The sequence below is a fragment of the Pimephales promelas genome, chromosome 21, assembly GCF_988280905.1.
Source record: "Pimephales promelas chromosome 21, fPimPro1.hap1.1, whole genome shotgun sequence".
NCBI classification, from domain to species: domain Eukaryota; kingdom Metazoa; phylum Chordata; class Actinopteri; order Cypriniformes; family Leuciscidae; genus Pimephales; species Pimephales promelas.
Genome location: NC_142789.1, coordinates 9,327,038 through 9,452,079, shown reverse-complemented (window position 1 = coordinate 9,452,079; position 125,042 = coordinate 9,327,038). Strand labels below are relative to the sequence as shown.

The 125,042-nt window shown below is 39.7% G+C and overlaps 1 protein-coding gene across 3 annotated transcripts; it reads left to right on the top strand.

The window, feature by feature from the left end:
• Window positions 1-9,330: 9,330 nt before the first annotated feature.
• Window positions 9,331-74,143, top strand: pank4 (pantothenate kinase 4 (inactive)). Of its 3 annotated transcripts, none has more exons than XM_039655445.2 (19): window positions 9,331-9,476; window positions 9,912-10,006; window positions 11,833-12,041; window positions 12,162-12,345; window positions 13,697-13,789; window positions 13,889-14,042; window positions 34,134-34,315; window positions 34,641-34,722; window positions 34,819-34,919; window positions 41,029-41,184; window positions 46,845-46,957; window positions 47,194-47,281; window positions 47,523-47,674; window positions 47,766-47,821; window positions 66,716-66,765; window positions 69,393-69,497; window positions 69,600-69,700; window positions 73,620-73,688; window positions 73,786-74,143. In XM_039655445.2, exons 1-19 carry the CDS (start codon window positions 9,353-9,355, stop codon window positions 74,000-74,002), a joined length of 2,331 nt encoding a protein of 776 aa, XP_039511379.1. In that variant the 5' UTR covers window positions 9,331-9,352; the 3' UTR covers window positions 74,003-74,143. The 3 variants fall into 3 exon arrangements, with proteins under 3 accessions (XP_039511379.1, XP_039511383.1, XP_039511380.1); XM_039655446.2 differs by having other exon boundaries at window positions 9,335-9,493; XM_039655449.2 differs by lacking the exon at window positions 66,716-66,765 and having other exon boundaries at window positions 69,427-69,497.
• The last annotated feature ends 50,899 nt before the right edge of the window (window positions 74,144-125,042 follow it).

Below are 125,042 nucleotides of genomic sequence, written 5' to 3'. Positions count from 1 at the left end.
TCAATTAAAACGGGAATTGTAGCTGACTTCTTTCCTTTTCCATTCATACTCCGTAACATATTCCATATTTTATCCATAGGCGTATCTTTTCCTATGGTCGAACAAAATTTTCTCCATCCATTTCTCTTTGCATTCTTAATTATTCTTCTTGTTTTAGCTCTTGCTTTCTTATATTCCACCAGATTGCTCATACTCATATTTTCCCTGAGTTGTTTAAATGCCTTATTCCTTTCTTTAATTGCATGACTGCACTCTTCCTTCCACCATGGAATATTTTTGTTTTTCTGACCTGCCATTCTTTGTGGTATATACAATGTTGCAGCTTCCATTATTATACTTGTAATTGAATCGCAAAATGTTTCTACTGAATCTTCTACCATTAAATCTTTATTTTCTTCACAATGCTTACTGAAAGAATTCCAATCTGCCTTCTCATACAACCATTTCTTTTGTAGTACATATTCTGGATTATTATCTACATTCATTTTACAAATAATTGGGAAATGGTCACTTTCAACCGTGTTCTCCCCATTAATTTTCCATTAAATCATTAAATTCCATTAAATTTCCTGTTAAATCTATACTTGATACCGAATTCTCTGTTATATTATAGTCCCTTCTCCTGTGTTTAAACAAACTAATGATCTTTCGACCATGAGCTGTTGTAACGGTCACCAGCTGGAGTGCCCTTGATACCCACCAGAAGGCACTCCAGATTAGTCTTGTATCACTCTCAGACTACATTTCCCATAACTCATTGCTCGGACTCATCTTCACTGATCACACTCACCTGTACCTCGTTCTCTGATAGCATTCACCTGTGTATCATCCTGTTTGTCTGTCTATATATACCTGGTTCATTTGTTCAATCCCGGCGAAGTCTTGTTGTACTGTGTGTCTGCATTTGTCCTTGTGACCATTTCTGTTGTAGTGTCTGTTCCTGAGCCGGTGTCTGGTCCTGAGAGGTCTTCGCCGCCGTGGCCGCCCGAGGGGTCTTCGCCGCCGTGGCCGCCCGAGGGGTCTTCGCCGCCGTGGCCGCCCGAGGGGTCTTCGCCGCCGTGGCCGCCCGAGGGGTCTTCGCCGCCGTGGCCGCCCGAGGGGTCTCCGCCGCCTTGGCCTCCCGCACAGCCAGCTCCGCCCTGGCCACCTCCACAGCCTGCTCCGACCTGGTCGCCTCCACAGCCAGCTCCGCTGCAGTCTCCAGGTCCTCTTCCGCTCCACGGGCCTGGCCCTCCATCCCGCCCCCAGGTCCGCCTCTGCTCCACCTCCCTCCTGGACATTTTGAGGAGCGTCTGGAATCCGCTCCTTAAAGGGGGGGCTATGTAACGGTCACCAGCTGGAGTGCCCTTGATACCCACCAGAAGGCACTCCAGATTAGTCTTGTATCACTCTCAGACTACATTTCCCATAACTCATTGCTCGGACTCATCTTCACTGATCACACTCACCTGCACCTCGTTCTCTGATAGCATTCACCTGTGTATCATCCTGTTTGTCTGTCTATATATACCTGGTTCATTTGTTCAATCCCGGCGAAGTCTTGTTGTACTGTGTGTCTGCATTTGTCCTTGTGACCATTTCTGTTGTAGTGTCTGTTCCTGAGCCGGTGTCTGGTCCTGAGAGGTCTTCGCCGCCGTGGCCGCCCGAGGGGTCTTCGCCGCCGTGGCCGCCCGAGGGGTCTTCGCCGCCGTGGCCGCCCGAGGGGTCTTCGCCGCCGTGGCCACCCAAGGGGTCTCCGCCGCCTTGGCCTCCCGCACAGCCAGCTCCGCCCTGGCCACCTCCACAGCCTGCTCCGACCTGGTCGCCTCCACAGCCAGCTCCGCTGCAGTCTCCAGGTCCTCTTCCGCTCCACGGGCCTGGCCCTCCATCCCGCCCCCAGGTCCGCCTCTGCTCCACCTCCCTCCTGGACATTTTGAGGAGCGTCTGGAATCCGCTCCTTAAAGGGGGGGCTATGTAACGGTCACCAGCTGGAGTGCCCTTGATACCCACCAGAAGGCACTCCAGATTAGTCTTGTATCACTCTCAGACTACATTTCCCATAACTCATTGCTCGGACTCATCTTCACTGATCACACTCACCTGCACCTCGTTCTCTGATAGCATTCACCTGTGTATCATCCTGTTTGTCTGTCTATATATACCTGGTTCATTTGGTCAATCCCGGCGAAGTCTTGTTGTACTGTGTGTCTGCATTTCTGAGCGTTTTCCGTGTTTGTTTTCTGGTTTTTGATTTTTGGATTGTTTTTGGATTCTGATTATTGCTGCCTGCCCTGACCTCTGCCTGGTTCTTGGATTCCCACTGTGTATTCTCCATTGTCCTGTCTGCTGATTCTCGACCCTGCCTGTACGACTATTCTTAAATTAAAGCTGCATTTGGATCTTCATCTCCAAGTCTCGGAGCAGTTCATAACAGCTGTTCTATTACTTCCCCATTATAATCTGTATTTTTACTCCCCCATAACCAATTATGAGCATTAAAATCACCACACCATAATTCTTTTTTCTCTTTCTTAATCTTTTCAAACAATTTTATTGATATCTTCTTACATGGATTATAAAAATGTTATACTACAATTGAATCTTCTCTAAAATATATTTCAACCACAACACATTCCATATCTTTTACCTCACATAATTCCCTATATACAGTTCCTTCTTTTATAAAAGTTACCACCCCTCCCCCTTGTTTCCCAACTCTATCCTTTCGAATAGACTTATATCCTGGTAATGTAAATTGCAGGTTTGGCTTGAGCCAAGACTCTTGAACACAAATTATACTTGGCTTATGATCCAAATCCAATACAAATTTTTTAAATTCTTGACCATTTGCTACAAGGCTCCTTGCGTTCCATTGCATTACATGTATCACCATTAATCTACTCAGAAACTTGTGCAACTTCTACTGATGTTGCTCTGGTTAGAATTTCATGTATTGCACTTACTGAAATCCCAGAGATCCCTAGGAATTCTGAAGCAGCTTCTAGAATTGTTTTAATCTTTGCCGATCTGCTTGGCAACATAGCAGTGACATTAATTACCTTAACAATAAAGGCTAGAAAGTTCTATTTAGTCATTATTAATGTATTTTCTTTTATCACACACTGTTGCTCTGGTTCCTTAGTTTTCTCGATTTTGTTCCTTGAATCTTGGTTGAGATTATCCCTCCTCTCTTCCCTCCTGTCCTCCTTACTTTTGCAGATCTTCACTGCTTCCGCATAGGTGACTTTATGCTCCGTCTTGTATTTTTGTACTTCTCTTGCTTTAATTTGTACCTCACATCCTCCATATGCTGCACTGTGAGCACCTCCACAGTTGCAACATTTTAATCCATTTACCTCTGTGCATTTATCATAGTCATGCTCACCTCCGCATTTTGCACATCTTACCTTCCCCCGACACACTGCCGCCACATGTCCCATTCGTTGACATTTAAAACATCTCAATGGCATTGGAACATACTCTCTTACTGGATAACTTATATATCCCATTTGTACCTTTACAGGCATTTTCCCTTCAAATGTCAACAAGACACTTAAACTTTCCTGTCGTTGTCCTTCCATCGTCTTATACAGTCTTCTCACATTAGAAACCTTACCTCCTCTTATATTTTCAAGCATTTCTTGATTGGTTGTATAGGTTGGAATCCCATATATCACCCCCTTTTCCCCCTTTTCTACTCCAATCTCTTTGGTTGTGACCTTTTCTCCATTCATTTCTTTTGTCTTAAGTAGTTTGTTTTTTTCCCCAACATCTTTCACTATGACCAACACTCTCCCTTGTCCCAAACATTTAGCCAAAACCACTGCCCCAACGATTTTATCGATCGCCTTAGATAGTCCTATTGGATGCAAATGTGTTCCTGTAATCTTTTCAAAAGTCAACATAACTTTGAATCCAGACTCCTTAACATTTTGAACAGTTTGTTCTCTTACAATTTCTTGATTTTCTTTTGTCTTTTTTTTTGTATTGTCCTGCATTGGTTCCGTCATATCTTCGCTATCCTCTTGTTCCTTAGATTTTTTACGTTTTGCATTTTTTTTGCATTTTTCCTTTGACTTTTTCCCAAGTATACCTCCGTAAAATCTTCCCTATCCTCCACTATCGATTCTTCTGAATCTTCCTCCATGACTGCACAACAGCTCTATGGCTCCTCGTTTTGTTTCTCCGTTTGGCGTCGCTAGTGTTGTCCGATCAAAAAAACGCCCAGGACACGTCTTCCTCCGGGGGCGTTTTCACCGGCTGTCGTCATTGAAACAATAGAGGATGATGTGTACAGATCACCGAGGGCGGGGTCTAGGCCACAGCCACACTGTCAATCAACCCCCTGTCTCCCGTTCTACGTCACAAAGAGCTGAATCTCAGAACAGCTCGTTCTGAGGCAGTGCATATGATTTATTGAGATTGTAAAAAAACCACTGGGTGGATTTTTATCATTCTAGGGTGGTTTTGCTCACACACTGCCAACACACATTTATGTTCAAACACCATGTAAAAGTGAATTTTCCATAATAGGTGCCCTTTAACACAAGAAATATATAGAAATATTAACAATTTCTAATTTAAAATGAAACAATTAAAAACGAAAAGAAACAGACCAATCTCTGATCGGTGATAAGTCATATAATGCGCATTTCTCTCATTAGGCGCGTTAACTACTGCGATCACGATTGCAGTCGACACAGACACTAATAAACAATTAAAATGTCTCCTTGCTATATTTGAAACATTCAAAATCATTACTTTTACCGGTTCCTTGTGACAGCTTTTAGTAGCCTACATGAACACGGCGTCACCACCGAATCAGCACCATTTCGGGATTTTCAAAGCAAGCACATTTTTTTTTGCACATGTGAACAGGGTGACTTTCTCCCATCGATATTGGAACATAGTACTGCCGTGCGTATAACTGCACTCTAACTGTGAGTGTTTTTTTTTCCACTGCAACTTTGCTGGCTGCGCGTTGTCTCATTTTATTACGACTCTCAACTGTGTGGTTACAAAGTAGGCTATGTTAAAATGGCATCGAACACTGCTCAGTCAATAATTTTATAGCATGTGTTTTGATGCTGTCTGGCTATCATGAAAAAATATGCATTATGAAGCAAAAAATACACCAGAGACCACAGACTGTTGAGTTCTTATCAATAAAAAAAATCTTTAACTTCAACAATTAGCCTAGTGTCAGTTTCAAAACACATTCTAAAAACGGACACTTCCAGATATTGGTTATTATTGGCTGAGCTGTGTTCGATGCCATTTAATATATTTTGTAACCACACAGACAGTTGAAAGTCATAATAAAATGAGATGATGCGCAGCCAGCAAAGTTGCAGGGCTCATACACCGGACGAGAAGCGACGCTCCGCGTCTATGACAACTCGAGGTATCAAATGAATAAATGTAACATAAGAGTACACAACAATGTGTTTGAAATTTAAAGACATGGCGCTGCGCTTCTCGTCCGGTGTGCGCCCCCTTATATCTGCAAGGAGTGAATGAAATGAATGAAGTGTTTGAGTCAAGTGGAATGGATTTGAGTAGCAGCGTCGAAATCAATGCTGGAGCTAAAACGTGGAATGGAGTTTAATTTATTAGGGCATTACTCCAGTGGAATGGATTTGACTGACGGCGCTCTGAAAAGTGAACAGACATAGGCCTATGCGCTGCATTAGAGAGAGACGGTAGAAGTGAGTGGGTCCAATATCATTGGTCTTAAAAAGTGGGTGGGTCTTGTCATATACAATGGTTCCGACGCCCATGCGAAAAATAATAAGGATATTAAGAGGAATTGGGGAATCGGTCATAATATTGAGATAAAAGCTTTCTATTCTTCTTGTTCTTTACAAGTTTGTGTGATTTAAAGGGTACATATCATGCTTTTAAATCATTCATTTTTACATATAAATCATACCGTTGTGGTCTATATAAAACATAACTGCAATGCTTGGGTCTGAATTCCTCATTATTATAGCTCCACAGGCCCCTTTTCTACCCTTTTCTGATGTGCATCTTTGAGCAACCCGTTTCAATGCGTCCCCTTTAAAATAAAAGTAGATGCGTCATACCCCGCTGTATTGTCCTGCTTGACTACTATCCATCTTCCGTCACTAGAGGGCACAACTTCCAAAATATCCCCCTTGAAACCATGCACAAGGATTGAGACACCAGCAGCAGTGTTGTGCAAGTTACTTCCAAACAGTGTTGGGAGTAACGCATTACAAAAGTAATACATTACAGTAACATATTACTTTTTGCTGTAACGCAGTAGTGTAAGGCATTACTAATCAATTTTCAGTAATATTTTACTCGTTACATGTTCAGTGAGGCTTGTATTACAGTTGTATTACAGTGTATTGTCTGCTTTTCTTCTTAAAGGCAACAGACTATGTGAAAGTTTTAAAGCAGTCTTTTAGTGCCAGTTCAGAGCGGTCGCGTCTGTAACATTGATTTTTCCTCATAAATGCGAACACGAATACTAAAATAAAATGAATATTTTAAGTTCTATGGAGACTGGAGAGCCAACCCTTCCTCATCCGATTTGCGCAGTGTAATTAACAGAATTACAAAAAATATATTTTGCCTCCTATTTTTTTTTGTCACGCATAAATGTGTGTTTTTTCCCTAATATTAAAAATAAAACATAGACTGATATTTGTCTAATGTCTGGAGTCCTTTGAGGAAGTAGCCTATACGTTTCAATACATGTATTTTCTGAGAATTTTTGTTTCAAGTTTTGACTGCAAATGTCATGTCCATAATGTTCCTTAACTAGTTTTGTGGTGTAGGTCTACGTATTTTATAATGTTAACTTCAAATGATACTAATAGCCTAATTTAAAGATAAGGCAGCATTGGATCTGGACGGTAAGGAGAAAAACGCTGGGAGTTGGAAGAGGTGTGTTACAGTTTGGACTGTACATTAGGTATTACTTGTTACTGTTATTTAAAAGTAATTCATTACCTTACAATATTACTGTCTCAGAATTGTAATGCGTTACATTACTCATGTATTACTTTTGAGTTACTTTCACCAAAATAACTAAGTAGAACAAATTTGGGGCTGTAACAATATGCAATATGAAACCGAAATCGCGATTCGCCACACGACTCAGATCCACGAACAGAATCGCGACACAGCTCTTCCAACTCCCAGCGTTATTCTCCTTACCGTCCAGATCCAATGCTGCCTTATCTTTAAATTAGGCTATTAGTATTATTTTGTTAGCAAGGCTAACAAAACTATAGTTGATCTCGCAGCGCCGTCCTCTCTCAGTTTCCCCGCATGATGGACGATGTCAATGACTTGATTGAAGTCATCACGAAGCTTTGGTGCCATTTTCCCAAGGTTATCGATTATCTTGCCTCTGATGTCTTCATCTCTTGATTCATTTACACTGTGCATCTTAAGCAACCACCTTCTGCTGTATCATTGACACTCAGCAACAGCTTCTCTCAGGTGCTTATTTTCGTCTTGGAGCTTTGTATCGGCAACTTTCATATTCTCCAGTGTTTGCTTGTGTTGTTGAACATCCAATGACAGCTGTTTGACAGTTGTTGTCAGCTCCTCAACCCGTTTGAGGAGCTGTAGTTTCGGTAGTTATGCCTATAGCAGAGACTCTCCGGAGTGTTTCATCCTGCTTGCTCGCATGGCCCGTATCGCCTCCATGAGTTCAGCATTAGCCGATTCCCAGTTTCGCCCACTTGATTGAGATTCACGATTCCTTTTCTTGGCAGGCTTTTCTGGCGTCTCCACCGCCAAAATGGGAAATAAATCGGTGTCTGACAATGGCTCTGGGGTGGCTTCATACCAGCACGTTTCGTCTCCACTCAAAGGATTCTGGGCTGCCGACCCTTCAGACTGGCTATCTTCCATGTTTAGCGACACGAGTTGAGAAATCGTTAACCTTTCAGAGATCCTCTTTTTCGACTTGGGCATTCGTGGTAGCCTACAACTACGTCTTGCTTATGTTAGTTTTTTTTCTTTTCCCTTTATATTATCTTCTTCTTCCTTAAGGTTCTGTCATCAAATTAATAAAAAAAAAAATGTCAGTAATATATAAACCCAATTCGAAATTGCTCGCAGAGCGACAAGCACACGTCCTCCTACAACGCTGCCATCTTGGGAGCCCGTGGCTTCTAGCTTTCTGCTGCTTCTCTTTCAAGGTAGTGACGAAACGCGCTCTGTAGTGCAACACTGTTGTCTACGGTAGAAACATGACGTCACAATTAGGGGTGTGCACGAATATTCGAATTTTCGATCTGTAATTATTATTCGAAAAATGAAATACTATTCGAATTTTACTACATTGCTTTGCTGGCCTGAGTCTATGATAAATCCTAAGCATTAACTCGCAGTAATAATTAAATGCACTGGATGGCGCTGTGGAGTGTGTTAACAAGTTGTCTGTATTTGATAAATGTTGTCGTTTGCCTCGCGAAGTTTGGAATTACTTGAAAATGATCTTACTAAATGGAATTACTTTTGATCAAATTAATTAATCAGAGTTAGATCAATGAGAAATCATATGAATCAATATTAAATCAATGAGAAAACAATGAGAAATCATATGAAATCCAAACAGTCGAATGTCCACCCCATTCTTCGTGTGGTCGTGTTTCTGTCCGGAGGTTACCATTTGAAGTCTGCTACACATACACTCTCCAAATTCACACATTTTTTTTTTATTGTTGCAGCCATTAATTTAAAATAAAAATGTTGTTGTGGCATATGACCACGGAGTACCCTAGTTATTGTGCATTTTGTCTACCTGTTACAACTGACCCCAGTATGTGTTACTTACAACCTACCCCAGTGGTGGGGTAGGTTGTAACAAAAGACCACCTTGTATTCATGATCATCTCACAAAGTCTGTGCTATTTTTGAAGAAATTTAAATTGTTGCAATTTGTAGTTGACAAAAATGGGTACTTATTTGCCTAAAAGTTTTAGATGTGTAGCTAAAAAAAGAGGTAATTTTAGGTAATGAGAAAATAAGTGTTACAACCGTCCCCGGTCTCCCCTATCAGCAGATTGTGCATCCTCAAATTAAACTATACTAGCTGTATAAAATTGTTAATAAATGAAAATGTATAGGAATCTGAATTATCATTTTAATGTTACCTGTGAATTAGTTCTAAATAGTTACCCATCTTATTCTCAGATTAATGGTGGTAATGATGTTGGCAATTTAATTGTTTCTGATTGAAAAGGAAATAGTTCTATTCTATTCTATTCTATTCTATTCTATTCTATTCTATTCTATTCTATTCTATAATATTCTATTCTGCGTATGGGACTTTTACTGTAGAATTTCGCCATAACTCTGCGTCGCTCACGTTGCGTCGCAGTTCGCTATGGCAAACATATTCGCAGTAAAATGGCGCTGTCTGGAGGGGCGGATAGAGGATCACACAGCATGGATAAAAGCATTACACTCCCTCCCGATGAAATCTTCCGCAATTTGGAGAACGCCAAGAGGTTCGCTATAGATATAGGTATCATCACATACAAACTTCCACCCTTTTTCTGTTCTTGTTCGCAGTACAATCACTTGTGGAGTTTGGACGTGGCAGAGTTTGTTGGGCAGGGCTGTGCTAAAACCTGTTAGCGCGTGCTGCTAATCTGACAGTTCATTCAATGTATGTGAGAAACATCATCAAACGTTTATAGTGGAGACGTCGAGGCTGTAGATATCAACTTCATAATGTTGATTATATAAAATAAACCCGAACGATGAGATGTCCTTCTGGACTGTAAAGTGCAATCATCATTATTGTAATTATCAGATTTTTTTTGGATGGACTCTAGCAACCCCTGTAAAGTGTTAATAGCAGAATAATTATCGTATTATATAAGATTTAGTGTATATAAATATAGAATAAAGAAACGATTTGACCTCATCTTATCTGACAGGTGGCTCTTTGACAAAACTGGCCTATTATTCCACTGTTCAGCACAAAGTTGCCAAAGTCAGGTCATTTGATCATTCAGCAAAGGTAAGCTTGCAGGTAAGATTTTCTCATTTAACCCCATGGCATTAGGGTACTTTTGTTTGGAGACAAGGATCTGGTAGGATCTTTTGTCATCAAGGATCTTTTGTATCTAGAATTTAGATGAGAAATCAAAAGACTTGAAAAAAGCATCATTGATTGTAGTGCATTTAATTTGCCGCACAAGTAGTGCATATAATTAAACTGCACAGGGTCATGACCTTAATAGTCATACCTTAGTTTTTTTTGTTTTGTTTTGTTTTTCTTTTTTTTATGTGTATGAGCAAACCAACAGTAGAAACCAAGTTAACCAACAGTATTAGAAACCAACAGTACAGCGAATTTGTGACCACCGGCAACTTAATCCCCGTCAGCAGTGGTGGAGGAAGTACTGAATCTCAGTACTTAAGTAAAAGTACAAATAACCAGATAAATATTTACTTTAGTGAAAGTAGAAGTAACACAATGACAACCATACTTTAAGTAAAAAGTAAAAAGTACCTGATTTTAAATGTACTTTAAGTATTAAAAGTAAAAGTACTTGCATAACAATTGATTCTCTTAATAACTATTTTCTAATGATTAATAAAACATTTAATTCTAACTCATTCAACCTAATACTCCTATAATGATGTTCAATAATGATGGAAAAAAAAATTGTTGTCACCATTTCTGAAACAAGCTTGCAATTAGGCAATATAAACCATGCTTATCCTTACTATTTGTTAATAACTATGTTTGGCAGTAGATGCGATTAATTTATGGTGTAATTCAGAACCTCTTGGCTTGCCATAATCCTAACCAAACGTATATTACACACGGTGTGTTTCCTATGCATGTAAAAACAAATTTTCGCATATAAATTGCACGATAAACACATTGCGTGCGAGACGCATTTAGCTGATGTATCTATGGCAACCAAACGTCACTAGTGAGACAAACGTGCAACGAACGGACGGTCAGATTACGTTTTGACAGGGGAAAAACTGATCAGAAAATGTAATAAAAATGTAACAGAAGTTGTAGAAATGTAGTTGAGTAGAAAGTATAATAATTGCTGCTAAATGTAACGTAGTAAAAGTAAAAAGTATGCACTATTTATTTTACTTAAGTAAAGTAAAGATACGTGAAAAATGTACTTAAGTAAAGTAACAAAGTATTTGTACTTCGTTACATTCCACCACTGCCCGTCAGTGTGAACAGAACTTTTAGCATGGCATGTATATGAAAGGGAAATTCAGGTAAAAAAGTGAGATGAGAAGAGCCAGTGTCTACACACTGCTTTGGTTGACTAACCAACCAGTGATTGTTTTTAACAAGTGCACTGAGTCCACCAATCAAGGATGATGGGTATTTACAAAGTAAACATTTCAGATATCATCATTTTTGGTAATGTCCGAAATGCTCAAAACACTGGTTTTTAGGCTCTACACTTTTTTTCCCCTGAGTGTTTACTCAGGATTTGACAAAAAGTGACTGTTAATAATTAATAGTTTTTAATCATAATAATGAATTTTGTAATGAAGTTTGCGGTAGAAAATAATGAAATAAAAAAATATATATTTTGAAAAAATAAATCTGGTTATTCTCTAGATTAATCATGTTGGTTAAAACATATTTTAATCTAGTTGCAATATTATATTATACATATTATATTTTTTATTATGGTAGCACTTTACAGTAATATTTTGTATGTAAACATGAGTTACAACAATAATTATAATTTATAATAAATATTATTATTGTATTATTATTAATTGAAGTCTTGGTCTTGTCATTTTACCTGTGGATGTCATGTCTATTTAATCATGTATTATATTTTTTTTATTTTTACTGGTTTCCAGGAAACAGATGGTGACCCTCTTTATGAGATATCTGTACAGGAAGAGATTACTGCCCGTCTTCACTTTATCAAGTTTGAGAATGCTTACATTGAAACTTGCCTGGATTTCATTAAGGTCCACTTGGTTAACACGGAAACCAAAGTTATCAAAGCTACTGGTGGAGGAGCGCACAAGTTCAAAGATTTGATAGAGAAAAAGTTAAAGCTAAAGTGAGTAGAATTTTAGAGCTTACTGAGAACAACAATACAGACACGAGTTAAAGGATTTGAATAATAAAGTATTCATCGTGAATTTTTGTAATGGTATTTGTATATATATTTTTCTCTTAGAGTGGACAAAGAGGATGAAATGACTTGTCTGATTAAGGGATGCAACTTTGTTCTGAAGAATATCCCCCACGAGGCTTTTGTGTATGCCAAACACGCTGATTCTGAATTCCGGTTCCAGAATACACACCCAGACATCTTCCCATACCTGCTTATAAACATTGGATCTGGAGTCTCAATAGTAAAGGTATACCCATACTGCACTGGGTCTAGGGATGGGTACCGAAACCCGGTATTAAACGGGCCCCGGTACTGAATTTTGAAAGACCGCTGTATCGATAAGCTCGGACGTTATCGGTTCTGCTTGTCGGTACTGGAGAAATTAAGTAAATACACGTAAGTTGGGCTACTATTTATTATTCCTATAAAGACGTTATCTTGAACATGTTTATATCGCCAGCCATTTCTATATATAAACTATATTTTAATTAAACCATTTGTCTGTGATGCAAATTTGCAAGTCGCAGTTCAGAAGAGAGAGAGAGAAGAGAGAGAGCGATCTCACGCAAATCTACAGCACGCGCAACACGACAGCCCTTGCTTAATGAGTGACAATGAGGACAGAACTAAACATTCAACGTGGTTACACTTTAGATCTGGGATATTATTCTAATATTTCGGCTTCCAAAGATTATAAAAAGAAGATATTTGAGATAAAACCGTTAAAAAACGAGACGATCTGTCCAGCTTAACTTCCTTCACTTCACAGCACTGCGGAGTGCTGTCAGTTCTTCCTAAAACCCAAACGTAACAGTCAGAATCAGCACGATCGGCGATTGTTGCAAAATGCTGTCATCTACTGTTGCAAGATCAAAAAATGGCTATTAAAAACACAAAAACCTGCGCAAGAGACGCTGTTCACAAGTCTAATAGCCTAAACCTGCTGACAACTCAGCCATTAAGGCAAATCAAACAACAAAAGGCAGAGAAAATCACTCACAGCTTTTGAATGAGTAACTTTAGATTTAATAAGCATTATTCTATCTATGATAAACTATACAGTGCTATTTTATATTTGATTACTAGGTTTCTTTCAGACAGAAACAATTACCTGAAAAGATGTTAGTAGACCTTCCTGAAATTAAAGCACTTTGTATATAATTTGTATCTTTGATTAATTGTATTCTTGTGTTTGTACTTGTTTTTTTTCTCATGTGTCCTTTTTGTATAAACAAAAAAGCCTGCACACTGCTGCATAACAAAAATATATTTTTCTTCATTTTGCTTTTTCTATTTTACATTTCAAAATATAAAGTTTAATTATGTTCTTAATTCTTAAAAAAAAAAAAAAAAAAAAAAAAAACACCAAAAAGAACCGATACGAATACCGTTAAAGTACCGGATCGATGAGCGGTAACGGTAAGAGTAATAATACCAATAAAACCTTAACGATACCCATCCCTAACTGGGTCTACATGTTTTTGTGACATTGTACACACACACACACACACACACACACACACACACACACAGAAATGCTGAGTTTGTAGACTGTGACTTTCTAAAGTGAGCATTCATATGTTTTTTTTTTTTTGAAGGTTGAATCAGAGGAAAAATTTGAACGTATTGGTGGCAGCTCTATAGGTGGTGGCACTTTTTGGGGTCTTGGAGCTTTACTCACAAAAACTAAGGTGGTTCATTTTGTGATTTTTTTTTACTAGGAATTTATTTACTTTTTATATTTCATGCACTTACTTATTTTGAATTTCCATCCCCATTCTCCGTCTTAGAGGTTTGATGAACTTTTGCAGTTAGCTTCCAAAGGACAACACACAAATGTGGATATGCTTGTTAAAGACATCTATGGAGGTGCTTATGGGTCCCTGGGTTTAACTGGTGACCTCATTGCAAGTAGCTTTGGGAAATCAGCCACCACAGACAAAGGTAAAGTAATGATCATGTGCTTTGTAAAGAGAGGCTGTTTGTTTATTGTATGATCTGTTTTCCTCACCCAAATAGAGTCATTTGACCCTTCACCCAGTGGGCAGTGTTATCATTGTCAAAAGAAGCCAAAGGTCTTTGGTTTCACAAAGGCGTGTATGAGGGAAATATAACAGAGGCCTGCAGTGGTCTTTAGTTAAATAAAAACAGACAAGAGACCAGCAGAGTGTTTGGCTGGTGAAAATGCCACAACATACTTAACATCTTTATTATTACATATGCACTGTTTAGCACCATATTTTTAAATTAAGGAATAGTTTACTTGCAGGGTTTTTCCTGCTTTTAAATTATTTTGGAGACAACCAAAATTAATCTTTGTCCCACCAAAGATGTATTTTCTCATTTAATTTGATGATACCTGCTGTTCTGCAGCGCTGAATTGCAGGCTTCTTTAAAACTCTCATGTGAAGAGTGTCAAAGGTTAATATTTACAACAGACCATTTCACAAGATGTAAACAACACTGGTCCAGAAGCACTTCCTGTTTCAGTTTTTTAACACTATATTAAAGCTGGGATAAAATACAACCAACAGAACATTTGAAACTGAATCAAAAAGTTAAACAAACATCTTTAAGATGTTTTCTTTACATGTGAAATAAAGAAAACAGTTACAAACTGAAACAGGAAGTGCTTCTGGACCAGTATTGTTTACATCTTGTGAAATGGTGTTTTTGCAGCGTTGAACTTTGTAGCCAATCACAGACATCTCTGTTGAGCACGTGAATGCAATGGCCAGTCATATGTTTAAGATAGTCAGAATCTGCTCAACACCGCTCAATTTGTTTTTGTTCAAAGCGAGTTCAGGGCTGAACGATTTTGGAAAATAATCTAATTGCGATTTTTTTAACCAATATTGCGATTGCGATTTAATATGCGATTTAAAAAAAAAAGTTATTTACCTTCTGTATTAGTCGACAAAGACAAGCAATAAATCATTGTACAGTAGGGATGGGAATCTTTAGATAGCTCATGATCCGATCTACTTTTTTTCTTATTAATTAATCTTAATAACACTTAAAATATGTATTTAATTACATGTGTAAAAACACATACTTTAAAATATAAATATAAAAAAACATTTAATTAAACCAATTACAAGTTAAGAATTTTAAATAGGCTATATAAAATAATATAGCTTCAAAATATAAAAGCTAGTAAATAAAGAGAAAAAAAAAAACATTACAAGCAATAAACAAAGAGTGGTCTCAGTATATAAAAGTAGGCTGTCTGAATGTTTTTCATTCAAGAGCTGGAGTGATTTCCCCTCAGTTTAAATACGATATGCTGCATTCACACTAATGCATATATCTCTTTTGAAATTGTAAATGTGGTTTGTCCTGTTGGTTTAAGATATAACTGACCGTGTTTACATTAATTTCGCGTCATAAAAGCATTTTGACATGCAAGTACATTTACCAATGAGTCGCTCACGGCCGCATGCACGAGCGCTCTTCACAAAGCACGCGTTAGTATTTTAAAACGAAAGCGGCCTTCTCATGGTTTTAATATAAGCCAACTGCATTCCAAAATACATAAATAATGCCTCTGTGAAGCATTTGTAAAGAAAATACCCGCGGGAGAGAACGCGCACTGCAAGTGTAACGTTATAACATCAAGCAAAGCGGCAAAACCTGTTCAATGAAGCCCGCGAATGTCCTTGTAATTTGGTTCAACCCCGACCTTTATAAAATAACGTTACTATGTTTTGGAAGGTTCGAGCGGTGTCGTGTGTGAGTGAGGAAGAGAGAGAGCCGAGCGCGAGAGCGAGAAAATAGAAGCAAGCAGATTCAGTTCACGGTTCGTTTCTAAAGGACACGCAGCGTCATCACGCATTTGTGTTTAAAAAATAAGCTCATACTCGATTCTGAAATTCTCTGAATCGATCCAGGATTGTTGAGGAGAGGAGAGAATAAATAACACAACTGTTCTTTTCTGGACGCCAGACCGCGTAGCGTGGCAAGTTGATGCTTTATCTTGCAGACTGCTTTTCTCTCGCGTGTCAAGTGACCAGTGTAATCGCAGCTCTTGCGATTACAAAATCGCGTTTCATCATATCGCGATTTTATCGCAAATGCAATTAATCGTTCAGCCCTATTCTGCACGTTCACAAATCCTTTCGTTATAATGAAGTATAAACACAATGTCAATAAGAGATTCATTGCACAGCGTAGACAGCTTCATTGGTTATAACTGGGGTTTTTGCAAGAGTGCAGCTTTGTGTAGCTATCTCCTGTTGTATTTGAAAGCTTCAGCAATTATAATCGCAGCAAGTCTTTCTTTGCTTTCTCTATTTTTTATGCTGCTAACTACTAGGGGTGTAACGGTACACAAAAATCACGGTTCGGTACGTACCTCGGTTTTAAAGTCACGGTTCGGTACGTTTTCGATACAGCAAAAAGAAAGAAATGCCAGAGAAATTTCCTATTTGTTTAAAGAAAAAATATTTTTAAATAAGTGTGTGTTTTCCTCGATCTTGAAACTTTCAGGTTTATAAATGGGGGTCATCTTTGAAGGATGAACAAATAATGTTTTGGTCATCACATTAAAAATAACTTTTAAATATATATTTATTATTTATATAATATTTGAATTTTGAAGTGCTGGAAAAAGATGTGTGAAGTACTTGAAAGCATTTCACCATTCCAGCCAAACTGGTTCCAATTAGTGTTACTATATTAAATCCATGGTGAATGTTGCTGGTCTGTGGACGAAAGTATTACTAGTTCATTCACTGCACAATGTTTCTCACGGTTTCCATGACAGCGCTGTTTGATCTAATAGAGATCTACGGTTAATAACGGAGAAATGTGAATGCATCTCACTAGATCTCGCAGCAATGTTATTACCTCAGTGGCGAATTCAAATGTTTTCTTTACCGGATCTCTTAGCGCTGTGTGTTAACAGTGTTGCTTGATCGAGATCGGCTCGCGCTGCACAGATGTTGCTGGTCCGAACTGATAAACGATCCCTGAAGCACATAACGAGTAGCGCAGTTTCGTTCTGCTTTCATTACGTTTGCCATTTGATGTTGTGCAACGTTGTGTTGGCCGCGTCAGCACGAATTTTGCCGGCAGGAAAAATGGTCCAAGCAATCTTCGGTTTGTATGCGTACCGAACCGGAAGCCTCGAACCGAAACGGTTCAATACGAATACATGTACCGTTACACCCCTACTAACTACACATTGCAAAGTTTCTGGATTGAAAGCATATTCAGCGCTTTTCCGGGACAAGTGGATTTTTTGAAGGGACATATTAAAGGGTAACTAAACCCCTGGTCAGAGCCTGACTCCACCCACTGGCAATATTTGAAAAATGCTGGAAAAGTGGGCAGAGCCCAGCGGAGGGGGGCATGCACCTGAGACGCATCTCTTTGTATGGAACTTGCCTACGTCACCAACAACCGCTGTGTCACGTACCACCGCAAACATCCAATAGGAAAATTCAACTGCAGTAGCCACCGTTCAACCTGAAGAGGGCAGCACAAAGACGTTTTTACACCATATATTGTAGAAATAGAACACTTTATAAACAAATGCCAAAAAAGTTACTCGAGTCAATGACTGGTATTAATAAAGATCCATTCTTACAGATCATTAACTAAAAAAAGTTGGTTAAGTGTTTAGTTACTCTTTAAAGAGAATTTTTCTTGCCTGACTGGACAAGGAGCTGATCACAATGTCAATAACAAAAAAATAAGTAGGGAATCACTAAAACGAGAGATCATTATAGTTTTATTACATCTATTGTAAGTTGCGATCAATAATGGAAATGTCTTTTACTGACGGTAACAAGGTTGCGCTGTTGAAGCTCGCACAGCACACAAAGAAACTCAACATAGGCTACTGCCTATAAAAAATCAAAATGTGGAGTATATTTTTAACACATGATAGTTAAAGCTCCAGTCCGTAACTTTTTGGGGTTAAAAATTAAAAAAATGAATTTGATATAAATTTGAAATAAATTCCAAAATAAATTTGAGCAAGTACATACCAGCCAGTGTTCAAAACTATCTGCTTGCCTTAGCTAGGACCATGTGTAGGACCAAACCTATAAAATTTTAAAATAAATACGCAAAGATATGTTAAAAAAATACAAATAAATTACTATTTATACTTTTATTTCCCTATTTATGTATAATTATATGTTTTACAACATTTATTTATTTTCACTTTTATTTATGTATATATGCATTTACGTCAACATTTATTAGAATCAATATGCTGATTTTATTTGCCTGGTAACTGCCCAATAGTAGTGCCTTATTTAACTAAATTGACCAGTTAAACTTAAGGGCCCGTATTCAAAAAGATTCTAAGAATCCTCTCAGAAAACTCTTTAATTTATCTTAAAAACTTTTACGTAGGAGTCTTAGCTTAAGAGCGATTCAGGACTGATCTGAGAGTAACTCTGAGTAAGGAAAAGATAATAACTTTCATCTTAGTCAGTAGGCGGGGCTGACCCCGTTGCTATGTATGAGGCACTCTTTTGAAGACTGTGATTGGTTGGTTGTCCAAGAAGGGAAAAAAAAAACTAATTTTAAATATAGAGTTTACTCACACATAAACAACCACACATTATATACTAGTTCCCTCATAGGCTGTAGCAGTTCTCCCTGAGCGAACCAATGAGCTGCTAGCTAGCTAGATGTTTTCACATCACAAGGTACATGCAGTCAAAGTACACCAGGTTTCAAAATACTGACTATTGTTGAAATAACCAGTCCTTCCAGAAAAACAGTTTTTTTGTGATTGTTGCGGGCAAAAATCCTTGATTACGCAGCCCGTTTTCTTTAAAAATGCGATGGAATATGCGGGATATTTATGCAATTTTATGCGATGAAATTGCGTGAACTTGCAAAAATTGCGTGAACTTGCAAAAACTGCGGTTTGATGAAAAACAGAAAAAAAGTGATTTCCCCCAACACCATGTTCTCACTAGGCTACTACCTTAATGTAAAGAGTCATTTCTTATTACAAACCCAATTCCATAAAAGTTGGGACACTGTACAAATTGTGAATAAAAACAGAATGCAATGATGTGGAAGTTTCAAATTTCAATATTATATTTAGAATACAACATACACTCACCGGCCACTTTATTAGGTACCCCATGCTAGTAACGGGTTGGACCCCCTTTTGCCTTCAGAACTGCCTCAATTCTTCGTGGCATAGATTCAACAAGGTGCTGGAAGCATTCCTCAGGGAGTTTGGTCCATATTGACATGATGGCATCACACAGTTGCCGCAGATTTGTCGGCTGCACATCCATGATGCGAATCTCCCGTTCCACCACATCCCAAAGATGCTCTATTGGATTGAGATCTGGTGACTGTGGAGGCCATTTGAGTACAGCGAACTCATTGTCATGTTCAAGAAACCAGTCTGAGATGATTCCAGCTTTATGACATGGCGCATTATCCTGCTGAAAGTAGCCATCAGAAGTTGGGTACATTGTGGTCATAAAGGGATGGACATGGTCAGCAACAATACTCAGGTAGGCTGTGGCGTTGCAACGATGCTCAATTGGTACCAAGGGGCCCAAAGAGTGCCAAGAAAATATTCCCCACACCATGACACCACCACCACCAGCCTGAACCGTTGATACAAGGCAGGATGGATCCATGCTTTCATGTTGTAGACGCCAAATTCTGACCCTACCATCCGAATGTCGCAGCAGAAATCGAGACTCATCAGACCAGGCAACGTTTTTCCAATCTTCTATTGTCCAATTTCGATGAGCTTGTGCAAATTGTAGCCTCAGTTTCCTGTTCTTAGCTGAAAGGAGTGGCACCCGGTGTGGTCTTCTGCTGCTGTAGCCCATCTGCCTCAAAGTTCGACGTACTGTGCGTTCAGAGATGCTCTTCTGCCCACCTTGGTTGTAACGGGTGGTTATTTGAGTCACTGTTGCCCTTCTATCAGCTCGAACCAGTCTGGCCATTCTCCTCTGACCTCTGGCATCAACAAGGCATTTCCGCCCACAGAACTATAGAATACACACACACACATTTAACAATCTGAGTGTACAAGGAATAAATTAATATTTGTATAATTTTTCTTCTTTGATCGTTCTATAGCAACAGCAGTGCAAAAAATTCAGGATAACTGTTGAATAAAACTGACAGACTTCTTTCTGGTATTCACATCAAAATGTAGTTTATTGCAAATAGGCCTAATACTCCCTAAATATGAATAACTTTCCACACACTCCACCTTCTTACCTTTAATTAACGTATATTGGGAAGAATGAGCTTCAGTTCTAATATCATATCTTTGGTCTTAGATAAATCAGCTGCAGCTTTTTTCGAAGTTTTGAAGACTCTCTGATCAATTTTCTCCTCCCAGAGTAGGTTTTTCTGATGTGTTAACAGTTGACGGGAACTCCGTTTCCACAACGATTACGTATTTCCGGTTTTTGTGAAAAAGGTCTATATGGCATTGACTACAAATGCAGTGAAAGTTAAGGTGATGAGCAGGTTGTTGAGCTGTGGGGTGCAACCTGACCTAGGGAGCAAACGCAATTTTTAAAAATAAAAATGTCAAGGTTTCCTAACAAAGAGGGAGACGGGGGTATTAAAATAGCCTATGTTTATCTGAGTGATAACCGGTACAGTGTTTCCCATACATTTATTAGTGACAGCCCACCACATTATCAGCGCTGACCGCCACATATTGATTTCCGTGTTTTTAACAATTTAAGATGGGAAAAGTTGTAATTGACTGCAGAGTTGCGTGCAGCGCATATTCGCACGCTCTCTCTCTCTCTCTCTCTCTCTCTCTCTCTCTCTCGCAAACAGATTGACAGCGGACCAGTCTGTGTATTGAATGGTTAGTATCATAAACAGCGCTGCACAGATCCATCCAACATGCTGTCAATGTGGAGACCCACCTTAAAAAAAGGTTAGCAAGCATGTAAGAAGCCTAGCTAATGTTAACCTTATCAAATCCCGCTGTCGCGCTCGCCACAGTTTTTTTTTAACGCTGCGGTAAATCAGACACGTCGGTAGAAAAACATCTTGTCTCCAATTTTTGTTCAACGGGTCTGGTAGTGTCACATTTCAGTTTGGCCAGGTAACATTTATTTTCTTTGACTGGCAAGAAATACCAGCTACTAGGTTATTTACTTGTTATGGATTGTCTCCGCAAGTCTGCCGGAAGTTAGCTGGAAGGGCCAGATTAATGCACATGCACAGTACCGTTTGTTTTTGTCACTGGTGAAAGCGTCTATATGTGCGCCTCGAACACCCCATGTGTGCGGCTAATTTCTGTTTGATGCTTCTTCTTTTATCCTATTTTGTTTATTAAGTAACGATGTGACGGTAGAACGTCTGACAGACAGTTATACGAGTTAGATTTGTGAGATGTCAATCGCCTCTGTGAGTCTGTCTGGCCTCTGCAATAACTTCGGCTGTGAGCTATCCCGTCACGTAATTGCGTCACTTCATAACGTTCCCATGGAAACGGGGAAATGGCTGCACTTTGGGTGCTTTTGTTGCAAACGCAACATTTTTCAACTTTCTGCTAAGATAAATGCGACTTTTTTGCAACGAAAATTCGAGGATTATAAAATCATGCAAACCCCTCATTTTTTGCACGGAAATCGGCAATTTATGTGGCGAAAGTGCGGCTTATTTGAAAAAATGCGCGGACAACATGCGGACTTTGGCTGATTTTGCATTGAATTCAGCGATCGCATAATCGGGTTTTTCTGGAGGGACTGAATAACAAAAACTGCATAGACTTTGATGTTTCAGTTGTACAGGTATTTGCATGAAAAATATGCAATACACCTTTTTTAAACTACATTTGTTGATTGGGAACTGTCCACATGAACAGTAATGTTCACATTCAAAAGCATTCCAGTAAAAAACAAATCAGTTTTTTTTCACCTCTTACTGCACCTGCATCTCTCACTGCATCTCTCACTGCATCTCTCACTGCTCCTGCACTTCTCACTGCATCTCGCACTGCTCCTGCACCTCTCACTACATCTCTCACTGCTCCTGCACCTCTCACTGCATCTCTGACTGCATCTCTTACTGCACCTCTCACTGCATCTCTCACTGCTCCTGCACCTCTCACTACATCTCTCACTGCTCCTGCACCTCTCACTGCATCTCTCACTGCTCCTGCATCTCTCACTGCATCTCTCACTGCGCCTGCACCTCTCACTACATCTCTCACTGCTCCTGCACCTCTCACTGCATCTCTCACTGCTCCTGCACCTCTCACTACATCTCTCACTGCATCTCTCACTGCTCCTGCCCCTCTCACTGCATCTCTCACTGCTCCTGCATCTCTCACTGCATCTGCACCTCTCACTGCATCTCTCACTGCTCCTGCATCTCTCACTGCATCTCTCACTGCTCCTGCATCTATCACTGCTCCTGCATCTATCACTGCATCTCTCACTGCACGTCTCACTGCTTCTGCACCTCACACTGCATCTTTCACTGCATCTCTCACTAGGCCTGCTCTTCTCCCTGGGCCCCTTGCTTGCTTACTTTCCTCGTCCAGACATTACAGTGTTTGTCTTTTTCTGTTTCCAAAAACATTACTCTACTGTAAAGTCCTCCTTTTACTGTATAAGTGTCAATGTAATAGGAAAAAAAATAACCCCAGCCACCGAATCTAAGCCAGACTGAAAACAGCTGTGGTTGGCCCAATTTACTAGGGATGTCCCGATCCGATACTCAGGAGGATCGGTATCGGCTCCGATCCTGCCATTTTTGCGGGATCGGGTATCGATCAGACGAGGCCGAGCCAAATCCGATATTCGGCGTATACTATTATGTTATTGTTAAGCCCCACAGAAGGCACAAAAACATTCTAAAGTACCATAACGTTTATGTGCACTCTATTATAAGTGTTCTGAAGCCATTATGTGTGAGAGAAATTAATATTTAATATTAATATAAGTCATTAAATTCAAGATCACGTCAACTTCTCCCTCTCACGGCTGTCAGTCATTCTCCATTCAGCACTCCAGCGCGTCGCGTTCGGTTACAGTAAATGATGAAACTATCAAGATGATTCAATGTTAATACTATTATACTTTATCTGTAGATAAAGGTCTATGTTTTCGCATAAAACAACATTATCTTGCTGGACTTTATTGCTGTAACTTAATCGTGTTTCTTTCTACCAGGTGTCGGACGCTGTCGGTTAGATCACAACACTAGAGTTAGAGCACTATTGTTCTTCACGCGCACAGTAACTGAAATTTAAAACTTAAAAGAAAAGTCTCAATAAACTATTGTATAGGTAGATACTGTTTAATACACTGTCCATCAATATGTATTTCCTTTGTGCTTTGAACTTTTTTTCCTTTGTGCTTTGACTCGACGCGCAGCATGCATACCATAGGGTGCATACTCGGCTACGTGCTGTAACTCCACGTGGTTTCAAGCGCATCATTCTGCGCTCGGAATGCGCATAAGCCCTTTGTGCCGCACTGTGTTGGAGTCATTCATTTCATAATTAGGGATGGGGACGCTCCGATCCGGTATCGGTATCGGGACCGATACCAGCGTAATTCACGCATCGGATTTTTCCGATCCAACCGGCGGAGAAATCCGATGTTTATGAGCCATGTCTACGCTTTAAAGGGACTCTGTGTAGGAATTACCCCCATCTAGTGGTTAAATAGTATTTTGCATTCAAACAAATTTTGCTCTCCAGCGCCTCGCTTTTTCAAGTGCGTATTGCATCTACGGTTGCCGTTATGTACCAAAAATGCTATGACAGGATGTCTTGTAGTAACACTTCATCGAGTTTTTCTCCGGGTGAACAGGTTTGTAACTTTAAAAAAAACAGCAACTTATGTGTTAACTTATGTGTACAATTTATGTGTCTAGCTGTATAAATTAATTTTAATTCTCTGTACAATCTTATCCACATAACAAAATCACAATTTTAGCTAATTGATCATTTATATAAAAAAGAAAGCTATAGAAAATCTTACAGAGAGTAATATTTTCTTCAATATTTTCTTACAATCATTATCTCTATATTCTTACTGAATTTATAGGTTATAAAGAATTAACTTACAAACCTTGTTTTTAGCACCTTCCTTCACAATAGCTGCGAGTAAAGTAGTCAATAGCTGTTATTCATCAAAGACCTTGTTTAACTTTTTTACCTATAAATGTTATACTGTCTATATAATAAAGTACACAACCAAGCAATGACAAAAAAATTAAGTAAGACTGTAACATTGACTAACCTGTCGAGGAGAAAGCAGGCAACTTCAGCGTCTCTTCTGAAATCTTTCTGCTGCATTAGCTCTTTCCACCTTGAAAACGCTATCCCGATATTTAAGGCCATTGCACACTGAGTACGAAATTTTCGTATGCGTGTTTTCGTGTACGTCAGCCTAAAAATTCGTCACGCATAGAAACCTTGCACACCGAGTCCGTTGCGTATTTATTAAACCTTTGCGGGAAAAAACGCAAAAATACCAAATGGATTCGTCAAGCAGTGAGGATGATTTTGTCTCATATTGAAAAGAGAAGAAAAAGAAAATATTACTTCCATGCAATCCTGAAATTGCGCCGAGAGGAAGGAGAGTTCCTTATCAAGGAGTTGCGAATTTATCCTGAGCGATTCAAAATTTACCTCAGAATGTCAGTGGGACAGTTTGATGCTTTGCTAGCGATTCTGGAGCCACATATTAAAAACAAGACCACCAATTTCCGTGAACCAATCGATTCTGAACGGAGACTGGCAGTGTGTCTGGTATGGACCAGGTATGGACACACACAAACCCGCGCGCGGCCCGGTGGAAGCGCTGGGCAGACAGAACAGCTAGGCTGTTATTGTGTATTGTGCATATATTGTGCCCAAATAATACATTAGTTATCGAATAGGCTGCTCAATCACACCTTATTCGATCCTAAATTTCAATCTGATTGAAAGGGGAGGTTTATTCATTTCATAATCCAATATAGAGAAGAGAACATAAACACTTGATCGAATTGAAAACCGAAACTGAAAGCACGGCGCATATGTGCAATGATTTGAGGACGAGCTCCCCCGGCCCTGAATTGTCAAAAGACCTCTCAAAATGCTGGCTCTGGATGCGAAAAACGCAGAAAATCGAACCCGATCCGATTAATTTTATGACGGAAAAATTAATGGCCTTGTTTTTTGCAATCTCCGGTCACGTTTCCTTTTTCGTTCAAGTCTGGCCTTTTTTTGCGAGGATGATGCATTCTTCCGTGACTCGGCATATGGTCCGCCATTACTAATAATAGAGCAAAAGAGCAATCAGCAATCATAGGAGTGCAATGCAGCCGTTTAAACTTGCAGGGAATGCGCCTCTCAATGTGACGTGACGATGGCTCTGAGTCTGAACGAAAACGTGTTGTGGAAATGCGTTTGGCTGGTGGTACTTTTTGACCCTCTCTGCTATTATAGTTTTTCAAGATGGCGGAACGGACATGGAAGCCTCCGTGAACCTACCCGTCCCATGTACATAAAGATAATAAATTCTTCATTTACGAGGATAAGTCAGATAATTTGCAGAGGTATTTGTACACCATTGAGGACATATTTATGAATAAAAATATTGATTTCAGATAATAAAATACCTAAAAATCTACACAGAGTCCCTTTAATGTCGTCTGCTAAAATGACTCCAAAAGTGATTCCCGCCGGGCCTGCTAGTCTGCTAGCTGGCTGCAAACTGTGGAATGGATATCCTGAATGGAGGTGCAGCTCAATCATAGACTGCAAAAAATAGGGCTCAATGAGACACACAGACCCCCGCTAAGGAAATCCATTCCGCAGTTTGCAGCCAGCTAGCAGGATAGCATTGGGCTACCAACATGTTCGCTTTGTGGAAATCCTATGGTGGAAATACTTCACACTGGAAACACCGCAGCAGAGCAAGACAGCAAAATGCAATGTTTACAAAGCCGTATTAATTAAACTATTTGTCAGTAGCCAATAGCCATGTTTCCATCCACTTGTCAATATCTGAAGTTCGGTAAAAAAACACATGCGAATAAAGCTGGTGAAAGTGTGTTTCCATCAAACGGCTTTAAAGCGAATAAAAACCTGTACGTAATGACGTCACATGCTGTTTTGCGATCAAATTGGTATATCGACTTGATTTGAGACATTTTAAGATGTTTCCATTCATTTTCGCACTGAATCGAACAACATTCAAGCAAACTTTTGTTACAGACAAAACGGATTGCGCCATCTACCAACAAATTGACAAGTTGAAGCCTAATGCTTATTATGTGCCAGTTGATGGCGTCATATGTGGGATAATGTATGCGAGGCGGTTGTTGAAGCGGTTGATCACCGCCTCGCTATATATTATCCTGCTCATTACATATAAATCATCCAAATAAATAAATAAATTATTTGACACAAAATATTGACTTAAAAACGAGTTTATTGATTTAAAAACGAGTATTGCTTCTGCTAAAGAAAATAGTCTGTTCCGTCTCTGAACTGCGTCCATGGCAACGGTGTGTTATAGCAACGCCGCAGTCTGTTAACAAGAAATAACAGACCACATTCTACATTAGAATTCAACCAAGCCACGTAAAAACAAGCAAAACTAACCTAAGAAAACAACGACGCTATAAACATGATGATGCCGATGCACGTAAATGCCCGACGACAGTGGAGGTGACTATGGTGTGGGAACGAGCGCTCCATCAGTTCTGGGAGATCGTGGTTCACGGAAACCCTTTGGTTGAAGCATTTTTTTTGCTTTGTTGATGTCTTTGTTGACATCCGCCATGTGTGCGCAAACAGACTGGCCGGAAATGAACTCGTCTTCTGCCGTGTTGCAACCATAAAAGGGCATAAAACTTAATCGCAATTCATTATTTATTCGGCAAATAACGTTTCCATCAGCTTTTATCGCATTAGCCGTATATCGATCAAGAGAAAATCCGATGAGACCGAATGTATTTCATTTTAGTCGATTTTTATGAAATTTCATCAAATTTTATTGTTTCCATAAGGCATTTTTCATTTGATATCACTTAATTCGGATAAAAAAGTGTCGATGGAAACATGGCTTGTGATGCATGTTTGCAATTCGCAGTCCAGAAGAGAAAGAGAGAGATCTCTCACGCGGTGCCACAGCACGCACAACACGACAGCCCTGCATAATGAGTGAGTATTTGTCTGATTTCCAAAGATAAAAGAATATATTGAGGTAAAAAACCATTAAAAACAATAGCCGCATTATGTCTAGCCAACTTCCTTCCCATCGCGGCAGTGCGCTGTCATTTCTCCTTAACTCAAACTTTAAGACAGAATCAGCACGATCGGTGATTGTTGTAAAATGCAGTCTCTGCTGTTGCTAAATTGTGGGACGCTTTTAATAATAAAAAGAGCTATTAAAAGCACAAAATTTGCGCAAGATATGCTGTTCCCAATGCGGTGCGCGCTCTGAAACAGACCGCAACAAGACAAGCAAATTATACTCTGGGCTTCATATGCGCGTCTAAACGATCAAATGTAGCCTGCACAAAAATGTCAAAACGACCGGCTTAGAGATTAACACTTAAACCGTTTTTGTCTAAAATTAACGTAGTTATGGAAATAGTTGGGAGAAAATATGGTGCATCAGTAGACTATGAAATCTGCACTCGTTCTTAAAGGGGCAGCAGTATAAACATGTGAGGATTGCGACATTACTGAGAATCAAACAACAAAAGGCAAAGAGAAAATCACTCACAGCTCTTGAATGAATTACTTCAGCTTTAATAAGCATAAATCCAGGGTTTCCAACTCTCACGCATCTGGCGTGACACTCACGCATTCAGCCTCAATCTCACGGTCTCACGCTCAACAAAGAAATCTCACGCTAAATTAGAAATTCTTCTGTGCTCTGTGTATATATATATATATATATATATATATATATATATATATATTTTTGTATTACTTTAAGCAAGTCCAGGCTCTTAACTACTGATTGGACCATTGCATTTTTTTATCACGCAGCGAAAAATCGCGGAAAAGCATGACACTGACACCGACAGACAGAGAAGTTTACTCTTGATATGGAACATTTTGGCGCTTTTAAATGTGACAGATCGCAGTAGCGTGTCAGTTCAAACGGCACGTGATACAGTTGCCTAGGCTACAACACCCACAGAGCACGAGCAAAATACTGTATCTGGTAATCTCCCGCTTTATATTAAACAAACTTTCAACACGGGCTTTTGCGATGCACAGAGAGACGCAGCGCTGCCTATGACTTTGAACGTGAGTTGAGAGCGTACATTTGCACTACGTGCCTGTCTTTTTAGCAAAAATGATACCCTTCACTGAATAACTACAGTGGCGTAGGGCGAGGGCGTGAGGTGCTTGAAATCAGCTTTTGACGCGTTTTAAAATCACTATTGTAATTTTCCTATACAATAGTGTAAGTAGCTAAAATATACTTTTAAAATATTCATTTTCATTATACAGTATGATGAATAATATAATGAATAATTATATAAATCATTATTACATTATTATAAAAATCGTTTGGCATCATAAAACAGAGGATTATATCATAACTAAACAGATGTTTGATCCATCTTTAAATATCCAGGTACAAGTCGAGGCTTCCTTTGTTCAATGTCACAGTTCATGGGTTGAAGCCGGTTAAAGCTCATAATTTTGAGCTCTCAAAGTGCACCAGATTGATGCATTTAACCTTAAAATGTACAAAATTTTCTACCGGGGGAGCATGAACCCCCCTAGAGGGACAGATGTCTCAACATAGTTTTACAAAATCATATGGGAGAGAACAATAATTTATGAACGTTACTTCCAAAACGAATTTTGTTCAAATCAGTAAAACTGTTAGCCTACGCCAAATTAAAATTGGACAAACTATACATTTGGCCTACAAGACATTGTAATGCCCAGGGGACGTTGTGCCCTACAAGATATTGTGACGACCCCCCCATAAAAAAAAAAAAAACATCTCACTCCAAGCAAAACTCACAAGTTGGCAACCCTGTAAATCTATCTGATAAACTTTGCAGTGCTATTTTACTTTTGATTACTTTATTATAATTCTTTTTAGACCATAACTGAATAATGTTAGTAGACCTTCCTGAAATTAAAGCACTTTGTAGGCCTGTATAATGTGTATCTTTGTTTAATTGTCTATCTATTGTTTAAAATATATATATATATATATATATATATATATATATATAGGGTATATATTTATTTATTTATATTGACATACTGATATACTGTATATATATATATATATATATATATATATATATTGACATACTGACATACGTACATATCATCCTTGCCTGTAGAGAGGAGTTTTTTTCAGCATTCTATAAAATCAACAATAATGATAAATAATATTAAAGCAAACACAGCTATGGTATCGGAAAAGTATCGGTATCGGCTGATATCGGATCGGAAGTGAAAAAATGTGGATCGGTGCATCCTTAATCATAATGCAGTGACGCAATTAAAGCTTCTTAACATTAATAATTATTAATGTTGCTGCCTCATTAAATAGCTGTGCACTTAAAAGATGTCTCAATTTTTTAGTAGCCTTGGCTATATCTAAAATAATTATCTTTTTCATTTTTGTTATATTGTTTTTCATGAATGTATTTTACAACAATACAAAGAGCAATATGTTTTATTCACTAATCTAGTTTATAATAGCATTTTTGTCATAGATTATGATCATATATTTTGGGGATTTGTTGTTTATCTTTATAATGAAGCTGTCTGTATTTAAGTATATTGTGTTTAACACACACAAGAGTGATAATCAGTTTAACACACAGTTATAGAAATTCTACTTTCTTTAAAAAACACTGTACTGGTATTTACAATGTAGAATACTGCTGTTTAAATTGTTTTAACTTTAAACCTGTTGGTAGCTAGCTAGGTTTAAGTACTGAAGTACATGTATTTTCTTATATATATATATATATATATATATATATATATATCGTCGCTGCCCGATGAAACTCACGTATGTCCAAAACGGTTACTTTTCAGGAAGTGAAAAAAACATGTAATTTCAAAAGCAGCTGAACGTAGCGTTGTCATGCTTGGCACAACATCTTTAAATGTAACCATATTCTTGCCAGTGTCATGATATAATCCACATTTGACCCAAAATCGAGTTTAAATGGACATACGCGCATATTGTACAGTAACGGTGGTCGATACGGATTCTTCCGATCATTAATTAGAATGACCAAATCGCGTTTCATATTGACAGATGAATAGGCTACGCTCAGTTTATCAAATAGGTACGCTCAGTTTATTAAATGTCTCTTGCAAACTATGAAGAGACAATGAATCAATACACTGACATGGCGATGCTAGACTGATACTTTACACAATCCTACCGTAATTTTGTCGGATATGAGCTGCATTTTATTGATCATCAGCTAATTTCAAAATCAAAGACATACATCAATAAGAGAGAGTGGCAGTAAGATCATTTCATTTCTTTACTTGAAGATGATTGTGTGATTGTGAAGATGATTAAGCATCTGTGACTTACTTTCACTTTTATTTGCGATGTTTGCACGTTGGCTTGATGAATAGACGCTCAGCTGCTCATCTGCGGTGATGCGTGTTGCAGTAGCGCCGTCATATCTAACTATAACATGTCATATAGCCTATATAACACACTCTGACTCATTTATTTTTTGGCATTTTTGGGAGGAGTAAAATATACATATGTGGTTTCAACAACCAGATTGCGTTTACACCTAGTAAAGATCTGAACACAATGCGAATCAGACTACATCCAGATGGTCAGGCAGATCCGATCACAACGTATTTACACCTTGCATTAACATGCCTTTTTTATTATCCGGATAACTTATCTAGATACAGATCGCATTTTAATACCAGGTGTAAATGGGGTCTCAGATACGAGACCGGCGAGAAACTTCACGAGACCGGCGAGATGCCTCCACTGGGCGGGGAGATACGCTGCGTAATTGACAGATTTGAAAGCAAATGGAAATACGTGGAAATCAGATGACGTGATTTCACAACTTTTCATTGGTCATTTAGATAATGTGAAGCATGCTGTATACGGAAATGAACCTGGACATTCTATCCGTCAAAAAATCTCAAAATCGGCAAAATGGACATACACAGTTTTCATCGGACAGCGACTCTATATATATATATATATATATATATATATATATATATATAGTAGTGTTTGAATAAAGGGGGGCAATCTTTCACAATCAACTGTTGTTGTGGGCTATATACTGGAGGTATATTTTTATGGAATGCCAAAGCTGACTAAATTAAAAATAAATAAATACATAAATAAATATACGAAGAAATGTAAAAAAGCAAAAATACATAAATAAATACATAAATAAATATACAAAGAAATGTAAAAAAGTGCATATAAATGAGTATTTATACTTTTATTTCCATATTTATGTATAATTGTATTTTTCCACACATTTATTTATTTATACATTTATTCATTTATTTATTTCAACTTTTATTTATTTCCACATTTATTTCAGTATTTATGTTTTTATGTCTACATTTCTTTATTTTCACATTTCTTTATTTCTATATTTATTTATTTTCACATTTCATCATTTCCACATTTATTTATTCCAACATTTCTTTCTCCGTATGTTAATGAGGGGGGCGTGTTTTAGCAATCGAGCTCAGAGTGGCAGTTCTGAAGCTTTGAAGCGGTTTCCATCCGCGTTTCCTAATTTCGTATGCATAACAGATGACAATTCAAATGTTTAAAACAAAACCCATCGATGCTGCTCAGATACTGATAATCACAAGGCAAGACATTAGCCTACATTTTGAATTATTCTAAAATCAAACGCAGCCAGCCACGCTTCTCACGCCATGCATTCTGTATTAAGATTATGACTTTTAATGACTTTTGTTAATTTGATTTTACTGATAACAACCATAGTGCCTTATTATTATTAACTGAGTAGTTTATCGATTAATATTAAGAACTTGACATGATGATGTACAGCCTAGCCTACCTATTAATAAGGTTTGGGTTGATATAAAATCAATTTACAGGGGGAAATATCACCACGACCACGGGCACGACCGGTGCTGTTTGAATGAGCAGGATGCTTCTGTGCTCCAATGCATGGCGTGAGATGCGTGGCTCACTGCGTTTAAAGGGTTAGTTCACCCAAAAATGAAAATTAAGTCATTAATTACTCACCCCCATGCTGTACCAACCCCGTAAGACCTTCGTTCATCTTCGGAACACAAATAAAGATATTTTTGATTGAATCTGAGAGCTAGATCAGTCCTACATAGACTGCCTAAGGGACTGGATCTTGACGGGCCATAAAGTCATTAAAGAAAAGGTTTAAATATTCCATGTGCCTACAGCGGCTCAATTATAAGTTTATCAAGCAACGAGACTACTTTTTGTGCGAAAAAAACATAAATAACGACTTTATTCCACTATTCCATTACTTCCTTATGGGCGCATGCGCGAGAACTGAGACGAGGACGTTCTCATTCGTCTACTTCTTGTTACCGGCTGCTCACCGCTTAGGAGTTTTACCGCCCCCTACCGTATAAGATGATGTGCTGATATAGCTGGAAGTGCAAAACTTTCTGTTTACAAGCAGAGGAAGATGCGCGCTGTACATACGCTTTTCAATTTGCGTATTTTCAGCACTATAAGGTGCACTTAAAAGCCTTTAATCTTCTCAAAAAACGACAGTGTTCCTTATAATCAGGAGCGCCATATATGTGGATCATCATTTTATACGGTAGGTGGCGGTAAAACTCCTAACTCCTGTGTGTGTGTGTGTGTGTGTGTGTGTGTGTGTGTGTGTGTGTGTGTGTGTGTGTGTGTGTGTGTGTGTGTGTGTGTGTGTGTGTGTGTGTGTTTGTCCGTCCGCCCGCCACCACTGAAGACCATTTTTGACCCAGGAAAAACCCTGACGTGGCAGTTATAAGATCTCCCTTAAAGGTGCTGTATGCGATTTTTACCGGCCTCTAGCGGTGATGTTTCAGAATGCAACAAGAGCGCTCGTGCTCGTGTGCATGCTAGATCTCAAGAGCGAGCAGTCACTACTGGCCACACAGAGACTTTCAACGCAACGGCGAAATAATCACACAACATGAAACTAATGTAAACTCCCACTGAAAGTACAATAATAGCCTACTTTTATCAGCTTGACGTTGAACTGATGCTCTGTGCTCATACCATGATAATGTTACAATAAACTGCATTTAGCCGACATGTGGTGTTATAAGCCATTTCACTAACTATTTTCGTGTATCTTTCACAATCAGCAATGTCAACACAGGTGAATGTATAATATGATAACGAAAACGGTTAGTGAACTAAACTGAACAGTTTCAGTGTATCGGTAAGATCGTAGGAAGTAACATTACTGTACTGAACGTGTCTGGAAATGTGTATTATAAACAATATGATAGTAGTGGGATGAGTGATGTTAGTCAGTAGATCTAGTAAATAAAATAAGTTACATCCTAAAGCACCTACTTTTTGTTATTCTGGAACATTCTTTTGTATTCATGTCATGTTTCATGTAGTTTACCTTGCTATTTCACTAGAGTTTACTATGTTGATCCGCGTTTTCGCCCGGAGTCGATCAGATTCACGTTTTGCCTGACGAGCTTGGGCACATAAAACTTTTTTGTTTTTTATATTTATGTGGAGGTTGTGTTGTGCTGGAGGCATGACGTTTTGGGCTGTTATCAGACTCCATGTCGTCAGCTGAAGTGCCGTTGGTCGCATGGTTGATTGTATAGAGACTGGATAGAAACATGGTTGACTGGATAGAGAGGCTCGGGAGCGCGCATGCACGTCACATCTGATGGATTTTTTAAGGAAATCCGACCCGGAGACCTCACTTATAAATATGAATATTGGCCTTCAGACATAATAGCAAAACCCGAAAAGTGGATCATTGCAGTGATTACAATGTGAAAGGATTCATTTTATTAAAAAAGTTACATATAGAACCTTTAATTAGATGGGTATTTTGTGTTTGTTTGTATTACTCAAGAGTTCTCCAAAGAAGACATGGCAAAGAGCCTACTGCACATGATAAGCAATGATATTGGACAGCTGGCCTGCCTCTACGCCAAACTGCATAACCTTACCAGAGTCTATTTCGGAGGATTCTTCATTCGAGGACACCCCGTCACCATGCACACCATCACCTATAGCATCAACTTCTTCACTAAGGTCTCCAACCATCACTTTTAAATGCTCATAAGCTGTTTAATAACATATCGATAATGATTAAATGGCTTGCTGGAAAACGTAATGAGGTCAAATGTGCCATTCTGTCAAATATTTTGTTTATTTGATCATTGTCCCAGGCAACTGTGATTTCTATTCTATAATATATAGTTTAATGTGTCTCTTATTACTCTCTTTTATTTCTTATTGTATAATACAACAATAACTACATTTTATTTTTCATTTTCATATTCAAGATATAAATCTCATTACATCCTGCTATGTTTTTCTGTGGATATTTTGGATAAAGAATTGGATTTATTTGTAGGGGGAGGTCCAGGCTTTGTTTCTAAGACATGAAGGATATCTTGGTGCTATTGGGGCCTTTTTGAAGGGGGCTGAAGAAGACAGTAAGTTATTGTCATAAGTACACAACCAAACTGTTTAGTACTTTCTGGAGAGAGTGTAGTTTGTTTTACAGACTGTTTTTTTTTTCTTTTTTGTAGACCCTAACCAGTACAGCTGGGGAGAGAATTATGCTGGCAGCTCTGGTCTCATGAGTGTATCTCCAGAGTTAAATCCTGTGCAGCGGGCTCGTAGCGGAACGGTAAGTTGGCACAGAGAAGAAGCCCACTGTAAATTTGCCGCTGCAGTTTTTTTTTGTTTTTTTTTCATAGACAAAGTAGATTGTAGTTGGATTTATATATTAATTGCAGTATATTTATGGATTTGGTCAACTGAGATCCATACTACTTATCCTTCATGACCTATTTTGTGTTCTCCATAATGTTCTCATTCCATCTCTTTTCTTTTTTTCTTCTCCATCCATCTTCCCCATCTATTCCATAACCTTTTTCCTCAGTTTTCAGTAAGTACTTTCCCATCCAGCCTTTTTTTTGTGTTTTCTCTGGATGCTTTCAAGAAATGCTCAACCTTTAGTTGTTCTGCCAATCAGTGGTAGGATTATTATATAAAAATACAAGAGTATCTTAAAGGGTTAGTTCACCCAAAAATGAAAATTAAGTCATTAATTACTCACCCTCATGCTGTACCAACCCCGTAAGACCTTCGTTCATCTTCGGAACACAAATAAAGATATTTTTGATTGAATCTGAGAGCTAGATCACTCTTCCATAGAATGCCTAAGGGACTGGCTCTTGACGGCCCATAAAGTCATTAAATAAAAGGTTTAAATATTCCATGTGCCTACAGCGGCTCAATTATACGTTTATCATGCGCCCATAAGGAAGTAATGAAATAGTGGAATAAAGTCGTTATTTATGTTTTTTTCGCACAAAAAGTAGTCTCGTCGCTTGATAAACTTATAATTGAGCCGCTGTAGGCACATGGAATATTTAAACCTTTTCTTTAATGACTTTATGGGCCGTCAAGAGCCAGTCCCTTAGGCATTCTATGGAAGAGTGATCTAGCTCTCAGATTCAATCAAAAATATCTTTATTTGTGTTCCGAAGATGAACGAAGGTCTTACGGGGTTGGAACAGCATGGGGGTGAGTAATTAATGACTTAATTTTCATTTTTGGGTGAACTAACCCTTTAAGGTTATTTATCATTATTAATATGTGTGTGCTGCCATGGATATTACTCAGTGTGATGCATTTGGTTTTCATTAATGCAAATGGTGCAACTTAACAAGTAATATATAAGAACTCTCCATCTTGTATGTTTGACAGTTGCTGCAGTGGGAAATGTTATAAAGGCGGCATTTTGATCACACTGTTAGGACCCGTTCACACAGAACTTGTTTTTGCACTGTTTAAAAAAATGCTTTCCAACTCAAACATGCGTTAGATCGACGTATTTGACCATTGCGCCTCTTGTCATTGCTGCTTTTTCACTGTTGCATGCATCTGTGCCATGTTTTTAAATGCAGAGCTAAGTTTAGCTGTTAAACACATTTCAAGACGCTGCCTTCTTTTCCATTTAGCAGCACTGTGGTTCAACACTGTGGTTCTGCATTGTGCAATACTGTTTTGTTGTCTCTGTGAACAGCACAGGAGGACACTGTGGTTTACCATGTCAAAGGCTTTTTGTAAGTCCAAAACCACAGCACCCACCTTGCCCCCTCCGTGCCCCCTCCGTCCAAGCTGGCCTTTATATTTTCCATCAGATAGCAGAAGGCTGCGTCGGTGGAATGATTGCGTCTAAAGCCGAACTGCATGGGGTGCAACAAATTATTCCGGTCGAGGCGATCGGTTAGCTGCTCTATGATGGCTTTCTCGAGAATTTTAGATACTACAGGCATTATGCTAATAGGCCTGTAGTTGCTTATTTCATTTTTACCTGCAGATTTGTATATTGGGATTATAACTGCAGTTTTAAATACAATGGGAAAGATACTCTCATCAATAGATTTATTCAAGATATATGTAATAACTGGTGTTAAAATATCCCTGTTTTTTAATGAAAGAGCTATCAATGCCCCAAAAGTCTTTTGCTTTTGAATTTGATAAGGATTTGAGTATTATTTTATCCTTTTTTAGAACCATCAATGCTTTTAAAACATAAAGCTTCATGATCGCTAACAGGTGGCTGAGGTAATAAACAAGGAGACAATCCAGAGGCATCTTGGATAATTTCATTCACTGAGTCAATAAAATAATCATTAAAATGGTTTGAAACTATTTGTCTATGGTGGTTTTCATCATTTATTTTCAGCTCTATTATTCCGCTCTTAGTTTGCTCCTTTCCAGTTAATTTATCTGTAGTTTGCCAAAGTTCTTTAGAGTTGCCCTTAGCTTGTTTAATTAAATTCAGATAAAACATTGACTACGTTTACATGCAGCCAATTGGTCGGGTTAAAGTCACTCTTCGGGTTTCTGAAACATTAGGAGTTACCCATTTACATGCGTGAGCAGAGAGCGTTTCTCCTGTATACATGTAATTGCAATATCGCGATGTAAACAGTGACGGGCGGTTCGCGTCTAGACGTACGGACAACCTTAAGACGCAATATGTGTCATTTCCGATTCTTCTTCCTGTATCCAAAGACAACAACAACAACAGCAGCACGCGGATAATGAATAGTTTGGGGCAGATAGTGATCACCTTTGTTTGTGCTTTGATGCTGGTAACGTTACTGAGCTCTCTCCAAAAGTATGCTGTGCTGCATCTCGCCATGTTTACTTCTGGTATACTGCACGCGGATTTTTGTATGCGCAGAGAAGTTTCTCTACTCAAAAGACCAAGATTCCTTGCGAATAGAACATGTGCAGAACACAAATCACTATGGGGATATGCCGATACGCGTTTACATGACCAAAAATTCAGGTTAGAAAAGGGGTACCCCAGGTATAATATCCCGGTTTTTAAAATCCGGGATATGAGCATATTCGGGTTTTTGCCGTTGTTTACATGGCCGTTCGCGACCGGGTTATAGCTAACATCCCGGTTTTGAACGGGTTATTAGCTGCATGTAAACGTAGTCATTGTTTTTGCTTGTCTTAGCTGTTGACTTTATTTGAGGATTTGATATTTGGCGTGGTTTACGAATGCCCGAAGCCATATTATTAGGTGCTACGAATGTCTATCAAATGCGCCTGTACGTAGCTCATAGCCAATCGGGTCAATGATACCAGATGACGTATGTAGAGCAACAGAAAATTAGACGAGGAAAAAGACGATGGGTCAGAGATTTAGGAGATTTAACGTAAAACTTCAAATAATAGCTGAGTCCCAAATAGACGCCTGTCTCTTTTTCACGCCTGGTGTGACTGCAGGTTTGGGTAAATAAAAGCCGGTTTCTGGTTGTTAATCTTCTAAAACCGTCAGATCGTCCGCTTTTTGGCAGCCGCCAAAGAAACTTTTTGTCCCGCCAAAGCCTATTTTGATCAGTGAGTGATGTAGAATAGAATGACTGCTGCACTTGACAGGGCGCATAACGAGCAGAGAGAGCGAGAGCGAGAGTGCGCCTGCACTCTCACATCTTGAAACACGAGTGCTGTCTAGCTTCTTTCTCCCTCACACATATTAATCAAATCAATTGACACGAAAGTAAAAGGTTGAAAGACCGCAGTTTCACGTGGAGCATTAGAGATTAGAGACTCAATGAACAACATCTCAACACTAAATTATTAAGGCTGGTTTCATATAGACGCCTGTCTCAAATACAAGCCGGTGCAGTTTGACGATTTGGGAAAATAAAAGCCCAGGCTATTTTTTTTAAGTTTTATGGTATGTATACACAAAGGCTGTATCAAAAGGTAGCTTCGCTGCCAAGATGGATCCATACATATAAACAAACTGCTTTGGTTTCGCATAGACGTCGTCATCATCTTGCTGTTCCCTTCCCGTTCTGTGATTGGTTCCCTATCTCAGGGGAAAATTTGGTTCATGGTGTCCAGGCTGCCTAGCAGCGTGAATAAAGTCGCGCTGCGGCAAGGCAGCATGGGGAAACCCAGGCTACAACAACTACATAAATGTATCCTCTAACCGTTCAGAAACATCTAGTGTCATTCTAAAAGTTGTAACTTCTTCCTGAGTCTCTACATCTGTGTCCGACTCTGGTTCGAACATGTATGGCTGAACACCGCTACTGACAATGGGCTATATGCACGCATAAGTTCCGCATTTGACGTAAGGATGCTCGTCCATTTCCGGTTGTGTAGATTAAAGCGGAGGAAAACCGGAGAAAACGGGATTATGGCAGAGTCTTCAATATTTACTGTCCTCGCGTCTTTGAAACGAAACGTACATACGTTTAGATGTAATTTTATATATAGTTATGTTTATTTAATATAATTTTAAAAAGAAGCATAAACACAACGAGGGGTGTCTGTTTTATCTGTTTTTGTGACTAACGTTTCATTAGTATAACCATGGAGTATAAAATTCAATATAAATTCTCGGTATTGCATTGGACTCTATGATCGGCGGAAGTTATCGAGCATCCCTAATGCTTCACCGGAAATAACGCCGTGCATAGAGCCCATTTCTGACATTTTGGCTGCGTGACATTCTCCAGTTTTGTTGTAGCCAAGAGTATCTGAAGCATAGATATCCACAATAAAGGCTAGATATCTCATCCACGCTGCTGGCCAATGGAGGTCGACGTCTGCACCTGGCGGCCATCTTGTCACAGGCAGCTCGCTCACTCGTAACATTGTGTTTTAATGGTGCATGTACTTTTTAAATAACCATAACTTGCTCAATTTTCTACCAATTTTCAAACGGTTTGGTTTGTTTTAAACATCAAAGATGTAGTTATGACACTGCATACTTATGAATAATAAGTGTAATAATAAATAATCATCCAGAATTATAGCCACGTTAATAAAGTTTGCAAGAAACCAAACCGTTTGTAAATCCATCAAGATTTCAACGAGATAAGAGTGTTTGTGTTCGTGCTAATCACTCATCTTACATCAGCTTGCCTGTGACAAGATGGCCGCCGGTGATGACGATAAAAATTCCGCCGTAAGACATCTAGCCTTTATTGTGGATATCTATGATCTGAAGCACAAGCTGTAAAGGCTCCGCCCTCTTCTGGAAAGGGAGTTTAAAGAAACACACAAATCGGCTTGTTTTTGCTCACCCAAATAGGGGCAAATTTGACAAGCTATAATGAATGACCTGTGGGGTATTTTGAGCTGAAACTTTACAGATGCATTCTAGGGACATCATAGAATTTATATTACTTATGAAAAGTGGCATAATGGGCTCTATGCACGGCGTTATTTCCGGTGAAGCATTAGGGATGCTCGATAACTTCCGCCGATCATAGAGTCCAATGCAATACCGAGAATTTATATTGAATTTTATACTCCATGGTTATACTAATGAAACGTTAGTCACAAAAACAGATAAAACAGACAACCCTCGTTGTGTTTATGCTTCTTTTTAAAATTATTTTAAATAAACATAACTATATATAAAATTACATCTAAACGTATGTACGTTTCGTTTCAAAGACGGGAGGAGAGTAAATATTGAAGACTCTGCCATAATCCCGTTTTCTCCGGTTTTCCTCCGCTTTAATCTACACAACCGGAAATGGACGAGCATCCTTACGTCAAATGCGGAACTTATGCGTGCATATAGCCCATAGGTCCCCTTTAAAGGCCAGAAGTAAAATCTGTTGTGAACCCAAGATCAATGTATTTTCCTGTTTAATTCTACAACATAAAGTACATCAGTAATACTCCCTGTGATTTATTTTAATGTATTTAATTACTTATGATGGTGGCTAAAAAGTGAAGGAAGTGAAAAACTAGGAAGTAGCTAAATGGGACTACACTGGTTGTTGAGGACATTAAAGTCTGCATGAAACAGAAGTTGCGATAGTCTTTTCTTCACTGTGACAAAAAAATATAGCATGGGACTTGATTTTGTCTATCGGGAATTGATTGGGTTGTTATCTTTTGCTATTGCGGGTGACAAAAAAGATTTGTCAATTTTGATTTCATGGTGACTTTAAACATCACTGAACAGGAAAACTCATTGACTCACTAGTTTGCTTTCACAGCCTTGTTGTGTTTTATGATTATGCTCTTGGAATCTATTCTAACTCAGACTTTCAGGTTTTTTTTTTTTTTAATAAAGACTGAAAGTGTTGTTGGAAGCTGCGATTGTTTTAACCACTTTTTGGTGTCACCAGCATTTGTGTTGAGGATGTATTGCAGTTCCTTTGCAGATGAATGCACAAATTGGCATTTAGTACATTGTGGTTACTTACTTACTATTCCTACATTGTCTCCAGTTCGACATGTTGGAGATGGACCGCCTGGAGAGGCAGCTAGTGAACCTCCCCCTGCTGCAGGACCCAACCTCTTATATTCCAGACACAGTGGACTTGACTGAGGATGCTTTGTCTCGAGATTACTGGCTCTTCTGCTTTGAGGATGCATTGGATGGGGTGAGGCTTCGAGGTTAATTAAGAAAATAAGTATACAGGTCTCACAACTCATCTGAACAACAACCATCCAGTGGGATTTTCTGACCATCATGTAAAGCGACAATGTGTTTAATCTGAAACAATAATTGACCAGTATAGGGAAAAATAGCATAGCTGTGTCCTTCAATAAACAGTGTCCTTCTACAGTATATACTTCTATGAAGACATTGGTTAGCTGGTTCAGGTGTGTTTGATTAGGGTTGGAGCTAAACTCTACAGTACAGCAGCTCTCTAGGACCGAATTTTTCTACCCTTGGCTTAGACTTTCAATAGATGGACAAAAAAGAAATATTAAAAATAGCTATTTGATAGTATATGCAGCGTTTTTCCCTGTGGTATCAAAAATGGTATTAAAAATCGATACTTTTCAAGGTATCGTATCGAAGCTAGAAATTCCAGTATCGTGACAACACGCATGTAATAAATTATGTTTATATATTTTAAAGCATTGAAGGGATTGTTCACTTTGAAATTAATTTTTGATATGTTTTAGCTTACCTCAAGGGCATCCAAGATGTGGGTCTTTTTTTCCACATTATTTTCAATTTTGATATATTCTTAGGTCAAACCGTTCTTGTCTGTCAGTCATATAATGGAGGTTTATGGGGTTCACATATGGGTCCACCTGAACAAGCATGCACAGAGAAGTCCAAATTAAACATGATTTAATGACTTTAATGACTGATTTAATGATAAATGTAAGTACACATTGATGGCCTAAAACACGAAACGAGCGGTTTGAGTGAGAAAATGAACAGTATTTATATCGTTTTTGCCTCTTGTAATCACAGTCACGTCCAAGTGATTTGAAGGCATGGGAGCTTCGGTCTGCGCATGCGCTGGAAGTGATCTCTCTTGCGTGTATGTCACTCATTGTTTACACAGAGATTTCGGAAGACCATTTACCTTTCACTGTGAAGATCTTCCATTGCGATTTCCTGTATATCTAAATATGTTTAGATCTTCACAGTGAAAGGTAAAACTTCCGAAATCTCTGTGTAAATATTGAGTAACGTACACGCGAGAGAGATCATTTCCGGCACATGTGCAGACCGAAGTGCCCGTGCCTTTAGATCACTTGGACGTGACTGTGGTTACAAGAGGTAAAAGTGATATAAATACTGTTCGTTTTCCCACTCAAACTGCTCGTTTCGTGTCTTAAGTCATCAATGTGTACTTAAATTTACGAGTCATTAAATCATGTTTAATTTGGACTTCTCTGTGCATGCTTTTTCAGGTGGACCCATAGGTGAACCCCATAAACCTCCATTATATGACTGACAGACAAGAACAGTTTGACCTAAAAATATGTGATGCGATCTGGAAAAAAAAACCCACCACATGGTGAAATTTGACATATTTCAGGTTTTAATACCATATTAAAGCTGGGTTCAAGCCCTTTCCAAATCTGTTTTTATTTCTTTTATCGTTTGTCTGTAACAAAAGTTATGGTTATTTGAAGTCGTCTGATCACGCTGTGATTTTCAAAAATGGAAATTTGAGAAAAACAGGTTTAATTAACTGCCACGTCCTGCTAGCGGGATGACTGACGCTCCCTTCTTTATTGCGTTTTTTCATATCACATATTTTAGTAATCATCATAGATTAGGTATTTGAAAGCTTATGAATTCGAAATTCAACCTGTGAAAACCGTTTTAAAATTGGACAAAATTAGAGAGGCGAGCAAGATCTTTTAAACGAGCAGCTTCAAACTCTGTTGTTCTCCGCATCACACCACACGATAACGCTAGATAAAAATAAATAAATAAATAAATAACCTGTTGTAGTTCACTCAGGACTGGACTTTATTTTGTTACAGTATGTGGTTTATTTTAATAGGTGAACTGTCTTTGTAGTGTTAAGAGAAGGAGAGCTAAACGGGAGATATTGTTTTTCCGTTCCGCCTGCGTATTCTTAAAGAGAAACACAGTCTTTTCAGCTGGACATTATAAATCGCTGTTTTTCTGCAGTAAACTAGTGAATTTTCCCAAGATATACTCAGAGATGATAAACAAGATGTTATAGAATAATAATTTAATAAAAACCCAATTTTGACAAAAAAACTGACATTCAATCTATATTTAGACTTTACTGAAAACATACCAGCGCAACATCTAACAGGTTTTTCCAGATCGCATCACATATATCAAAATTGAAAATACTGTGGAAACAAAGACACCTTCATCTTGGATGCCCTTGAGGTAAGCTAAAACATATCAAAAATTAATTTCAAAGTGAACTATTCCTTTAAAGGTTTTATATGGAATTTTTCGTCTAAAATGAATCCTTTTTTTATTGCTTGTGTGTGAGGGGGTTGTAATCACATATTACAATGATCCACTAGTCAGGTTTTGCTATTACCTCTGAAGGCCAGTATTCCTATTTCTATGTGAAGTCTCCAGGTCGGATTTTCTGCGAAATCCATCGGATGTGACGTGCATGCGTGCTCCCGAACCTCTCTTTTTTATATACAGTCTATGCGAAGGCACTGCAGCTGACGACATGAGTCTGTTAACATCAAAACACTCCTGCCTCCAGCACAACACACACTCCAACACAAACTCCACAGAAATATAAAAAACAAAACAAAAATGTATCTGCTGAAGCTTCTCAGGCCAAACGTTAATCGGATCGACTTAGGACGAAGAGCGTTTGAATTATGGAGAGACCTCCGCTATTTTTATTGTGATAAATTACAAGTTTTCAGATATGCTGAAATAATGGTAAACTGTGATGAAATAGCAAGGTAAACTACAACATACATGAGACATGAAATGAATACAAAAGACTGTTCCAGGATAATAAAAAGTAGGAGCTTTAGGATGTAACTTTTATTTTATGTACTAGATCTACTGTCTAACGTCACTCATCCCACTACTATCATATTGTTTATAATACACGGTACAGTAATATTACTTCCTACGATCTTACTGTTACACTGATTCACTGATTTACACTCTAGTTCACTAACCGTTTTCATTATCATATTATACATTCACCTATGTTGACACCGATTGTGAAAGATACACGAATAGTTAGTGAAATGCCTTATGCTAGATAACACCACAAATGTAACATTATCATGGTACGAGCATGGAGCATTAGTTATAAAGCTAATAAAAGTATCCTATTATTTTAATGTTGCAGTGGGAGTTTACACGAGTTTCCAGCATGTTGTGTGATGCTTTCTCCAGTGTGTGTAAAGTCTCAATGTGGCCGTGTACCATGAGTGATCGCTCTTGTGTTCGAGCACATGCAAGAGCATGAGCGCTCTTGTAAAAATTGGTTGTAATCTGAAACATCACCGATAGAGGCCACTAAAAAATACATACAGCACCTTTAAATCACTATCAAATATCGCAGTTCATTTGATTCATTCCTAGCATTTTAAATGAATTATTGATTATTGAATTATTGAAACAAACAATTAATGATGGAACGGGAAGGATGGAACGGGAGATTGACAGACGGATCGGTGCAGCTTCCGCAGTAATGCGGTCGATGTACCGGTCTGTTGTGGTGAAGAAGGAGCTGAGCCGTAAGGCAAAGCTCTCGATTTACCGGTCAATCTACGTTCCTACTCTCACCTATGGTCATGAGCTTTGGGTCATGACCGAAAGGACAAGATCCCGGATACAGGCGGCTGAAATGAGCTTTCTCCACAGGGTGGCTGGGCGATCCCTTAGAGATAGGGTGAGAAGCTCGGTCACTCGGGAGGAGCTCAGAGTAGAGCCGCTGCTCCTCCACATCGAGAGGGGTCAGCTGAGGTGGCTCGGGCATCTGTTCCGGATGCCCCCTGGACGCCTTCCTGGGGAGGTGTTCCGGGCACGTCCCACTGGGTGGAGGCCCCGGGGAAGACCTAGGACACGCTGGAGAGACTATGTCTCCCGGCTGGCCTGGGAACGCCTCGGTATCCCCCCAGAACAGCTGGAGGAAGTGTCTAGGGAGAGGGAAGTCTGTGAATCTCTGTTTAGACTGCTGCCCCCGCGACCCGGCTCCGGATGAGCCGAAGTAGATGGATGGACAATTAATGATTAAAAAAATGTTCATGTTTCAAGATCGGTTCCTGTGCATTTTCTGGATTCGATGCATCAAGTAAACTAGTGAATCATTACACTCCTTGAAAACACTGAAATATATACATTGTCAGTATTCTGTGCTTGCCCTGTAAAATTGAAGCCTGCAACTGACCTTGACCTTTAAATACATTTAAAAATCTGAATTGTTAAAGAGAGAATCGTGAAGCGTTTTTTTTCTCCCACCCCAAATATGTAGATAGATATGTAGTTCCTCGACACTCTAAAACTAAGAATAAAATTTACATATTTATATTGCCATGCACCCCCACTGTGAAGCTACTGAACTGTCCCTCCCAACCCCCATATCTGTGATCGAGCATCTGAGGCTGACTACTAAAAAACAATCCTTCATTGATTGAAGAATTAAAATAGAATCTTTTGCTTGATGATTTAGCTGCTTCCTTTTACTATGCCAGCTTTTTTCTAAGCAAAATGAAGGGGAAATTCACACTCATGTTCCTTGTCGCTTGATAATTCAATTCCACAGTCAGGGATCCTGGGATCCTTACAACTCTCTTTCTACAAACACTTTCTGGATAGCGAACACCATGATATTTTTTCGTTTTTCTTTTCAGAACTGATGTTTGTTGATATTCTGATTAGAATGCTATAAAATGTGAATTTATTCATACCATGGATTATATTTGTTGCTTTGTGTAAAATGGAAATGCATTGTAATTGTAGCCTATACATGTAAGCACAAAACATTTTGGTGTATAATTAATCAGTGTGGTTTAGAACTGCAGGAGACATACAATCTCTCTGCATTAATAAAAAAAAAAAAAAAAAAAAAAAAACGAACAGTAGCCTGTGTTTGGGATTTAAACCTGTGTCATTGACATTGTTGGCCAATGCTCTACCACTCGACTACCAATTAACTTTCTGTGAAATGCCCTGAAGTTCCCTTTTCCAGCAGTAACCATCGTGTCCGAGCACGCTAGAGAGAAGCGCTCTTCATTCATCTCATTCAGCAATAGTAAAAATATCACTGTTCCACCTCCTCCTTTTATTTATTTTCTGGCATAATTGTACAGTTTGTTGGCAGACTGATCTCATGAAGTAGCGTGTGTATGACACGCCAATTCGTATTTCCATTTTTGGCGTGCTATCAACACGCATAATCGCTTTTCAGCGTGTTTATGAACGCCGTTGACTTAATATTATTTCTGTATATATAAATATTTGACTTACCTCAACCCCGTCCCTAAACCTAACCGTCACTGGGGTTAATGGCATTTATGACTGTTCCCTTATCATCCTAGGAAAGAAAAACATAGCTCCCCAGATGTAGATGTACATTTTGCTTTGTTTTGGTCGGACATTTGACGGCGTGTACGGACACGCGGAATGACGCGGACGTTAATGGCATAGACATGCACGCATGCACGCGGATAGCTCAAAATGCGTCGCGATAACACGCCACTTGACTCGAAATTGGCGTGTATGTTTATGCAAAAGTCATGATGTCATGTTGTTGTTGGGATGGAAGCTCCAGAACTGCAACTGACTGAATCCATGACTTAATCTTGTTATTTTGAACAGGTGGTGAAGCGAGCTGTGGCTAGCCAGAAAGACCAACCAGAGGCTGTGGAGAGGGCAGAAAAGTTTCGGCAGAAATACTGTCACAAACTCCAGACTCTTCGGCACCAGCCTTTGTAAGAGCATCATGAACCTAAAGCCTCTCCTCATTCTTCTGCTTGACTGTATTTGTGGCTTAATGTTCAACAAGATCTTAGTAGAAATTAGGATGTTTTATTAGTTACAGTCTTGTAGTGTGTGTGTGTGTGTGTGTGTGTGTGTGTGTGTGTGTGTGTGTGTGTGTGTGTGTGTGTGCGCTTGCTAGATGAGTGTTTTCTCTTCTAATGTAGCTTGCCTCTCCTCTCATCTTTAGTGCTTATGGATCCCTCACCGTCAGAAGTCTTTTAGACACAAGAGAACACTGTTTAAACGAGTTCAACTTTCCTGACCCCTACTCTAAGGTTTACATTGAATCATCCTTCACCTTGCCTTTGGTTATTCAAATCACATCAGTTCCCCACAATCTGTTAAATTAAATCTTGGAAACATATTTTTCTGTCATGAGATTGTTTAAATCTCTATACTTGTGCATCTGTTTGTCTTATATTCCAGTGGTTAAACCATTATTTTGGATGAGTGTTTTTTTTTAGTTGTTAGTGGCTGAATTATCTGATTCAGTCTGAATCTCTTGTTTTCCTGTAGATCAAGCAGAAAGAGAATGACATGGCCCTGAAATACTATCTGAAGGTGGTGAAGTCAGTAGAGGAACTGAGCTGGGAGCAAAGACAGTTCACTTTGGTCAAAGGCCTCCTGGCCGGCAACGTTTTCGACTGGGGAGCCAAAGCTGTGTCAGAGTGAGTGTACTAACAAATATGCCAGTTTTTTTTTTTTTTTTTTTGTTTTTTTTTTGGAGGAGGTATATTCATAGCTTTATTTGTTTTTCAGTGTGCTTGAATCAGATCCAGACTTTGGGTTTGAACAAGCAAAACAACAATTACAAGGTATGAAAACTTTCTGATAAATAATAAACTTATAAAAAAGGTTTGTTCTGTACTGGTCAAAAGTTTCGAATAATTGGAATTTATTTGATCAAAAATACACTTAAAAACAATAATATTATTACAATATTATTATTAAATATGATTACATTCAAAAGAACAGTTGTCCATTTTAATCTATTAAAATGTAATTTATTGCTGTGATGGCAGAGATTATTTTTCAAGGTTTTTCCTGGATCAAAAAGTAAAGAAAAAGTAAATCCACAATAAATGCAAAAAAAAAAAGTTTGCAATATTAACTTAACCTATTTTTTCATGAAATAAAAAAAAAAAATCAAGGTCGGGACAGATCATAAAACAAAGTTCTTAGAACTATCTGTAAATGTAAAACGTCACTGAGTGATTTGAAGGTTTATAATAAAATGAACAAAGTAACACATTACATAGAAAAAGTGGCAGGTTTAATATTTTGCATTCACACTCCAAGATTTAATCCACAGATCATTTGACATACAGTATCAGATTGGTGTATTTCGTCCATTGCTCAGGTTATGGTAAATGGACTGCATTTATATAGCGCTTTCATAGACCCAATGGTCAACAAAGCGCTTTACATTTGCCTCACATTCACCCACATTCACTCACTCATTCATACACCGACGGTGGTGTCAGCCATGCAAGGCGCCATCCAGCTCGTTAGCTGGGGTTAGCTGGGGTTAGGTGTCTTGCTCATGGACACCTCGACACTTGGTCAGGTGGAACCGGGGATTGAACCACCAACCTTTCGGTTAAAAGACAATCTACATGAACTAGAGACCTGCACGGGACACAATTTTCAGACCTGCTCCCGCAGTGTTCAGTCCCGCTCCCGCCCGCTCCCGCAAAGATTTGTCATTTTTAGACCCGCTCCCGCCCGCATCTGTGATATAATGTCCCGCTCCCGCCCGCACTTTCTGACGAAAGGTCTTGGCCCTGGGGAAAAAAAATGCGTGCTCACAAAATTCCTTACCAATACTTGTTAACATATTTATTGGTAAGCCTGCATAATCAACCATACAAAACATTAAACAGGCATCAGTAACGAACGCCAACAAAGATAAACATTAATCGGCCCAAATTCCATTAGGCTTAACATGCAACAAAAAAAAATATATATATATATTCGATTAGGTAATATTATTATCTATCTGATATATATAATTCGATAATGCTCCTGTCACATTATAGGCTAGCCATGAACTAAAACATTGCGACTAAAAAACTATTTGGGCTTTGAGCCGCTCAGTGCAGGTGTTAAACTGAAAATAGCCTGTGTGCCTACCTTTTAATTTTAATAATAATAATAATAATATAATAATAATATGAATATGAATAGAATAATATGAATAATAATAATAATAAGAAGAAGAAAAAAAAAACTCAGCAGGTCGCTACCAGCATGTCTAAATGAAAATGATCAAAATAAAGGTAAAAGAAGCAGATAATGTTCCTGTCACATTATAGGCTAGCCATGAACTAAAACATTGTGACTAAAAAACTATGTGGGCTTTGAGCCGCTCAGTGCAGGTGTTAAACTGAAAATAGCCTGTGTGCCTACCTTTTAATTTTAATAATAGACTAATAATATGAACATGAATAATAGGCCTGAATAATAATAATAATAAGAAGAAGAAAAATAAAAACTCAGCAGGTCGCTAGCATGTCTAAATGAAAATTATCAAAATAAAGGTAAAAGAAGCAGATAATGTTCCTGTCACATCATAGGCTAGCCATTAACTAAAATGTTGAGACTAAAAAAAACGTTTTATGCTTTGAGCCACTCAGTGCAGGTGTTAAACTGAAAATAGCCTGTGTACCTACCTTTTAATTTTAATAATAATAATATGAATATGAATAATAAGAATAAAATTAAAAACTCAGCAGGTCGCTACCAGCATTTCTAAATGAAAATGATCAAAATAAAGGTATGGAAGCAGCTGCTGCTTAGGATATCGGGTTCTTTGAATAACCATGAAGGAAAAGTAGGTTGTTTACTGATGAGGGCTTCAGCCCACTGCGTCTTTGCTCCAGTATGCGCCCACAAATGCTGAAGGGTCTGTTCGGACGGTGCGCTGGAGGCTGGGACACATAGTACGTGGCGTGCCAGTTTGGAAAGTGTGGGAAATTCAAAGCAATGTTTCTTCCACCACGGAAGGATATCTTTGGGTTGGTGTGATTCGGATACATCCAGTTTCACTTTCAAGTACTCCACTATCTCGGAATCTACAGACTTCTGCGAGTCAGTACACGTAGCACCTGCATCTTCCCATTCTTCAAAATCACGAAATGTCACCTTTTTAAGAGGTGGCTCAGAATTTTCCTCAGCTTGGACATGAAACCCCAAGTCCTCAATCAGCTCTTTCACAGCTTCAGTCACATATTGTCTTTCATTTTCATCGACCATCTTAAGCTGACGCAGTTTCGGAGTCAGGAATGTTGCTACTTTATAGAGCATGTTAATTCCATTTGGCGCAAGGTTACTTAGAGACAACAGTTCGTCTAGGCGTTGTACACAAGCAGATGCGATAGAATTGAGTAGGGGGTCAGCCTTGGCCACTTAACAATGCTCTCTTAACTTCACGGACCAAGGCAGAACAAGCGCCGCACTTAATGCTGTATTGTCCGACTCCAGGTCATTCGTTGCGTCTTTGAAGGGTTTGAGAAATGCCACAAGGGATCCAAGAGTGTTTTTATTGATACAGCCTATTTTATCATACTGCTTATTGTCCAGCAGTATTGTTGTGACCTCATCATACTGCTGTGAGACAGAATCCAGCATGTCCACAGTCGAATTCCATCGCGTCTCCACCGACTGTTTGAGAGACTTCCCCAGCTTGACTTGCAGACCAGAATGTTTAAAATAGCTGACCAGTTTCTTCACGTTGGTGATAAGCTGGGCCGCTTCGGGGACTTGGTTCATCACAGCAGGTGAGAGAGCATGTGCGAGAACTGAATTCAGTACATGTGCACTACAGTTCAGTCTAGTGAACCCACGTAAAGAGGCCACCATGTTAGCTCCTCTATCCGTGACAAAAACAATTTTCTTTCCCAAAAGCGAACAATCAATTCCAAAGACTCTTAAGTTCTGAAATAATAAAGCCCGAATATTTTCACCTGTCTTTGGAGTGCATTCTTCAAATGGGGCTGAAAACAGCACTCTAGATTGTAAATTGTAGTCTGAATCGACGTAATGTATGGTGGCTGACAGGAAAGAGGTTTTTCTATATGTCTCTGTCCAAATATCAGTTGTCACGGCACATCCATATTTCAAAATTGTCTCAGTCATGTCATCGACAACAGCCCTTCTACATCTGTGTGCCCTGTCATCTACATGGTGTGACACAGTTGTTGGATGAGGCAGAATATCTCTCACATCATATCTGCCTATTGTGGCTGCCGTGTCTACCAAATGTTGTGTCAACTGAATGAATCCCTCACCAGCAATGCTGTCATATGGACGGAGGTCAGCAGAAACATAGTCCACACATTTGTCTACCGTCTTCGCCTTTAGAGCACTTGACACTTTCGACGTGTTTCCCTTGAACTCCAACAATCTCTGTCCTTTCAAGACTGTACATACATGACGCTTCAGGCCTGATGTTCCAGATTTGTCCGTTGTATGTTAACACCTTTTGGCATTTATCGCAGCAGGCGAACGGTAGTTGATTCCCCTCTCCGTCATGCACAACCGAAAAAGACTGCCAAATGTCTGATTTGAGGTTTCGTGATTTTTTTTGTAGTAAATGTGCCTTTCTTTAGAGAAGTACTTACATCTGAAGCGCTTAGGCCTCTATCTGAAGCACTAGAGGCGCTCTGTTCCTCGTCCATGCTGTCTATTTTGAACTTGAACTAGCTTTCGAATTCGAACACGGAGCAGCGGAAAGGAATTGTCTCTAAACAAGTGTGCGACTGTGCGTGAGATTATGCCCCGCCCTACCCCGCAATATTCACAAGTTTAGGCTGCTTAAAACGTTTTTATTGCTGCCAATCAGAATCTCCCTCACAACTACAAATTATGTACGCTACTTTAATCATTTATATATTTTATTTTACACTCATATTTAATTTGCGGGAGTGCAGCGCATCATCCCTCACGACCGCACCCGCAAGTGCACCTCATCATCCCGCCCGCTCCCGCATTGAACTTTCAAAATTTCTCCCGCGCCGCACTGTTTTGCGTCGCGACCCGCGGGTCCCGCGAGACCTCTGACATGAACCACTGAGCCACTGCCGCCCTTATCTCTGTCAATCGTTTCAATCGTACATTTAAATACAGTTGTCAATCCAGAAACTTTACAATGTGTAGTTACGGTTGCAGCATGAATATACAGTGCTTAACAAATTTATTAGACTACCACCCAATGTAAGGTTTGTGGCACAGCTCACCTAAACTAACAGTATTAGTGATTACCAAAATATTTTTTTATGTTTATGTATGATGATTAATCTACCAATATGTGTAAGCTCTTTCGTTACAGTTGGCCAAGTTAAAGTCCAGACTTGAATCCTATTGAACAAATTTGTGATTTAGTGGGTTCAAAGAAAGATTGCACAAAAGTTTCATTAAAAGTCTTTGCGAACAATTAGAGACTTTTTTAAGTCAATAACAACAGAGAATGTGAAAAAGTACAGTATATAACATGCCAGCAAGAATCAAAGCTGTTATCAAGGTCAAAGGACGGTGTACAAAATATTATGTTTTTTGGTCATGTTTGCATAAAGACTATTTAGTTGTTTCAGTTATTTGCCTTATAAATGACAATGCAGTTTTTCGTTTTAAACCAGTTTTTGACAGACTCTCTCTCTCTCTCTCTCTCTCTCTCTCTCTCTCTCTATATATATATATATATATATATATATATATATTGGTTATATAACATAAATTATATATTAGGGGTGGAGCCGAACCCGGTATTCGGAAAGGCACAAATAATGTGTTTTTTTACGAATACTTATTTCGAACAAATACTTACAAATATTTGTATTCGGGAACAAGAAAAACTTTATATCAAAAAGCGGTAACGCTTCCTTTTACTGTCCAGTTACCCATGTAAATACTATGTACTTATTTTAGTAACTACAATTACTGGGTAATAACTAGTACTAACCCTGAGCCTACCCCTAAACCTACCCCTGTTCCATGTACTTACCTTATATTAGCCAGTACTTTCTAGGTAAGTACACTGTAAGTACTGGACTGTAAAAGGAAGCGTTACCCAAAAAGCTGCGTTTCCTCATGAGACCGCAGTGCGTGAGTGACGTTCAGGAAGAGGTGACTGACACAGGCTGCTCCACACAACAACAGAGAGGGTTCGGATGAGCAAAAAAAAAAAAACACTTAACTGCAACAATATTTTTGTTGAATGGATTTTTGTACCTTAAATGGGTTTCGTAGGCAATTTATAACTTCCGGGAAGCGGATTACCGTAACTCCTCAAATAAAAGCCGGGGCCTTTATTTACCTAAACTGCAGAAAGTGCCAGGCTTTTATTTGAAGCAGGCTTTTATTAGAGGCAGGCCTTTTTTTTTTTTTTTAAATCTAAATCAAATCATCTGGGTTCCATGCTCCTCAAGACAATTTCGTTTTCTGTGTTACTGTAAGACTTAAATGTAGCACATTATATTAAAAAGATTAATCCTGATGTTATATTTGAATATTTCACTGTTAATTCATCAGTATATTGTGTTAAAGTGGATGTTGTTGGAAGGACTTTTATTATGACGGGGGTACAGAGAGAGGAGTGCGGAAGAGGAGTTAATAAAGTGAGAAAAAGAGCTCGTCCGTGTTCGAGGGTTTATTTGATATATTACTAAAGTTATCTTTAGATTAAAGTCCCGAAAACACCCACAATCAAGTATGACACTACATCTATTTCTACCATCCATTGGCTGTACGTTACAATTAACTTGAATGCACACCACACAGCAAAGGAGTCCGTGGCGGACCCACCCTAAAGCCTCCAGATCCGCCTGACTGTCATATGTATACATTATGGGCTGTTTACACCTGGCCACTTCTTGCGTTTTTTCAGATCGGAAAGCTATCTGATTTATCAAAACAATTCTACTTAAATCTGCTCACAAATGCGTTTTCGTATAACGGATATAAATCGCGCTATATGCAGATTTAATGGAGTTCACGTCACCGAAAGCAACAGATATGAGCTGCTGCATTTGATAGATCACCTCATTTCAAAGTCAAAAGACCGCAGTGAGAGAGAGTGGTTGAGCCCTGGTAAGATAATTTTGTTTCTTTACCTTTAATGATGAGGAGTATTGTCTGCGACTTACTTTCACTTTAATTTGCAATAGTTTGCACGTTGGCTTTATGAATAGATGCTCAGCTGCCGTGATGCGTGTTGCAGTAGCACTGTCACATCTTGCTATAACATTACACAGTCTATAACACGCTCTCACACTTTTATTTTTTAGCATTTTTGGGAGGAGTAAAATTTAGATAGGTGGTTTCAACAATCAGATGCATTTGATTTACACTTAGGCTATGCAGTTTCGTCTGGAATCTCGTCTCAGATCTCAGATGAAGTGTTTTGAGCGATCGGAAATCGTCTTGAATGCGCTTCGGATGGCATTTAGGTATACCTGGTATTTTCACGATCAGATCACAGAACATGCATTAAGTGGACAGGTGTAACATCTCTTCAATGAAAGGCATTCAGGAGATTATCCACACTAATTTCCCCCCGGCCTTAATTTGATACCGGCCTTTATTTGTCCGCGTTGATCACGCACCCGGCAACTATCAGAGGCCCGGTTATTATTTGAAAACCGGTTTTTATTTGAGGAATTACGGTATTCCATGTTCGCTCTTCAGAGCAGGGCGGAGCAGACCCTTCAGGCAACCAGGGCGGAGAAGACCCTTTGGGTGGCCACGGCGGAGAGGACCTTTCGGGCGGCCATTGCGGAGCAGGATGCCTACAGCCCCCCCCCCCCCCCCCCTCCCAAAAAAAAATTTCTTCGGGGTAGCTATGGGGTCATAGGCTGGAGTACGCACAGGAACAAACGTCACCAGCACAGGAACAGACTACACTGGCTCAGGCACAGGAACAGACAGCGTGGTGGCAGCCATCTTGTCTGGAGACCCTGTCTCGGTGGAAGTGACGTGAACAGTCTCTGTCTTGGTAGACAGGACGTGAACAGTCTCTGGGTGGGCAGACAGGACGATAACAGTCTCTGACTGGGCAGACAGGACGAGAACAGTCTCTGACTGGGCAGATGGGACGAGAACAGTTTCTGGCTGGGCAGACGTGATGAGAACAATCTCTGGATCGGCAGAAGTGACGAGAACAGTCTCTGGATTGGCAGACGTGATGTGAACAGTCTCTGGATCGGCAGACGTGACGTGAACCGTCTCTGGATCGGCAGACGTGACGTGAACCGTCTCTGGATCGGCAGACGTGATGTGAACCGTCTGTGGATCGGCAGACATGACATGAACCATCTCTGGATCGGCAGACGTGATGTGAACCATCTCTGGATTGGCAGGCGTGACGTGAACGTCTCTGGATCGGCAGCTCTGGATCGGTAGACATGACGTGAACGTCTCTGGATCGGCAGACGTGACGTGAACCGACTCTGGATCGGCAGACGTGACGTGAACGTCTCTGGATCGGCAGACGTGACGTGAACAATCTTTGGATGGAAAAGTGTTACGATTATACATCGATTAAACGTCCCGTGAGTTCAGTGTTGGAAAGATCAGTTCAGTTGTTTTGAATTGGTTCAAATGAGTCATTAGTTTGCGAATTAAACGTGTCATTATCGGACGTGTGCGGGTTGTGTGATTATCCGGGCTGTTGAGACATCCCACAAGATGCTTGTCATCACAGAAAAAATTTCATCAATGGATCGTTTTTTTTTTTTTTTTTCTTCGTTTATTTGAAGTGTGGTTTATGTCAGCTGACTGTGCGGAACGCTTTTCAGAGAAAATAAGGCAATGTAGGCCTATTTTAGCACAATTCACACCCAGCGGTAATTCAGGAAAAACAAATCTCTGAATGCTCCACATGAAACTTTAGTCTCTCAACCTTACCATCGTGACTTGTCGTTTATTTTGATTAATATGCGCAAGGGAGATAGAGAGACAGCGCTTAGTTTTGAGACGGTCAAGCCTACTTTCGCCTTAATCCGAGTCCGAAGAGAGAGAGTGTGTGCGCACGACCGGAGCTCTCTATCTCTCTGCTCGTTCAGTTTAAAGGTCCCCTGACATGAAATGTTCATTTTCTGAGGTTTTTCAACATTAATATGAGTTCCCCTAGACTGTATTTGGTCCCCTCGTGTCTAGAATTTTCTATCGGTGCAAACAAAGCTTTGGCTGCTTTTCTCTTCTCTGCATCTGTCTGCATCTCAGACGCGCTGCTCTAGAATCTCCCCCTATATAACGTCATACGGGGGAAAGGTTACTCCCCTTTCTCTGCTTTGCCCGCCCAGAGACCGACCATGAGAAAACGAGCTAGGAACAGGAAGTACGAACACTCGCAGGCGCGGTTTTATTTTTTCCGAGAGAAATAGGTTTGAGATTTGAGTTTTTCCTCGAGAAATATCATGGCTTGCAAACGAGCGAAGCATGGCAGTTGCTCAGTGTTCGGATGTACAAATGAACACAAAAGTATTTTTTAGTTCCATCATCCGCGCCTCTGAAGAAACAATGGGTTAGTTTTATTTTCTCTGGAAATGCGGAAATGGAAGTGGAAATGTCTTATCAACTTAACATCGTTTCTTTGAGTAGGATGAAAATAATCTTATTTAAAGAAAGTGTTTAGCAGGATTGATATTCTAAACGGTAAGCACGCGCTGCTTTGTTTACGTTATGTGTATCTGCAGCCGGCAGCGTCAGTTTTCATTTTTGAATGACGAATATAGACTAATATATCTGCAGAAATAGACAGTTGGCTTATTAAACGCAGGCGCAGAACGCACATTATAGCTAACAGTCAGCACGCGCTGCTTTGTTTACGTTATGTGTATCTGCAGCCGGCAGCATGGGTTTTCCTTTTTGAATGACGAATATAGACTAATATATCTGGAGAAATAGACAGTTGGCTCATTAAATGCAGGCGCAGAACGCACATTAGGCTATAGCTAACAGTCGGCTGCTGTTCTCTCGGTGAGTTCAAGTGCTGCTTTTTACCTCGACGAGAGCAGACGAGTTCCGAGCTTTAGAGGGAACAGAAACTGCATTACACTGCACAACGTAGCTCTTACTGTTTGTACATCATCGTGTCTGCATTGGTGAAAGCAGAGAGTGCAGAAACTGCATTATACAATAAGATCTTCATTCTCGCGATCGACAGACTGCATGTCATCTGCTGCTCAATGCATCACAGCAACATTTTATGTGATGAGAATCTAAATACTTTAAATACTTCTCACGAATCAGTAATCTCGATATCTGTAATAGTAAAAACGTATAATAGCTGTAGCAAAACGTATTCAAGAGAGTTTCACATGTAATATGTAGCTATTTCATATGCAAGCAGGTCAGCCAATCACAGCAGTGAGCGGTTACATTGAATCCCACAGCAGACACGCCCCTTCAAACAGACCGTTCTAAGCAGTGGCTAAAATCAGGCTAGGAAAAATGCCTTTTATTTCTAAATTATGACTATTTTTGATCTAAAAAACATACTAACATTATAAGGGCAACCCAGGAAACATTATAAAATAATACAAAAAACCCATGTCAGGGGACCTTTAACATGCGCCCTGTCACAAGTGGTGCGGTTCATCACTACAGAGAGAGACAATTTTACTCACCGATCAAATAAGGCTTTGGCGGTACAAACATTCGCTTTTGACGCTGTGCTATGGTGCTTGATAAAGAACAAAAGGGACAGTTGTGAGTTCACAGTCTGTAGCCTACACACTATGGCTAACTCAGAGCAGGAACATCGATAAGAGGACTCGTTAACGTCAAGGGCATACAATATCGATGGATCGCAAAACTTAGAACCGGTTCTCGAGTGGAACCGGTTTATCCCATCCCTATTCGAGAGAGGGCAGAACTTGTGCTGAACAAAATCTCTGCTGCCTTGAGTGGTGTAACGTACGGACAGAGACGGTCGGATCCATGCGCAGAACTTTATTATAACTTGACATAAAAAGGAATCAAGCCGGCATACAAATAAACGGGGACAATCCAATAACTCGTGGTCTAAACAGGCGTAGGTCAAGGCAGGCAGCACAGGTTCATTAACAGTCCAGGAAACAGGCAAGGGTCAAGAGTCCAAAGATACACGGAAAAACAGAACATGGAATAACAGTCAGAATTGCACGCTTACAGTGTAACAAGACTTTGCAAGGGACACAGGGAAAACTCAGGCTTAAGTAAGGAAATCAATAACCAATAATGACACACAGCTGAACATAATACATAACATAAACATAATAAAACAGAGTAGAGGTCTTCACGGGTCCATGGGGAACCATAACACAATGAGAGAGTGCCCTCCAGAGGCTCTCGAGGGCACTACAGCTGCCGATCGTCACATAACCCCCCCTTTAAGGAGCGGCTTCCAGACGCTCCTAAGAGCTCTGGGGGGAGGTCGACGGGGACTAGGCTGGAGGGCCAGGCCCATGGAGAGGCAGGAGGCCAGGCACAAAAAGAGGCAGGAGGCCATGCACATGGAGAGGCAGGAGGCCAGGCACATGGAGAGGCGAGAGGCCTGGGGCATGGGGACCAGAGCAGGGCAAGAGACCATGGGGAAGCACTCTTGGAAGGGTACCAGGATGGAGCAGACTCAGACAAGGGCAGAGCAGACTTGGACGGAGCAGACTCGGACGAGGGTGGAGCAGACTCGGACAGAGACGAGGGTGGAGCCGACTCAAGCGAGGTCCATGATAGCGTCACCTCCATGACCCTCATAAACTCAGATGATGTCCATGTCAGCATCGCCTCCATGGCCCCCATACTTAGTGCCCCCCCCCAAAAAAAAAATACTTGGGGAAATTCACGGGTGGAACCTCTGGGTGGTAAACAGATTCAGGAAAGGCGTCCCGGAGCTTGAAGGGCGCAGGCGAGGCACAGAGGCGGAGCCGGCAGGGCGGGGCGCAGAGGCGGGGCCGGCAGGGTGAGGCACAGGGGTGGGGCCGGCAGGGCGAGGCACAGAGGCGGGCCAGCAGGGTGAGGCACAGAGGTAGGGCCGGCAGGGCGAGGCGCCTGGGTACGCTCACCGGAGCCTGGTGAAGCGAACGAATCTTCCTTCTCCTCCTGCGGCGGCGTCTCACTTGGCTTGATTCACTCGCTGGGCTTGATTCACTCACTTGACTTAAAGCAACACTGGACTGACTAGATTCAACACTGGACTAGGACTGCAACGATTTGTCGACGTTGTTGACAAAAATCGATAATAGAAATAGTCGACAATGAATTTCATTGTCGAATTGTCGCCAGACATTTTTTTTTTCGACCGAGCACATTCGCTTCTCTGCTGACTGAGCGATAACATACAGAAATGGCAGTGTCCAACGCAGCAGCTGCACATACCAAAACATTTTAGCCTGCATTTTAGCCTGGATACGATGAATAAAAAGGTTACCTGTATCATGCAAAGCAGTCCTTGCTATCACGGCAGCACCTCGGTGATGCACGAACATTTAAAAAGAAAGCACGTCGGACAGTTGAATAAAACGGAGTTTGACTCGCCTCGGTAAGATTTACTGTATTTTCCGCACTATAAGGCGAATTTAAAAGCCTTTAATCTTCTCAAAAAACGACAGTGTGCCTTATAATCCGGATCTTCTTATATATGGACCAATTAGTTAACAACGCCCCGCGTTATTAAATTCGCCCGCGAACTCGCGCTCATCTTATGCCTGCTTTGTCACACGGCCAGTTCAACCTCGTATAAATCAGGTTATGTGTGTCTCCCGTTCACGAGCGCTCACTCTTACTGTCCCCGGCACGCTACTCGGCACAGAACCTTCATAAAGCGCTCCCCGTTCATAGTAACCGGGTCGTCTCACTCTCATTCATAACAGCCAGCTGTTGCTGACGAGCCGCCGCAATATATGAGTCAGGCTGCGAAAGTTACGTGCACGCCCCAGCGCGCTCACACTAATAAACGCCTCACCAGCTCCGGTGCCGCGAACTATTTAGCACACCCTTTAGCACATCTAGTTGATGCATATGGCAAAGTCGCAAACCCAGTCAAACGTGTGACTGCACTATCTTATGCGCCTCATAATCCGGTGCGCCCTATATATGAAAAATGTTCTAAAATAGGTCATTCATTGAAGGTGCGCCTTAAAGTGCGGAAAATAGGGCAAATAACATGGAAGTCAATACGTTTTGTTTTGGATCACGAGTAGTAAGTTATTTTGCAACAGATTGACCACTGAATGTATCTCACAAAATGCACTTAATATTTTTGTTTACTGTTTTATTGCTGCTAATGTGCCTGCCCCTGGTATAGCTACAGGAAGAAAATATTTACTTGATTTTAATTTATTTTTTCTTGTAAAACAAATGTGCCTGGCCTTTATAAAAATGATAGAGTTTCTCTATTTATATATTTATGTCTATACTGACCAAGTACTCTGCCTAATTGGTTTTAGACAGGGCATTTTTTATTTACTTTTAGTATGAATCGGCCTATCAGCAGCAAAGTTCAATAAAATATGCATTTTTCATTGAAGTACCCCCTTCTTTCTTGTGTTTACTATCATTTTCCACAGAATTAAAGCAATTCATGCTAAATTTTAGAAAAATGTAATAATTATCCGATTAGTCGACTAATCGTTTCAATAGTCGGTGACTAGTCGACTATTACAATAGTCGTTAGTTGCAGCCCTACACTGGACAGACTTGATTCAACACTGGACTCACTTGATTCACTCACTTGACTCGATTCAACAGTGGACTCACTTGATTCACTCACTTGACTTGATTCAACGCTGGACTCACTTGATTCACTCGACTCGGCACTTGACTCACTTGATTCACTCGGCTCGGCACGTGACTCACTTTGCTCGGCACTTGACTCACTTGGCTCGGCACTTGACTCACTCGAGTCGGCTGACACGCGCTCAAACTCCGGTTCGACCGGCAAAACCTCCGCTGTCTTTGGAACAGCACTTTCAACAGGGCCATTGCCAAACTTCGTTTGGCAAAGTCTTCTGTAACGTACGGACAGAGATGGTCGGATCAATGCGCAGAACTTTATTATAACTTGACATAAAAAGGAATCAAGCCGGCAAAACTTTAAGATTAAACAAGACGGTTCATTTATATTATTATAAACATTGGAGAAAATGAGCTCTACTCTGCTCAGAGCTCTACTCTGGTTGCCATAGAAACATGACACGCGCTTGAGATTGCACTCCGATCGCACGGGTATTACACACAATGTTAAACAGACCCGGGACCCGAAGTAATAGATTCGGACACGACCCGGCCCCGGCTGATCATTTAAAATATAGACCTGAACCCGTGCGGGTCCCGGGTCAGGTACCGGGCCGACGGGTCTCGGGTGCACTGTGAAGACCTCTAAAATGGTCTAAGTGGATTTAACTGCTGATTGGCCATTATGTTCACATGCTCAAAAAACACTCACTGGAGCTTTTTAAAGCAGCCGGTCATCAGTGGGTAAAAAGGTACAGCATAGCTGCAGTTATCGCCACATTAAATGATCAAATAAATCTTTGGTGGGACAAAGATTAATTTTAGCATCCGCCAAAATATTTTCAATGCAGGAAAAACTGATCATTACTTCAGTGTCACATGATCTTTCAGAAATCATTCTAATATTCTGATTTGGTCAAGAAGCATTTCTTATTTTCAGTGTTGAAAACAGTTGTTAGTGTTGTTATTTTCTTTCTTTTAAAAAAATTTTTTTTTTCAGCAAGGACACAATAAATTGATCAAAATTGATATAATTGTGATAAACCTGTCTCTTTCAAATAAATGCTGTCCTATTAAATTTGATTTATTAAAGAATCCTGAGAAAAAATGTATCACGGTTTCCAGATAGATATAAAAGCATTTTCAACATCGATAATAATGATCATTATTAAAGCTACAATATGTAACTTTATTGGCCACAAGAGGGCGCCGTTTCCAACAATAACAAAGGCGTATGTATGTGACACAGTGATTAGCTGAATGATGGGACTTGCTGTCAAGCTGATGGATCATGGATCAATAATGTTTAAAGGACAAGTTCGGTATTTTACAATTGACCCTTCGCTAAGCCACGCCCGAAAACCGCCACTGGCCAATCATGTCGTAACAACCGTAACTATGCGCGGGAGGTCTGGCAAGCTTTCGAACGAGGGAAACATGCTGAAGCATTGTGCGTATGGATTGTGCAAATCTGATACCGGTATACTAAAAGTTTGGACGGGGGAGAGGAATTGTTTTCCTTCCAGAAAATCTAAAAGCCAAGGGGAGAAATGATTGGCGTGATCTAGCATCTATGTGCGAGACCCATTCACAACTAACGTTACTGGTAAATGTCGACATGCTTAACAAAAACACCTATTGCTTGGAAATATTGACGGTTCTTTGGTCATAATGATATAACGTAAAATAAGACGATTAAAGAGACAAGACAAAGGCTCACTGACATACTTTAAAATATATTTCAGCATTTTGTTAATCGACGTCCTACTAACGTTACCCCTTAACTTAACCCAATCCGATCGCGGCTCTCCCGGTATTAGTGTTATTCCAGAAGATTTATTGATAAGCTGTTTGATTTATAATTATTAAGATTATTTTTCACATAGCCTGCTGTGTATGAACATAGCTGTTCCTCAATTTGTGTTTTCCATTTGAACGGTCAGCATATGAGGCGCTGCTGCTTGCGCTGGGACTATAACGTTAGGCTTTAACTTCAATTTTTAAGAAATTATTCCCTAATCCGTTGCATATGATGTCGTGAATATATCCCTCGAATGCATACTGTAGTCCCTTTTGTCTTGCTCTCTCAGATATTTCACTTGTTCGGCGAAAATTACTAATTATCTCATTGAAATGTCTGATACCGGGTGCATCCACACTATAATAGATGGGCCAGCCGCGAAAGCTTGACAGGCGTAGCAACAGTAACTAGGGAGGGCAGGGTTTAGCGAAGGGTCAATTGAAGCCCTGTTTTAAGATCGTTTCTGATTAAATAGTATGGTTAGGGTAGTTTTTTAGACAGATGCTGCTGTCACGAGAATTTTCGGTTTCTGTGTTAGCACCCCCCTACCTTTATAATGGTAGCATAGGTGCACAGGAACAATCATTCATAAAAACGCATAAAACTTTAGATTACGAAGACGTGAAAGTCACCGAGTGGTCTGGGGTGTTCACTGATATGCTCACACAAAAATCGCCTCAAAAGATGCTTTCCAACAGGTGTTTTACCATTCGTTATAAAACTGTAGACCTATTTTTCCAAACGCCTCACAGCCAGACATTCTTCCGTTGAGAGCTTGAATAATAGACAATCCAGCCCAGTTGGTGGCAATAATGCACCTTTGCCAAATGCAAGCAAACCACTTCTATACACGCGACCTATGCACGCGACTGCATAAACTACAGAAAGAATACAAACAGGCTCATTTGTGTGAGCATATCAGTGAACACGCAGACCACTCGGTGAGTTTCACGTCTTTGTAAACTAAAGTTTTATGCGTTTTTATGAATGATTGTTCCAGTGCACCTATGCTGCCATTATAAAGGTGGGGGGGTGCAAACACAGAAACCGAAAATTCTCGTGACAGCAGCATCTGTCTAAAAAAACGACCCTAACCATACTATTTAATCAGAAACGATCTTAAAACAGGGCTTTAATTGTAAAATACCGAACTTGTCCTTTAAGGATTAGTGAAAGCACTCATGTTTTTGAACATTACAGTGGTATGAAGCAGGTCACGATTGCTAATAAGATACATATATCAGACGCAAGTCCAACGGATATATACCATGTCCACACTAATAGATTTTCGTTTGAAAACGTATATTTTTCTCTCCGTTTTGGCCTTCTGTCCACACTGAGACGGTGTTTTAAGTCAACGAAAACGTATCTTTTGGAAAACGCTCTCCAAAGTGGAAAAATTTGAAAACGCCGTTTTCGCGTTGTAGTGTGGACAGTGAAACCGGAGGTATTTCAAAACGATGATGCAAGTTTAGTCATGTGATCCATGTAGTACCAATAGATATTCACGTTTACCAGTAGGCTATTGTGCCTGTTATATGTTGTTCATTTTTACACTGTTGCTAAAATATGTTGCTTTCTATGTTACTTAATATGTGCTATTCTTCATAGCACAGTACTGCAAAGAGGACAGATAATGTACTCACATTTGCTGTCCTGCGGCAAAACAGGAGAGCAGTTGTGTTTTAGACCAAACATATGGTGACTGAATGCGACCTGGATGCATCAGTGATGTTGAGATATTTTGCTAAATAAAACTATCCTGTTAGAAGAATTGCGCGATAACTTCACTTTATTATTTATTTCCCCCTCTGTATCGTCTCAGTGAGCTTTTGTGAAGTTTCACGCATGCGCAGTAAAGTGAATTTAGAAGTTTCTCATCCACACTGAAACGTTGGAAAACGCCTGAAAACGCTAGTGTGGATGGAGAGCGTTTTTAAACGAAAATCCCGTTTTCAAATGTATCCGGATTAATGTGGACGTAGCCATAAAGGAATAAGGAAATTTCATCCTATTGAACAACATGCAAGTGCTGGATTACTCACACAGGTCAGTTTATTAGATGAATTAAACTTGTGAGGGAAACGCAGCTCTGTTCCACTTGGTATAACATTACACTATCACACTAAACGGCACTTAAATGTGTGTTGAAAGTTATAATGTTATTCTACTACGTGTTAATGTAGTTCGTTTGCTATATGAAACTAGCAGCTAGATCAACATAAGAATAACATACTGACCATATTCTAACATTTCATCATGTCAAGCTAACGTTATAACATTGATTTGTTTAAATGTATAACATGTACATTTGTTCACCTGTCTAATAAAGCTGTAAAGTCGTGACTCGTGAATTTCTGTCACGTCCAAATTAGTCATGGACTAATTTTCTGTCGCGCTCTCTGTCGAGTGGAAGTCAGTCTCGGACGCTAGCTCTCGGCATCTCAAAAACATCACGCTGATATTGATCCTCATTCTAGTTCTCCTTGTTTTTCCCAAAGTCTGCTTGCCATGATCTATGTTTGAACGAAACAAGAACTGGGTGCAGCTAAAGCATTGTTCACACTACATGATTTTAAAACGTCAGGCTGAACTGTGCGGTTCACACTACATGACTTGCTCTCAGTGAAATCAGGAGTGTTCAAGTTGTTTTAGCTGTTCACACCACACAACACAATGTGATTGATCCACAACAGGGGGTAACTCACTACACGAGTTGACAACGCATTACATAGAGATATAACCACGATCGGATGATAAGAGCAAATTATTTTTGACTCTAATGAGAGCTGTTTCAGTACTATGGTACGGTCTGAATCATGAAAATAATCAAAAAAATAATGAGTTGACAACAACTCTGTCACCCAACGATTCTATCTTGTCTACAAACCACGTTTTGTCATAAAAAAAACGTGAAAAACCAACAATAAAACGAACCAGAAATTACGCGAAACCGCACGTGCGAAGAGAACACAACACGTAAATATGGACGTCAGACAGAAACTAGTGCTGCACACTGCGCAACGATCTGCTTCTGAGAAAAAAATTATAAAAACTAAGATTTACCTGGTGTCCTCAACCCATGCGTTGCTATGATTGGCTGTACTCATGACATCACTGAGATTGAGTTGCGCGACGGCTCTGGATATCTAGCAGGCTAGATATTTTTCTGGGCTCGGCAACGCGTCTGCGAGCGTTTTCGCTGCGTTGTTGGCTCTTTCATACGAACAGATTGGCAAGCGTTCATCGTCCGATAATCCCCCGCGAATGGGCTTTATGCCCAGCTGCACTACTTCCTGAACTTCAGCCAGCTCCTTGTTTCCTGTCTGCCATTTTTGGCCAAATTGATTAATTCAGGTGTACCTGACCTCAGTAGTCATGGCAACAATAATCAGACACACCTGAATTAATCAATTTGGCCAATAATGGCAGACAGGAAACAAGGAGCTGGCTGAAGTTCAGGAAGTAGTGCAGCTGGGCATAAAGCCAATTGCACGTGATAACACCCTGACCTATCGGCGAGCTCAACGATTTGCAAATCGGGCATAAATCGGGCTTAAAATCCTGTAATGTGAACTTGGCTTAAACGTTACTCACTACGCAGTTGTCCGCGTCTGTCGCCATGGTTACGTCATGGCTATGGCAATACGAGCGGACGAGGATAGCCGAGGATAGCGCGGATATTGCGTCATTGACAGGCGACATTTTTTTTCCGGGACGGCCACTTATTTAAAATTGGAATTTCTCTGAAATAAAAGAACTTTGGAGAACTTTTGGGATATTGTAAGTACACACCTGCAGCAAATATATCACACTGTGCAAGTGATTTTTTGGATATTTTATTACAAAATTCTTACATATTGGACCTTTAATAATTGAGCTATAATAATTGATAACAATTGAGCTCTAAATCAGCATATAAGAATGATTTCTGAAGGATCATGTGACACTGAAGACTGGAGTAATGACTGATGAAGTCATCTTTGCCATCACCGGAATAATTTTATAAAAATATATTAAATAGAAAATTGAAAACATATATTAAAGTAGAAAACGGTTTTTTTAAATTGTAATAATATTTCAAAATATTACTGTTTCTACTGCTCTTGATCAAATAAATAAAAATAAAACACTTTTCAGTATGTATATATTTTGATACCTTTAAGTTTTTTATATACTGAACATTTTATATTTTCAGAGAGGCCATGGCTTGTGGATGCGTACAATCAATGGATTGAGAGAATGAAGGTCAGATCTTAAATCTACAATGACTTTAAGTCATTGAACTATAAACTTTATAGTTAGCTGCACTCATACACCGTTCAAGCAAGGTGCGATATGATAGTAATATCTCTTCTATTTTAATAAGCGCTTAACCGTAAAACAGGGCATTGGGTCTCATTTATACATTTAGTTGTGTGTACTGTAAAATCTGATCTAAAATCAAGCTAAAATGTATTCTAAATTTACACATGCTCCCTGGGGCATTATAAATAAATGTATTTAAATGCAAGACATATTTATGATATGTATTATTACAAATCAAAGTATGTTAAGTTTGTTCTACAAAGGTTTTCTTTTTAGACAATACATTTTTATTTTAACAATAAATAAATAAAAAAATGTAAATAACTTACTGCGGGCACGCAACCTCTCATTTAGAATAATCTGTATTAGGTGTCGACTTATAATGGATCTTGTCGATACCAGCTAAAGTGAGATAACAGGTCAAAAACTTTGTATTATTACTTATATTAATGAATACTTTCCACAGAAAATGCTAAAAGATATTAGTAAATGAACAATGACTTCACCTTGAAAATGTTTTGTAATTATAATACAAAATAAATAAATAAATAACTATGCTTCACTACTGACCATAGGCCTGATCCCACGGGAATGGCCATGGGCCCACAGAAAAACATGAGATATTCTCCATTCATCCGGGAATGTGCATTTTAGTTTACTATACGTAGTTAGTAATCATAGGCGGAGGGTGAACTAATGCCAGGTTTAAAGGGGTCATATAATGCCATTTTTGTACAAGCGAATATGATTCTTTAGGTTCTAAATTAAAAGTTTGTAATATACTTTAATTAAAATTTCTCATTAGTATTTTAAGAAAACCCTTATTTTACCTGGTCAAAACCAGCTCTTTTTTCAGCACTCCGTTTCAGTGCATTTGCCTTTAAATGATAATGAGATCTGCTCACCCCGCCTCTCTGTTATGTGCATACACTGTTGGTAACACAATAACCATAACGTGTTGTTCATTATAAACGTGGGATTATGAATTGTTTTGAGAACGTCGTACATAGAAAACATGCCATAATGTACCCTGAGTGTAAACCTTAGACGCATTCATCGTGAAGCGTGCAAACGATTTGCAAAGATTCATATAAATATTAATCTAAAGGTTAATAAAACATTACACTCATTTCAGATCTTCTGGAGGTTCAGCAGGAACACGAATAGGCCTAGTTGGTAATAATCCTTTATTCAGGTGCAACTTCTTAGCGAAACCAGCTTTATACTGACCAGCTATAAAGCAGTCTGGTGAGAAATGAATTGCGCAAACATGAAAGCATTGACGTTGACCGTGGAGAATACTCCCTTCGAAAACAAAACTCAGCCACTGTGTCTTCAGTGGTTCGGATTTAGGAACATCAAAATGACTGCTGTGTTCCTTATTGCACCCAAGAACAGAACACCACAATCGCTTAGACACCATTCTGCTCATAGACAATGCTCCAGCATATCAACAATGACCGCGCCAGCCCGCGCAGACTATGATTGACAGCTAACGAGCGAGCGGGTCTGTGTTGAAACGCTGCTGTCAGTCAACAATCGTGGGAGGGGCGTCCGACCATGTGACATCACATGGCCGAACGGCTTGATTTGAGACAGGGGAAAACATATGAGGAGATTAAAAAAAACCACTGGATGGATTTTTATCGTTATATGATGGTTGTGTACAGGCACTGCCAACACAAATTGCAGTATAATCAACTTGGAAAAGTGCATGTATCATTATATGACCCCTTTAAGGCTTGAAGATGCGCTTCCCCTTAAAAACACATACATTTCCTTGTAATTTACGTGTCACCACACAACCTATACATCCCAGTATAAATGCTCCCAATAAATGATTTGTTATTTAAGCGTCTACATTCACGAACCACTGTTAGTTTCAACAGAAAAGCAGGCATACTGTATGTGGGCTTTGGCATGCATGCAAAAGAGCAGTCGCTTTATATTCACTAAAAAGCTATCACTCTTCTTCTTAGGTCATTGCGATTTCACAAAGTTCTATTATAATAAATGAAGCTGACTACACACAATGGATTTCCTATTTACATATTTTCTACACTTTGTAATAATGAGAGATTTTGGAAGCATGCAGAACTCAGAATACACTCACTGCTCAATGCCAGGCTTTTTGTTCAGTGCTAACTTAAACACCTCTGATTGGCCATTGAGTTGAAAGAAAACGTGCAGCATACAAAATATAAAAAACATTAAACAGAATACAATCAGAAAACTTCAATATAAAATCCTTAAACTAATCTTAATCAAAAGAATTTGCACAACATTGACTAAAAAATGTATTTTAGATATGGTAATTTGTCTTCTTTTAGGCTAATTTTGATTGGCCATTGTGGTTAGTTTTGTTACGCAGACCTGTCAAACCTGTTCATTGTTGATGTACAAGGGAGAGTGAGAAGACAGAAATAAAATCATGTCATGTGGAAAATCATGTCATAATAGTGGAATAGAATCTTTTTTAAATGTTATTTGAAAATGTAATATTTAAACAATCTTTGAAGTCTTCCCAGTCTTGATTGAACACTGTGGCTGCTGCCTTTCTTTTACAGGGTCCTCCTCATAAATGTGCATTGTTTTTCGTAGATAATAGTGGAATAGACATTATTCTTGGGGTTTTCCCTTTCATTAGAGAACTCCTCATCAGAGGCACAGAGGTAAGTTAACAACAATATGTCTCAGAAGAAAATTGTAATTTTTGGATCTTCTTAATGTGCTCTTTGAGTTTTAGTTACATATCCGAGTATGTTGGCTTTTAGGTTGTGCTTGCCAGTAACTCAAGCCCTGCCCTAAATGATGTCACTAACAGTGAGCTGCAGATCCTGACTGAAAGAATAGCCGCCATGGACCCGGTCATTCAGTGAGTTATTATCACCCTTATTACCAGCGATGGAAAAAGTTTACAAAAATTGTTTTAATCATTTGATTGAAGATAATGTAACATGAGAATGGCAGTCAGTCTTTGTGCACATCAATAGAACGTGTTTGTGTATATGTTTGTGCACTCTGTCTCAAGTCACCCGTCATAGAGCTAATTTATGACAAACCAGTTTAGAATTATAAATATATTAATATAATTTATTTGATTTTTTTTTTTACTATGAAATAGCTAGTTTAATAGGCTTTGTAAAAAGGCTTTGTAAAAAAAATATAATCCTTTGTAAAGGATTATATTTTTTGGATACATTTTTTCTCTACCAAATAGCACATTCAAACACATTTTACAGAACTTCTAAGCATACCTCATTTGTTTTTTCAATCTCCAAAAATGTATGTTTGCTGCAATACCATAGAAGAAAATAGCCTATAATAATATAATAATAATATAAAAATATACTAACAAAGATGTTTTCTATCAAATGTTAAATGATTAGTTTTGAACAGAAAAAAAAAATAATATAAATGTACAGTTGTATCATTAATTTTACAGTGTGGTGTGGTGCCTTTTGCTCCTGTATATGGTTTAACCCTGTAATCTAAACATATTATTGTCAGAAAATCTAATTTATTTAAATGGAACAGTTTAAATGGTTAGTTCACGCAAAAAATGAAAATTATGTCATTAATGACACCCTCATGTAACCCCAAGCCCGTAAGACCTCCGTTTATCTTCGGAACACAGTTTAAAGGGTACATATCATGCTTTTAAATCATTCATTTTTACATATAAATCATACTGTTGTGGTCTATATAAAACATAACTGCAATGCTTGGGTCTATATTCCTCATTATTATAGCTCCACAAGCCCCTTTTCTACCCCTTTTCTGATGCGACCTTTGAGCGACCCTTTTCAAAGCGGCCCCTTTAAATAAAAAGGAGATGCGTCATACCCCGTACGCTCTCCAGGTCAATGAGTTCACGGTCGGTTCAACTCCCCCGTTCGGCCATTATTGTAGTTTGATTAGAGATATACGATTATATACGATACCTTCAAAGAACATTTTTATTCACACGTTAATAAAATGGCAACAACAGAAGACTTGTCAATCAAGCCTTACATATTCGAGCCAGAGCGAGCGAGTTGATAAAGACGACGACGAACCTGCAGAACAACATCTTCATATGGATGTATTGGTATGTGAGTTAACTGTTTTGTGTTATTAGTGAAAGTCGACTATTTCTCTTGTTAAAACAAGCACACGGACAAGATAAATGACTACCGTCTAATCTTACCACAAAAAATCTGTATTGATAATATGATGCGTTTAGAAAAGCATCAGAAAACACAGCAGCTAATTGACCATTGATAAAACTCAAGAACAATAATACTGCAGACGTGTAACGTTACTTCAAAACAAAAACAAAGAAAGACAAAGGTACTGCTAAACCATGACCACCATGTGTTTTAAGAAAGTAAAGTACTTTATTTTTATTAACGATATTTACAGCTTATCGAAATGCTCTGTTTGTCGTCTCCAAAGATAGAAGGAATTTACCTCTCATTCAGACGAAGTCAATCGGCAAACCCTTCTTTATACTTGGCGGAGGTTGTTGAAGTGGGAATCCTTGAAGTGCTTCAAGTCGCTACATCCAAAAACCGAACATTTTAACTTGCCCTCTCGTAACTTCTGCATCATTGAGCTCGGACTACAAAATCGGAGCGAGAAATAATAATGGCGGATTGCTCGAAGTGTTGGACCGGTAGTCAATGTCCTTATTTGGCAGTTCCGCTGCAAATACAGTGACGTGATAGTTCAAAAAACGTCATAGAAAACAGAAAAATCTGAACAGGTTGAAAAATATGACCAAAACAGAATATAAAGATATAAACGAAGCACCTTAAGAGAATAATTTCATCTTTTCTGTACTTACAAACACTCCAAATATACAACAAAATGCATTTAAGAGCTAAAAAAGTGGATTTTGCATGATATGTCCCCTTTAAGATATTTTAGATTTAGTTCGAGAGTTTTCTGTCCCTCCATTGAGAATGTATACACTGTATACTGTCCTTGTCCAGAAAGGAAATAGATGCATCATCAAAGTAGTTAGAATGTGTTATAGCATCAAAAATACATTTTGGTACAAAAATAACAAACTACGACTTTATTCAGCATTGTATTGTCTTCCGGTTCTGTTGTCAATCCGCGTTCAGTGACGCTGATGACATAATGACGCTGCTGATGTGTTCTAGTGTGTCCGTGTATTCAGGTTCAAATAAATATGGCTAGGGAAAAAAATGCAAGTCTTTCTCTTGTATTGTTTACAGTGTGCACCTCCCTCAGACTGTAAACGAAGCTTGGGCGCACCAGATTACACGTCAGCAGCGTCTTGCGTCATCAGCGTCACTGAATGTGGCTCGACAACAGAACCGGAAGAGAATACAATGCTGAATAAAGTCGTAGTTTTTGTTATTTTTGGACCAAAATGTATTTTCGATTCTTCAAAACATTCTAACTAACCCACTGATGTTACATGGACTACTTTGATGGGACAGTATACCGTACATACATTTCCACAGGAGGGACAGAAAGCTCTCAGACTTAATCTAAAATATCTTAAACTGTGTTCCGAAGATGAACAGAGGTCTTACGGGCTTGGGTGAGGGTCATTAATGACATAATTTTCATTTTTGGCTGAACTACCCCTTTAAGCTTTAGAAAAAAATCTATTAATCTTTCTGATTATTTATATATATTTGGGCTGTCAGTTAAACGTGTTATTAACAGCGTTAACGCAAACCCATTTTAACGGCGTTAATTTTTTCTTTTTGGCCTAGCAAACTTTGTAGTTTTCTTTCACATGCTTTTGCAACAGGACACGGCATGCGCGCGCTACGCTATGAAACCTATTCATTTCAATGGCTTGCGCCGTGCAAGGACGTTTTGTTGCTTCGTTAACCAAAGCGCAAGCGGATCTAGCTAGACCGGAAACAAAACAACAGGCACGGCGCACACACTTGTTTGGGCTTGCGAGCCAGCCAAATAGTTGGTTAACGTTACGTTTTGAGTGGATGACGAGCGCGAGACGCCAAAATGGATGCCAATAAGATTCTGAATGGAAAGTTTACTTTTAAAACGTTGACAAATGTTTCCATTGACAAGACCAAGTAATCTGTGTGTTTTGTCGTTGTGAACTGAGCTATCATCATTGCAGCACGTCCAGTCTGAAATACCGCTTGATGATGGCCATGCACACACACACATAGCTGATGCGAATTCTCCGCCACCTCATCAATATCAGGACCTCGTCAGTATTTCTTTCACCCTTTTATTGATGGACAGTGTTACATTGTGTGAGAGATTATTTGCTCCAAGTGAGAATTCTAGTGTGAATTTGAACACAGTATGCCAATGTTGTTTTCAATAAAAACATTTGCACAAAGCAAGCTGATCCACTTTTCCATGTTGATAAGAGCATTAAAATTAGAAAAAAATAATGGGACAAAAAGAAATCAAGAGACATTTAGAATAGATAAAAATGTGTGATTAAGGGGCTTTGAAGGCTTTGAAGCTCATACAAATCATTGAGGTGATTTGAGGTGAGATTGAGGTTTATAACGGTTTTAACAGACTACTTGATCAAAACTTTGCTGTAAAACCTATTGTACTACTTTTTTAGCAAATAAACTTACATTTTATGCATGTTGATAAATAAGAGGCCTTTTTTTAATTTTGTGAATCAAATATAATACAGTAGGCTTTAAAAGGTTGAAGGTTATTATATTGTGATAGTTTTTTATGTAAATATTGTGAACTGTTACACCATTATTCTTTACACCATACTGCTATAACATGGTAACAGCAGATTGACCATGTTTCCATTTTTCCTTTTTCAGGGCTGCACTCAAAGAGGACAGACTTGCTTTGGTGCAGAATGGTTCTAGTTCTCCTTGTTTAGACCTGAGGTATAGTATGTTTCCCCCCATAGACCTATTTTTTGGAGTGTATAAGACTTCCCTCTGCATAAAACCATGTAATTTCCCGTTATTGTCCATTCTTCAGTCGCCTGGACAAAGCCCTGGCCACAGTCGTCAGGGAGCGTGGCACGGATCTGGTGATCATTGAAGGTATGGGTCGGGCCATCCACACTAACTACTATGCCATGCTCAGCTGCGAGAGCCTTAAACTAGCCGTCATAAAGAACTCCTGGCTGGCCGAGCGTCTTGGAGGCAAGATCTTCAGTGTAGTCTTCAAGTACGAGGTCCCTCCAAAATCTTAAGAGCAACATTAGAGAAACGGAGTTTTTTAGAGGTGAAATGGCTAGCTCCAGAAAGAAAGAGCACTACTTGGTCCTCTTTGCTTCTTCTTGATATTGACGTAATGATTGTATTTCAGGGTTTTCTTTTGCTTCATTAAAAAAAAAAAAAAAATCAATTATAAAGGGGTGGTCGTATGTGCCTGCTCTGAAATTGAATGTGCACGGCTGCTGTAACCTCCCTCGTAACAATTAGATGACAGCTGTAGGGGCTTTTTCTTTTGATGAGATTGAATTTTATTGTTCTCAGACCAGATTTGTGTTGCTGAATGATTCTCCATTGGATTCAGGATGGATTGCAATGACAAATATATCATTTTAAGTTTTGAATTACAAGTGACAAATGTAACATTTCAAGTTGTGAATTAGCCCTAATCCTGCTGGCTTTAACAATGTATTTAAATGTATAAGCCTGGTAATTAAAAATGGGTCTTTCTTTTGTAACATCGATAAAAATCACAAAGAATATTGGCTTTTTAATTTCATTGCAGACTTATTTAGATGACGTATTTTGTGTATTTCCTATTTTGACAAGCAATCTGGTTTCAAATGTAACTGTTATGTTTGTATTATTTCACTCACTGTTTTTGTTGTTGCCTTACTGAATCATATCTCATCCAGCTGGCATTGTCTTTTAATGACTTGCTCTTCTGTTCCCATGACAACATTTTGGAGTGACAATGATTTTCTGTTATTTTAATACATTAATAGTGGTGACCCAACTAAAGTGAATAACAAAAGCTTCCTGCACAAAAAAGCATGCTTGGTTTTTGGCAAAACCGAGTAACTTTATGGATTCAGATTTTTTCTTCCATTGTCTTATTTCGATAGATAAAATGGTGTAACTATTTTAACAAACTTAGATATAGACAAAAGACCTTTTCTGAGTTGTGTATCATTAACACTAGGTGTCAGTTTTTAGTCCTATACAAATAGCTTTCTTGATTAAGGCAAATGCTAATGTGGTAGACTTTCAAGATTATTTCTCCCTCTCTTTTTTTATTTTTCTTTAATTTATCAGTCGTAGGAGAAAATGACATGGAACAACAGATCCTGCTTAAGATATTGCATCATTATATTTTACTGCAACTATTCTCATATTTGATGCAGCTCTCGCTTTCTACCATCTGTGGAAATCTTTGTAATATAAAATCCATTTCAGGGTTGTACAGCACAGCATTGCCTCACTATCACAGCTCTTTCTGGATGGGTGAGAGACAGATCGAGTTTGTGTGTATGTGAAAGAGAAAAAGTCAATTTTAAGATAATCTATACCACAATCATTCGTTTGTGGGAACTAAATGTTAAAGCACAATATTTCAGGGATATGTCACAGAGTAAGAATCGCAGCGATTTTTTTTTTCTTTTCTTTTTTATCATTCTGATTAATTGGTTAATTTTCTCAATGTATATTTTATCTTATGTGTTACTGCATTATTTACGTGTGTGTGTGTGTGTGTGGCCCCCAAAAACGAAAATGTGTCATAAATTGCATACAAATTGACAAGCTATAATGTATTTTAAGCACAGTATTTACGCCATCGTTCTGACTAAAGGTTTAGTACTGATGGTCTAGACTCAGTCAATCAGTCGGGTGGTAGCTTTCAAAATATGCTCATCATGGACATTGTGAAAACAAGGATCTCTCTCAGACTAAATCTGTTTGTACAGTCCTCGTTTATCATCTGGCCAAAGGCTAACTTCCTTTAGTAATGCATACATTTTGTGAAATACTGTAAAATCAAGTGTAAATATACCATAAACTTGTACTTAAAATGTACTGTTTATTTGCCTTTATCTTGAAGCATTCTCGAGATTTCAGAAAATTAATACTCACTTGACAATCACATGTAATTCTATGTCAAATATATTTTACACTGTCTTCACTCAGTTTGGGTCTCTTTAATCTCTGTATTTGTATTTGCAAAAATAAAATGTTACCCTCTTTAGTATTGACCTGTCACCAAAGACATTACCAGTTTTGTATATTAGATCTTTACAATCAACACGAAAGTGTTCACAACAGATTTTGATGTATTTCTAAATGAAACTGATATACTTTGAGAAAAAAGGCAGGATTATATCCATTGATATCTAAATGAGAGGTGATTGGAAGGAATAGTTGAAAATGGGTGACATGAACTAAAAAGAAGTTGTTTCAAAGGTAGAGCACAGGTGAAATATCCAAATAATGAAATGTCTCATCGGAAGCCACAAATATGATTGAATGGCTGCCAGTAGAAAAAAAAAATGCGTTTATGTATCCATGGTGTAAGTACAACATCTACCACTAGGTGGTTGCTGGACCAAGCTAACAGTCAAAATCTAAACCTCTTGACCTGGGCTGCATTTCCCATGGTCTTTATGATCAGCTTAGCTCATGATGCTTTTGGGAAACACAGCCCTGGACTGCCTCATGAATTACATGACCAGCCAAGGTCCTTTTTTTATTTTAGCTTGGTAACCATCATACAGAAACATAAAAAAAAAATAATAATAATTGAATCGTGGCTGATAAGGAAGGACATATACAATGAACCAATGAAAAGCTTTCTTTCTCGTGATGCTGATTCTATACTGTGTGTGTATATTTATATGTACTATAATAATAATAACTTTATTTTTATATAGTGCCTCTAAGGCATCTTCTCAAGGCGCTTTACATAATAGAACAAACATGTTAAAATATAACACACACAGAGAGAAAAAGAAAAAAAAAACAGTCAAGTAAATGCTAACCTAAAAAATGCATTTTTAAATGAGATTTAAAAAACTTGAGTCTGTGCATCTCTGATATTTGGAGGGAGTGCATTCCAAAGCCTATGAGCGTAGGATACGAAAGCCCTGTTCCCTACAGTACGCAACCGAGTCTGTGTTACTGCCAATAAACCAGCATGTGAGCAGCGTAAGTGACGCATGGGTGTGTATAAAGTTAAAAGTGCAGACAGATACTGAGGGGCTGTCACGGCTGTATATCTTGTCTTGCCGTGTCTTGGTGTGTTTGCTCCTCCTACAGGTGCGGTGCGGAGCTGAGTTAATCAGGTGGATTGGGTGCACCGGTGCACAGGTGTGCCTGTCCATAAAAGCTTCCTGTTTGGCGTCCTCAGTGAGTGTTCCATTTTGTCACATCGATCCCCTTGTGAAAAAAAGTGCACTTATTACAAAAATAATACACTTTAAATTTATATACTTAAGTGCGATTTAAAAACAATTTTTTCGGGGCACTGAATGCACATTAAGTGTAATTTATTTCAAATATATCACATATTAAGTTGAAATAAAGTGTAATAAGTTGCAATCAAGTGTGATTTTTTGGAACAACTTAATTGGTACTTTAATACAACTTTATATATACTTTCATAATTGCTTCTAGTGTATTTAAATTATAGTTAAAGTGCACTAAACAATATGATGACACACAATTAATGTGATTAAAAATATACTTTGAAGTCAGTCAACAATACACTTAAGTGTAAATTAAATACAATTTTTTCGGGGCACTGAATGCACATTAAGTGTAATTTATTTCAAATATATCACATATTAAGTTGAAATAAAGTGTAATAAGTTGCCATTAAGAGTGATTTTTTGGAACAACTTAATTGGTACTTTAATACAACTTTACATACACTCTCACAATTGCTTCCAGTGTATTTAAAATACAGTTAAAGTGCACTACACAATATAATGACGCAATTAATGTGAACTAAAATATACTTTAATGTCAGTCAACAATACACTTAAGTGTGAATTAAGTGTAATGTTTTCGACAAACTTAATGCATATTATATGTAACTGATTTCAAATGTATCCCAGATTAAGCTCAAATTAAATGCTATTAGTTGATATTAAGAGTGATTTTTGAAATATGGTAAAAGTGTACTTCCAAATATACTGACGAGCAATTAATGTCAACAAAAATATACTTTAATTATATAATAGTGTACTTGTTTATTACATTAAATAAAATTTTTTAATTTAAAAAAATATATATAGTTGCAATTTATTTCAAATTTGGACAAAAAAAGTCTTAATAACCTATATAGTTACAATCAACACAAATTCAAATTTAAAACCCTCTATATTTACTGACAAAACAATCTCTAAAATAAATACATAAAAACCTTTCTGTTGGTGCACAAGAAAAAACCCAAGAAACAAATGGTTACAACACTTAAAATGAAAATTCTGTCATTATATACGCACCTTCAAGTTGTTTTAAACCTGTATGAATTTTAAACCTGTATGAATTTTTCTTCTGCTGAACACAACGAAGATATTTTGAAAAATGTCCGTAACCAAATAGTTAACTGGTTCCTTTGACTTCCATGGTATTTTGTTTCCTACTATGGAAGTCAATGGGACCAGTTAACTGTTTGGTTACTGACATTTCTCAAAATATCTTCGTTGTGTTCAGCAGAAGAAAGAAAGGTAACACTTCTGCACACTATTCATTATAAGCATGAGTTAACAGTTAATCATTTATAAAGCATTAATATACATTAATAATAAGTTTCTAAATACAGCAATAAATGTTTTTTTTTCTTGATTTATAAGCATAATGTGTTTAATAATTGTATTTTCATACTTTGTTAATGATAAATTATAATTTCTTAATGAAGAATAGCATTATTTACAAACCAGTTATTTAAGAGTTGTCAGTGATTCATAAGATCACTTAAATGTAAGTTGAGGGTGAGTATATGATGACAGAATTTTAGACATTTTCAGAAAACATAATTCTGTATGATTTATAAGATTGTTTCCATCTAAATTACTGGTATTACTATACTTTTGGGGTAATTTGGTCTCCATAACCTAGGGATTACCAGTACAAACATCACTTTAGAAGCAAACACACATTACATCAAATACACGACCCATGAATTAATACAAACAAAATGTGATGTTATACTGCAAAATGTGAACACTAAGATTCAAACGGGTAATGAAAAAGGTATTATTAGTTAACTCCTTCAGTTAACATGAACTAAGAATGAATAATACTTGAAGCATTTGTTAGCCTTAGTTAATGTTAATTTCAACATTTAATAATGCATTATTATATTCAAAAGTTGTGTACTAAAATTATAATGCACTGTGAACTTGTATGAACAATAACTATAAATTGTTCTAACCTTAACAAACTATATTTGAATTAACTAATCTTAAAAAAGATTAATAAATACTGTAAAAAATGCTCATTTTTTAGATCATGTTTTGCTAATACATAAACTAATATTAACAAATGAGACCTAATTAAAGTGTTAACAAACCTGGTTAATTTTAGCACTTAAACCTTTTCGTAGCACCAACATTAAAGAGGACAAAATGCTTACTTCAACATTACAGTGAATATAATTTTGTCTAAAAAATAAAATTAAAATAAAAATGAAGAAATCCAAAGGCAAAAAAAAACAAGAAAACCAAAATCATTTGTCACCAAATGTTTTGAAGTAGTTGGAAAGTCCTGTTTATGTCAATGTCCCGGTGCTCTCCAAAGTAAATGTGAATGGATTTGTTCAAAAGAGGCAGGAAAGTCAGGAAAAAATACCTTGAGGAAAAAAAAAAGTGAAAAAAATTTGTTTATAAAACAGATCCAGTCTATTATTAAATTTGGCTCAAATGAATGAAAGTGATAGATATTTTCTCTTTAAAGTTTTACATACCTTGCAGTATCTGCAAAATGTTAGTAGGCCTAATTTTAGCAATAAGAGGGAACACAAAAATGTATCTTTTTGTTTAGTACTACCCTGATGAAGCAGTTTATTCTGCAAGGTGTACGTAAACTTTTGACTGCTAACGCCCGTTTCACACATACTCCGTTTGCAGTGCGTAGGCTATGCGGTGAGTGTTGCGGTGCGTATCCGGTACAGGAGCCGCACGCGTAAGTGTTTTCACATATATTGCGTTTGCAGTGCGTGAGCTGTACCACAAACACTGAGATATATCCAGCTGCAGACCCGCAGCACCACCAGTTTCAGAACCCCAGCGCCAGAACCGGAAGTGAGGGAGGGGCGGAATTATTATTATTGCATTATAATTATTTTAGCAAGAATGCAAGGACAAAACGGGCCTGAGAGTAAGTTCCTCATACATTGTAAGTTAAATTTATACAAGATTGTTGTGATAAAACAGGCCTAGCTTGGGTTGAATTGGTCATTTTGTATAGATTTGTAACAAAACAATGCCGAATTTTCTCTCGTTTTTAGATGTTGACATTATTATTTTACACGAAAAATGCATGCTGCACATGTTCTTGTGAAATAAAGTATATTTTATAAAAAATACAAATGCGTTTTTTATTATTAAACAATCAAAATCATCTAACAAATACATATCTTCAATATCAAAACAATTTAAGATTTTTGTAAACACAATAAATAAATAAATAGAACATAAAATATCACAGAGGTCTAATGAGTTATCAAATTGTGTATAATTTTGAAAACCTCAAATGCTTGTCTTGTTTTATATCTTTCAAAGCTTTATTATACAAAGTTAACTCCTTCATAAAAAACAAAAAAAACAAAGGTCTTACCTTCCTACATCTACACAAATGTATAAACTGCTTAGCTAAAATTATTAAACTGTTATACATTAAAATGCCCATAAGTTTCAAGTATTATTTTTTCACCATCATGATCAGGAAGTAACTTATAATACAATGAAACGAATAACTGAAACTATAAACAATTATATTACACAAAACCAATGTTTTAAAATGCTTATTGTACTGTAATGTAGTATCATAACATACATACGTAGAGAGTAGGACGTTTCTTGTTCAAAAAAAGCTGTTTCATGGAGATATATCCAGCTGCAGACCCGCAGCACCACCAGTTTCAGAACCCCAGCGCCAGAACCGGAAGTGAGGGAGGGGCGGAATTATTATTAGGCTATTGCATTATAATTATTTTAGCAAGCATGTAAGGACAAAACGGGCCTTGAGTTCCTCATTTGATACATTGTAAGTTAAATTTAAACAAAATTGTTGTGATAAAACAGGCCTAGCTTGGGTTGAATTGGTCGTATAGATTTTTAACAAAGTAATGCCGAATTTTCTCTTTTTTAGATTTTGACATTATTTTACACGAAAAATGCATGCTGCACATGTTCTTGTGAAATAAAGTATATTTTATAAAAAAATACCCATGCTTTTTTTTTAACAATCAAAATCATCTTACAAATAGGCTACATATCTTCAATATCAAAACAATTTAAGATTTTTGTAAACAAAATAAATAAATAGAACATAAAATATCAGAGGTCTAATGAGTTATCAGATTGTGTATAATTTTGAAAACCTCCAATGATTGTCTTGTTTTATATCTTTCAAAGCTTTATTATACAAAGTTAACTCCTTCATAAAAACCCAAAACAGGTCTTATCTTCCTAAATCTACACGTATAAACTGCTTAGCTAAAATTATTAAACTGTTAAACATTAAAATGCCCATAAGTTTCAAGTATTATTTTTTCACCATCATGATCAGGAAGTAACTCATAATACAATGAAACGAATAACTAATACTTTACGAATAACTAGTACTTTCTACGTATGTTATGATGCTATGCATTACTGTACAATAAGCATTTTAAAACCTTGATTTTGTGTAAAATAATTGTATACAGTTTAAACTGTATACAATTATTTTACACAAAATCAAGGTTTTAAAATGCTTATTGTACAGTAATGCATAGCATCATAACATACGTAGAAAGTAGGACGTTTCTTGTTCAATAAAAGCTGTTTCATGTGTAAAATACCCTCCAAATTACGTTAGGTGGCGTTATTAGATTTCAAATCTAAGCTCCGCCCCTCAATTACGTTCCTGGCGCTGGTGTTGGTTAGAACCTAACTCCGCCCCTCACTTCTGGTTCTGGCGCTGGGGTTCTGAAACTGGGGTTCTGAAACTGGTGTGCTGCGGGTCTGCAGCTGGATACTATAGGTTTCATGTGTAAAATACCCTCCAAATTACGTTAGGTGGCGTTATTAGGTTTCAAACCTAAGCTCCGCCCCTCACTTACGTTCCTCGCGCTGATGTTGGTTAGAACGTAACCCCGCCCCTTACTTCCGGTTCTGGCGCTGGGGTTCTGGCGTTGGGGTTCTGAAACTGGTGTGCTGCGGGTCTGCAGCTGCAAACACTCGCTATTATTATTTTAAAATCAGAAGTTATGCAGCAATAGCGTGACCAGTGACCAACAGTCCTGTTACCTAGTCCTGTTTTCACGTCCTTCCTGGCCGTTTTTTATGTCCTGGTTTTCAAAAAAAAAAAAAAAAAAAAAAAACGCTGGAAAAGATCAGCTTTACAGCAAAATATAGGAGATGAGCAGACAAGGAGGATGAGGAGGAAAAACAGGATAAAGAGGAAGGAAACTAGTTCGTTTTTGTACGTTTGTGAGAGGTATTTTTGTTCAATTTGAAGGTATTTCTTTTAGTTAATTAATATTTATATATTTATTTTTCTAATACAGAAGAGATATTATTTTTTAATCATTATTTCATTCATTATTTTTTAAACCAACCTGTCATAATAAAACATGTTGAGTATCCTCTGAGAAGCCTATCTGAATTTGTGTCTTAATACAACAATTTTCTATCCACTGAGAGGGCATAGCCTATTTTAATTGTATTGAAATTAATAAGGCATCTTTGAGTAAACTACGAGTATCATTTGTTTTCTGGGCCATGTGTCCTGGATTTTTGGTAATCAAAATATGTTCACCATATGCAGCAACTTATATTAAAATAAAAGTTTTGCCATGGCTTTGCGATTCTCTTTTACAAACTTGAATGGACGCATGCTCGTTTAAACACGATTTAAACAACGAATGCATACAATTCCATGCATTACTTGTATATTAAGATGTCTTAAAGTAAACATATGAAACAATTAACCCTTGTGCTGCATTAGATTTTTAACACCGTTGAGTGCATTAAGGACCAAAAATGGCCATATATTAAACATTGCCTAAAATATTATATATTATTATTATTTTCCACTTTTACCAAGTTAAATCTTTTAACCAGCATCAGTCCTCATCATAACTACCAAAAATGTATTCAATTTCAGGATTTTAACCCTTTAATTACCAGTTTTGTTTGCGAAACCATCGATTTGTATAAGAGGAAAAAACACAAAAATTCAATTATTTTCAATAAACTAAATGCAAAGAGAAAACTTTAGATTTGGATTATCACAGTCCCACTTTGCAAAAAATCCCACTTAGCGCGTTAGAGACCAAAAATGGCCACCTATTAAACATTGCCTATTGCCTAAAATAAGGTGCATTTCCACCCATAGGGAATAAATATGTAGTGACGTCATCTGGTGGAATACACTATATAATGCAAATATAATGCTTTTGCTTCAAAATGAAAGGATGTTTGTGCAAAAATCATGTTTCATGTATTACTGACAGCCTCAGATTTAAACAACGTTTTAATGGGTTTCAATGGGCCATTTTTGGTCTTTATGGTGCTGAGTGTTACTATTTGATCTACACAGTGTGTGTTATACATATTTTGCAAAATGGGATCACATTTTTTACATGTATCCAAAAAGTCACAATTTTGCCAAATTTCATACCATTTGCATTAAAACAGCCAAAATGGTCAAAGAAATTAAACTGCAAAAGACCAAAAATGTCCCTAATGCAGCATAAGGGTTATGGAGAGATTACTACATTTTATTGAATTAAATGCATTTATGGTGAAACTACTACATTTCGAGGTCAATCTGAGTTCATTTTGACCACGAACCGTGCGCTGTCACTTTATTTCTGCGTTTGCAGCACAGCAGAAATAGACTCGATACGGAAACGATCTCTGCACTGCTGTATCCACAAGTTTCCGAGGGGCGCTCCTGTAAAAAATAAAGTGGGTGAAACTTCCGGTGACGCGGCGGAAGTAGCATTCCAATGGTATTTTGTGTGTTAGTTAGCGAAGAGGCTAGCTGTTTTTCGGAGAATTATTTTACTATTTAAAGACGCAAATCTTTATGAGAGATGTCGTTACGGAGCTCAGGGACAACGTGCTGCTCGCGGTTGTATGTATAACCGGACTAAACCGGACCGGGATTGTTTTGAACATAAGCTGAAAACGAAATCAGAGTGATTCTGCCAGAGCCCGTCTCTGATCCTGCCAACGACTGTAGTTTCCATCACCTCCCAAAAGACGACGAATCTTCCTGTGTACATTTGTTTAAATTCTTAATATTCTATAAACTCTATCAGCATGTGTTTGGCTGTTTTCTACTGATGTTACACCTAAACTCAGGATCAAAGCCTGTGTTGACAGAATACCAAATGTGCCAGTTAATGTATTCAAGTAGCACATTCATTTATAATTTTGAATAAACTCCAAAGCACAATGACTAAGTGTGTATTTTTTATTTTAATTGTTTGTCAGCTCACACAACTGTCTGTCACCATGCCTTGATGAGTATTGATTATTAATAATGTTATCATAATACTGCCAATCAACTACTGCGGAGGGTAAAGGTACTGTTATTTCACCCTTTTTAATTTCGTTGAGGTTGTGTTCCCACATCGTTAGCTAGTTTGGATCGCTATAACTTGAATGACTGTCAACTGTTGAATGAACGAGTGTCAAGCATGTCAAATCGCGCTTTGTTTACTTCCAACCGGAAGTCGCGCCCACTTTTGACGCAAGGCCTCATGGGGCGTAGGAAACTTGTGGATACGCACCGCAACTGGAACGGATCGACGGACTGCATCCGCGTGCAGTGTGAAAGCTCTAATCTGTTCACATGGGTACAGAAAAAAATACGGACCGCATACCCACTGCAAACTGTTGATGAATGTGTGATGTGATGAATTACCTCATCAGCGTCACACATAAATTATTGGAAACATGATCAATTTAGCTCCCGAATCTATATATTGCGTATAGCAACGTTACTATCTGCGATTAAAAAGCACTCATCGCAATATCAGCTGCGGTGAAAAAAAAATCAATAAGGAAATCAAGATATACTTACTTGACTAATTATTTGCAGTATAACATCTCATCTGCAAACAGCCAAACGTGGCGCTCCTTTTGTTCTCTTGTTTTCATTTCCTCATGCATCGCGATTACAGAAACACAACAGCGCATTTTTCAAACTCTAGTGTCAACAATAAGTTGTCCTGGATTATACTGTATTGCAAATTTATTGGAAAAACACATTCCAAGTGCATTAATGCACACAGTCGATATATTCTACATTAAACACATTTAAAATAAATGAACTAATTGTTTTTGGACACACTTGAGTTGAAATTAAAATGAAATACTTTCCATGTTTTCCATTAAAATTATTATTTTATTTAGTATATTAGTCAATTCATCAAAATACATTTCATTTAATAACTTATAACTTTAATAACTTTAAAACCCTATAAAATCATAATTATTTAAAATGTAAAATTTAAGTAGGCACAATTAAAAAGGGAATTTTTTAAAACATGCACTTGATTAGAAATATTAACATGAAAGTGTACTTTCTTTAACTAAAACTTAAGTAGACATTATTAAAAAATGATTTTTTAAAAACTTAGGTGTATTTAGAAATATTGTGATGAAAGTGTACTTACTTTAAGTTAAATTTAATTAGATATTATTACAAAGTGAATTTGTAAAAAGTACACTTAAGTGTGTTTATAAATATTGTCATGAAAGTGTACTTACTTTAAGTTAAACTTAATTACATATTATTATAAAGTGCATTTTTAAAAGTGCACTTAAGTGTGTTTATAAATAATGTGATGAAAGTGTACTTACTTTAAGTTAAACTTAAGTGGTCTTTAATTGTAATTATATTATATTATCTGCAAGTACACTTTTCAAAAAGTATACTTTCATGAGTTTAAGCACACAAAAAGTACACTTTCAATACAATTAAGCACACTTCTTTTTCACAAGGGTCCCTGGCCAGGACCGAGATGTTGATCGGCGTTGCGGCGTATTGAGAGGACTTGCGAGTCAGACTTTGTTATGAAGAATGTCTCAATAAAGAGATTATTGTAACCGCCGTGATCGTTTGCTCCCTCCTTCATTGTTGCTCCCGTTTAAGGGCGTAACAGGGGCCAAACCATGCAGTGCCTTATATGTGAGCATGAGGATTTTAAAATCAACTCGGAACCTGACCGGGAGCCAGTGCAAAGACTTTAAAATCTATAACTATAGATATAACTATAGAAGGAGGTGTGTTTGGATCGCCACGTAGGTGATGACGTATTGACGTAGTGTGTTTGTGCGCGTTGGGTGCAAAATGCAACATGGCAGCGTGCCGCTGTTAGAAAAGACAAACAAACTTTGTATATATATATATTTTTTTTCCTCTCTCGCTTTTTCCGCTACAACATCACCCGCTTAAAACCTGGATTTCAACTCGGACCTGGACCAACTGGAAGATTACATTGACCATCACTTCAACAGACTCTGTAACGTTACAATGGGCCGATCACGCAAAGCTAAAAAACCACGCACTTCGGACTCTCCCTTATCAACCGATCCCTCGCCGTCACCAACATCATCAACATCACCAGCTTCCACTCCGATCAAAACAAACTGCTGTTCCGACATACTTTTATCAATCAACGAGCGCTTATCTAACCTTAGACTTTCACTAATCGAAGTACTGCACAAAGAATTTCAAAAGACTGTATTCCGTAGCCTGGAATACAGTCAACAGCAAGTCGATTCACTCACAGAAGAAAATAAATCACTGAAAAGCTCCGTGGACACACTCACTGCAAAACTTTCAACTGTAAACACTCAACTTACCTCCGTCATCACCGAGAACAAAGCCATGCAAGAAACCATCCTGGATATACAATCACACAGTATGAGAGACAATCTAATCTTCTCCGGCATTCCCGAATCATCCACCGAAGACCCTGAAAAATCTGTTAAGGACTTCCAGGTTAATCAGCTCAAACTTACACCGGAGACTGTGGAGCACATCACCTTCCACCGCGTTCACCGTTTAGGACAGAAACTCGTCAACTCCACCCGTTCCCGCCCCATCATCGCCAAATTTGAACATTTCAAACAAAAAGTACTGGTTCAGCGACAAGGACGACAGCTCAAAAGGACTCATTACGGACTCAACAACCAATATCCACAAGAGATCATCTGCAGACGTAAGCTACTTTTCCCTATCCACAAGACAATGATCAACCAAGGTAAAAAAGCAATCATCACAGTGGATAAATTATATATTGATGGACAATTGTTTAGAGACAAAGACACTACTCCATGGCTTTACTAATTATTGAAAATAGCAATGTAACATTTCCAATCCGTTTATGCTCAATTTATATTCAATTCATAATCCTCATATTCTTTCATTAAACCACTTGCACCACGCACCCACATTGTATTCTAAATGCACCTAAATAGCCTTGCCCACTGTTTATATGTTCTGTTGTTGGTTATCTATATTTTCCCTGTTTTATTTGTCATTTGTTGTTATAGATTTACACACACACACACACACACACACACACACACACACTCAACCACATTCACATCCACACACACAGACTTATACTCACACAAGGTAACTATTAAATGTACGTTATAGGTTCATGCAATTGAAATTCATTACTTAGAATATTCGTGGAGTTGGTTCACATACAAAAACAAAAAGTTTTAAATTACCTAAAAAATACACAAGCGGATATATGTCTAATACAGGAAACACACCTCTCACAATATACACAAAATAGCTTAAAAACTACACATTTTAACCACTGTTTTTCCTCCCACTATAATTCAAAACAAAGAGGAGTATGCATCTTAATAAACAAAAAAAATACAGTTTAACCACCATACAACCATTTCAGATCCTGTTTTATCATTATTAACATTTCAATCAATAATAATCCAATTACAATTGGCAACATTTATGGGCCAAACTCTGATGATTCCTCCTTCTTTGCAAATTTCTTCTCCTCTCTTTCAAACATTTCCAATGGTCCAATAATTATAGGGGGAGACTATAATACTGTAATCAATCCATCATTTGACAGGTCAAAACATACAGGAAAATCTTGGCAGTCCTCCAAAACAATAAAACAGTTCATGAGTGATTTTGGTCTTTGCGATGGTTGGAGGCTACAACACCCACTCGCCAGAGAATACACCTTTTATTCTAATGTCCACCAAACCTACTCCCGCATTGATTTCTTTCTAACCAGTAATTCAATCATACCAAATATTTTAGAAACCAAAATACATCCAATCATTATCAGCGACCACTCTCCGGTAACTCTCACATGGAACCCATCTGCAATACAGAAGCACCCAACCAGATGGCGTTTTAATACGTCACTCTTGAAACATCCAGAATTTGACAGCTACTTCAAAAGAGAGTGGACATCCTTCCTTGAAATAAATGACTCTCCAAAGTCATCTGCATCACTGCTCTGGGAAACATGAAAAGTAGTTTTACAGGGGAAAATTATATCATATTAAGTACATAAACAAAAAAAGGAAAGAGAAAAAGAAGTCTAACTGGAAGAAAGAATAAAAGAATTAGAAATTTTACATGCAAATAATCAATCAGAAAGCATCTATAAAGAAATTAAAGAAAAACATTTGGTAACACTTTAGAATACTGTATCTTACTTACTGCATAACTAATAAGGAATTAATGAAGAACTAATAGGTAATTCTTTATTAACACTTAAGTCACTACTGTTAACTACTAAGGAAGTTGTGTTAACTAATCAGTATGTAATATAATTTTATGATTGTGTTAAGTATCAGTTAGTTAATCAATAGCTAATGAATTCTGTCATACCTCCTGAAGAACTACTATTAATTATCTATTAATTAAGGTTCAAGAAAAATAACTATGAAGTAACTACTAATTAACAGTCATACACAGTAGTCAGTTTGTCATTCTTCAGCACTAATAAGAAAGATAAGTGCAGACATTTACCTATAGGCTATGATCTGCAAATAAGCAAAAACATATCATGTATATTACACCTTATTATTATAAGGTTTTAGTAAGTTTACAGTAAGGTTTACGTTTGATTTGAGTCAGAAGTATGTGGTAATTCTTTATTAATTACTAATGGGTTCCCTATATTGTCACTTTAGAATACTGTTTCAGGTTCTAAGTAATTCCTGAAGGACTATCTAATGATTATTTATTCATTACTAATAAGTTCCTTATATTTTTACTTTAGAAGACTGTTTCAGGTTATAAGTAGCCTAATTCCTAGATAATTATTTGATAATTCTTTATTAATTTCTATGGGTTCCCTGTATTTTCACTTTAGAAAACTGTTCCAGGTTCTAAGTAATTCCTGAAGAACTATTTAAAAGTTATTTATTAATTACTAATAAGTTCCTTATATTTTTACTTTAGAAGACTGTTTCAGATTATAAGTAGCCTAATTCCTAGATAATTATTTGATAATTCTTTATTAATTACTAATGGGTTCCCTATATTTTCACTTTAGAATACTGTTCCAGCTTCTAAGTAATTCCTGCAGAATTATTTGATACTTATTTATTAATTACTAATAAGTTCCCTATATTTTCAGTTTCCCTCAGTCGTTGCCTCAAATACATGAATTTACTCAGTGGCATTCTATGCTGAGGAAAACAGACACACACAGTACTGTATATATATAAAACTCATCTGAGGTTAGTTTTGTGTGACTGTTCAGTAGTTACTTCTTAGTCATTTTTCTTGAACCTTAATTAGTAGATAATTAGTAGTAGTTCTTCGGGAGGTGACAGAATTCATTAGTTATTGATTAACTAACTGATACTTAACACAATCATAAAATTATATTACATACTAATTAGTTAACACATCTTCCTTAGTATTTAACAGTAGTGAAGAAGTAGTTAATGAAGAATTACCTATTAGTTCGTCATTAATTCCTTATTAATTCTGCAGTAAGTAAGATACAGTATTCTAAAGTGTTACCAAACATTTTTTGCTTAATGAAATAATAAACAAAAGAAACCAATTTCTGATTCACAGGCTCCGTCAATAAACTTTTCACCATAGCAATAAATCCGGAAAATATTTAGCCAGTCAAATTAAAAGAAATAAAGAAAGAACAGCTATAACCTCCATCAGAAACTCGGCAGGGAAGCCAACCAATTCACCAGTTGAGATAAACAAGATATTTCAAGAATACTATACAAAATTATACTCATCTGATCTGGACCCAAACCAAGAAGACATAACCCAATTCCTCTAACATCATTCTACCAAAACTCAACATGGAACAAATAAACACACTAGAATTACCAATCATAGAAAAAGAACTTCACTCCGCATTGAAAAGCATGCAAAATAATAAAGCACCAGGTCCGGATGGCTTCCCTGCTGAGTTCTATGAACATTTTTGGTCAACCTTATACCCACTATTTAGCAGAACAATAACAGAAATAAAACACAATGCAGAGTTCCCTTCCCACATGAATACAGCACTTATATCACTCATTCCTAAACCTAACAAAGACCACACCTTCACATCCAACTATCGTCCTTTCTCACTTATAAATGTCGACATAAAAATTATTAGCAAAGCTTTAGCCCATAGAATTATTGAACAAATTATACCGTATATAATCCATCCTGATCAGACCGGCTTCATAAAAGGTAGACATGCATCTAATAATACCCGCAGATTATGCAATTTAATGCACTACTCATCAACACAACAGAAAGATACTCTCATTGCCACATTAGACACCGAAAAAGCTTTTGATAGGGTCAACTGGAAATTTTTATTCACCACGTTACAAAAATTCGGCTTTGGAGAGTCATTTATTAACTGGATCAAGATTTTATACACATCACCATCGGCCACAGTCACAACGAACGGTCTAACATCACAAAGCTTCACACTGCACAGGGGGACGAGGCAGGGATGTCCACTCTCTCCATCCCTATTCACGATTTTTATTGAACCTTTAGCAGCAGCTATTCGTCAAAACCCAGCAATCAAAGGTATTGAAACACCACAACAAACACATAAAATCTCACTCTATGCAGATGATATCCTACTATATATACAAGAACCCCTAACATCTACTCAAGAAATAATTAAAACAATCCAGTCCTTCTCAAAAATATCCAATTATGCGGTAAACTGGAATAAATCTTCCATCCTCCCTTTACATGAAACCAAATGGGATGCGGCACCCCATCAATCACCTATACCTATATGTCATGATCACATCACTTACTTAGGCATTAGGATTTCCTCCAGACTGTCAGAGTTGGTAACACTCAACTTCACACCACTGCTAAAAAAATAGAAGACGATTTGCTCAGGTGGCTCAACCTCCCAATCTCCATAATCGGCAGGATAGCAGCAATAAAAATGACGATTTTACCGAAAATTAATTACCTATTCTCAATTATTCCAACCCACCCCACACTCACTTGGTTTAAATCACTAGACTCCATTATAACTCGCTTCTACTGGAAAAATAAAACGCCAAGGATAAAACTCTCTACACTACAAAAGAGTAAGGTTCAAGGAGGACTAGAAGCACCAAATTCCCAATACTACTCAATGGCTAATCAACTGCAATACATATACAAATGGATTCACCCCACCCAATCTGATATTATATGGCTAGATATAGAACAATCACTATGCAAAGAATTAAATATAGCTGACATACCGTTCCTCACCAAATCAATCAAACAACACACGTTTTAATGCAGTAACTATAGCCACCACTCTGACAGCCTGGTGGTGTCACAGTCCCCGTCTGCACCAGTCTGTCTTGTCATCTGCACTACACGTCCCAGGACCTCTTGTCTCCATACCTGAACTCACTCCCTCATCAGCCACCTGTTCCTCGTCTTGATCATCTGTGTCACCTGTTTTCACATCGTTATGTCTGATTCCTGCTTGTTCTCCCTGTTTCAGTCAGTCTTTGTCGGTCGTTGTTAATGTTACCCTGTGTTTGCTCCTGTCCACCTGTAGCTGTGCCTGTTTGTAAGTAAAAGTTATCTTCATTGGAATTCAGGAATCAGCCTGTTCTTCTGCCTCCACCACACCGTGACAGAACGACCGACCGAAATCATGATGGACCCCTTCTCAGCGGTCGAACTGCTCTGTTTAGAGCAGGGAGACCGCTCCTTAGAGGATCATTTGGTGTATTTCCTCCACCTCGCTCCAGCCACAACTTTCCCGGACGACTGCCTCTGCAGCTTCTTATATGCCGGCCTCAACACCACCACCAGAGAGCAGTTGTCCGGGAAGGGTCCACATTGGAGCTTTGCTGAATATGTGGAGTGGGTGCTGGTGTGCTGTGGACCATCTTTCACCGTCGATGACGTCACCAGCCCCTCTCCAACGCCCGAGCGCTCCTCACCGCTGGTTCCGTCCAGCCCTGCCGAACCTGAGCCCTCCTCATCGCTGGTTCTGTCCAGCCCTGTCCAGCCAGTGCCAGAGACCGTCCAGCCAGCGCCAGAGACCGTCCAGCCAGCACCAGAGTCTCGTCCCGCCGAGACAGCCCGTCCAGAGTCTCGTCCCGCCGAGACAGCCCGTCCAGAGCCAGAGACCATGTTCCCTCCCAGCCTCCCTCTCCCACCTCCTCCTAACCATCACGTTTTGACCGTTCCTCCACCACTGCTCGTCATCCCCTCTGCTCACCTAAGCCCCTTCAGGCCGAGTTCATGTCTACTGTAGCAAATGCAACATTTAACAATATACATAAAAATTTTTTTTTTTTTTTTTTTTACTCTTTATTTTGCATTTTTATTCTTTTATTACAACACAACATACAAAGACAAAGAACAAGGGGCACTATATATTATAAAATAACAGAATAAAGTATTACAATTAAAGTGTTAGAATTGTTCCACTTCTTTATATGCAAGCCATTTTTCCCAATGCTTATTATATATGTGACCTTGGATTCGTAGAAAATATGTCATTTTCTCCATTGAGTGTATCTCCTCCACTATTTCTTTCCATTGCTCAATACGGGGTGGGTCGATCTTTAGCCAAGACCGAGTGATAGCCTTTTTACATGCAATCATTAGAATTTTAAAAAGATAAATGTCATCTTTTTGGACCGCCTCACCGGGTAGTAGACCTAACAAGAAGATCTTGGGATCTCTAGGGATGACATAACCCATTATACTCCCAGTAATTAGAAAGATACTGTCCCAGAATTGTTCTAACTTTGAGCATGTCCAAAATATATGAGAGTGATTGGCGATCCAATGCCCACACTGTCGCCAGCATTGCTGTTGTTCACCCCTTAGTTTATTAATAATATGAGGTGTAATGAAAAATCTGACCAGATTCTTCCACCCAAATTCCCTCCATCTTTTCGAGCTAGTAGACGTCTGTTGTGTCACGCACATCGAACGCCAATCACCCTCTGACACTTCCGTACACAGCTCCTTTTCCCATTTTGACTTAATATATAAGGTATTATTTCCATTTAGTTTCTGCAGAGCTTTATACAATTTAGAGACAGTTTTGCTTGGTTGGAGCTTATAAGCATTAATAAAAACTTGAACAATGTCATTGCCTTCAGGAGAAATACCCACTCTTATTTCACTGTTATAGAAATGTCTCACTTGGAAATATTTGAATAGGTCCCTGTTCTCCAGATTATATTGTCTCTTGAGTTGTTCGAATGTCTTAAAGGTATTGCCATCTACAAACTGGCACAGGGCCATAAGACCTTGATCTTTCCAACTCAAGAATGAGGAATCTATTTCACCTAGTCGAAAACTCGGGTTGCAGGAGGGCCAGATCAATAGTTTAATATCATTAGCCAATTTGTATTTATTTACAACCTCTTTCCAAATTAAAAGTGTATCTTCAACTATACGATTCCCATCTTTGTTTGTGATAACTTTACCTCCCAGACGGGATTGAGGTTGGCTTTGACCCTGGGTTAGTTCAATCAGTCTCCATCGAGCCTCGATTTCTGGGGAACACCAGTAGACCATATATCTCATTTGAGATGCGTAGTAGTATTCCTTCAGATTTGGAAGAGCTAGACCGCCATGATCTTTATCAATCTGAAGTGTTCTAAATTTGATCCTTGGTCTAGCCCCTGCCCAAATAAATCGTGATATTAACCGGTCCCAAGCGTGAAAGTGTGAGTCAGAAATCCTGATAGGCAACGACAAGAAAAGATACAAAAATCTGGGGAGCAGGTTCATCTTCACCACTTCCAATCTAGAATTGAAGTCTAGTATCAGCATTGTCCAGCGCTTCATATCTTTTTGTATTGAGTCAATAACTTTCTCAAAATTCAAACTGAACAAATCATCTAGATCTTGAGAGATAAACACACCTAGATACTTTAACTTTTTAGCTTCCCAATTAAGTTTATAATTGTGCCGTATGGATTTACTGGGGGAGTAGTTAATGGTCAGGACTTGTGTTTTGGTAATGTTTAGGTTATATCCAGACATCTGACCAAACTCTGTCAGAGTTCTCATAAGTTTAGGGAGGCTTGCCTCTGGGTTTTGGAGATAGGCGATAACATCATCTGCAAAAAGTCCAATTATATGTTCAGTACTTGCAATAGTAATGCCTTTAAGCTCTTCATTTTGCCTAATAGCCTGTGCCAAGGGCTCTATGAATAATGCGAAGAGCGCTGGACTGAGGCAACAGCCTTGTCGAGTACCTCTAAACAGTTGAAAGCTATCAGTTAGGTGGCCATTAATTTTTACCCTGGCCATCGGTCTGTCATACAGTGACTGAATACATCTAATAAATTGATCATTAAAGCCAAAACGCTCGAGTACCTTATATAAAAAGGGCCAGCTGACCCGATCAAAGGCTTTCTCCGCGTCGAGGCTGACTAAAGCCAAACTCAGTTGTTGTTTCTTGGCTTGGTCTATGACATGCAATGTTCGTCTTATACTGTCGTGAGTTTGACGGCCTTTAATGAATCCTGTTTGGTCCTCATGAATCAAGTCAATAAGATAATTCTCCATTCTCTTAGAGATTATAGAGGTAAAGAGTTTGTAATCGACATTCAGTATTGAGATCGGACGATATGACTCACAATATTCTATATTTTTTCCTTCCTTAGGAAGTACAGATATTACCGCCTCTCTCCATGATGGTGGTATCTCTGCTCTACTCAGAGACCAATTAAAAGACTCCAGCAAAACAGGAGCAAGCTCCTCCTTGAAAATCTTGTACCACTCATTTGAAAACCCATCGCTACCCGGGCATTTGTTAGTTTTAAGATTTCCAATAGCTGCGTCCAATTCTTTTCGAGTGATAGGGGTAGTTAATGCGCCATTTTGTATCAGTCCTAGGGAAGGCAGGTCTAAACCTCTCAAATACTGTGTGATAACACTTTCATTTACTGGTTTTGATGGTGTGTATAATGTTTGATAATAATTTTCAAAGATTTTATGAACTTGATTGATATCATAAGTCAAACTATCAGTTAAAGGGTCTCTAATTTTGGTAATGGAGTGCTTCAGTTGCTGCTTACGGAGGCGCCTTGCTAGAATTCTTGTGGCTTTTGAACCAGATTCGTAAAAGGTCTGTTTTGAAAATCGTAATTTTTTCTCAATCTCCTCGTGTATCATATCATTTATATTATTTTTAATAACTATTATTTGTTTGGTCAAATCTTGATCATTAGTACTTTCTTGCTGTTTTAGTTCTAAACTCCTAAGTGTCTTTTCCAACTCATCATATTTTAATCTTTTTATCTTCTTCAAGTAGGCAGTTTTTGAAATGAGTCTGCCTCTCATTACTGCTTTAACTGTATCCCAAACCAGAGCTGGATTTACCTGACCATTGTTATTATCCTCTATGCATTCTACTAATTCCTTCTTAATGTCATTCCTTGTGGTTTCATTGTTGAGAACGCTTATATTTAAGCGCCATAAAGTTGTTTTTGGTTGGTTAGATAAATTAATAGACAGATAAACAATATTGTGATCAGATATATCAGAAGTTCCAATTTTGCATTCCTTCACTCTAAACCTGTCAATGGTATTCATTAAAAAGAAGTCAATCCTGGAGTGAACTTTATGTGTGAGAGAATAATGGGTAAAATCTCTCTCTTTAATGTGAAAATCCCTCCAGACATCAAACATACCCGTCTCTCTAATTAAAATATTAAGATCTTTTGACCTGCCAGTTTTTTGTTTTTTGGAGCTGGTTGTATCCATGGTAAAATTTAGAATTGTATTCCAATCTCCAGCACAAACTAGAATCCCCTCACTTACTGAGATTATTGTATCAAAAAACAGTTTAAAAACATTCCTGTCACTTTCCGGTGGGACGTATATGTTAGCGAACGTAACTACAACATTATCAATTCTACCTTTTATAATAATAAACCTGCCTTCTTTATCAACCTTTTCAGAGATTAATTCAAAGTTTAAAGAGTTGGAAATGAGAGTAGCCACCCCTCTTTTCCTACTATTTTTACACCAGCTATGAAATGTATTAGAGTACCCAAATGTTTTAAACTTATCATGTTCTTGCTTAGACATATGCGTCTCCTGTAGAAAAGCTACTTGTGTCCCATCTCTTCTCAATTTAGCTAGCACCCTTTTTCTTTTCACTGGATTACTCAAGCCATTTACATTTAAAGAAGCAATTTTTAAATCGTACGACATTGATTATAATAACAAAAACACTTACATGGTTTAGCGGCCCCTAAAAACACACATTGAACAAAAACAAAAAAGAACCTTAATGAACTGACTTCCAAACGGAAAGAGGATCCTTCCTCCTCCCCTGTAACCCTGTTGGCAGGTTGAGGGTTAAGCCTCTCTGGATGAGAGGGCCCGAAAAAGACGGAAGATGTGTCTGAAAACACGTCCATCTTATTAGTCCAACGTAGACGATAAAGAGTGGCCTCTCCCACATATTATATAATCAGGTCCTGGCCTTAAAAAACAATAACAAAAAAACATCGCATTGTAACATGATGCCCTGCGCCTTATTAATCCGACTGATACCTCTGGAATTCTTGCAATTTAGCCTTCGCTCTGAGCGCCACCGCGGGTCCGCTGCTGCACGCCGGCTGCCAACCCAATAGCTCCCGAAGACGAGACTCCGCGCTGGACCCTCCGTCGCCTGTAACCGGCTCCTCCACTTGAAATCCGCGCCTCTTTAGCTCCTTATAGGCTTCTCGAGCGCTGGAGTATGTGCGCACGCCAGACTCCCAGTGGATCCTCATATTAGTGAAAGGCGTTTGGAAACGTATGCCTTTGTCCTTGAGTATTTTTTTAATTGCGTTGTATTCTTTGCGCCTCTTAACAATCTCGGGTGCATAGTCATGGTCGAAGTGAATAGATGCGGAGCCCACCTGAATCTTGCCTTTTTTCCACACTTCCCTCAAGATCATTTCTTTCGTAGAAAACTCCAGAAAATTAACAATTAAAGCTCTCGGTGAAGCTCCGGGAGGGGGTTTACTTGCAAGAGCCCGGTGTGCGCGCTGTATTTTAAGGTTAAAGTCCTCCGGTAGTTGTAGCTGGCTCTGCAAAAGCTTCTCAATAAACTGCGTTACAGAGACCCCCTCTTGACCTTCTGGTACCCCAAAAACACGTATGTTATTTCTTCTGGATCGTGATTCTAAGTCAAGCACTTTGATCTGAAGTTTCCTCTGCTGTTCGAGGCAGGTGCAAAGCGCCTCAGTCGCCTCCTCTGCCCAGCTCTCCACCTGGTTCACGCGGGCCTCCGCCTCATCCATGCGCTGTGAAAGGCCTTGTACGTCGGTTGCAATAATATCCAGTTTACCGTTGATTTCTTGCCCCAATTGGCCGATATCCAGTTTGAGCTTTGCGTTGTCTCCTTGTAAATCGGATTTTAAGTCCTCTATTGCCTTAAGTACCTCAGCGATGTCCATGCTTTTCCCGGGGCTCCCCGTTCCCGCGCCAGCCATGACGTCGCTAGCTTGGTCCGGTTGGGTATTAGCTTTTGCGGCTGAGGCACCTTTATTATGAGCTTTGGGCATTTTTATCGATCTATTTTTGACCTAGTATGCTTCTTCTCCCTCTTATGAATTATTTTGTAATAAATAACAAACAGAATTGCGAGTTCAAACGGGATTTTCGAGGTTAGAGTGGGAGAGAGGTTTCAATGCGACCGACTACTCCATGAGCACACGCGGAAGTCCTTACATAAAATGTATTTAAGGGGGCCGAAGGCCAATTTAGCTCAAAGGGAAATGATTCATTGATTTGCAATGAATCTATGGAACCGAATCACTGAACCGAACAAATGACTCGTTTGGAGTTAATTTGAACGGGCCGTAATTTGCAAGGATATAAATACCAAATCCATAGTGAAACACTATGTCTTAGCAAGGTAACTTTAGATCGAACAGTACAAGACATTAAATGTGCAAACACAACACAAGGCAATTATCTTTTCAAATATATGGAAGACTTTATTAGGTATTCTAAACAAAAAACTAAGGTCTAAACATAATCGCGCACACACACACATTCATGCAGTCGCGAAAGGGAAAGAGTGAGTTGGAAAGAGTGAGAGAGAAAGTTTCAACTTTCTATATGCACGTAAGACATGACCTGAAAGGACCACCAAGCGTTAATTGAAACCTTCGTTTCTTAGAGAGGTTATTCAATTTACATTAAAGCACCAGTTCAGTTAGAGTCTAAAGGGTTACTTGCAAGTTCATGCGTGGCTTTGGGAGTTCCCTTTGTCTGCTTCGTAGAAGGGGGGGTGTCCCAGCCGGGTCCGTTGCGTGGTTTGTTGTCTTTGAAGTGCAGGGATGGAAGTTCCTGAGTTTGCCGGTCACGTGTGACTAGCAGCCGAATGAAAAGTCTTTACGATTTCGAAGCGCGTTGCGGAGAGCCGTTTAAAACGAAGCTTTACAGCAAACTTAACTTTGAAACGAGACTTTTACGAAAAAGGAAATAAAGGAAAGAAATGAAAGTAAGGCGAGTCAGATGGCTTGACTGAACTGAATTGTAACCCTGATCTTGATGGGTTATTCGTCTGCTGGTCGAATTTGGTCTAGTCGATGTAGAAGCATGCGAACACGCTCTTTGTTTCAGAGAGAAGCAAGAACAGAACACTCTCTTGCTGGTTTTAGAGAGAGGCACGGACTTAACAGTTACAAACTGAACGAACGAGAAACTGAGCAAAAACAAACAACGAACACAAAACTGAACAGCAAAAACTGAACACGAGGTCTTGTTCCTTTGTTTGGATCTTTAACTTAAACTCTAGTCCAACCTCCTAGAAACTTCTGGCCAATGAGATAATGGCATGATTTTAGGAGGTAGATCTACTTCTTGCTTATCATAATTTATGCATGGTCTGTGAGCTGGTCTCCAGCACTTAGCAGAGAGACAAAAGACCATAGTTTAAACCTTATGATTATTATAATCATAAAACAAAACCTTTTACGCAGATTTCAATCAAGCCATCTTTTGCATTAAGAGAATACGATTTGTTTAAGAGTAAACGAGGCATTCACACTTCTAATGGTTGTATAACAATTACAAGAGTTAACCCCCTGAGCCCGACGGCATCGTCGACGATGCCACACGTCACCTCCGATAAATGTTTACATAACTCGATGACAGATTTTTCGATTTTCTTACCGTTTTTTCCAGCAGAAAGCTAACGAGCTAGCCATGACGGGGGTGTCTTCGGTGTCTTTCTAGCCTTTACAGAAGGTTTTCTATCCAGCCTGGAACTTGTGCTTCCTTTCAGAGGTTTTCAGCAATAAATCCAAACGCTTTATGTCAAACTTTGATAATCTTGAAGTCCATTATTCATAAATATTCGGTCATTTTTGCCGCTAGCTCGATGCTAGTGGCCATTCTGGATATCACGTGATGTTTTCACGTGATGGTTTTTGACCAATTACAGGCTGATCCGTAATTGGTCCATTACGCATGAACCAAGCGCTGATATAGTGTAGTAGAGAGATAGAGACTCACGGAGACGCGCGATTCACAGAGAAACACAGAGAAATGGACGTAAATAAAGTGCTTGTCTATTTTGGTGCATTGCAGGATGAAGGATTTTCAGGAGAACAGAGCTTTTTGACAGATGAGGAAGATAGGATAGACCCAGCTGAAGTGCCATTTATTTATTTACTGTAAAAAAGTATTATAGTAGTATAAATGTATTATAAAAGAATAAAAAGAACATAATAAATAAAAGAATAAATAAAATAGAAATGCTTAACCTGTGATGTGGCCCTCTGTGTGATTGCTGATAGGAACTGTTTTGAGGCTTGGCACCAGTGCATTTCATGAGGCCCCAAACGCCTGGACTTCTATTGGAAAAATGTCAATAGTTTTGGTTCTGTACAAGTTATAATGTTTATTCCTGTGCTCCAGGACTCCAAAGGCATGAACAAACTATTTTCCAGAGGAAATTTGCTTAGCTTTAATTTATTTGTGTGTGATTTCAATAAATATTTGAGTGATTCCATTTCCAATTTATTTTTTCATTTGTCTTTATGGTCCCATAACTTATTTTACATTCAGGTGACATCAATGTAACACAAATATGCTGAAAGTTCAATTTGTCCTCAAAAAAAAGAGGTGTGTGAGATTGTCTGTGCACCAAAGGGGTGATGTTTTACAAGCTTTTTTAGTAAATGACACCAGACGGAAAATTTATTGTAAAAATACCCTTAGGTCTCAGGGGGTTAATAAGTAACATCAATTACATGATTAATATGTGATCTAAGCATTATCAAACAAATATATTGTATGGACATTAGCAAACATAGGGTTAAATGCTTGAGCAGAAGTCCATTGAAAATGGTTCTGAAGTGAGTTTGATTTTATGTGGGAGATCTCCGATCTCAACCGTAAGGTTACTGAGAGTTCAACTCGTAGGGGGACGAGGAAAGGTGTTCTGTGGAACATCTCTGTCAGGGGACCAAAGGGGTCTTTGTTGTGAGCCTCTCGTTCCACCATTTTGGAGCCGATTTGTCTTAGTAAAACATTAACATATTGACACTTTCGTCCTGTTTAGTGCCCATCTCTTGGGCCTGCGGGGCAATAAAAGTCCTGCTCTGGGGGGGGGGGGGGGTTACTTAACCGGAGCAGACAGCGTGGAGCCGCCTTGGGACTTTGGAATGTGGTGTCCAGAACCTCTGGAGTGTTGGATCCATGTGAATTAATCCCATGAGAGATTAATTTGATTAAGTTGTGTTTGATTCGCCTCAATTCTCTACACTACACTTCTGTCCTCAGAGCCCACACCATCTCACCCTGTCAGCCCTCCGCCTTCACCTGGACCCACCACTCCTTCATCGCCTTCACGGTCCGTCTGCCCGGGGCTCGATTGCCACGCCAGGTCGGCCTTCATTGCTCGATGTCCAGTACCTGCCACGGACTTCCGGGATTCGGGCTGCACCCTCACCCTGCACCCCTTCGGCATCCCTGGACTCCTCCCTTCCTCTGGCCTCCCCGTCGGCCTCCCTCGCCTCATCGTCACTCCGGTCGCCCGTCCCCGCGTCGCCTCTTCGGTCCCGCGGATCTACGGCGCGGCTTCAGCTTGCCAGGCCTACGATGGCGCCATGGTTCCTCGGCCATTCAGTTCCGCCGTGGCCGCCTGAGGGGTCCTCACCGCCGTGGCCGCCTGAGGGGTCTTCTCCGCCTTGGCCGTCTGAAGGGTCTTCACCGCCTGGGCCGTCTGAAGGGTCTTCACTGCCAGGGTCGTCTGAAGGGTCTTCACCGCCGGGGTCGCCTGAAGGGTCTTCACCACCCTGGCCACGCCCTCAGTCTGCTCCGCCCTGGTCAAGCTCTCAACCTGCTCCGCCCTGGTCAAGCCCTCAACCTGCTCCGCCCTCCTCAACCTGCTCCGCCCTGGTCAAGCCCTCAACCTGCTCCGCCCTGGTCAAGCCCTCAGCCTGCTCCGCCCTGGCCACACACTCGACCTGCTCCACCCTGGTCAAGCCCTGAGCTTGCTCCGCCCTGGCCACGCCCTCGACCTGCTCTGCCCTGGCCACACCCCGCTCAGCCTTCAGCTCGCCCTCCCTCCCTCCTTCCTCTGTTCTACGGCGTGAGGCCACGCCTTCCGGGAGGGGGGAGTTCTGTCACAGTCCCCGTCTGCACCAGTCTGTCTTGTCATCTGCACTACACGTCCCAGGATCCTCTTGTCTCCATACCTGAACTCACTCCCTCATCAGCCACCTGTTCCTCGTCTTGATCATCTGTGTCACCTGTTTTCACATCGTTATGTCTGATTCCTGCTTGTATTTAGTTCTCCCTGTTTCAGTCAGTCTTTGTCGGTCGTTGTTAATGTTAATGTTACCCTGTGTTTGCTCCTGTCCACCTGTAGCTGTGCCTGTTTGTAAGTAAAAGTTATCTTCATTGGAATTCTGGAATCAGCCTGTTCTTCTGCCTGCACCACACTGTGACAGGTGGAAATTTCACCAAATCACAAACTCTACATTAGCTCCATCTAACCTCACTCCACTATGGAACAACCGTGACTTTATAAGCAATAAAAAACATTGAATTTTCACACATGGGCGGAAAGAGGTATCACCCACATTAAGCATATTTTCAAATCCAACACATTTAAACCATTTCCACAACTGGCCCAGGAGTATGGCATCGGGAACAACACATTTTTAAAATACCTACAAATCAAATCTTCTGTCCTGACAAAAATAAACATCAGAGATATAAATTTAGAACTTCCACCGGCAATATCAGACTTGGTCAACATTTCCTCTCCAAAGAAACTTCTCTCTAAAATATACAAAATGATCTCAAATCAACTTCAGTTCATATACTTACCAACAATAAAATGGGAAAACGATCTTTCAATAGCCCCTGATGCCAACTTCTGGACCCAAATCTGTAAAAACATCTATCTCATGTCCAAAAATGCGAATCTTCAGTTAATACAATACAAAATACTTCACAGAACACATTACACGGGCAACAGATTAGCTAAAATGGGTTTCACATCAGAAGTTTGCACACATTGCAATCAAAATTCTACAGATACATACATCCATGCAACCTGGCACTGCACTCCAATCAAACACTTTTGGGAAGAGTTCACACAGTCACTATCCACTATAGTTGGCTGCCACATCCCACTGTCGCCTTCCCTTTGCTTGCTGGGGGACCTCACAATAATCACTGATAAAACTATAAACTCTAAAATACTCCTCATAGCTCTAACCATCGCCAAGAAAACTATCCTCATGAACTGGAAAACCAGAAATAAATTACACATTAACATTTGGAAAAATCTTATTACAGACTTCATTGCAATGGAACTCGCATCTCCCCTTCATAATTACACATCTGAAACTGACCTCTGCCGTCCAACACTTTCTGACCTCTTACAGCTATGAATCCTTTCTCTGTTCTTAACTCCGACTCCTCCCACCTTCTTAACCAACCCACGAATATTTGTGCATTTTAATTGTTTGAACTTGTTTCTGTCATCATTGTTATTACTATCTTTACTGTCACTGTTATGATTACTATTTTCACTTGTATTTTTTTGTTATTGTTTCATTGTTGTAATTGCTGTTGTTGCTGTCTTTTGCTCTCACCGTTGTGATCACCACTGCCATCATCATTGTCATTTATTATTATTATTATTATTATTATTATTATAATTATAATTATCATCAATATTGCCATTGTCAATGCTGTAGAATTAGAATGTAGAACTAGAATTAAGTGTCATTGTCATCACTATTGCAATAACTTCCCCCTTATCTCTTCATGGGTTTTTAATGCACCACAACATATGTAACGGAGTAAAAAGAGTTGCTAGTTAAATTATATTAAAAGTGATTGAAAAAATGCTTCTGGTTGTAGCACTTATAATAGACTGCCAGCTCAGGGTGTTGACCCACCAAAGACTGTCCGGTTAGAGTCTAAATCGAAGATGCAGTTAAATTCCGGGAATAACCCATTTATTATCACCACTCAACAGAATCACTTGTATGGTTGTGGCTGTGGTTTTCTATAAAATAAACAGTAACATAAACATGAATATACATAATAGTAATAATTACAACAATTAAACATAGGAGTAATAATATAGCATCAATAATTAAACATTACTAGAATAAATTGAAAGCAAATATAAAGTAGGCTGTAATCGTTGTTATGTACAGCTGTAATCTGACACCCAAGCCCGCGAAATCTGTATAACGTCGCTCTTCGGGGTTATGAGAGCGCATGCGCATAGCAAACTGTTGTGAAAAAACCAACAATTTTCCCATTAAATATAGAAAGAAATACAGCGAACTTCGCTTCAAACAATAACATAACATGTAATTATAAGGCAACTGTAACTCAAGTGCAGACAGTAATAAAGTTAGGTAGACAAACATTTGATCTAGAGTGTGACAAGCATACACAATCGGAAATACACGAACGTCTCTATGGTATCTCGTTACATCATAATAACTTGTTTCTCAGAGCGGATGCAGTGCTCATCGACTGTGTAATTAAAGATTACAAACTTACTTTGGCATTCACGCACAACCCTTCATCCATAAATATGATATATAAACAGTTTATACTGCTTTGGCTTCAGCGTCATTCTCCATGTCCCGCTGCATTGCAATAGCGTCTCTGTGAGGGCGGGGGAGATCACATGGTCAAGGTTTCTGGACGCTGATTGGCTCAGGTAAGGTACTGGGTGTGCGCATGTGCCTCAAAATACAGGGGAAGAGATTTTAGAAAGCGGTTAGTAACTATAGCCTTTTTTACAGCCGCCCCCAGATTTATGTAAAGAAATATGTACACATTCAAAAAGGCTTTTCTTCAACTATCAGTTATAATTACTTTAATCAGGAATGGCAGGCAATTGCACAAGGCGTGCAACTGGCCGAGTGTAAGTTTTTTCTCCCACCTGAACCTTGGCTGTCCTCACTCTGGTGTCAGCTCCAGGAAATACTTCTGACACCTTTCCCACAGGCCAGAGAGCTCTTGGTAGTTGGGGATCGAGGATCAACACGGTAGTGCCAACCTGGATATCTGGAGTGTCTTTTTGCCATTTTCCACGGTTCTGAAGACTTGGGAGGTAGTATTTAAGGTAATGTCTCCAGAATTGGTCCGCAAGGACCTGGCTTTGGCGCCATCGCCGTCGGCTGATCAGCTCAGACTGAGGATAAACTGTCAGGGGGAGTGAAGCGTCTGGCCGCCCCATTAGGAGACAATTTGGCGTAATGGGGTCAGGATCAGAAACATCAGATGATGTATATCCCAGTGGTTTGGAGTTCAAGATGCCTTCAACCTCTACCAGCACAGTTTGAAGGACCTCAAGCGTCACTGATTGAGTTCCTAAAGTCACCATCAATGCGTTTTTCAAGGAGCGAATTTCTCGCTCCCAACAACCTCCAAAGTGTGGCGAGCTAGGAGGGTTGAAATGGAATTCAATTTGCTGTTTAGCCAATTGTCTTTGCAGATCTGGGGCAAGAGCGATAAAAGCTTCCTTTAACTCTCTTTCACCTCCTCGGAAGTTTGTGCCTTGATCTGACAAAAGCTCATGGGGTTTCCCTCGTCTAGCTGTAAATCGCCTGAGGGACATAAGGAAGGAGTCGGCTTCCAGACTATGGAGGATGTCGATATATACTGCTCTGGTGGTAAGGCATTTGAATATTATTCCCCATTTTTTCTCATTGCGTCGACCCACTTTGACAGTATATGGGCCAAAACAGTCCATACCAGTGGAGTAAAAGGTAGGCTTGAAAAGACGCAGTCTCACTGGGGGAAGGTCCGCCATTTTAGGTACGTGGGGTTTGTTTTTCCATTTTTGGCACTGCACACATTCTCGCTGCAGGTGCTTAATGGCCTCTCTACCACGTAGAACCCAATATTTACGGCGGAGTTCAGCAAACACCCTCTCAGGACCTGGATGACAAAGTTTGGAATCATAACTTTGGATGATAAGTTTAGTGATGGGGTGCTTTGGATCCAGTACTATAGGGTGCATGTTATCGGGTTCAAGGTATGGACTATACCGTAAACGTCCGCCAACTCTGATCAATTAGGTTTCTCCATCCAGTTCTGGGGCCAGTGCGCTTAGTCGACTGTTCCGTGAAAGTGGTTTACCTGCCCGTAGTTGTTCTAATTCTGATGTAAAGCATTCTTGCTGTGATTGCCTTAAAACACTAATCTCGGCATTTCTGTAGTCATTGGCTGTGGGCTCACCATCGACGGCCTCTTGATGAGCTGTGGACTCGATTAGCTCTTCGAGAGTTTTGAACTGACTGAAATCAGAGGAGGTGAAGCAGACCAGAGTACTGGAGCCAGTCTTGCGAAGTTCATTATTGTCTACATCAACTGGACTGGGGCATTCAGGCCACAGATTGGCGGGATCTTTTAGGAAAGGTGGTCCTTGGTACCAACGTCTTCCCGGACCAAGCTCGCGCAAACTTAATCCCCGAGTGATGTCATCAGCTGGATTATTTGCGGAGGGTACATATCGCCAGCTGTGTTGTTCTGTGAGGTCCTGGATTTCTGATACACGAGTACCAACAAATACTTTGAATCGGCAAGAGTCTGATTGTAACCATGTGAGGACTGTGGTAGAATCAGTCCACAAGATTGTTTGACGAATGGGCAAGTTCAACTCATTACAGAGTACTTTGGCAATTTGAGCTCCTGTCAGTGCAGCGCACAGTTCCAGTCGGGGAACAGATTGTTGTTTCTTTGGTGCTACACGTGATCTTGCTGTTAAGAAGGCTACCTCTGTCTGCCCGTTTTGGTCCTCTGTTCGAAGATATGCCACAGAACCATAGGCACGTTCAGAGGCATCACAGAAAATGTGTATGTCTCTAAAACTCGCTTCTGTGTCCTTGGTGGGGCTACAGTAACACCGAGGAAGAACGATATTCTGTAGGGCTGGTAGCTCCTCCTCCCATTCAATCCAGGTTTGTAGAAGATCCGTGGGCAAGTGTGGATCATCCCAATCCCGTTTCTTGTCCCACAGGCGTTGTACGAGGATCTTAGCGCGAGTGGTATAAGGGATAAGGTAGCCCAACGGGTCATACTGGCTGGCTAGGATCTTGTATATGTTACGCATGGTAGTCTCCCTACTGTCCATGGCACGGTATTTATAGGATATTGTGTCAGACTGATGGTTCCAGAGGAGCCCCAATGTTGATTCCTGGATGTCTGTACGGCCTTGTGAAATCCAGAGTTCTGCACCGTCCGATCTGGCATCCTGAGGGAGGTGACTTATAGTTGAAGGGGAATTGCTGGACCACTGCCTCAGCTCAAATCCTCCGTCTGCCAGCAGGTTCCTTATTCTGTCAACGAAACACTTTGCTACTTCTGCTGAAGTAAAACTTTGTAGGCAATTGTCTACATAAAAGGATCTCAGCACCGAATTGCAGACATCATCTCCTGGCCGGCTATGATCAAGGACGTGTTTCTGGAGTGCAAATACCGCACAGCAAGGACTACAGGTAGTGCCGAATGGGAGGACTTGCCATTCGTACACACTGGGTTGTTCCTGTATGTTTAGGTCTCTCCAGATAAAACGCAAGAGTGGTTTGTCTTCTGGAAGAAGACGAACTTGGTGGAACATCCCCTTGATGTCACTGCTGACTGCCACTGAATGTTCCCTAAATCTTAGTAGCACAGCAAGTAAGGATGGCCCCAACACTGGCCCTGGGAGCAAAAACTCATTCAAGTTTTGTCCGTGATATTGGAACGAGCAATTGAAGACGATCCTGTTTTTCCCATTGTGCTGCACCATGTGATGCGGGATGTACCAGGAGCAAGTAGGATCTGTCTCAGCACTCTGTGGCAATTTGCTAACATAGCCTGCTTGTTCCAGTTTTGAAATCTCTGCCGTATAAGCGTCTGCTTGCTCTGGATTTTTTATAAGTCTCCTTTCAGTGGCCCTCAGCTGTGATAAAACTGCCTCTTTGGGTGCTCTGAGTTCAGGCATGTCCTTGACACGCAAGAGAGGGGTTGCATATCGATTCACACCATCAATCTCAACCCGGACTGTCTTCCTCTCTAAGAGTTCCACCGCCTCCTGGTCCAGTCTGGATCTGATGCAAATCTTTTCGTTACGCCAGGGCAGTATATCCATCTGCCATAACTTCTCCACCTGCTTGTAGAGATCTGATTCTGGGGATGAGACTGAAGTGAAGAGACAGTGCTGTTCAGTCATCTCTTTCTGAAAGTGTTGGACCGGGCCCTGTAATGTCCAGCCGAGACGTGTCTTTATAGCTGCTGGCCCCCCTGGAGGTCCCCACCTTACTGGCTCTACAGGAGTGATCAGATGGGGGTAATCTGATCCAATGAGCAGCACGGGACAGACTCCTTCAAAATCATTCAGTGGAAGCCCTTTAAGGTGATGATATCTCTTCCTCAGATTTTTCACTGGGTGTGAGTGTTCTGCTAAACTTAGCTGTTGAGCGGTGAAAGCACCTTTGATGCGATACTGTTTCGTGGGCTGAGCCATTGGGGAAATTGTGAATGAGATTGCTGCACCTCTGAGAACTTGAAACTGCCTGCCTGACTGTCCGAAGTGGAAGGTCTTCAGGCTGACCTTTAAGTCCCAACTGCTGAGCTGCATTGTGGAGAAGGATAGTTCTCTCAGATCCGTCATCCTGGATTGCATATGCATCCATCTGTCTCTTTCCATTTCTGAGAATCACTTTGATGACTTTAAGTAGAACTTTCCGACTGGTAGGTGGCTTATGAATCAGGAGAATCTCATTCATAGTGTTGAGCAGACAGGTGTTAGCATCAACAGTGTCATCGTGGACAGGCTTTGAATTCTCTAGCTTCCCAGCACTGATGTCATGCAAAGCCATAAGATGTCGGCTGTTGCACTGTCTGCATCGCATTTTTAAGTTACATTCTGCTGACTTATGAGTTCTGCCACAACGCCAACATCTGTTGTTGTCTTTGACCCAGCTTCGTTTTTGATCTTTAGTAAGCAGCTTGAAGTTGGTGCAGTTGTTGAGGGAGTGCTTATTGTTGTCACAGTAGGTACAGTAGGGTTTTGGAGCAGACTTAAATGGTAACGCAGATGGTGTGGACTCAGAAATAGCATTCTCTGTGCTCAGAAAGACAGTGGTGCTTTTAGCAGCTGGCTTAGAGCCTCTGATAGTCTCTCTTGGTCGTGTCAATGCCCCTCCATGTGGATTGCTTGCAAACCTTGTAGTGTCCTCTTGAACTTGGATTTCAAATTCCAGCCATTCCGCAAAATCCAGAAGTGTAGGGATGGGCACATGATGTGGGTGAGCAAACCTCCGAAATCCTGATCTGAGGTCATGCGGAAGCTTCACCAGCAGCCGAGACACATGAGATCCGCACTGTAACTCGAAATTACCCTTCTCTCCTAATTGCTCCAACATGCCAACAAGGGAACGGACTTTGAGAGCAAAAAGTCTAAAGGCCTTCTGGTCTCCACTAGCTACATTTGCTCCATCCATCAACTCTGCAATCCGTTGTAGAGCTAATTGATGTGGCTGACCATACTGCTGATCTAGAGCAGCCATCGTCCTTGTGTAAGGGTGTTGCGAATGGCAGTATGAATCAGCAATTAACAGAGCTTCCTCTAATTTCAGATGGTCCATCAGTATCTGAAATTTGAACCTCTCTGAAGCATTAGCTGGGAGGATATTTTCCAGAGCAATTTTGAGTCTTGAGAACTCTCTCGGATTTGGATGTATAAAGTCAGGAATCGTGGGGGTTGGACCTCGATACATCAGTTCCGGTTCAGGGGGCGGTGATGGCGTAAGTGGCGGGTATGGCCTTTGTGGATGCATTGCAGTATCTTGAGGTACCCAGTCTGAAGGATTTAAGCACTCTTTTCTGTGGGAATGATATCCCTCTGAACTCTGAACCCCTTGTGGCCTAAAGTGGTAAGAAGAGCTCTGTATAATATTGGAGGCTGATGCTGGAGTTGGGTAATGTGGAGGACTTTGAAGCTCATACTCAGTCTGATGCTTTTTTTGCGGTTTGAGACGCGGAGCTGGTACAGGCCTGAAACTCGGTTCATCATAACGTGCCTGTAGCTGGGCGCGTGGTGCAGGTATAGGATAATTGGAGCTATACTGCCTCCTGGGGGTGACAGGCGGAAAGGGCGGATTTCCAGGGCGTTGATGCTCCATCTGAATTTGCAGCTGCTTCATTTGTTGCTTAAGCTGACAAAGCTCCTTTGCATATTGGTCATTTGAGCTCTGAACTGTGTCCCTTTCCTGCTGTAACACTTGAAGGGCTTTGTGGAGATCCTTATTCTCTCTCCTTATGATTTCTGATGCAGACTCACACTCTTCATCAGACCACTGTGACGAACTGTAAGCTGTATAATCTGCTAGCTGTGGAGTAAAGCAAGTTGCACCTTCCTCTGCCATTCTGGTTGAGTGAATGAGTGGTGACATGGGTTCTGGAACAGGCTTATGGAGGGGGAAGCCAGTGAGATCGTACTCGTTGTATCGTGCGGGAAGGACAATCTTCCTCCTGACTCGCACAGCTGGATCATCCTCCTCATATTCTGTCATCTTCTATCGCTTTGGCAAGTCCAGGCTCCGGCTCGAAGGACCATGAAAAAATGCTTCTGGTTGTAGCACTTATAATAGACTGCCAGCTCAGGGTGTTGACCCACCAAAGACTGTCCGGTTAGAGTCTAAATCGAAGATGCAGTTAAATTCCGGGAATAACCCATTTATTATCACCACTCAACAGAATCACTTGTATGGTTGTGGCTGTGGTTTTCTATAAAAAAAAACAGTAACATAAACATGAATATACATAATAGTAATAATTACAACAATTAAACATAGGAGTAATAATATAGCATCAATAATTAAACATTACTAGAATAAATTGAAAGCAAATATAAAGTAGGCTGTAATCGTTGTTATGTACAGCTGTAATCTGACACCCAAGCCCGCGAAATCTGTATAACGTCGCTCTTCGGGGTTATGAGAGCGCATGCGCATAGCAAACTGTTGTGAAAAAACCAACAATTTTCCCATTAAATATAGAAAGAAATACAGCGAACTTCGCTTCAAACAATAACATAACATGTAATTATAAGGCAACTGTAACTCAAGTGCAGACAGTAATAAAGTTAGGTAGACAAACATTTGATCTAGAGTGTGACAAGCATACACAATCGGAAATACACGAACGTCTCTATGGTATCTCGTTACATCATAATAACTTGTTTCTCAGAGCGGATGCAGTGCTCATCGACTGTGTAATTAAAGATTACAAACTTACTTTGGCATTCACGCACAACCCTTCATCCATAAATATGATATATAAACAGTTTATACTGCTTTGGCTTCAGCGTCATTCTCCATGTCCCGCTGCATTGCAATAGCGTCTCTGTGAGGGCGGGGGAGATCACATGGTCAAGGTTTCTGGACGCTGATTGGCTCAGGTAAGGTACTGGGTGTGCGCATGTGCCTCAAAATACAGGGGAAGAGATTTTAGAAAGCGGTTAGTAACTATAGCCTTTTTTACAGTGATGCAACTACGCCATCTTGGGGCAGTTTGATTCAGTATGACTGTGGGAATCGCGCTGTACTTACCCACACTGTAATATGAAGAGATAATGGGTAAGTCACACAATTTGGGAGGTCTGGGACAATCAATGTTTTCTTATAATTCTAAGTACATATGTCTCGTATTTTGTCACACAATGTACTTATAATGATTTCAGTTAACCATTTTGAGTTTATTTGATGATTTATGTGTCGTGTAAAGCCATGTTTTAGAGATTTGCGACCAAGCAAATTTACACGTGAACTAGCGTGCTAATTGTCACTTGCTTTAAATGCTATTTAGATTGTTGTCCCGAGATCTAATTGCTGAACCAAGATTCAACACTGTCATACTGTGTTTCAGGTAATAATCTAATGTTGTGTAAATGATTTTATTGTCATGTTATTTGTTGTATGCAAATCGAGTTTAGTTATCTTGCAGACCAGCGTGGTAGTTTTGAGATTAGTCGAACATGTGCTCGACTGCTGTGTTTGCAATGATAATGTTCCTTATTTTGTTATTTCAATATAATATAAAATGGATCAAGCAGTTTCATGATTGTAATGCTGAAATGTACTGTATGTAGTATGTAGGGATTATAATTCAGCCTAAATATTCTAAAACCACTATACGATCACACAGTTTTATTTTATTTCATAGACATGCAAGTCTATGCATTTTTGTTGTGAATATGTTTGATATCTAATTTGGTTTATACCCCATTAGAAGTATCATATACATTTGTAACTAGCACAAATACATTCCTGTATCTGTATGGCATTTAACCCACACTGTAATATGAAGAGATAATGGATTGTTGTCCCGAGATCTAATTGCTGAACCAAGATTCAACACTGTCATACTGTGTTTCAGCAATAAAGAAACCTGATCCAAGAGATTGTCCGTGGTGATGTGTGGCAGCAACAGTAGAATGGAGTGACCCGTCACATTGGTGCCGTGACTCATCGACTCACCGGGACCATTCTACTGGACGGCTTCATCACGCTGCCAGGTGGACAGCATATCGTTTCGGACATTAGTATTAGGCCTCAGTTGCCTTTATTTAGCCTTTTGAAACATTTTTCTTTGCTAGTCTTTTCTGACTATATTTCAATTCAGTTTGTTTTTACTGATTGAATGACACTATTTGTTTGAATTTACTGATTGTTTGATGCTTCATGATATGCCAATATGAGCTACAGACAAGGGTATATCAGCAAACCTTTTGGTGAAGGCATTGGTAGGGGGAGGGGCAATCCGATTTTTTTGGACTTTGATAGTCCTGGTCAGGGAGGTGACGTTCATGTCGTGGGGGATAGTCAGATTGCTGCAGCGGCCCCTATAGCTAGTGGGGTCGGATTTTCTTCCCAGAATCACTACACTGAACATGCACCACATGCACAAGTTGTTGATACGTCCACCCCTATTTCTACTCCCCTGTTACCTGACATAGTGAGTCAAATGAGTGACATAATAAGGACTGTTGGTCAGCAACTGGCAGATAGCGTTATCGCGCACCTCAGCCCAACACAAGCAGTGTCCACGCCTAGCACAGCACACATGCTCAGTGCACCCACTAACACATCCACACAGAGTCTGGACTTGACTCAAGTCCAACTGGTACCTCACAGGAAGGTGAAGGAGCCTCCAACCTTCAGAGGAGATAGCACAGATACTGTGAATGTTCATGAGTGGGAAGACTTAATGAGGTGCTACATAAAGAAAATAAATATCAGAGTAGAGCAACAGGCAGAAGAAATACTCACGCATCTCAGAGGCAAAGCAAAAGATGTGGTGAGGTTTGGGATGAGGAACAGTGGAATTAAAGTGCTTGAGAACCCGGAGGCCATCTATGGTATTCTCCGTAAACATTTTGCTGCTGTCCCCTGTTCACCCCTCCCCCTAGCAGACTTTTACACTACACTGCCAAAGAGTGATGAGGGTGCATATGATTACTGGCTACGGCTCCATCAAGCTGCGGATGTTGCTGCTGACCGGCTTAAAGAACAGGGTAAAACACTAGACTCCCCTGCCCTGGAAGTGACGCGCATGTTTATCAAAAATTGTCCATCCAGAGAACTTGCCTTGACGTTCAGGTCAAAGACAATAGATAAGTCTGTTGAAGAGGTCCAAGATGTGCTAGATGAATATCACACTGAGATTCGCTCTAAGGGCACTGCCTCTGCTGTGGATAAGAGACCCAACGAGAAGGTTCACGTGAACAAGGTTGAAATGCAGTGTGCTGGTGTGTCTTCACCTGACAGACAAGACCTTCATGCAGCCAACTTGACTGAGTCCCCTGCTCTTGACCGCGTCATCACAATGTTAGAAAAAATTCTACGCCAAAGAGCTACTCCTCCCCAGGCCATGTCAAATAGGGTGTTCAAGCCTAGACTTCCCAGGATTGAGGGTCTGAATATCATGCCGTGCGCTGTATGTGGTGATGCTGCACATTCTGCCTTGACTCACTGTCGTGACAGGAAACTCTGCTTCCTGTGCCATTCACCTGACCACTCTAGACACAACTGCCCAGCACAGATGTCCGCTCAGTCAGGAAACTGATGGGTCTGCATCAAGAGGAGGACAGTGCAGACCCTGTTTGTGAGCCTCCCACTGACGATACAGATGATTTTGAGTCACTATACCAGTCATTCAGTTCCAAAGTATCCCCAAGCACAACCATTGTATTTCAAGGCCTACATAAAATACAGAGGTCTGATAGTTTGTTCTATACCACTATCTCAGCAGCGAACATAACTCTGAAAGCAATGATAGATAGTGGTTCCATGGCATGCACACTGAGCGAAGCAGCAGAAGCACGCCTCTTGCAGCAGAACTCAGGCCTGAGAAAATATTCTGCTGATGGGATCATCATTATCGGATGTGGCGGTCAACAAGTCACACCTAAGGCCATATATGATGTGGATGTGGTGGTGTACAATTGCAAAATGGTCATCCCGATGCTTGTGGTGCCTGGCCAGACTGATGAAGGGATATTGGGTAGCAATGCTATTAAGAAGATCCTTCATTTCATGAGAAAGGCTGACAGCTATTGGCGGTTGATGTCTGAACCTAGTGGTGGCATTGATGAGGATTGTCATCACTTCTTCTCTGTTCTTTCAAATATGGAGAAATGGAGAGGTGACACAATACCTGTCAAGGTTGGTACGCTGAAGCTGCAACAGTGTGTGACTCTACAACCGGAGAGTGAGCATCTTGTGTGGGGCAAACTGCCTGCATCGGCACCTATATCAGCAGGCAGCACAGTGGTTGTAGAACCAACTCAATCAAGATGCAGGCCAGGAAAGGTTTTGGTTGGTAGTTGTTACACCGATGTGGGGCGACAGATGGCTGCCAGTGAAGATCATGAACCCCACTGCTGAGCTGGTAGTGTTAAAGAGAAACACAAAATTAGCAGATGTGTCTCCCTGCATCGCTGCCGAAGACTTATCTCAGCCTGACAGCGTTCAAGTTTCCTCCCAAGCTGTGGCAGGTGCTTCTACGACAAGGTCCAGAGGAGATATTAAGAAAGCATTGGATGAGCTTGGTCTTCATGACCTGGATCTGGATGCATGTGAAGTCTCTGATATGTGGACAGACAGGCTCTTGCAGATCATTGAGAGATATGAGACAATCTTTTCGCGGCACAAGTTGGACTGTGGAGAGGCATCTGACTTTGTGCACAAGATACATTTGGTGGATGAAAAGCCATTCCGCCTGCCTTACCGCAGAGTGCCGCCAAATCACTATGAAAAGCTAAGAACAGCTCTCAATGATATGGAAGAAAGGGGCATTATTAGTAAATCCAACAGTGAGTATGCGTCGCCACTTGTTCTTGTGTGGAAGAAAAATGGAGATCTGCGCATTTGCACGGACTTTAGATGGCTTAATGCAAGGACAGTTAAGGACGCACACCCACTGCCTCACCAGGCCGATGCTCTCGCTGCACTTGGCGGAAATGTCTACTTTTCCACCATGGACCTGACCTCTGGGTTTTACAATGTGCCTTTACATGAAGACCATAGGAAGTATACTGCTTTCTCCTCCCCCTTTGGTCTTCATGAATACAACCGGATGCCTCAAGGCCTGTCAAACAGTCCAGCAACATTCATGCGAATGATGCTATCCATTTTCGGAGATGAGAATTTCACCAGTCTCCTATGTTACCTGGATGATCTCATGGTCTTTGCTCCTACTGAACAGCTAGCACTTGAGCGTTTGGAGATGGTCTTTTCTCGTTTGAAGAACAACAACCTCAAGTTGGCTCCGAAAAAGTGCTACTTTCTGCGGCGAACAGTAAGGTTTCTGGGCCATGTCATCACTGAGTCTGGAGTGCAGACAGACCCTGGAAAGGTGGAAGCCATTGGCCGGATACAAGTGTCTGATCTGATGGACAGTGACGGGGTCTCTCCTTCGCAGAAGAAGATTCGGTCCTTCTTAGGGATGGTGTTATACTATCAACATTTCATTGCAGCGTTTTCGGCTAAGGCCAGACCCCTTTTCAAGCTCATCTCAGAACAGAACAATGGGGGGAAAGCTCAGAGAGGAAGGAAACCTAAGAAAAAGTCCTGCAGTCCTGTGAAGCTCACGCCAGAAGACTGGACCCCCGAGTGTCAGGATTCCTTTGATACTTTAAAGCATGATCTGTTACACACTGTGACGTTAGCCCATCTTGACTTTGGGAAGCCATTCATCCTGGCAGTAGACGCTTCGTTTGATGGGATTGGTGCGGTCATCTCCCAGCTTCAGCCTGGTGAAGAGGTTGCAAGGCCAGTAGCCTTTGCTAGCAAAACACTGTCACATGCCCAATTGAACTACCCAGCGCATCGATTAGAATTCCTTGCCTTGAAGTGGGCTATATGTGATAAGTTCTCCCACTGGCTAAAAGGTGTGCACTTCACTGCATGGTCCGACAACAACCCTTTGACATACATTCTAACGAAACCCAGGTTAGATGCATGTGAGCAGAGGTGGGTGGCGAAACTAGCTGCATATGACTTTGATTTGAAGTATGTCCCAGGACCGAAGAATACCGTTGCAGATGCCCTAAGCCGCGAACCTTTTGTCCAGTCCTGTGTGAGTCATCGTTTGATGAAACAGCCTTACTTGTCTCTGTTGAATGAAGTCAATGGAGTTGTCACCGGCACAGTGCAAGATGCTTTTCGGATGACTACCAATTGTCAAGCTGTTCAGACTACCGATGACCATGTTGATGAAGTCCTGAGTCCCGAACCGGATCCCTGTTTGCCTTTTGGAGGTGCGATCAGTGCTGAGGAGGTGTCAGCAGTCATGGATGCCCATCGCACTGGGGGGGTCTCTCAGCTGTTTTGCACAGGCCCAGAGTCACTGCAACTGCCTGGGGAAGATCCATCCATTGCCATTCCACTCAGCCAATTGCACAATCTGCAACAGCAAGATGCTGTAGTCAGCAGAGTCCTCTTGTATGTACAGCGGCGTAGGAAGCCAAATGGTCGCGAGAGAGCAGGTGAGCCGAGCCCAGTACTCAGGCTGTTGAAACACTGGAAGAAGTTGAGGGTGCGCAATGGACTCCTCTACAGAGTGAAGAGGGACCGTCACATGGACAGGAAGATCTTTCAGTTTGTCACCCCAGAAGCTTTGAAACAACAAGTGCTTCATGGAGTTCATGATATAGCTGGTCACCAGGGCCGCTCAAGAACACTCTCTCTGGCCAGTGAACGATTTTTTTGGACAGGCATGCAGAGAGATATTGTGAGTTATGTGAAGCACTGTCAGAGATGTATCTTAGGGAAAACTCCTGAGCCAGACGCCCGAACTCCTCTCGAGAATATCCGTACCTCAGCTCCCATGGAACTGATTTGCATCGATTTTTGGACAGCGAAATTGGGTGACAAGAAGACTACTGATGTTCTTGTTGTCACAGACCATTTCTCAAAGCTAGCTCTTGCTTTCCCCTGTCGCAACCAGTCTGCAAAACAAGTTGCCCGATGCCTTTGGGATACATTTTTCTGCATCTATGGGTTCCCGAAAAGAATCCATTCAGATCAAGGAGCTAACTTTGAGAGCCGGCTTCTTAAAGATCTACTGGAGATGGCAGGTGTGCACAAATCCCATACAACTCCGTATCATCCCATGGGCAATGGCATTGCGGAAAGGTTCAACAGAACTCTTGGAGGCATGATAAGAGCCCTTCCTCCGAAGTGCAAGTCCAGGTGGCCACAGATGCTCCAAATGCTGACCTTCTGTTATAATTGCACGGTGCATGAGACGACAGGCTTTGCGTTTTTCCTGATGTTTGGGCGGATCCCACGCTTGCCTGTTGATATCATGTTTCACCATGTTCTGGAGCACGCCAATGTTGTCAGCCACCATGAGTTCGTGCACAACCTTAAGAGGGATTTATCTGAAGCAGTGCGGATTGCCCAAAAGAATGCAACAGGAGAACAAGCCCGTCATGCCAAAATATACAACCGAAAGGTCAGAGGAATACCGTTGGCTCTGGGCGACCGCGTATTGCTGGCCAAACGTGGCGAGAAAGGAAAGAGGAAAGTCGCGGACAGGTGGGACTCAACTCCTTACGATGTGGTGTCTGTGAGATTGTTACGAACCGTTGTGGGTCTAGGGTTGGTACCGCAACATTTATATATTGAACATACTGCTGAAAGTGGAGTGTGGTGGACAAACACATGTCAGACTCATTTTGAAGAAAAAAATAACTGGAATTTATTTCTGTAAGCCGAAGCCATTGAGTCCAGTCAATAATAATAATAATAATAATAAGTGCTACATACAATAAATGATAGGGTGAATAAAACAAACAAACAATAAAAGGAAAAGAACAAAAGTGGCGCCAAAAGAAAGAACACAAGATAACAAAACACTCCTTACATCTAACCTAATCTAACCAAAGAAAAATGTAGAAAATAAACCGAAATCTTCGGTGCATCCGGCACCCTAACTCACTATCTAATAAAACAAAAATACAACGGGTGGCGCTCACTTCTTACCTGGTGTTTCTAACAATTATCTGCTACGGGTACCATGTATATCGCGATATACTTGCCTATGTTCTTTTCCCCGAAAAGCAAACAAAAGCTAACAACACGAATGAATATCACCCATTCAAAATAGATAAACATGTCGCATAAAGCACATAATGCAACTCTCATTCCGCTAGTGACCTCAAATCACTTTACAAAGAGAGAACAGAGTTTTCTACCATAAGCTACAACAAAGGAGAGACACTGGGACAATGAACGCAACATCCTTTTAACCAGCTGGGACGACCTCCAATTAGTCACCAAGCCCCGCCTTACGGATGAATGGCGTCCGACTCGGCCAATCCCAGCAACCTATAGGCAGAGATCAGGCGATAGAGACAGAGAGAGAGTAATGAGCAGCATAACGACTAACAGGTCATAAACACATCAATGTACACAGAATAACAAAACGCCACACACACACGTGGAACGTAACACTTCCCCCCTTAAGAATCAACTATATGAAAAAAAAAAACAACAACAAAAAAAACAACAAAACATATAGTTGTTCAAATAGTTATTACAGGCCGCAATAAGCAACTCTAGATAGTGCATCAGCTATCACATTTTCGATGCCTTTCTTGTGTTTAATCACCAGATCATAACCTTGTACAATCAGAGACCAACGCATCAAGCGTTGATTCTGATTATGCATACGTGACAAAAATACCAGAGGGTTATGGTCGGTAAACACAGTGACAGGGATATTACTCGATCCTACATACACGTCGAAATATTGGAGAGCCATTAAAAGTGCTAATGCTTCTTTCTCGATCGTCGAGTAATTCAACTGATGTCTGTTGAATTTCCGTGAAAAGTAACAGATAGGATGCTCAATACCATCTTTACCTTCTTGAATTAAGACAGCTCCAGCACCAACGGCACTGGCATCCACATCGAGCTTAAAAGCAGAATCACAGTCTGGTGCAGCTAAAACAGGTGCATTACATAATAAACTTTTGATGGATTCAAAAGCATACTGACAATCATCAGACCATACAAACTTCCTCGATGGACTAAGCAGTGAAGTTAGCGGGTGTGCGATCGTCGAAAAGTTTTTACAAAAGCCACGATAGTAGCCAGCCATCCCTAGAAATCGACGAAGTTCACGTCGGGTGGCTGGAGTAGGAAACTCATCTATCGCAAGAACTTTTGCTTCTACAGGGCGCACTTGACCCTGCCCGACTTCCTTCCCCAGATATGTGATAGTAGCTTGCCCGAATTCACATTTGGCCAAATTCAACGTCAACGAAGCTTTTTCAAGACGGTCAAAAACAGTTCGCAATGACGACACATGTTCTGACCAATTGAGAGAATACACTACTAAGTCGTCTAAATATGCGTTGCAGTTGGGCACTCCAGCCAGCACAATATTGACTAAACGCTGAAAAGTGGCGGGTGCGTTTCGCATGCCGAACGCCATCACGGAGTACTGCATAAAACTGTCAGGTGTTACAAATGCTGAAACATCAGAAGCACGAGAAGTAAGAGGAACTTGCCAGTAACCTTTTAACAAATCTAATTTACTGACATATCGAGCTGAACCAAGGTTGTCTACGCAGTCTTCCATGCGCGGTAATGGAAAACAGTCCGGTACCGTTACCGCATTTACTTTTCGATAGTCAGTACAAAATCGCATCGTACCATCGCTCTTCGGCACTAGTACGCAAGGAGAACTCCAGGGACTACAACTGGAATAAGCCAGTCCATGCTCCAACAAATACTCAACCTCTTTCCGCATCAGAGCTCTCTTCACAGTATTCACACGATACGCGTGCTGTTTGATCGGAACAGCCTCACCCACATTAATATCGTGCTTTAACACTGTAGTACAGGAAGGAACATCATTAAATAGAGCAGGAAAATCATCAATCAACTGCACAATATCACATCTTTGTCGTTCAGGTAGATGAAATACTCGAGATGCAAAATTAGATAATACCTCTGAATTCTTCAGTCGAGCACACTGTTGATGCGAATGACGCAGAATTACCCCATCATCCTCCGGATCAGCCATCTCCACAGCAGCGCAGGCAACTAACGCCGCAGGTGACGCAGGAGTGGGAATTTCCTCTGTAGATGACACATTCTGACCAACTTCTCGATTATGAAAAGTCTTCAACATATTCAAATGACACACCCGAGTCTTTCTCCTTCTATCAGGAGTTCCAATAACGTAATCTGTATCACAAATTTTTCTTAACACCTCATAAGGTCCAGAAAATCGTGCTGATAAAGCAGAACCTACCATAGGCAGCAACACCAACACCTGATCACCTTTGTTAAAGGTACGAGATACAGATTTACGATCATGATGACACTTCATTTTTTTCTGAGCAACTTCCAGTGACTCTCTCGCCACCGAGCATGCCTTGCGTAAACGTTCACGGAACTTGCTCACATAATCGGTCACACTCACTTTAGGGTTAGACTCAAGAGACAACAGATTTTCCTTGAGCATTTTCAAGGGTCCTCTGACAGTGTGTCCAAATACCAATTCAGCAGGGCTGAAACCAAGGCTTTCCTGAACTGCCTCTCTGATCGCAAACAAAAGTAACGGTACACCCTCATCCCACTCTTTACCCGTATCCATGCAATACTTCCTGAGCATTGCCTTCAGCGTTTGATGGAAACGCTCGAGCGCCCCCTGGCTCTCAGCGTGATAAGCACTAGCAACTCTGTGAGATATATTCAAACTAGACAACACCTGGGAAAAAATTCTTGACAAAAAATTAGTGCCTTGATCTGTCTGCACAATTTTTGGTAGCCCAAAGGTAGAAAAAAACTTCACAAGGGCTCTAGTTATCACAGGTGCAGTGATCTTCCGCAACGGAATTGCTTCTGGAAATCTAGTCGCAGTACACATGATAGTCAATAAAAACTGACTGCCAGTCTTCGACTTAGGCAACGGGCCAACACAATCAACGATAACGTGCTCAAACGGTTCTCCCATCACTGGAATAGGTACAAGAGGAGCCCGTGGGATTACCTGGTTCGGTTTACCAGTAATCTGACATGTTCGACAAGTGCGACAAAATTGTGTGACGTCAGCTTTTAATCTCGGCCAAAAGAAATGCCTTAAAATGCGGTGATAAGTTTTCTTTACTCCCAGATGCCCTGACAAATCATGATCATGAGCTAACGTTAAAACGTGTTGTCGGTAACAGGAGGGAACCACAATCTGATACACACTACTCCAGTCAGCATCATCTGTAGTACTAGAGCACCACTTACGCATCAATAAATCGTTCTCAACATAATATGCAGTTTTTCTTTCTTGCACTTTATCTGGGGGAACAGTAGCTGCAAAACACATCTGAAGACTTTCATCCTCCTTTTGGGCAGTAATAACCATCTCCCGTGTCACACGCATTGTTATTTCCGAAAGCTTCGGAACAGAGAGTCGCTCGATCTTACTCTCATCAGCTAAAACATCACTGATAAAACTAGGTGCCATAAAAGATGTAGCTAAATCACCAACTGAATTTAACTCTTTCGCTTGAGATCGCGTAACCACACAAGCGGGAAAAGTCTCAGGATAAAACTTCGCCAACTCATCAGGCTGATCGGACACACCTGGGTTATCACAAACTTCAAGCAAAGGCATAACTTTTCCACCGGCCAGATCATTGGCAAGAATAAATTGCACTCCCTTCACAGGCAAACGCACGCGGACGGCTACCTTAATAGCATATAATTCAACTGCATAAACACTCAAATTTTTTGTGGTTCGTCTGGCTATCTCACCTCTTTGATTAAAAATGTAAACTGCAGATCCAGTCTTTCCTGTTTCTGGGTCCTTTGATCCGTCTGTATAAATCTGAATATACTCTTTATATTTAATATCTATATGTCTATAAAATTCCGCTACCAGATCTGTACTATTACTTACTATTTTAACTTGAAGTAGTTTAAAATCAACTTCCATGGTTTCTAGCTTCCATATCGGTGTATCAGGCCATATTACAGTTGGGCAGAATTCCTTTTCATACACTCCCAATTCTCTAGCCGCCTCATCTCCAATCCACCCAAAACTGAACTTTTGTGCTCTCTCTCTTTCCCAGTTATCTTGTAATATTATTTTAGCTGGATGGTTATCTCCATGCCCTTTTAGATTTACCCAATAATTTACAAGTAATTGTTTACGTCGGATGTTCAATGGCATTTCTCCCGCTTCCACCTGTAGAGCACATACTGGTGATGTTTTAACTGCCCCTAGACATAATCTTAATGCTTTAGCCTGTATTACATCAAGCCTCCTAAGTATAGATTTGGCTGCTGATCCATATGCCACACTTCCATAATCCATCCTTGATCTCATTAAACTTACATATATATATTTCAGTGATTTATAATCTGCTCCCCATTCTAGTCCTGTTAAACATCTCATTAAATGTATTACTTTTTTACATTTATCTTCTACATTTCTGACATGTTCTACCCATGTTAACCTTGTGTCGAAGTATACCCCTAAAAAACGGAATGCTTTAACTCTCTCTAGGTTACTTCCATATAGTTTTATACTAGTATTTAGGGCCCGAGCACTAACAGTGCGAGGACCCTATTGAAACTGTTAGGATTATTTTTTTTTTCTTTTTTCTTTTTTCTTTTTTCTGCAAAGTAAGCGCCATTTTCAGGGCCGCAACATGCTCAAAAACTCACCAAATTTGGCACGCATGTCAGGACTGGTGAAAAATTTCGTATTTTGTGGGTTTCGCGGATGGGCGTGGCAAAATGGCACGCTAGCGCCACCTAGAAAATTGGAAAAAATTAGCCCCTCGTCCACGTGCAACCTACATGCACGAAATTTGGTGGGGACGTGTATCATATCAAGACGCACAAAAAAGCCTCAAGAATCCATACCATAAACTCGACAGGAAGTCCGCCATTTTGAATTTGGCGGCCATTTTTGGACGATTTACACACTCCATACTTTAACGAACTCCTCCTAGGGATTTAGTCGGATCGACTTCAAATTTCTGCAGTGCCTTCTAAAGGCATTGACGATGTAAAGTTGTGCTATCTGCGCGTTTTCGTCGATGGGCGTGTCCGTGGCGTCGATGATTCGCCATGAAACAGGAAGTTGTAGTAACTTGGCTGTAAATGCCCAGATCTGCACCAAATTTTACACATTTGACAAGAGTCCCACCCTGAACAAATCTACATGCTGACATTCACCCACAGTCATAGCGCCACCTGCTGGCAACAGGAAGTGACCTTAAGATGGCGCTAGAATGGATTGAGGAAAACAAAATTAAAAAAGCTTTAATTGGAAGTGATTCAGTGTCAGCCTTATACAGTCTCATGGTTGGAATATCTAATAGTCATCAGGATTTACTGTATTCAATACTGATAATATACACAAGAATAAGGGAAAAAGGATGTGAGATTCAATTGATTTGGATTCCTGCTCATATTGGCATTGTGGGTAATGAGAGAATGGATAAGTTAGCCAAACAAGCTGTTAAAAGAGAGAATATTGAAGAAAATATTAAGTTATCAAAATCTGAAGGAAAGAGTATAATATGGAAGGAAGCCATTAGAGAATGGCAACATCAGTGGGATATGGAAATTAAAGGGAGACATTTATATGCTATACAAAGTAAAGTTGGGGCGGTGAAGAATAAGGGAGGGAATAGAAAAGAAGAAATAGTTATGACCAGATTAAAGATAGGTCACAGTAATTTGAATGGAACACTACACATTATAGGGAAGCACCCAACTGGATTTTGTGGTTGTGGTCAGGTTACTGAAACTATAGAGCATGTGTTTTTGAGGTGCAGACAATATGAAGAGCAAAGGAAAAGTATGATGGAAGAGTTAGGAATAGTTGGAACAATAGGGATAGGAATGAAGGAAATACTGGAAAATGGGGAGAATGAACAAAGAAGAAGAAGTATTTTTTTTATATTTATCAAGAATAGGTATGATGAAAAGAATATGATGTAACTGGACATGATAGGAAATAAATCCGGAAGATGGCGGTAGTGCAACATTTATGGATGCAAACTGCCGATAAACTCCAAAGAAGAAGAAGAAGAAGTTTCATCACCACCTTGAAAGAGAAGTAGCGGAAAGCTGGAAGCTAGCCTTACACTCCGTGAGTAGTGACTTTTCCCTTGTGAGTGGTGTAAAATATGTAGTTGGGATTGTTTCATGTAACTTAGTTCTCCCTTGCTGTGTTATGGGTTTGTTATGTGGGAATAGATGTGGTGTTATGTTCGTGAGACAGCTGATGATTCATGTCATTGACCGTAAAACAGTACTTTACAGGAATCACTAACCCGTCGATAGAGACTTTTAGATCACTAAAGTCGATCGCGAAGAGTTTTCAAAATCAGAGAAAAAAGCCTATTGTGTGTAGTAAATAGTATCTATGGGATGCGGAGGTGCGCGCGTCAAAAATGACATGATTTTAACAGCGCGCGCACTTCCGAACTTTGGACTCATGCCGACGTCCCAGCTCAGCCACAGTAACAGCTCATATTAGCCAGCTAAACTATTACTACCCTGTTAGAAAAAATATATA

Coding starts and splice junctions, on each gene's coding strand:
- pank4 (XM_039655445.2), top strand. CDS start 9,353: ATGGCAAACATATTCGCAGTAAAATGGCGCTGTCTGGAGGGGCGGATA. Junction 34,723..34,818: donor GAAGGGGGCTGAAGAAGACA/GTAAGTTATTGT, acceptor TCTTTTTTGTAG/ACCCTAACCAGTACAGCTGG. Junction 47,822..66,715: donor AGCAAAACAACAATTACAAG/GTATGAAAACTT, acceptor TTATATTTTCAG/AGAGGCCATGGCTTGTGGAT.